Source organism: Balaenoptera acutorostrata, chromosome 18, assembly GCF_949987535.1.
Source record: "Balaenoptera acutorostrata chromosome 18, mBalAcu1.1, whole genome shotgun sequence".
Lineage (NCBI taxonomy): Eukaryota > Metazoa > Chordata > Mammalia > Artiodactyla > Balaenopteridae > Balaenoptera > Balaenoptera acutorostrata.
In genome coordinates, this window is record NC_080081.1 from 64,919,909 (window position 1) to 65,025,362 (window position 105,454).

At 46.0% G+C, this 105,454-nt stretch overlaps 2 protein-coding genes across 2 annotated transcripts; one reads left to right on the forward strand and one right to left on the reverse strand.

Annotated features, from left to right (window-relative positions):
- Nucleotides 1-4,923: 4,923 nt before the first annotated feature.
- On the reverse strand, nucleotides 4,924-91,734 carry TMEM272 (transmembrane protein 272). The gene is given in 7 exon segments (XM_028161741.2): nucleotides 4,924-5,271; nucleotides 9,915-9,997; nucleotides 20,794-20,853; nucleotides 31,922-32,002; nucleotides 42,623-42,800; nucleotides 74,037-74,179; nucleotides 91,652-91,734. Coding segments are annotated over 5 exon segments (645 nt in total). The 5' UTR covers nucleotides 42,696-42,800; nucleotides 74,037-74,179; nucleotides 91,652-91,734.
- On the forward strand, nucleotides 59,832-60,521 carry CCDC70 (coiled-coil domain containing 70). Its single transcript, XM_007193704.2, has one exon. It carries the CDS (start codon nucleotides 59,853-59,855, stop codon nucleotides 60,519-60,521), a length of 669 nt encoding a protein of 222 aa, XP_007193766.2. The 5' UTR covers nucleotides 59,832-59,852.
- Nucleotides 91,735-105,454: the final 13,720 nt, after the last annotated feature.

Sequence of the window (105,454 nt, forward strand, 5' to 3'; positions counted from 1 at the left end):
AGCTATTCAGGAAGGAGACAATGAGTGTTCTCACCTGGATAGCACTGGGTGCTGGGGGGGGGGGCGAACTTCATGGACAATGCATATCTTATCATTGATTACATCTCCTTTGCTGACTTGGTGGTTGAGAAAGTTCAAAGCCAGACTTGAATCCAGGACTAAGTAACCCAGGGAATATGGCCAATGAATACAGGCAGTGATTGATCTTGGAGGGCATACTGCAAGGCGTAAAATTTCATGGGCTGCCTTGACATCTTTGAGCTTCGGAGAGGCCCAAAGGCCTATCTGAGAGTCCCCTGCTTTCACCAGATCTGCCCCCCGCCCAGCGGGGAAGGCTCCTCACCCGGCTGGTTCCCTGATCAGTCAGACTGGCCACACCCCACCCTCTCGGCAACCTCACAGGCTTCACCTCCCTGCCAGCCTGTGAAATTAGTCAGACAAACCAATCCCATCCTCCTGCGGAACTAGAGGTCACCCCACCCTCTTGTTACTACAAAGCGTGACCCCTTACAGCCCTGGTTGTTCGCTCTGCTCCTGCACGCAATCCCCACGTGGCATCACACAGCAGGCCACGTCCTCCTCCCCAGGCTGTGAGTATATGTGACTCAAAAAAGGCTGTCAATCTCATCTGTTCAATGTCAGGTGCTGTGTGTTTGGCCACCCTATTTAGGGCCGGGAACCCCTCTCTCACCAATGGAATGAACAGGAGGTGATCAGAACAGAGGGCTTTTGAATCATGAGACTTTTCAGGAGCTTGATTAGAACGTGCCGTATATGTGAACCCTTAATACCACATCTGGTATGGTACAAACCTGCAGAAAGTACCGGTTGCCTTTTCTTTTCCTATGAAGTGGAACTATACTTCCGTACAATGCAGTAAGAAAGTTTAAACTTTAAAAGCTAACTGATCTAAGGAAGCGTTCCAGAGAAAACAATAGAAGATGTATTTGAAAACACCCCACCTCCTGAATGTAAGTTGGTGCAGCCACTACAGAAAACAGTATGGAGGTTCCTCAAAAACCTAAAAATAGAGCTGCCATATGATCCAGCAATGCCACTCTTGGGCATATATCTAGACAAAAATATAATTCGAAAAGATGCATGCACCACTATGTTCATAGCAACACTATTTACAATAGCCAAGACATGGAAACAACCTAAATGTCCATCGCCAGATGAATGGATAAAGAAGATGTGGTACATATAGACAATGGAATACTACTCAGTCATAAAAAAAGAATGAAATAATGCCATTTGCAGCAACATGGATAGAACTAGAGATTATCATACTAAGTGAAGTAAGTCAGAAAGAGAAAGACAAATACCATATATCACTTATATGTGGAATCTAAAATAAGACACAAATGAACTTTTATGAAACAGAAACAGACTCACAGACATAAAGAACAGACTTGTAGTTTCCAAGGGAGAGGGGGTGGGAGAGGGATGGATTGGGAATTTGGAGTTAGCAAATGCAAACTCATATATAAAATGGATAAACAACAAGGTCCTACTGTATAGCACAGGGAACTACATTCAATATCCTGTGATAAACCATAATGGAAACAAATACAAAAAAGAAAGTATATATATATGTGTATATATATGTATTTCAATTTAAAAAACGAAAACACCCACCTCCTATTTTCCTTCTGCTAAATAGCAAAATGCTGTCTCCCAAGATATCCAAGATCACTTGGCTGCTTTGACACCAGCTGACCTGAAAACTGAACTATTGAAATTCGATCTCTATAAAAGAGCGATTTGCCTTCTTCTTAGTTCCATACTCATAAAAAGAAAAATTACCACTAGAATCAATAAGAAGGATTTTCTGTTAACTCATTTTTCTAGAATCTCCACTACAAACCCATCGATCCACCTGAGGATTATGAGTTCTATGGAGCAAAATCTGCCTAGAACAGGCCCCTGATGGTTGTCGGCTTCCGAGGGGAAAGCCTGCACCTGTGGTGATCCCACTGGTTTAAGAACAAATAGAGTCCCAAGGCTTGGAGGAGCCTCTCCCCCAGGGCACTCCAGAAAGGTGCTGAGGAACAAACTGACCAAGTTTATTTCATCAACATGAAAATACCCCCAAGGAAATGAAGCACAAGATTCAGTTACACAAAAATGGAAGTTACTGACCACTTTGCCTCTTCTTACGATAAGCCAGATGGAAATAACATGAAATACTGGAAGTAACATCATATTGTCCTCATGGTCACCACCAGGATGGGACCGTCCTGGATCAGTCTGTGCCTCTTGTGTGGCCTGAGGGCACATGTGCGGTTCTCTAACCCATGGAATCAGCATCAGTGGGGACCCACACATCAGAATACCTGTGGGCTGGGATTCAGCATTTTAAACAAACCCGGGGGTAGTTCTGATGTTCACTGAGGTCTGAGACCCACTAGCGTGGCTGACCCCAATGGAATAATCCCATTTTACCGCATCCAACTGCCATCTCGATAGATTCAGGCAAGGAGTAGAATCACGATGGTTTTTTTGCATGACACTCAATGTAGCAAATAGAATTAAGTGACTTCAGTGTACACTTTTTTTTTTTTGCTGCAGACTTTTCTCAGAAGGGAACAACTGATTATTCCTCCTAACCGTGTGGATCTCTTCTTTGAGTTTTCATAACATCCAGAAAGTTCAGCTGTTACCTTGTTCATTTCCCCAGAATACCATTGCCTTAGGACGTTCTGCAGAGGAGGGGTGGCCGTGTTTCGGGTCAGCCTTGGTGCTTCAGTCTGCAGGTATATGCAGTGTAGAATGTCCGCACTCCAGGGCCCTGCCAGTGATCACAACTGTGGGCTTGCCACGCTCATCTTCTATCAAAAGCCCAGATGAGGGAAATGGTACTAATGGAATCAGTTCAAGGGCCAGCAGCCCATCACTTCCTACACAGTTTGCATGTCATCTCTGGATTAAGCCAGACCTTCAGAGAACCATGGTTGTGGACCATTTGCCTTGGCCCTGAACGGCTTTCTGGAAATGGGCCTCGTCATAAGCGTCTCACCATCCCTTGAGGGAGGCCCTAATAAATTACCATTCAAAGCCTGCCAGCGTGTGGGTATAGCATACTGAGGATGTCATCCGCTGAGTCACTCAGTGTGCCCTCCGCAAAGTCATGCACAGGAGCTCTCTGGGGTTCATTCATTTTATTGCTAGCCCAGAGAACTGTCTGGGTCCCAAGCCCATGGAGCACCTTGCCTGCCCACAGACCCTCTCAGGCCCCCAGCACGGAGAGGGCGACGTGCAGCACGACGAGAATGCATTGGGGCATCACAGATGAGGGCAGGAACTGCAAGCTGCAAACCCTCTGATCTTCCTTCACGGCTCAAGTGAAAAGGAAACTAGAAAGTACCCAGAGGGACAGGGGTGGAATAAGGGCTCTCCCCTCTTTACCCAGCAGAGGGCAAAGCTAGCACCTTCTTCTTACCTGGGAGGAAACCAGGACCAAACGTGACTCCCGGTGACAGATGCCTTCAAACTCGATGGAGCTGCGCCAGGGGACTCATGGGTCCTTTTCTCTTAAAGCCACGGGGAGGAGTGAGCCTCTCTTGCTTTGAGCTGACACGTCTGATAAAGCAAGGTGCCCCACACCGGTGGCCACTCAGGGGGTGGTTTGATTATGAAGTACACACACACCCACACACACACAGCAGCCCAGCTCCGTGTAAAGACAGACAGAAGCTGTGACACATGACAGAGTCTGCCTCTAGAACTCTCTAGCGCAGGGGCTCCGCCCACCCCAGGGGCTGACACCCTGACACGGCACCCAGCTCCCAGGAACCTCACCTCACAACGGGGCGAGAGGCACGCTAGCGGTGGCTGCTTGGTGTCATCACGGACTTCCAAACAAATGGATTTACAGACTTCCAAACCCTAGCCTGGCATTAAGTAGATTTTCTACTGTAGCGTATTTAAACTCAGAGACCAAAAGCACCTACATTAGCGACACTGCAGGCAACCCAGCCAAAACACACTGAACTGGTTTATGTCATCAGCGAATCACAGAGATGTACACAGATAACCAGGGAAAGCAGCAGACTCAAGGCCAAGCAAAGGATCTGCAGTAGCACAGAACACGCTGTGAAAGCGACGCTCTCTCTGCGGGCCAGACCACAGCTCCGAGCAGGAATCTACTTCCTTGACCTTGGCAGATTTTACAGCTGTCCTTGGGAGGCCCCAGCTGTCAGAGCAAACCCAGCTGATCTGGGGTTGGGAGAGATGCTCCTTAACTTTCCCCAAAGGCAGGTGGACTCATTAAATAAGAGCACTATTCTCCTTCTCATGACAAAAGTATCATAGCGAGTAAAGCTGTGTCTTGTTTGAAAGTCCATGCTCTTTCTGTAACTTCAAGGTGCCCGTGGCTGAATGACAACCCAGCAGCAGCAGCAGTGACAACAAACCTCTCTCCCCTAACAGTCACTGGAACTGCAACTGTGATTTGAAAAGGTCTCCCATTCTTTGCCTCATCCCCTCAAAAAAAAAAAACAAAAAAACCCCTTTGAAAACTCTTATGAATACAAAATCCTCACTCTGAAAAGAGCAAAGGTGCCTTTCCTAGACCCAGGCAGGCCAGCGTTTCTTTAGCCTGCTAGAATACTCAGCATTTTGGTGGATTCTTAAATGCCTGCAGGGAAGGTTTTATTGCTTTCACAGCGTGCCCTTCTCCTGCAACAGTGTGTGTATGTGTGTGTGTGTCTGTGTCTGTGTATATGTATGTGCATGTGTATATGTGTGTGTGTGTGTGCCTGTATTTGTGTGTGTGTATATGTGTGTATGTGCCTGTGTATCTGTGCATGTGTATATGTGTGTGTGCCTGTGTGTATTTGTGCACGTGTATATGTGTGTGTGTGCCTGTGCGTACTTGTGCATGTATGCATGTGTGCGTGCATGTGCCGGAGGGGCTGGTTCTCAGTCTTCCTCGGCAGCAGACCTCCATCTGGACCACGCGTGGACACAGCTGCTGCCCAGCACAAGTAAGCCCAGCACGAGGACCCCTACCGCAAAGAGGTACAGGGTTTTGTCGCAGTAATCCTGAGGCTGCTGGAAAGGGGGAACAAAATCTGGCAGGTAAACAGAAAAGACCCAGTAATCTCCCAGAAAGAACCAGAGGAAGAGGAAGAGGCTGAGGAGGAGGTGGATGTAATATTTGTGCGCGTTCTGCCTCTAGGGATATACATCGTCGTCATGGTCATCAATCACCACGGCCTTGGACAGAAGCCACCTCATCCTGGTGGAGTTGTACAGCAGGAGAGACACCTGGGTCGTGGTAGGGAGCCAGGGGTTGGAGGGCAGAGCAACAAAGGAGGGGGAGGAGAGGGGACAGGGGGAGGAGATAAACAGAGAAAGATTCATTCGGAAAAGTGCACACACTGGAGTTGGGAATGCTGCCAAGGAGTGCAATTTCATTTTGAAGAATTAGAGCTGGCGAGAATGAAGGCATCAGTCCTTAGCATCCTTGGTGGCATCTTTTATAGATGTGTGAGTTGCTTTGGACAAGGGACTCGTTGACTGAAGTTCATCTCTGCACCCAGAGTTTCCCTGTTGCTCTGGTTTGCTTCCTTAGCCTTGAGGTCAGTTCCTTGGTGTCCCCTGGCTCCAGTGACCTGCTCTGCCTCCCTCCAGTGACCCCCCCCCCTGGATCTGGTCATCATCTGGAAGTGCCCTCCTCCCCGATCCCAACTAAATGTTAGTTGTTTAAGCTGCCCAGTCTGTGGAATCTTGTTAAGGCAGCCCGAGCTGACTAATACAGACACGAAGTGTTTTTAGGCATATTGTCCTATGTAAAACAACCCTATGGAATGTACACCACTTTCCTCACTTTAGAAACAAAGGAATTGAGGACCAGTTGGGTGAACGAGTCAGCCAAGGTCACGTGGGTCAAAAGTGGAAGAGTCAGAGTATAACACCAGGTGTGTCTTCAGCCAAAGCTGGCAGCTGCCCTTCCCACCAAGCCCTCCTGTGTCTCTCAGACTCAGAAGGAGTTCCACTGAATAGCCTCAGGCCTCAGGCTCAATATGTTGAAAACATAACTCGATCTTCCATATCCATTTGGTGACACGTCCAAGCTAGAAACCAGGGATGCTCCCAGCTCCTCCCCCGATATGACCAATCAATAGCGACCATGCTGGGTACTGGGTACACCTCCAGTAGTTCTCCCCCACTAGAACGGAAGGGCAGGGTCCAGCTATGCTTGGCTCACTGCTGTACACCCAGCCCAGCACATGTGTGGGGTGTGGCCCATTAGAGAAGTCCTGTGCTTGACATTCCAACAGTATGGGGCTGCTCCTCATCTCCCTGCCTGGACTGTGTGCTCACGCTATCCTGGGGCCCCTCTGCTCCCCAGCCTGACTCTTTCATAAACATCCAGACAGCTACCACCTCCTCCAGGAAGGATTCCAGCATCTCTCTTTACTGGGTTAGAAATCTTCTTTGTGCTTATCTGTATTCTCTTATTTTCTACACTGAAAAGTTATCACTTATGAAAGGTAACGAAACCTAAGTGAAGTGATTAGGCCAGCGTTTGGCCTGTATGATCTCATTTAATGCTTATGCTAACCTAGGGGCTGTATATTATTATCCCTGGTTTGTGGATGAGAAAACTAAGGCTCAGAGAAGTTAAGTCACTTCACCCAGGTCCACAGTGAGTAAAAGGATGAGATGGATGTCGGTCCACACCTCTGACCACTATCTACACCATACTACCCAGGTGCTTAAATCAAAGATATTAAGTCACAGGGTTTTTTCCCTAAACCGGGAAAGTGCTCCCAAATGGTCCAGTTGCCCAGGCTTTCTAGGAATAAGATCTGTAGCCTGGCTGGGAGGCAGTACATAAGAAAAAGGAAGTGAGGGCTTAAAGGGGTCCAGAGAGCCACTCACATAGAGCTGATGCATCCAGAGAGGGCTTCCTGGAAGAGGGGGTATATTCCGAGCCCCTGTGAGCAGGGAGAGGTGGGAATGGGAGTGGCATGGCAAAGATGAAGGGTGGTGGGTTTGGGAAACAGGAGAAAACCAGTTGGGAGGAGCAAGGCGGCCAAAGAGAAGGACTATGAGCTCGGGCAGGCGAGGGGTGCACAGGGGCTCAGCCATTTACCCCGTGGAAACCCAAGAGAAGCAACCTTTCCGCTTTAGTTTCCTCATCTGTAAGCTGCAGCTGACAGCGCAGCTCGGGGTTCAGTTACTCAGCACCATTTCCCTTCCTAGTAGGGTCCCATTCCCTGGGGGCTGGCCCCCACTGTCACGTGCATCCCAGGGCCTGTCCTCCCTGGGGGCGCCTTCTCCGCACCAGGGTCAGCCTGGCACCCAAGGTCCAGGGACCTAGCCACCTTCCCAGGACTGGTTTGCGGGCACCTGATGCCAGGAGAGAGGAACTCTCTGGGGTTCATTTCACTTCACTGCTGGCCTAGAGCAACTGCCCGGGTCTCACAGGCCAGGCTTCCTGGAGCCCCCTGGTTCTTTCCTCTTTCACCAGCCTTTGAAGTCGTGAGCTCTCTTAACAAATTACCTCCCAGGTTAGCCAGAGCTGATTTTTTGTTCCTTATATTCAAAAAATCCTTTCTGATACAAGGACCTGCCTCAAAGGGGCATTGTGAGAACTGAATACGTTCAAAACGGGGGCCAGGCCCTTAGCACGGCACCTGCCACGTCGTAAGTGCTCATGGGGTGGTAGCGATTATTACTAAGAAGTGGGGTCCTGGAAGAAACCACTAAGTCAGTGGTTTTGAAACTTTCTTTCAACGCGGTGCTCAGTAACGAACACACTTTACGTCACAGCCTAGTAATCGGGTAAGCGTATGTCCTGGCTGGCTCAGAGAGGTGCCAGTTTATGCTGTTTTCCTGGCGTGATTATTATTAAAGCCCCCCTGTACTCTCAACAGTGTCCCAGTTGGGATGATAAATTACATGGTCAACTTACCAAACACACACGTGCGCGTGTATATCACACGGTACTTATCAGGCACTCTAATATTTTCTATTCTATTTTTTTAAAGTGATCACAACCTACTAAATTCATTTCATGATCTTCTAACGGGTCATGATTGTCAGTTCTCTTAGGTGACCCTGGGAAATGTCCACCCACTTCTCCTCAATACAGTGCAATACGGTGATGCCATCTGATGCGTTTCAGAGACGCTGCAGTGTTCCGAGGGGGTTAAACAGAAAGCACTGGCCTCACTAGTAAACCTCTCCGTCTGGGCATTCTATAAGCCTGTTTGCTATTGCTCTCATGGTTATGGACTCACCGTGTATTGCCTCGCTGTGATGAGCACAAAAATTTAATTTGGCTTCAAACAGTTTTAGATTGCCAGGAAAAAAATCAATGCTGCTTATTAGGGCCCCGGTGTGTTCATTAAAATAAATTACCTTTGGGTTCTGGGCTGGCTTTCATAAAGGAGAAGTTTGCCGTTATTGAGAGGAATAGACTCCATGGACGGTAGTGTCTCTAAAGGAAAGTTCTACCTTGCTCTACCTGATCATCACGTCCAGTGAGAGAGGGTGGGGCAGAGGTCATTACTGCTGAAAACTTTGCCCTTGTTTTGAGCACCTCTGTGGCACTCAATCCATCAGAGCTTTCTTCTAACACTCTGGGGCCACATATGCAGCCCTGTTGATCTAAGAGCCGTTGGGTTTCCTTGGGGCTAAACAGAGCCCCAGGTAGATCCCATCAGGATGTTAAGAGAAAGGGTCCTATATTTATACATTCCAGAACATTGCCCACCAGACCGCTGCCAAAAGGGGAGGGTATTTAACAGTGAGGTGATCTCAGGCACAAAAGGCTCCAAACGCTTGCTCCAAATCAGACACGTTTCCCAAGACAGAATAGAGCTCGTGGCTACTGATTGCATATGAGAACAGCCGTCTTGAAGACATTCCTTTGATGTCTCAGATCAACATCATGACCAGTGCCACTGGGCAGCCTCTTTTGAAGGCCCCAAGCACCAGAGGGAAGCTGACAAAGAAATCAGACAATGGGTCCAAATGAAATTTTATATATAAAATATACTCGATTTATATACTCGATTCTGTTTGTGTGTGTGTGTGTGTGTGTGTGTGTGTGTGTTATTGCTTCATTCTTATGAAATCATTTTGGAAAAACGGACACTTCTGTTTTCTAGCTTTTGATATAGAAAGCTTTGAGGTGGGCTTGGATGGTTGGAAAGGGTCACTAATAAATGGAGGTAGACCTAAGGTATTTTAGACCTAAGGTATTTCAGACCTAAGGTACTTTTGGCAGGTGTGACATTTCTGTGGGCTTGGAATTTTGAAAACTTAACTGCAGGCTACACAGGACCTTTGATATTCCTTTTTCCAACACTTTTCCTGTTTCAACATATGTCAATACAACCCATGAGCAAATCACCTCCCTAGACTGATATAAGCTTGTGAGTCACAGACATCACTCCCAAACATCGGAGTTTAACGTTTGATTGATGATTGCAGCTAACAAATTCCATGCTAGTCAGTTGAGAACTAGGAGCTATGGTTAAAAACAGAAATAAGAACTGCTAAAATCAAACACATTTTAACCAGATGCAAACTCTACTGCCCTATACAGGAAACTTTTTAAAAAATAAGCACAAAGAAAGGCCACGATTACAGCTGAATTCAATGGTATAAGTAATTGGCAGTCGGTAACTTCTCTGCATCAACTGTAGTCAGACCAAAGCCACAACTTAGCACATTGAACTGGGGGCAGCAGGAGGGAAGCTCTGGGTGAAAATTCCTCACCTGGAAAAATCCAAGTCTCTGCGGCAGGTCTCAGGATCCACCTGGCCCTGTCGTTTCAACAATGTTGCGCTTAGGGGAAGCTGTTCTGTTAGCAAACAATTAAAGGATGCATTCCACAGTGCCTTAAGTTAAATTTCAACAAGAACTACAAACAACTGATAAATACACATTACCTTTAAGGCCCCGATGATCCCACCCACTAGCAAGTATAGAGGAATGAGGGGCTGTATGGGACAGTCCTCCAGAAACTTCATTCCTGCAAAGGGGACAGAACAGAAAATTGAGAGAAATGCTTTCAAGAACACAATGCCGTTAGGAAAATGAAGTAAACGTCTACAAAAGCCAAAATGTTAATGACACAAACTGAAGCTCGACCCCTGCTTAGGGAATCTGCTCAGTCTCCCAAGCCGCCCAATCTTCAGGATGCTTACTGGACAGAACGGCAGTCCATCGGACATCAGAGCTGGGACCAAGGTCACTGCACCACTTGTCTGGATATTAACTGGCTACAGGTATGCTCTGCTTTTATGAAAACAGTGAATGACAACCCGTGTTTCCAATCAATGATTCATTTTACCAAAGGATCCAAAGAATCCCTTTAAATATCCAGGCTTTTTTTTGGCCACACCGTGCAGCATATGGTTAGTTACCCAACCAGGGATTGAACCTGTGCCCCCTGCAGTGGAAGCACGGAGTCTGAACCGCTGGACCACCAGGGAAGTCCCTATCCAGGCATTGTGCTTAAAACAAGATCCAATTTATGGGTCACGTTCCCAAAATGCATCCACTGTGCAATATAAGGCTCCCATTTACTCTGCTTCCAGGGCCCACAGGGCAGGGATTTGCCAGAAGAGGACACTTCCTCCGTGTGCAGAATCCTCTGCTATATTTGTTGCAGGCAACATATGATCATCATTGACCAATTCACTCACCCAACCCCAAGCTGGGACATGTGTTTACTGACAAATCCTTAGTCACCGTATTGGAAAACTACCAAACCCACACCCTCTCTTATGGTGATTTTTCTCGCCATAGCAATACTTTCTCTCTACTTTCCTCAGGCCTTTGTCTCTTGGCTTATTTAACCAATGATGATATGATGTATTATTTAAAATATAAGAAAGCAATTCCCATTTCCCTCAGTGACCAGTCTGGCTCCAATGAGCAGCCCTCGGATGGGTCCTAACACATGTCTTGGCTGTGCAGAGACATTAACTGTTCAGTACGTGCCCCTCACATTTCCCAGCCCCCTTGTGGGTACCCAGGACTGTGGGACTTGTGCTAGCCAACGGGCTATGAGACATTTTGGGGCCAAAGCATTTAAAAACTGACACATGATCCTTAGTTTTCTTCCCCTGCTTTGACCCAGTGGAAACCATGGGTTGAGATGGTTAGTGCTCAAGACTAAAGCAGCTTAGAGTTTTACATCATCACATCACTTGGGGGAGTCTTGGGGAGCCCTGGAGAGGGTCTTGATCCACGTTGGAATTTGCAAGAGCAAGAAATAAACCTCTGTAATCAACAAGGACCTACTGTATAGCACAGGGAACTCTACTCAGTATTTTGTAATAACCTATATGGAAAAAGAATATGAAAAAGAATGGATATATGTGTATGTATAACTGAATCACTTTGTTGTATACCTGAAACTAACACAACATTGTAAATCAACTATAAAATAAAAATATTATACTCAATATAAAATAAATATTAAATTTTAAAAAATTTTAAAGAAATAAACCTTTGTAGTATTAGGCCACTGAGATTCCAGGATTGATTTGTTCCTGCAGCCTAGTTAAGTCACCCTGACCAATACATTTGTCAACAGAACCCAAGAAAGGGGATTCTCACTGTAGAATTAGACTCTTCTGTTTAGGGGGACCTTCAAGATGGTGGAGGAGTAAGACGTGGAGATCACCTTCCTCCCCACAAATACATCAAAAATACATCTACATGTGGAACAACCCCTACAGAGCACCTACTGAACGCTGGCAGAAGACCTCAGATGTCCCAAAAGGCAAGAAACTCCCCACGTACCTGGGTAGGGCAAAAGAAAAAAGAAAAAACAGAGACAAAAGAATAGGGACAGGACCTGCACCAGTGGGAGGGAGCTATGAAGGAGGAAAGGTTTCCACACACTAGGAAGCCCCTTCACTGGCAGAGACGGGGGGTGGGCAGGGGGGAAGCTTCGGAGCCACGGAGGAGAGCGCAGCCACAGAGGTGCGGAGGGCAAAGCGGAGAGATTCCCGCACAGAGGCTCGGTACCAACCAGCGCTCACCAGCCCAAGAGGCTTGTCTGCTCACCCACCGGGGCGGGCGGGGCCTGGGAGCTGAGGCTCTGACTTTGGAGGTCAGATCCCAGGGAGAGGACTGGGGTTGGCGGCATGAACACAGCCTGAAGGGGCTAGTGCGCCACGGCTAGCCGGGAGGGAGTCCGGGAAAAAGTCTGGAGCTGCCGAAGAGGCAAGAGACCATTGTTTCGGGGTGTGCAAGGGGAGGGGATTCCTTCCCTGTCTGCCCACAGAAGGCAGAGCACTGCCTAACCAAGCTCCAGAGACGGGCGTGAGCCATGGCTATCAGCTTGGACCCCAGAGACAGGCGTGAAACGCTAATGCCATGGCTGCAGCCACCAAGAATCCTGTGAGCAAGCACAGGTCACTATCCACACCCACCCCGGGACCCTGTGCAGCCCGCCACTGCCAGGGTCCTGTGATCCAGGGACAAGTTTCCCGGGAGAACACACAGTGTGCCTCAGGCTGTTGCAATGTCACGCTGGCCTCTGCTGCCGCAGGCTCACCCCGCATTCCAATTATGACTACCGTACCCCTCCCTCCCCCTGGCATAAGTGAGCAAGAGCCCCCTAATCAGCCGCTGCTTTAACCCCGTCCTGTAAGAGCGGGAACAGATGCCGGAGGGCGACCTACATGCAGAGGTGGGGCCAAATCCAAAGCTGAACCCCAGGAGCTGTGCGAACAAAGAAGAGAAAGGGAAATCTCTCCCAGCAGCCTCAGGAGCAGTGGATTAAATCCCCACAATCAACTTGATGTACCCTGCATCTGTGGAATACCTGAACAGACAACGAAACATCCCAAAATTGTGGTGGTGGACTTTGGGAGCAACTGTAGACTTGGGGTTTGCTGTCTGCGACTGATTTGTTTCTGATTTTTATGTTTATCTTAGTATAGTTTTTAGCGCTTGTTATCATTGGTGGATTTGTTTAATGGTTTGGTTGCTCTCTTTTTAAAAAATTATTATTTTTTTATAATTTTTAAAATTTTAAAAATTTTTTTCTCTTTCTGTTTTTTCTCCCTTTTCTTCTGAGCCATGTGGCTGACAGGGTCTTGGTACTCTGGCCTGGCTGTCAGGCCTGAGCCTCTGAGGTGGGAGAGCCGAGTTCAGGACATTGGACTACCAGAGACCTCCCGGGCCAATGTAATATCAATTGGCAAGAGCTCTCCCAGAGATCTCTGTCTCAATACTAAGACCCAGCTCCACCCAACAGCCAGCAAGCTCCAGTGCTGGACACCCTTTGCCAAACAACTAGCAAGACAGGAACACAACCCCACCCATTAGCAGAGAGGCTGCCTAAAATCATAATAAGGTCACAGACACCCCAAAACACACTACCGGACATGGCCCTGCCCACCAGAAAGACAAGATCCAGCCCCACCCACCAGAACACAGGCACTAGTCCCCGCCACCAGGGGACCTCCAGAAGCCACTGAACCAACCTTAGCCACTGGAACAGACACCAAAAACAACAGGAACTACGAACCTGCAGCCTGTGAAAAGGAGACCCTAAACACAGTAAGTTAAACAAAATGAGAAGACAAAGAAATATGAAGCAGATGAAGAAGCAAGGTAAAAACCCTCCAGACCAAACAAATGAAGAGGAAATCGGCAGTCTACCTGAAAAAGAATTCAGAGTAATGATAGTAAAGATGATCCAAAACCTTGGAAACAGAATGGAGAAAATACAAGAAACGTTTAACAAGGACCTAGAAGAACTAAAGAACAAACAAACAATGATGAACAACTCAATAAATGAAATTAAAAATTCTCTAGAAGGAATCAATAGCAGAATAACTGAGGCAGAAGGATGGATAAGTGACCTGGAAGATAAAATAGTGGAAATAACTACTGCAGAGCAGAATAAAGAAAAAAGAATGAAAAGAATTGAAGACAGTCTCAGAGACCTCTGGGAAAACATTAAATGCACCAACATTCAAATTATAGAGGTCCCAGAAGAAGAAGAGAAAAAGAAAGTGTCTGAGAAAACATTTGAAGAGATTATAGTTGAAAACTTCCCTAATATGGGAAAGGAAATAGTCAATCAACTCCAGGAAGCACAGAGAGTCCCATACAGGATAAATCCAAGGAGAAACAAGCCAAGACATATTAATCAAACTATCAAAAATTAAATACAAAGAAAAAATATTAAAAGCAGCAAGGGAAAAGCAACAAATAACATACAAGGGAATCCCCATAAGGTTAACAGCTGATCTTTCAGCAGAAACTCTGCAAGCCAGAAGACAGTGGCAGAACATATTTAAAGTGATGAAAGGGAAAAATCTACAACCAAGATTACTCTACAGCAAGGACCTCATTCAGATTCAGCAGAGAAATTAAAACCTTTACAGACAAGCAAAAGTTAAGAGAATTCAGCACCACCAAACCAGCTTTACAACAAATGCTAAAGGAACTTCTCTAGGCAGGAAACACAGAGAAGGAAAAATCCTACAAAAACAAACCCAAAACAATTAAAAAAATGGTAACAGGAACACATATGAATAATTACCTTAAATGTAAATGGATTAAATGCTCCAACCAAAAGATATAGATTGGCTGAGTGTATACAAAAACAATACCCATACATATGCTGTCTACAAGAGACCCACTTCAGACCTAAGGAAACATACAGACTGAAAGTGAGGGATGGAAAAAGATATTCCATGCAAATGGAAATCAAAAGAAAGCTGGAGTAGCAAGTCTCATATCAGACGAAATAGACTTTAAAATAAAGACTATTACAAGAGACAAAGAAGGACACTACATAATGATCAAGGGATCAATCCAAGAAAAAGATATAACAATTGTAAATATTTATGCACCCAACATAGGAGCACCTCAATACATAAGGCAAATGGTAACAGCCATAAAAGGGGAAATCGACAGTAACACAATCATAGTAGGGGACTTTAACATCCCACTTTCACCAATGGACAGATCATCCAAAATGAAAATAAGGAAACACAAGCTTTAAATGATACATTAAACAAGATGGACTTAATTGATATTTATAGACATTCCATCCAAAACCAACAGAAAACACTTTCTTCTCAACTGCTCATGGAACATTCTCCAGAATAGACCATATCTTGGATCACAAATCAAGCCTTGGTAAATTTAAGAAAATTGAAATTGTATCAAGTATCTTTTCCAACCACAATGTTATGAGACTAGATATCAATTACAGGAAAAAAAAACTGTAAAAAATACAAACACATGGAGGCTAAACAATATGCTACTAAATAACCAAGAGATCACTGAAGAAATCAAAAAGGAAATCAAAAAATACCTAGAAACAAATGACAATGAAAACACGACAATACAAAACCTATGGGATGCAGCAAAAGCAGTTCTAAGAGGAAAGTTTATAGCAATACAATCCTACCTCAAAAAAACAAGAAAAATCTCAAATAAACAACCTAACCTCACACCTAAAGCAATTAGAGAAAGAAGAACAACAAAAAAAAAAAAACCCCAAAGCTAACAGAAGGAAAGAAATCATAAAGATCAGATCAGATATAAATGAAAAAGAAATGAAGGAAACAATAGCAAAGATCAATAAAACTAAAAGCTGGTTCTTTGAGAAGATAAACAAAATTGATAAACCATTAGCTAGACTCATCAAAAAAAAAAAGGGAGAAGACTCACATCAACAGAATTAGAAACGAAAAAGGAGAAGTAACAATTGACACTGCAGAAATACAAAGGATCATGAGAGATTACTACAAGCAACAATATGCCAATAAAATGGACAACCTGGAAGAAATGGACAAATTCTTAGAAAAGCACAACCTTCTGAGACTGAACCAGGAAGAAATAGAAAATATAAACAGACCAATCACAAGCACTGAAACTGTGATTAAAAATCTTCCAACAAACAAAAGCCCAGGACCAGATGGCTTCACAGGCAAACTCTATCAAACATTTAAAGAAGAGCGAACACCTATCCTTCTCAAACTCTTCCAAAATATAGCAGAGGGAGGAACACTCCCAAACTCATTCTACGAGGCCACAATCACCCTGATACCAAAACCAGACAAAAATGTCACAAAAAAAGAAAACTACAGGCCAATATCATTGATGAACATAGATGCAAAAATCCTCAACAAAATACTAGCAAACAGAATCCAGCAGCACATAAAAAGGATCATATACCATAATCAAGTGGGGTTTATCCCAGAAATGCAAGGATTCTTCAATATACGTAAATCAATCAATGTGATACACCATATTAACAAATTGAAGGAGAAAAACCGTATGATAATCTCAATAGATGCAGAAAAGGCTTTCGACAAAATTCAACACCCATTTATGATAAAAACCCTCCAGAAAGTAGGCATAGAGGGAACTTTCCTCAACATAATAAAGGCCATATATGACAAACACACAGCCAACATCGTTCTCAATGGTGAAAAACTGAAAGCATTTCCTCTCAGATCAGGACCAAGACAATGTTGCCCACTCTCACCGCTATTATTGAACATAGTTTTGGAAGTTTTAGCCACAGCAATCAGAGAAGAAAAAGAAATAAAAGGAATCCAAATCTGAAAAGAAGAAGTAAAACTGTCACTGTTTGCAGATGACATGATACTATACATAGAGAATCCTAAAGATGCTACCAGAAAACTACTAGAGCTAATCAATGAATCTGGTAAAGTAGCAGGATACAAAACTAATGCACAGAAATCTCTTGCATTCCTATACACTAATGATGAAAAATCTGAAACAGAAATTAAGGAAACACTCCCATTTACCATTGCAACAAAAAGGATAAAATACCTAGGAATAAACCTACCTAAGGAGACAAAAGACCTGTATGCAGAAAACTATAAGACACTGATGAAAGAAATTAAAGATGATACAAACAGATGGAGAGATATACCATGTTCTTGGATTGGAAGAATCAACATTGTGAAAATGACTATACTACCCAAAGCAATCTACAGATTCAGTGCAATCCCTATCAAATTACCAATGGCATTTTTCACAGAACTAGAACAAAAAATTGCACAATTTGTATGGAAACACAAAAGACCCCGAATAGCCAAAGCAATCTTGAGAAAGAAAAACAGAGCTGGAGGAAGCAGGCTCCCTGACTTCAGACTGTACTACATAGCTACAGTAATCAAGACAGTATGGTACTGGCACAGAAACAGAAATACCAATCAATGGAACAGAATAGAAAGCCCAGAGATAAACCTACACACATATGGTCACCTAATCTTTGATAAAGGAGGCAAGAGTATACAATGGAGAAAAGACAGCCTCTTCAATAAGTGGTGCTGGGAAAACTGGGCAGCTACATGTAAAAGAATGAAATTAGAACACTCCCTAACATCATACACAAAAATAAACTCAAAATGTATTAAAGACCTAAACGTAAGGCCAGACACTATAAAACTCTTAGAGGAAAACATAGGCAGAACACTCTATTACATAAATCACAGCAAGATCCTTTTTGACCCACCTCCTAGAGAAATGGAAATAAAAACAAAAATAAACAAATGGGACCTAATGAAACTTAAAGGCTTTTGCACAGCAAAGGAGACCATAAAAAAGACAAAAAGACAACCCTCAGAATGGGAGAAAATATTTGCAAACAAAGCAACTGACAAAGGATTAATCTCCAAAATATACAAGCAGCTCAGGCAGCTCAATAACAAAAAAACAAACAACCCAATCCAAAAATGGGCAGAAGACCTAAAAAGACATTTCTGCAAAGAAGATATACAGATTGCCAACAGACACATGAAAGGATGCTCAACATCACTAATTATTAGAGAAATGCAAATCAAAACTACAATGAGGTATCACCTCACACTGGTAAGAATGGCCATTATCAAAAAATCTACAAACAATAAATGCTGGAGAGGGTGTGGAGAAAAGGGAACCATCTTGCACTGTTGGTGGGGATGTAAATTGATACAGCCACTATGGAGAACAGTATGGAGGTTCCTCAAAAAACTAAAAATACAACAACCATACGATCCAGTAATCCCACTCCTGGGCATATACCCTGAGAAAACCATAATTCAAAAAGAGTCATGTACCACAATGTTCACTGCAGCACTATTTACAATAGCCAGGACATGGAAGCAACCTAAGTGTCCATCGACAGATGAATGGATAAAGAAGATGTGGCACATATATACAATGGAATATTACTCAGCCATAAAAAGAAACGAAATTGAGTTATTTGTAGTGAGGTGGATGGACCTAGAGTCTGTCATATAGAGTGAAGTAAGTCAGAAAGAGAAAAACAAATACCGTATGCTAACCCATATATATGGAATCTAAAAAAAAAAAAAAAAAGGTTCTGAAGAACCTAGGGGCAGGACAGGAATAAAGACGTAGAGAATGGACTTGAGGATACGGCGAGGGGGAAGGGGAAGCAGGGATGAAGTGAGAGAGTAGCACTGACATATATGCACTACCAAATGTAAAACAGATAGCTAGTGGGAAGCAGCCGCATAGCACAGGGAGATCAGCTCGGTGCTTTGTGACCACCTAGAGGGGTGGGATAGGGAGGGTGGGAGGGAGACGCAAGAGGGAGGGGATATGGGGATATATGTATACGTATAGCTGATTCACTTTGTTATACAGCAGAAACTAACACAACATTGTAAAGCAATTATACTCCAATAAAGATGTTTAAAAAAAAAAAGCACTCTAAAAGACTTTTTATCCATATTTTGGAGAAGAAAATATTTACATGTTTAATTCATAAGTTAGGCTGCCTGTAAAGTACTGTGTGATATAATATCAACAAAGTACTTAAAATAGCACTTCAATGTTTTATTTAAAACCATATATCATGGACTCTTTTTTTTTTTTGGCTGTGTTGGGTCTTCATTGTGGTGTACGGGCTTCTCATTGCGGTGGCTTCTCTTCTTGTGGAGCACAGGGTCTAGGCGCGTGGGCTTCAGAAGTTGTGGCACGCGGGCTCAGTAGTTGTGGCTCGCAGGCTCTAGAGCGCAGGCTCAGTAGTTGTGGCACGTGGGCTCAGTAGTTAGTTATGGCTCACAGGCTCAGTAGTTGTGGCACATGGGCTTAGTTGCTCCGCGGCATGTGGCATCTTCCCGGGCCAGGGCTCGAACCTGTGTCTCCTGCATTGGCAGGCGGATTCTAAACCACTGCGCCACCAGGGAAGTCCTGAAACTTGGCTTTCTTACATTTGGTTGGTTCATGTGACAATCCCTATGAAATGAGTGGAAGTATGATTCTTGGATTAAACGATTTTTCCAAAATAAAAAAAACAAAACAGCCATGGTAAAAAAAAAAAAAAAAATCTTCTGATTAAATGGCATTTAAAGTTTTAGCTTTGATTTGACATTTTATTTCCCACGAAGGCCTTGGTACTTAAACAGAGGAAGTAAACCATTTTCCTATGACTATACCATATTCCATTGAAATGAATAAAAATTTCTAGGTATAGAGAGACCTAAAAATTCAGGGTCAAATCAGAGTAAAATCAAATACACACATTGATCCAATCATCAGCCTATAGAGGCCTGCCTTTCTAGATATCTCTGATGTTTCGCTGAAGCCATTATTAGATGGAAGTACTTTCCAAGCCTCAAAAAAACCTTCTCACTCAAAGACCTTTAAATATCAGTACTTGATGCCAAAGTTGTTGGGTAGGAACTGCTTTTCCATTCAAAGCCCAGCTGTGAAATGAACATGAGTAATGACTTACACACCTGCTCATTGCTAATGAGTAAAAACAGCTGCTGATCACAGCAGAGCGAATCAGCACACAGATGGCTTAAAAGGACCCTAATAAATGTAATAAAAGCATCTTTCCCTGGTGTGCTTCGTGTACTGCCTGGGACCTCTAGATTTTCTTTCTGACTGACCTGCAGTACCACAATTACCCTCTTCAGGCTTTAGAATTCTCCCCAATACAGTTGGTAAAACTACCAGATGTAGTGATTTGGGGGAGGGGGAGGCAATACTATAGAAGTTTAAACATTATTTTTTAATATTTTTATTGTGATAAAATATACAGGGGTAGCTAGATTCCACGTGCAGAGCTTGGAGGCTCCCATCAGCAACATTCAAGGCTGTGAGTTTAATTTCACTGACGTGAAAACGACTTTTGGCTACTCAAGGAGTTTCCCACCTCGTCAACCTTTCCTCATACTTCATACTTCTGGATAATTGAGATCATTTAATATTTGTGACTAATGGAAATATTTACTCATTCATTCAGCAGAAGAATGTATAGAGTGCCGACAATGACCATAGCCTGACATTCGTTTTTCATATTGATCCACATGGGAGCATAGGAACTGGGAAGGGTCCTTGGGAAAACTCTGGCCCAGTGGCTCCCAAACTGGGCAAGAGGTACCACAATCATCGAGGGACAGATTTTTAAAAGCAGATGTCTGTCCTCACTGCAGACATACTGCATCGGTATTCCCCAGGGCAGGTCCCAGAACTCTGTCTTTTTAAAACATTCAGCAAGTAATTCTGTGTGACTCACATGTGTCTGGAACTCATCAGCCTGGCCAGCTCTTCCTAGTGCACGTTTTGCTTTTGTTTGTTTGTGTCTTTTTTTTTTGGCCATGTCCCAAGGCTCGCGGGATCTTAGTTCCCGGACCAGGGATTGAACCAGGGCCACCGCAGTGAAAGCGCCGAGTCCTAACCACAGGACCACCAGGGAAGTCCCATCGCACGTTTTATGTTTAAAGATGGAGTACCATCGTCCCCTAGCCGGACACGGCTGACCTGGGGCATCCAGCAGCTCAGTAGCCAGCTTACCTGTGAAGGCCATGGACAGCGGGAGAGCCAGGAAAGTGCAGAGCAGAGACACGAAGCAGGCTGTAAGGAGAAGGAGCGAGAGCCGGGTTAGAACACAGAGACTCTCATTTCCTTTCCACTGCAGTTTACTTATACCTTCCGTGAAATCTGCCCTTCTCTCAAGGCAGCAGATGGGGGAGGAGGTCACCGCTTGCCTGGGGCTTCCGCAAGAGAGGCAGGGGCTGCACGCCAGGACCTGCATCTCTGAGACGGCTGAATGTCTCTTCTGATCAGGCTGCCAATTCGAAGGCCCAGATTTCCTGCACGACCTCTCCAAAGACTGACAGCTTCTAGAAAAGGAGTTCGTAAGCTGCTGCTCTGCCAGTGCCAGGATGCCAGAAGCCACCGGCGTTCACGGAGCCAGGCGGCATCTACCCTGTGCTTCCTGGGAGCCTGTACCCACTGCAGATGGCTCTTCCCTACCCTGCATAAGGTTCACTGACAACTTGCTTTATCACTTAAGGAATCTGCTTCACAAAGTCTTTTTCCCTTCCATTTATTTATGGGTTATATATCCCATAGTATATATTAGACGGTCTCCTACAACTTCTTACTGATACACAGTGGAACAGAGCTCTGAACTGGCTTGGGGTTTTTCTTCCTATTCATGCAACCAATTCGCCCTCTGGCACTGGGAAAGGACAGAGGCATGCAAGTTAGATAGACCTGTGTCCAAATCCCACCTCTGTCACTCATTAGCTGTGTGGCTTTGAGCGAATTAGAATTAGTTGGCCTCCTTGAAGCCCCATCATTCTCTTCTGTAACGTGCGTTAGCAGATGCACACACACGCTCAGTATACAGCAACCATTATGATTAGGCAATCAGTTCCCCTTGTTGGTTCTTGGTTTCCTTGTCTGTTCAATGGCCTGCAGATATAGGTTTTGCTTGGTCAGCAATTTTTTAAGTTATGAATTTGAATGTCTTTTGGGTAGGACTGCACTCCTGTTCCCACGTCTACAGTTTAGACAGCATCACACATTTATGTTTTCCGCGAGGTCCAGTGCCAGCCCTGAGAGCAGAGAGAGGGTCTCTGAGGTAGGTGGCATGGTAGCCTCCTCAGCACCCACTCCATCCTCTCCAGGTAATCGCCCCACTTTGTTCTGGTCTCCCCACCTCCCCACCTCCCCATTCTCCTATGCAGTTTATGTGCTCTGGTACAAGCTGACTCCCGCTGGGCTTTTGAGAAGGACATGAGGCTTAGCCCTAAGTTATTGGCAGAGCTGCACTCACTGGATATGTTTTTGGTTGGTGGATGGGCTCTTGGCTCATTCTGGGCCAAGGATACTCAAGGGGAGATTGACTGAGAGAAAGGTAAAAAAGCTTTCTCACTCTTCTGATAGAACTTCCAAGAATAAGGCTTCTCTCCCTCCCTGGACTCTGGTGAGGAAGCAAGTTGCTCTGGGGGCTGCTGGCCACCATCTTGACACCGAGAAGGGAAACCAGCCTGAGGATGAGACTGACACGTGGAAGGCAAAGTGGAGAGGCAAAAAGTAACTAGGACCTCAGTGGCATCCGTCACCCACTGAATCACACCACTCATGAAGCTGAACTACTCCTGGACTTTCCATTGACATGAACCAATAAATCTACTTTTATTATCTGTGCCACTTTGAGTTGGGTTTTCTATTACTTACACTGAACCCACTTTATTTTTATTTTTTTATTTAATTTTTATTTTATTTATTAATTTTTATTTTATTTTATTTTTGGCTGCATTGGGTCTTCGTTGCTGCATGTGGGCTTTTCTCTGGTTGCGGCGAGTGGCGGCTACTCTTCCTTGTGGTGCACGGGCTTCTCATTGTGGTGGCTTCTCTTGTTGGGAGCACGGACTCTAGGTACGTGGGCTTCAGTAGTTGTGGCTCACGGGCTCTAGAGCGCAGGCTCAGTAGTTGTGGTGCACGGGCTCAGTTGCTCTGCGGCATGTGGGATCTTCCTGGACCAGAGCTCAAACCCGTGTCTCCTGCACTGGCAGGCGGATTCTTAACCACTGCACCACCAGGGAAGCCCCTACTTTTATTTTTTTAATTTACTTTTGGCTGCATTGGGTCTTCGTTGCTGCACGCGGGCTTTCTCTAGTTGCGGCGAGCGGGGGCTACTCTTCGCTGCGATGTGCGGGCTTCTCATTGCTGTGGCTTCTCTTGTTGCGGAGCACGGGCCCTAGAGCACGCGAGGGCTTCAGTGGTTGTGGCGCGTCTGCTCAGTAGTTGTGGCACACGGGCTCAGTAGTTGTGGCACATGGGCTTAGTTGCTCTGCGGCATGCAGGATCTTCCCGGACCAGGGATAGAACCCACGTCCCCTGCATTAGCAGGAGGCTTCTTAACCACTGCACCACTAGGGAAGTCCTAAACCCACTTTAATTAATTTAATCTACTAGGTCCATTCCAGTTTCAGATTGTCAAACATCTCAGATCTATTTGTGAGTCTCAGTCATCTCTGGAGGCTGCAAGTGTCTACAGCTAGGAACCTCACAGCCACACCACTAAATCCAAGCTCTGACACTAACTCTCCAAGCAGAGATGGACATGGCAGGGGTCATCTCTCTTCTTCAAGAAGCCCCCTTAAGTTGCCCTTCATGCCAATCTTGACCTTTACTTCCAGGAAATGCCAAAAAAAGGGCAGGCATGCAGACTGATTTGCCCCAATTTTCACTCCTCCCCTCAAACCACCCTCCTCTGAATTAGCTATAATATTTACTGATCATCAGAGCCGGCTTCCTGGGCACACAACCTGGGCAGTCACATGGGGCCCTGTGCTGAGGAGGACCTTGCTCTTCTGTTGCGGTCTTGAACTTCTCAATGAATGTTTCTTTGACTTTGTACTTTGTAAGCGAAGTCTGAGGGGACCATGGAGCACAGGTGTGAGCAGATGCGTGTGGTGAGCGTGGCTGGCTCTCCTGGCTGGGTTCTCCAATTCTGCTGGGCCCACGGGTGTGACATTCATTAGGACTCAAAATGAATACAACGTAAGCGTGTTATGTCTTCAACTGAGTGAGCAGGGGCACTGACAACCCTGAGAGGCCACCTTTTTCACTTGAACCAGAACTTGCTTCAAATGCAGACAGAAGGCAGTGGTGTTCTAAGTAACACAAATGACCAAGAAGCCCTATCACATCCTTTCTTATATAGCAGAATTCCCTGAATCAGCCAACCACTCATCCCAAAGTGATGACACAGAAGAAAGGGAAAGATAGGGCAAACCCTAGATCTGTTTCTGTTCAGCCCTTCGTTACTCATCAGTAAGCAGAAGGTAAAGGGTGTTGGTAGAAAGCACATGTATCAAGAAGTGAAATGAAAAGAGTTGTATTAGTTTTGTGTATTATTCCCACTGTTCTGGTAAAAACCAAATACATATGCATGTAAGAGCTATGAAACACAAATCGTGTGATTTTGGTGATTCTACATCTGGGTTAAATGCTCTTATAGTTGCATTTAAAACTGTCATTATAGGGAAATCCCCGGCGGTCCAGTGGTTAGGACTTGGTGCTCTCGCTGCTGGGGCCCCGGGTTCAATCCCTGGTCCGGGAGCTAAGATCACACAAGCTCCATGGCTGACCACCCCCCACAAAAAAATGTCATTATATAATATTAAGGTGAATGGTAAAATTTATGCTAATAATTTTAGATTGTTAATTAACAATTTTTCTTTTTTCTTTACTTAAAATGTCATTAAACGGCAAACGAAAAATACTATGACAGATCAATAGAGACTGCGGAAGAAAGGAAAAAGCTTTCTCTATCAGTACCTTGAACAGGGATTTTTTTCCTGCTTTTTGAACAAGGTTCTCTGCCTTTTCATTCTGCAACTGGTCCCGGCAAGTTCCGCAGCGGGGTGATCTGTTGATCACGGGGAACACAGCACTGCCGGCAATGTGGCTGATTAAAGGGAGAGTGTCAACTAATATAGCCACATCTGTTTTAATTCCCAGTTTACAATGGGGGTCGAGGAAAAAATTTCCTGCTGATATGTGATAGAAAAGCAGGAAGCTGAGAAATCCCATCTCTATTTCTGGGCTTGAGCTAGTTATCACAATGATAAAGTGATCGGCATCCTGGAAAACCCTTCACTGCTCTGGGAGCTTGTGACAGATGGTACCACCTGGCCACGTGTAATCCAGGTGTTCAGTGACACAGAGGTCCCTGTCACACAAGCTTCCTACCTCGGAGCAAGGCTGAGAGAGACGGCTGGGGCCAGAACATTCCTAAGGACCACCCAGAGGAGAGCAGGACCACTCGCCACCTAGAGCCAGATGGCCCGGGCTCACATCCCACTCCATGCCCTTCAGTGTGGATGGCTGGGCTCTTCACCCCTGAGGTTTCAATGTCCTCATTTAAGACATGAGCATAATTATAGGACTTTCCTAAGAGATTTGTTAAAATGATCAAATGTCATAACCCACGTAAGGCACTAAACATGAGGTCTGCTATACGATAAACAGTTGTGTAAATGTTGGCCCTTATTATCATCATCATTATTCTCCCTTCGTGATGGAAGGGGCGTGGCTTCCCTTTTATCTCAGACACCACCTCCCCCAGCCCTTTCCCCAGGATCAAATAGAGAACTGAAGAAACAACAAGCGAGGGAGACCCGGGTGGGTCGCACGGACTTCGAATGAGCCGTGATGGGATGGCTCTAAACCTGACATCACTCCCTGAGCCCATCTGCAGCCCAGGCTTCATTAGCACCAGACTCTCCGCGTCACCACCGTCAAGGTCTCAGGCTCACTTCCGCTCTCACCCTTGCAGATGTAATTCTGAGATTCCCTTGGGCTACTCTGGACCTAAGAAGTCAGAATCTCTGCCAACACGACCTGGGAATCTGTGTTTCCAAGCAACTCCACCATTGACTGTGAAGTAGGCGGTCCACGCGCCATCCTTTTTATAAGCAGTGCTGGAGATTCTAAGCCAGGCCCTCCTAAGAGTCTGTTTGCTCAGGGAAGTGCGAGGTGTTGGGGCCATGCTGGGCTGTGGGATTTCACTGGGAGGGAAGTAACCAGCCTTACTCACACGGGGACCTCTTTACCACTCAATCCTAATGAGGACCACTCAAGCCACAGCCAGGGATTGGAACCCCTGCTCCCGCCCCCACATCCCTCTGCACCCCAGGAGAGCTGGTACGCAGTCTGGATGAGGACAGCCCTCTGAGACAGCAGCTGAGTTTCCTGCTGACCTTGCTCAGGCCAGGACGGGGGTTTGATAGCAATGACCACCTCTAATAAATACCTCCCTGCCTTCGAGTTTACTAAGCACTGATTCCAATGTGGCTCAGAGGGCCACATCCTGGTTTCTGATGAAATGAATTTCTATCAAGTCCATTTAAAAGAACCAAGTGAAACTGCCAAGTCAACCAAGAGTCCCAAAGGAGAAAATAATTCAGAATTAGAGCAACGGTGGGAGAAGGATATTAGGATCGAGAGGTTGGAGCTGAATCATTCTTTATGCCAAGAACACAGATGAACTGATTCCTGACAATGAAGGCTGTGAAAAAAGACCCCCTGAAAGGATGGCCTCCCGGGGCGGTGTCAGGATTAACCAGTTCAGGGCTCCTGCTCACATCCTGAAGTGGGTTTAACTCTGCTGCTCTCACCGTCACTTGTTAAAGACATAGTAGCACCTAGCTATCAGTCCAAATACATGACCAGAAGTATCCAAAGCATCTTTAAAGGGAGCAATCTTGGTAGGAGAAGTGGGTGGCTTCTAGCTTAGTCTGCTCTCCAGGTTCTCCAGAACCTGGTTCTTTTGAATAGCAAGTGTAACCCCTGCTCTCTTGCTTAAATAGTTTAATGGGGAAACTGAGACCAGGACCCAGCAGTTTTTCTCTGCAACACCACCTTTTGGGGACTCCACTCAGCGACCAAATACCCAGGAGGCAATTGGCAAAGAGTCCAGGAGGATAAACTCAAACTAAAGTCCTCTTTCCAAACTGCCCCATTTCCCTGCATCTATAAAGGCACCAAAACCTCAGTCGTCTGTGCCACTTCTGCCCTCTCCTGGTACATCCAGTGATTTTTGTCTCTGCCTCACTTTTTGCATCCTTCCCTCTTCTCCATCCCTGTATCAGCACCTGCATCACCCTCTCACCTGGCCTGTTCCTCAGTCCCCCACTAACTCAGCAACACAGACCTCACAACCCCATAAAGGAGATGAGATGTGTACCCAGGGGCCAATACAGATCAGTGTGTGAGGGGCCACCAGAGGTGCATGAAGCAGTAAGGAAGCCCAGAAGAGGGAGGAGTCCCAAGGAAATCAAGGAATGCTTCCAGGAGGAGGTGATATTGGCACTGGGTGTTGATGAATGGGTAGGGTTTTGACAGGCGGAGGCTTTTCAGTCAAAGGGAAAATCCTAAAGGAAAAGATTCAAGGAAGAAAAGATCAGGGTGGGTTTGGGACAGTGACAAATCCTCCCATTTAGCTGAGCATAGGTCATCCATAACAGATAACTGGGAAATAAGACTGGAACAAGGTATTGAGAATAGAGGGCATTTCCAATCTACATCCGGCCATTTGGATTTTATTAGGAAGATCAAGGGAGTTGTAGGATTTGGAGCTGAGAAGTGACATAAAATCAAATCACTGGAAAAAATGAGGCCAGTGGAATGGTGACGACGGCTGAGAGACCAGTGAGGAGGCTGAGCCATCGTTCATCCTGGAGGGTGATCACGAGGTGTAGGTGGGGCAGGGTCTCGAGTACCAGTTAGATGTGGTAATAAAGGAAAGAAAGGAGTAGAAAATGACTCAAGTGCTGAACTTGGGTGACAAGAATGGTGGTGGCATTGACAGAAATGGGAGAAATGGAAAGAGGAGGAGCTTTGGGGAAAAGATGTGTTTCGTTCAGAATTCACTGCATTTAATGTGCTGGGAGAACCTATTGGAATCTGGGAGCCCAGAGCTCCAGGATTTTCTAAAACCACCTCCATTGCCCACGTGACTTGCCAAAGGCTTAAGACTCTCCACCATCCATGTAACAGGATGACATAGTAACAAGTATCACGCTGACAGGTGTTAGAATCTTTTTTTCTGATCCCTGACGAGAGATGCCAAATTTTGCATCTTGGAGCCCACTAAGGGCAATTCCCTGGGATTGTCCCAAGGGAAAGGGATGGAGGAAAGTGCCCAAAGAGGAGGAGCAACGGGGGGTGCGGGGGCATGTGCGCGGGCGTGGAGACCTCGTAGGCTGATGAGGGGTGAAGTTCTTGGATGGCTCTGCGGTTCCTCGCAGCGTCCAGAGGGAACTGCTACCAGGAGCACCTAGGGAGGGGCCAGCAGGCCCCCCAGCTTGGAAAGACCCCAACATCCCAAGCTTGGCGCAGGTGCTGGCCCCATGGTAGGGACAGAGTGCACTGCTATGCGGTCTGTGCAGGAAAGAGAGGGCGGGGTGAGGCTAAGGGATGCGTGAAGGTGGAAATCCCTCTTGCCTGCAGGAAGGGATGCCCTTTTCTTGGAAGACAACTTCCTAAGTTGCGTGTCCTTGAGGCTACCGCTACCAGGAGGGCACCTTTTAGAAGCTGCACAAAGCGTCTGTACAGGCCTATGACAGCTTTGCTCGGAGAGCAGGAGCCTCCCCTGCCCCAACCCCCAAAGAGGTGAACGTGATCCCCTGCCCCACATCCTGAATTCTGTGACTGCAACGCCCAAGACTGATTTTTTTGCTGACAAGTAGGAACGCGAAGTCAGTTAAATTTTACCTACAAAAGGAGAAGTTTTCAAGTTTTAAAGGCACATTAAAAAATCGGGGGTGGGGGTGGTCTTCCCTGGTGGCAAGTGCTTAAGAATCGGAGCAACGAAGCCCGTGCGCCACAGCTACTGAGCCTGCGCTCTAGAGCCCGCGAGCCACAACTACTGAGCCCACGAGCCACAACTACTGAAGCCCGCACGCCTAGAGCCTGTGCTCCCCAACAAGAGAAGCCACTGCAATGAGAAGCCCGTGCACCGCAATGAAGAGTAGCCCCCACTGGCCGCAACTAGAGAAAGCCCACGCGCAGCAACAAAGACCCAACGCAGACAAAAATAAATAAATAAATAAATAAAATTAACGAATTAATTTTTAAAAATCAAATAAAATAATGCGCTATTTCTCACAGCCAGAATCGTACCATAAAACTGCCTCTCGACATTCAGTATGTGGACTTTCCTGAGCCTCTGTCCACCTCCCTGGGGGCTGAAACACCCAGGGGTCACGGGCCTCTGGTCCAGTCTCAGGGTGGAAGGCCTCTCCCCCGGTGTTCCCCTGTGCCTGGCTTCACTGAGCTGCCATCTCCAAGTGGCGCTAAGAGGGCTTCCCAGGACGCCCTGACAGGTGCCCTGACCTGGGTTCACCGTACCTGTCGCATTTAATTGCGTCATCCCGCGATGGCCAGAGGCCGGCTGCACACACCGCACGTGCATTCATCAAGGTTTCATTGCTTCCCGGTTATTAAATCGATCCTCCAGGCCAGCCTCAGGGTGCAGGGAAGCAGCCGTAGTGCAGCAGAATGAACTTGATGGAAAGAACGTGTGAGACGGGGAGGCTGACGGTCAGGGCTGGGCAGTGGCCCAGGAGAGCTTTCCAGGTGGCTGGGTGGGGTCGGAGGCCGTGACAGAGACTGCCCTGCTCCCTCGATGGACAGACAGATGGAAGGGTCACTCCTTCAGGCCTCAAGCCCCTCCCCTCCCCTCCCCCACTTAGCTAACTTCACATGCGGATAGGGACCTGCCAATCCACCTAAAGGGAATATCTGAAGATTGTTCTTAAAATAGAACTTTGCTTTCCCATTACATAAGTATGTAGTACTTTACAGGAAATGTAGAAAACCATATAGAAGAAAATTTAGAAGTCATTCAAAAGGAAAACACTGTGGTGTAGATGCATCTAGGGCAGCATTGTAAGAAATTCAGGATAAGACCAGGGAAGCTTTTTTCCAGTCTAAATTCTAAAAGAATTGTTAATTGTGAAAATTCTTAAACAGTCAGTAAAGTAGAGAGCAACAGAGCAAACATTCAGATACCTACCACTAGGTTTCTCTTGTCTATATGCTTCCTGTATTAAGTTTTTAAACTTTTTAGTTGGAAATAATCCCAGTGTGTATTTCCTAAGGATAGGGACATTCTCTTACAACCTTAGTACAGTTGGCAAACTTCCTTAAATTCACAATGAGAGGATACTTTAATGTACTATCCATATTCCAATTTGGTTGGATCCAATCTAAGGTCGGGTATTGCCTTTTGTTGTTGAATCTCCTTGGTCCTCTTGAATCTAGAACATTTCCATAGACTCTGTTTGTTTTATATCATGTTGACATTTTTGAAGAATGTGGTTGTTATGGACTGAATGTTTGTGTCCTCTCTAAATTCATGATGAAACCTTAGCCAAGTGTGATGGTATTTTAGGAGGTAGGACATTTGCGAGGTAATTAGGATTAGATGAGGTTGTGAGGGTGGAGGCCCCCTGAATGGGATTAGTGCCCCTATCAGAGACAAGAGAGACCCTGCTTCCTCTCTGCTCTCCGTCATGTGAAGATACAGGGAGAGTCAGCAGTCTGCAACCTGGAAGATGCTCTCATCAGAACCCAGCTACGCTGGCACCCTGACCTTGGACTTCCAGCTTCTAGAACTGTGAGGAATAAACCTCTGCTGTTTATAAGCCACCCAGTCTATGGCAAGTTGTTATAGCAGCCCAAAAGGAGTAAGACAACAGTCCTCACTTCGGGTCTGCCCCTGTTCCCTTGTGTTTGGATTAAGGTTGTGCCTTCTCAGCCAGACTTCTGCACAGATGATGGCCACCTGTCCCTCATTGGTGATGTTAATTTTGAACCCATCAGAGTTTTTCCCAATTTTTCTACTGCGTAATTACTATTTTTTTCTCCCTTCCAACCAGTAATGCAGTTTGGAAGGCCCAGGGGAAAAAGTGAACCTGGTGTTTTTGTCTGGCTACATTTTCCAGGGTGAGAAGGGAAAGAAGAGGAGATGACACAGAGGTGAACAGGGGTCCACTCACAAAGGGTCTTTCAAGTGATTTGAAGCTCACTTTCTCTTCTGCAGGAATGGGTCTAGGACCGTTATCCCCACTCTGGCCCCCATATAGTAGGTATGCTCCAGAGGTGAAGGGGGCTGTGCGACCTAGAGCCATTGCAAGGAGTAAAATGTCAGGCTGTGTCTGAGGAGGATGAGATGGGGATTGGGTACATTAGCTAGAGGAGAAGCTTGTATTAGGAGCTGGTGGTTCATTCATTCACCCATCTAGTCATTCGGTGGACAGTTACTACACTCCTACTATGTGCTGGGCACTATTGGAGGTGCTGGGAATGCAGCAGTGAACGAGCTGTCCTGAGAGGAGAGGGAGGTGGGGACTTGGTGATCATACATGGGTATCAGCATGTCAATACCACAGTCACCGGGCACCCATCCACCATCCCCTTGTCTCCTGACCCTATACCTTAGTCCACTCTACCCTCTGCCTGCTGTTTCCAAATATTACTGCTCTAAGATAAGTTGCTTAAGACTTCCCACGAGATTCCCTTTATTCACACATCATCTGTATAAAAGACAGACCACATGTCTCAGTAGGAGGTAAATGCTTTCACCCCAAGGAGCCCCAAGGTCTGGGATTTGTTTTAACGATATTCCAAATGTTATGATATAGCCTGGGCCTTCTGTAATGTGGCCCAACCCCTCTGGACACAAGGGCCCCATCAGGAGATGGTGGGGAAAGTCCAATTTGACAAGGAGACAGGGTAGGATGGGGGTGCGGGAAGCCACCCCAATCCAAATCCACTCACATCTCCCTGCACGTCTCCCAGCTCCGCTGCCATTATATGTTGGTTGTATCAGTGACTCCATTCACTCAAACGTTTTCCAAACACAGATTATGTTGAAAATACATCCTGTGCACTACGAAAAGCTAAAGGTTCCTAAGTAAGGAGTAGAAGTAGGGGCATCAACAGAGGTCAGGACACTATCCTCCCAGCTCTACCGTGGGGCCACCCTGAGCCAAGCACAGACCACCCACAGGGCTCACTTTGGGCTCTAACAAGTCATGTGATTTCAGACTTGTTAAAGCCCAAAGTGAAGCCCAAATCCTTCAAAACTAGGACATTTCTCAGAGCTGTGACTCACCATTGCTGGCAATTTTAGAAATGCACCGATGACACGCCTTCTCCACACCTCCTGGCATTGTTCTTGCTTGCTGACAAAGTTCTGGGAATCAAACATAATTTATTCATAATTTGTTAGAAAAGCTGTGGCAGGACTGACATGGCACCAATTAACCACCTCTGTGCGTGTCACCTGCGCCTGCAGGTGGCCGCAATCAGCCTGGATTCCGGGTGCCGCCTTTGACACCGGTCGGCCTGCAGGTGTGGCCTTGTTAGCCATGATCAGACTGAAACACCCCTCATTTCACAGATGAGGGAACCACGCTCAGAGAGGTTAAGAAGCTTGCCCACTGACGCACAGCTGGGAAGACACGGGGCCTGGAGGGCAAGGTAATAATAGGTACCATTTATTGAGCAATCGCTAAGTGCCAGGTGTTAGGTTGGCACTTCACATACATCTTCTTGTATTTAATCCCCACAACAATCCTGGGAAGTACTATTAACTCAGTTTTACAGATGGAGCCTTGGAGACTCAGAGAGGTTAAGATTTGCTCTGAAGCCAGAGCTGACAACTGGCAGAGCCCAGATTTGACTCAGATATTGACAGAGCTGAAGCCCTTCTCACTTCCGCACACACATGTAGCTTTCTCGATTATAACATCATTCTCCAAGGTCCACGGAAAAAGGGTAAGCATGGACTTGACCAGAGCAGCCTGGACTGAGACCCAGGAGGCCTGGAGACCCACCGCGGCTTCACTGTGGACTTGCTATGGTCTGAGCAAGTTGACACTATGAGAAAGAGCTTCCTTTCTTTGGAAGAAATATCCATAACTTTTAAAATAGGGACTTCCCTAGCGGTCCAGTGGTTGGGACTCCACCCTTCCACTGCGGGGGGCGCAAGTTTGATCCCTGGTCGTCGGGGAACTAAGATCCCACATGCCTCGCAGCGAGGCCAAATAAATAAATTAATAAAATACACAACCAAAATCCAACCAATCAGGTAGGACAGCAAATTCTCCTGCCCAGGGAATGAGGTAGCCCTGTAAAGGCATTAGGTTGGGAGCGGGGGTGGGTGTTCTGTCCCTTTGCCCCTAGTGCCCGAGTATGGGACAGTTCTGCAATTTTCTACCATTCTGTTGCTTGGAAGAGGTCAGCTCCGGGGGTGAAGGGTGGGGTGCTGGCTGATCCAGACAGGACCTGGGCCAGACATCCTCACTTCATACGCAAAGTCCCTCCAGGAACCTGTCCTGAAAGGGCACAGCTCCATTTTCAAGCACACTTTTAAAAAGGCCTCATTGCTGGTACCGCAGAGATTTGCAGACCAGGGGACCGCGGCCTTCGGCAGTGCTGCCCGCCGGCTCTCCCAGGTGGAAGGACCTGAGCGCGGCGGATGCTGGCAGTGACGGGGTATGTGTGGAGGTGATAACTGAGGAGGAGAGCACACAGCCGGAGGCTGCTGCTCACTGTGATTTACTCCACTGCCATCGCTCAGCGAGGTCCTGCTGGCGGGGGGCCACCCTGGCAGACCGAGCTCGCTCTGGCAGCTTCTCTCTCCTGCTGATCCTCTGTTAACTCACAGGCAGGGTGATTCAGCCAGCGCTTTCAGCTCCAGGGATTACAATGAGATATGGAGCTTTTATTCCCTATCGCTTTGCTTCTAGGATGTGTCACCCTCAGAAGCTGGCTTGGTATCTTGCAGGAGCCCCTTTACAGCAAGTTGGAGTCAATGTGATGGGAGACGGGTCAGTCTGAAATCAGAGGCAAATCGCCAGCGCCCTGCCAAGGTCTTCCACGTGTCACCTCATTTCGTCCCCCTGGTTCCCCAGGAGGCACAGAGAGAACTGAGATTCAGGCAGTTCATATGCTCAAAGCTGCTTAACTACTGAGAGGTAGAACTGGGATTTGAAATGAGGCTTCTGGGACTCATTTGAAACCTGGCCTCTGAGACTTCCAAGCCCAGCCTGTCCTTCTTACCACCGAGCAAGAGGAAAGGGCAAGAAACCCAGAAAGGAAGGGCTTCCCAGGGAGAGTCAGGGGCTGCAAGGAGGTGGGCGCACCTTCTCCATCTGTCCTGTGGGTTTGCAATCGTGTTTCACCAGGTAAAGAGTATCATGCCCATTTCACAGATGAGGAGACGGAGGATCAGGAGAGTTAAGAACTTGCCCAAGGTCACACAGCTAGATTAGAACTCAGGGGTCGTAAGATCTGTCAAGCTTGAGAGGCCTGCCCTCACTTGACCAGAACTGGCTTTCATAGTTTTGACTGCGGTGAGAAAACAGGACGCGAAGCATCCGAGCTGAGCACGAGGGTGTCACGCGCCCTTTCTCCCACAGAATGCAGTGCTGGGCAATTCCCGGCTATCCCCTGATGATCCTGCCTCCTTCTGCTGCCTTTCCAGAAACATCTGTGGAGGACGTGCGTGCACAGCCCATAGTAGGTCTTCAATATACATTTAATGAATGATTCCGAGAACTACTGTTAGAATGTCTCTTCACGAGGATTCGTTCTTTTACAATGTGCTTGCAAAAACTGTCGCCTTGGTGGCCCTACACACAGAAAATCAGGGGAACTGAAGCCCAGATTAAACAACAGCTTCCTCCCCATCACTGACTTGGCTTTTCACCAGGAGACATGACACTAGGCCAGTTCCCTGGCCTGATGGGGTTTACCAGGTGTGCACCCTTTTGTCAAACAGAAAGGAGGCCCCCAGCTGTGGACAACTAGTTACTGAATGAATTACAGATTTTTTTTAGTTGGTGTCCACACTTGTTGAGGTCGATGACCACAGGGTTGCCACGTAAGCTAAGCCACTAAAACCCCATCTAGAAAAACAACTGTCCTGTACCCAAAGATAAACCCGGTCTCAAAGGGCAGGAGGGGGTTATGGCCCAGCAGGGCTCCTAAGGGTCTTTCCTAACCTCACTCTTCTAGATGAAGAACAGGTGTGTCCCTTGTTATGACGCAAAGCGCTTGCTCTGGGCGAGTCTCATCATCTGTGGGGTATCCGGGGGAGGGAAAGCCCCTCCCTGTGTCACTGGCAACATTACTGGACATGTCACCAGTCCCTACACACCTCTCTTCCTGTCTCAGCTCCAGATGCTCTGCATACCGGCCCTCAGACAGCCCTCTGGAGTTTTAGGACTTGTGAACTTCAATAGCACACGAAGCAGCACATAAATAACATCGAGAAGGTAGTGGAATTTTCTTCTCAGGGGTTGGTGTGGACTTCACATGTAGCCAGGGGCCAACACTTTCCTTCTGTGTCATGGAAGGGAAATAACAGGGGAAAGAGAAAGAAGGGCAAACTGTTCATATTTGTGTGGTGGAGTTGCCACAAATGTATAAATTTTCTTTAAAACAACATGTGAATTGTTCCTATCATACCTACAACCCAAGATATTACAGTCTTCAAATCCATAGCAGCTTTTGTGGAAACCACCTGTATTTGTCTGTGTTACATCATAACACAAGCATTTGTACCTTGGGCCACTAACTGGACTAAGAGGCACATGCTTTAGTTTCCTGTGAACTTTGAAGAAAGCAAACAAGCAAACCAAAAAAACAGTGTAGGGATACAGAGAGATTTTTAAAAATTTGAATATCCCAAATTGACTGCTTTCTTCAGTCACTAACTGCAAACAGTGGTAGAAACATCCATTTAAAAAAAAACAATGATACGCTTATCGGTTATAACATCAGACCCAATGAGACAAACCAACACAAGGTACAGGTATTAGATCCATCTTATAAATGAGGCCATTCTTATTCCTTCAGGCTTTTACTTTATAAACTGGCAAGATGGATGAGAGGTAAAAAAGAATGATGTGCTGCTAATTCTGTCACACCTTAAAGAATGTTCCCTAGGAGACAGGTGGCTCTGATGTGGGAAACGAGCTTTGGGCCCAGCCAGAAGGAGAAGACAGAATTCCCACATAAGGTCCCAAATGCTGGACAATCGACTTCATAAATTATGTTCAACGTCACACAATGATAAGGAATGAAGTGTTAATTAAAACAACCATGAGGTGTCAGCAAAGATGAAGAACTGTTTAGGATTCTAGTGAGGGGGGCGGGGAACGGCTAGGCTACGTCGTCGGTGGTGCCACTTCTTTGGAGGGGAATTTGACACAACTTATCACAAGCAGAGTGGGCAGAGGGGTGTGTTCAGTACAATCTCATTAATGTAAACGATGTCCACATGTGTACGGACATGCCTAGGAAAAGACGGAGCACACACACGGTTAATACCCGTCACCTGTGGAGAGAAGTAGCCACGTATAGGGTCCACAGGGGTCGGGTCAGGGGAAAGTGCTGGAGGAAGGTGTGCGAAGTATGTTCACTTCTACTTTACACCCTAATACTGCTTTGCTTTTTCACCCATGAGCAGGTTTACGTTTATAACTTAAAACATTCAAGAAGTGTCACTGGACTGAATTTTTAATTAAAAAAAGAGGAGTGAACCGTATCTCCAGCAAATACATGTGTACACAAATGCACAATTAGAGAAAACTCATGAATCCCCAGAAAGTTGTTTTCTCCATTTCCACCAAGAAAATGTGATGAAGTCTCAATGCCAGTATTTTGGCAGAATTAAGCATGTAGATCTCTCCTCCCTGGAGTTATGAAACACGGATCATTCATGTAAATTAATTTGAAATAAATGGATCTACTCCAAAAGAAAAAAAAAGTATCACTGGAAAGGAAACGTAAATTATTTCCCCAAATTCCACAGACAATAAGTAGCTTGTAGGGGCGCAGATAAGCAGAAATAAGTCCCCCAAGAGGAAAAACAAAAAGAGGGGCTATGATGTGATGGCAGAGGGGAAATATTTTTTCCTCTTTTGTAATATTTTCTTTAAAATTATGAAAGTAAAGTAACAGAAAAATTAGGTCATAGAGAAAAGAAAACCATTTGTCATTATAAACAACTGCAGGACTCCTAGCCCAACAACTGTTGGTATTTTGGAGCTTTTCTTTCAAGTATATATGTATGTATGTATATGTATGTGTACACACACATACACACACACATTTTAGATGGTTGTACTCATAGGGCACATTAAATTAACACGTCACATTTTTTGGGGGGGGGCCGTGTTGCGCAGCTTGTGGGATCTTAGTTCCCCGACCAAGGACTGAACACGGGCCACAGCAGTGAAAGCGCTGAGTCCTAACCACTGGACTGCCAGGGAATTCCCTTTTTTTTTTTTCTTTCGCATTTTGACACAAGAATTCTTTCTATAACTGTGTGGTCTTTGTAACCATCACTTTAACACTTCTCTCAATATCACATTCTACAGAGCAGGATACATCACACTATACCCAACCTATACCTTATTGTTGGTTATTTACTTACAATTTTTCACTATTTTGACTAACCCCAAGAGACATATCTTTCCATTAGAATAAATAATTTGATATGAGATTACTGAATTAAGAAGCATGAGCATTTTTTTTTTGGTTTTTGAGGTAAAATTAATTTCCAAAGGACTTGTATCCATTTACAGTGTCACTAGCCAATATACGAAAGTGCCAGTTTCACCACACCACAGCCAGCATTGGGTGTTAGGAAGACTAGATCATTTTAATTACTTTCATAAGCAAAAATGAAAGTTAATGATTATTTTAGTTTACATTTTGGATTACCAGTGATATTGCACATTCTTTCACTGATTGTTTCCTGGTTAATGTCCCCCCTTTGTGAATTACTTTTTATGACCTTTGATAATGGATTTATTTCAATTCAAAGCAAAAATAAATATGTTTTGAGTGCCAAACCCACAAAAAAGCTGCAATTTGAGAAAATAATAGTAAATCTGCTTTTTTATTCACAGAACTCACCGTGTGAATTTACCGATTCAAATATGCTATGATAGGTATACACTTATTGTCATGTTGTTCATTGTTTTCTGACTGTTTTGTAGGTCTCTGTTCCTTCCTCTTCTCTTGCTCTCTTCCTTTGTGGTTTGAAGACTTTCTTTAGTGGTGTGCTTATATTCCTTTCTCTTTATCTTTTAAGTATTTACTATAGGTTTTTGCTTTGTGGTTACCATGAGGCTTACATATAACAATTTGTATCTATAACAGTCTATTTTAAGTCGATAACCTAAGTTTGATTGCATTCTAAAGCTCAACATTTTTACTCTCCCCTGCAAGTTCTGTTTTAGATGTCACATTTTAGGTCTTCTTATTTTGTGCATCCCTTAAGTAATTATTCTAATCATAGTTATTTTTACCACTTTTGTCTTTTAACCTTCATACTAGCTCTATAAGGGATTAATCCACTACTTTTTTTTTTTTTTAAAGAGCTAAGGGTCTGGCTTTTTATTTATTTATTTATGGCTGTGCTGGGTCTTCGTTTCTGTGAGAGGGCTTTCTCTAGTTGCGGCAAGTGGGGGCCACTCTTCATCGCGGTGCGCGGGCCTCTCACTATCATGGCCTCTCTTGTTGCGGAGCACAGGCTCCAGACGTGCAGGCTCAGTAATTGTGGCTCACGGGCCCAGTTGCTCCGCGGCATGTGGGATCTTCCCAGACCAGGGCTCGAACCCGTGTCCCCCGCATTGGCAGGCAGATTCTCAACCACTGCGCCACCAGGGAAGCCCTAATCCACTACTTTTACTGTATACTACCTTTCCAGTGGGATTTATTGTTTCATATATTGTCAATTAATTTATGACAAAAGAACCAAGAATATACAATGGGGAAAGGACAGTCTCTTCAATAAATGGTGTTGGGAAAACTGGACAGCCACTTGCAAAAGAATGAAACTAGACCACTATCTTACATCATACACAAAAATTAATTCAAAATGGATAAAAGACTTGAATGTAAGTGAGACTATATAACTCCTAGAAGAAAACTTAGGTGGTAAGCTCCTTGACATAGGTGTTGTCAATGATTTTTTGGATCTGACACCAAAAGTAAAAGCAACAAAAGCAAAAATAAATAAGTGGGACTGCATCAAACTAAAAGCTTCTGCACAGCAAAGGAAACCATCAACAAAAGGAAAAGATAACCTACAGAATGGGAGAAAATATTTGCAAATCATATATCTGAGAAGGGGTTAATATCCAAAATATATAAGGAACTCATACAACTCAATAGCAAAAAAAAAAACAATATGATTAAAAAACTGGGTAGATTTGAATAGGCGTTTTGCAAAGAAGACATGCAGATGGCCAACAGGTACATGAAAAGATGTGCAACATCATTAATCATCAGGGAAATGAAAATCAAAACCACAATGAGATATCAACTCACACCTGTCAGAATGGGTATTATCAAAAAGACAAGAAATAACAAGTGTTAGCGAGAATGTGGAGAAAAGGAAACTCTCATACGCTGATGGCTGGAATGTAAATTGGTGGAGCCAGTGTGGAAAACAGTAGGGAGTTTCCTCAAAAATTTAAAAATAGAATTCCCATACAATCCAACAATTCCACTTCCGGGTATTTATCTGAAGAAAACAAAAACACTAACTCAAAAAGGTATATGCACCCCCATGTTCATTGTAGCATTATTTATAAAAGCCAAGATATAGAAACAACCGAAGAGTCCATCGATGAATGAATGGATAAAGAAATTGTGGTATATAAAAATAGAATATTATTCAGCCATAAAATAGAAGGAAATCTTGCCATTTGTGACAACGTGGATGGATTTTTCAAGGCCATTAAGTGAAATAATTCAGACAGAGAAAGACAAATACGATATGATCTATACGTGGAATCTCCAACAACAACAACAACAAAACCCCACAAGCTCATAGATTCACAGAACAGATTGGTGGTTGCCAGAGGTGGCAGGTGTCGGGGCAGAGGAGTGTGCAGAAATGAGAAATGGGTGAAGGGGGTCAAAAGGTAAAAAAACCCAACCAAACAAAAATACGCTATGAAAGATCTATTCACTATTATGCTGAAAACATGCAAAATTCACAAAACTGAATCACATGCTCCCCCTGGCCCTTTCACATGGAAGCTCTTCTAAGAGAGGGTGGACCCCTCATTCACAACAGATGCTCAGTAGAGTAGATCTATGATAATTATGGTGGTAAGGACCATTTTAGGCAATTTCTAAACTTTCCAAGTACTAAGAAAATGAACATGTTTCTTGCTGGGTAGAAAGTTTCCCTGTTTGGTAGAAATCTGAAGCAGGAAGAGATTGGGGGAGTGGGCTGGGCAGCCCCTTCTCTCCAGTGGGAATAAACGGTGACTTGGGTATGACAGTGATGGGATTGTTTGTCTCTCATTTGCTTCTGCATCAATAAGAGTAGTGATAATAGCCCCTGGTGTGTCCTCCTCTAGAAGTTTAGTGATAATAAAGGGCATTAACTGATAATAGGGAATTAACTGATAACAGTTGCTGAATGACAATTCTTCACACACTTTCACTTTTCAGTCCAATTGGTGTATCTCAGTGGTAAGCAACCAGGGGTAATTTTGCCTCTCAGGGGACAGCTGGCAACGTCTGGGGACAGTTTTGATTGTCATGACTTGGTTAGTGACTAGCAGACGGAGACGAGGGACGCCGCTAAATACCCTGCAAGGAGCAGGGCAGCACCCCACGATGAGGCGTTAGCTGGTCCAAAACGCCAGTAATTCTGAGTTTGACCCTGTTATAACTAACATTCCCAGTTTCAGTGTTCAATTTTATAAAATACTACTTTATCTGAAACCTCTGGTTTGTGTCCTAATTCCACAGCGAGACTGTATCTGTAGACACCTAAGTTTTTCTTAACACTTAGCACTTCGACAGTACTTAGCATTACTTATTTTCACCTCAAAGCTCCAATCTGAGCACATCTTTGACTTGGTGAGTGTGGTTTTTAGTGATTGACTTGGTAAATTACACTGTTTATTCCTAAATTAGATGTGACGGGAACCCCAGCTCATCACTTGGTTTTGAATAATATTAAATGCTAAACATTAATCACCTCCATACCTGTTCCTCCAAAGGCAGATGTTAACCAGAATTGTTGAATATTTCCAACAAATGTTTTGGGTACTCAGGACACAAATCCTTTATTATCTGTAGCTCTTTATGTAGCCTCTGCTCCATTCCCCCTCCTAACTATTCCATCCTGCATGAATTCCGTGGAGGTAACTGCGTACCTGTGTGCCAGAGTGACCCCACCACTTCCCTACGTGTCGTTCACTATTCGGTTCCTATGAAATGGAAAATGTACTTCCTCTGAGCTCTACCACACTTTTATAATGACCACGTCAAAGCCACCCGCTCAGAGACCCAACAGGGGATCCCTCCTCACTGCCCTGTAGTTACCAAGATGTTTCTAAGAGCACAGCACAACTTGCTTTCACTCTGAAGTTCACTGTTCCTTTACAACTATTCTTTCCATGAGAAAAACCATTTTCCTTAGACTCAGTGAAGATGAATGTTTTCTTTCCCTCCGCACAATTAAGAAAAGCACTTTCATAATGTAGTTATTTTCTTTCCAGGAAGCACAAATCAGCACATTGTCATCTTCCCCTGACTCCGAGAAACCATCTACTAGGATTCTTTCTCCAACTTGAAAGGCTGCACAGGGCTGTCCCAACTCACCTTTTGAACTGACGAAAGAGCCAGATCCAGAACCGGGCAGAACTGGGCCCCTGTGGGTTCGGGGTGGTCCAGGTCTACATCTTCCAGGTCTTCTCTTCGCTTGCGGGTCCCCCCCTCCCTGCCGCACGCTTCCTTTCTCTGTTTCTCGCCTCGGATTTCTCGCCCGCTGCAGGACAGCAACTCCTGGCTTTCCCTGGGAGGGACGGATTATCTCGCGTTCCCACTCCCACGTGTGGGTAAAGCGCAACCCCATCGCCAGCTTCGACAGCCCGCAGTACTTCCCAGGGCCGGAAGGGGGCAGCAGCGCAACCCCGGGAAGCGTTTGAAAGGTGGGCTGTTAAAATTCAGGGCCGAAGTTATAATTTAGTGGAGTTGTAAATTAGTGCTGGAAACATTCCATTTCAGGGCCTTAACTTTAGCTGGTAGTGCAGGCGTGTCTGGCAGCCTCTTCTCCTTTCTTGCTCTCTCTACGTGCTGGTGGATTGTGAGGAAGAGTCGACTGAACACCGACTATTTAATTTAAAGAGGCTTAAGGTCCTTGAAGCGGGCCGAGGACCCGAGAGATGCCTTGGTGCTCGAGGACTGAGATGTAGAAAAGAGCTGAAACCTATACAGTGTCATTCCAGACTCTGGATCTGAGACAGAGGGAAGTTACAGGGAAATGGAATTGTGCCCAGCGTGATAGACTAACCGCTGTTTTTTTTAGATCGGAAACAGGCTGCTTTGGGAGGCTGGGTAAGGTATGCTGTGACAGGTGAGCATCAAGTAGAAGAAGTTCTCCACTGTTAATCAGAAGTGCCTGAGGCTCTTTATTAAAATGCAGATTCCTGCCCCACCTCCCGAAGATTCTGAATCTGTCGGTCTGGGCTTGGGCCCAGGAATCTACATTTAAGACCTTGCTACGTCTCCGTGGACCACATGTGGAGAAGGACATTAAAGGCCTCCTCCAACTTTTTTATTTTTTTGTGGCCGTGAAGCGTGGCATGCGGGATCTTAGTTCCCCCACCAAGGGTCCAACCCGCGCCCCCTGCAGTGGAAGCCTGCAGTCTTAACCGCTGGACCCAGGGACGTCCTGCCTCCTCCAACCCTGACCTTCTCAGTTTTGTGTTGTTCTCATGGAAAAGGATGGTATAAAGGGGTGAGACCAGGTGGGGCAGAGAGGTACCTGTTGTACAAAACGTAAGGAAGGGCCCCTTTTTCACGCTGACCCTGCACTTGCGTGGCCCTGAGGGTGACATCTCCTTCAGTCTTGACTCTCTTGTCTCACCATCGTCCCGGCCGTGCCAGTCTCCAGACCTGAACCCAAGCTGAAGACTTCACACCACGTGGTGGGTTGGTGGAACCTGTTGGAGGAAAGAGTGGCATGTGAGGTGACGTGACTCTTCTCTGCAATGTTTGGCCGCACCTCCCCCAGCAGGCTGAAGTGGGGTGACTGACCGTGAGCAGGGAGGACAGAGCCTCCAGGCTCCCAGACCCACTGTCGTAGCCTGCGGCTGCCTGAAGAAGGACAGTAGCCCTTTTTGAGCATGTTTTAGCCCAGGGCTCAAAACAGACTAAACTTCGGATTATAGGGCCGTCCTCCCAGGAGGTCAGTGAGGGAAGGAATCATGGCTGGTCTCTCAGTAGCTTTTCCAGGTGCCGCTGTAGATGCAGCAAAGAGGGAATGTTTTCTCCCAGACCAGATGATACATATTTTAAGTACAGAAATAGAGGAATTTTTTGAAAAAGCAGGAGTCTTTGGAAAGTGATTATGAGATTCGGAGGCTAGATGTCAGTAATAATAAGAATAGTTTTATCACTTAAGGAAACAGAGGGAATTCAATATGGGAAATTAGTTACAAACGTGATGGAAGGAGGGAAAAGTTGAAAAGAAGACGCGGTGGTCAGGGGTGGGGGGTAGCCCAGAGATTAGCAACAGAGTGGAAGCAGCTACTGTTGGAAGTGAGTGGAAAACCACTGTTGAAAATACTGCCCAAAGCAAAGTAGATGCTATTATTATCCCCATTTCACAGATGAGTAGAGTGAGGTACAGAGAGATTAAGTAACTAACTAAGGTCACCGAGCTACCAAGTGTATAATGAACTTGAACTTAAGCAATGCAATCCAGAGTCCAAGCTTTTGGCCACTACAATCATTGCCATGTGAATAAAGGTCACGTGTTAGTACAACTGAGTTACAAGTTGAATTCAGAGTATAAATTTTATTATGCATGTTGTTCCGTATAAGCATTGAGGTGGCCTACTTAATGGGGCTCTGCTGGTAAAAGTGAGTTCAACCATTCATTGAATAAGTAGTGCTCACTCCAAGCCAGACATTATGAGTAAAAGGATTATTTTATAAAATCTAATGTATCCCATAAGGAAATTTAATTCAAAAGAGTAATGAGTTAATGAGCGTATGCTTGAGTTTAATTACAAAGGAGTCTGTGAGTTAATGAGGGTATGCCTGACTTCTTGACAGAAGCCATGGAAATGAAGGGAGGTATTAAAGTCGGCCAAAGACCGATTTGTGCACCACATAATGAGCGATCAGGGAGCCAGCCAACACTGACAGCCCTGTTCCCAAGTGTCCGTTCCCACCGGCCTCCCTCAGACTGTGCAGAAGGCTGTCTTTTATTGTGTGTTATTCTCAAACAAATTAGTTCTGTGTAACCATTCTCATTCTTTTCATGCTTTCCTTGGAGAACTTTCCATTCTGATGTTACCCTTCTATCTGAGTCATTTTTTCCTGTATTTACCATCTGCTAATCCTGACAGCTTCCTAATTGGGGAGAAACCGTCAGGGACCCTCCTTTCAACTTCCACCTGAATCACAAAGCTTTTTCAATAGACACTTTCATTTTCTTTTTGACTTTTCTCAGCGTTATAATTTTCCTGAAGATAATTTGAGAAAAAAGAGAAGCAAACTGTCTCAGTCCCGAACTAATTCATAGAAAGAGAAGAACGAAAACACAATCAACCCAAGCTATAGCCTGGATGAACCTTGAGGATACTGTACTAAGTGCAATAAGCCAGGCACAACAGCGCAAATTCTGTATGATTCCATCTATCTGAGGTATTTAGAGCAGTCACATTCACAGAGACAGAAAGCAGAATGGTGGTTGCCAGGGGCTGGGGGGAGGAAGGGATGGGGGCGCTGTTTAATGGGTACCATTTCAGTTTTGCAAGATGGAAAGAGTCGTGGAGATGGATGGTGGTGTTGGCTGCACAACAGTGTGAATGTATTTAACATCACTAAACCGTGCACTTAAAAATGGTCAAGATGGTCAATTTTATGTTATGTATATTTTACTGCAATTTTATAAATAAAGAAACTCCTGGGTCTAGGAGAAAAAAAAAAAACAGTCCAACTTTCAGATTCTAAGGGCCCTGTGGAACAGCACAGCCACCCCAGGTGCTCCAGGAAAATACTGGGGTGTCCTTGAGCCCCGGTTTCAGCAGTCCCAGGGGTTCTGGGGAGGATGTGAGGACACGCCCCGAGAGACTGGTTCCCTCCTCCCTGAAAGGTTTCCAGCCTCAGCCCTGCCACTCAGTTCTAGCTGGCACCTTAGAGCGGGCTTGGGGAAAAGGAATAGTACCCACCCCCAGGTCGCTGTTCTAGCTGCTGAGTCAGGAGTGTATCCGCATCCCCGGGGCCTGGGTCAAGGCTGGGAAAGGCACAGCACCGGCTGCAGAGGCTCTCCCCCCAAAACCCCACCTCCTCCCACCGGCTGTTCGCCTTTCTCTGAGGTCCTGGCCTCTGGCAAGAAATAGCTGCCGTCCCTACCACTTGGGCTCCAGCCCTGGCAACCCATTCGCTGTCCTTGCCCGGAATCCTGAGACCAGAGACAGGGGCCAGGCTCCTCATTTTCCTCACATGTTTATTTTTCCAGATTACTTTTTCAAAGACGATTTAATCAAGTTTCCCCAGGGGGAAAATCCTGGGATACTTTTGTTCCAGATTGCATTAACTGCACAAATCCATGGGGAGAGAACCGGCATTCTATGCTTATTTTTTCTGAATAGTATCAGTTCTAAAATTTCACGTTGATTCTCTGCCTCTCTTTTTTTTAAGGTATAAAGTCAAATCATCTGCAGATAATGATGGTTTTACCCCTTTTTTCCTAATTATTTATACCTCTTGTTTGATTTCCTTCACAAAATGGTGAATGCTACCTCCTTTGTCCTGTTCTTGACTCTAATCATGTTTTCAGGGATGATATTTTTTAAATATTTAAAAACTAGACAAGGTCCCTGACCAGTCAGAATAGAAGGGACAACCAACCAGAACACGTGTCATGTGTGCAGTGACAAGACACGACAGGCACATAGTAAGCCCTGAGTGTTTTCTCACTGAGCATGATGTCATTTGTTGATTTGCAATAGATTTTAAATAATATTTTAACTTTATTTTACCAAGAGCTTTTTCAGGAGAGAGTCAGGCTCTTCATAACCTGGTCTCAACCTATCTTTTCAGCCTTCTATTTCTCAACACGCCTCAGTGTGCACTCGCTTACTCAGAATTCTTCAGCAACTGTCTAGCATTCCTGGGGAGCTGTCTAGTCACACAAAACAAGGGCTTCAGGATCCCAGGGTTTCATTCCTTCTCGTGGGGCTGCTCTCTGTTTGGGCAACCCTCCCCACCTATAACCTGGGAAACTGCCTCACTTTCAGGACTCAGCCCAGACATCGTTTCTGAAGTCTTCCGCGACTGTCTCCCGCTTTCTGCGCACCTCCAATCAACGATCAAGAGCTGGTCCCTTTCTGAACCCTCTTACACTGCTGGTGGGAATGTAAATTGGTACAGCCATTATGGAAAACAGTATGGAGGTTCCTCAAAGAACAAAAAATAGTTACCATATGATCCAGCAGTCCCACTCCTAGGCATATATCTGGACAAAACTCTAATTCGAAAAGATACATGCATCCCAACGTTCACTGCAGCACTATTTATAATAGCCAAGACATGGAAACAACCGAAATGTCCATCGACAGAGGAATGGATAAAGAAGATGTGGTACATATATACAGTGGAATATTACTCAGCCATAAAAAAAGAATGAAATAATGCCATTTGCAGGAACATGGATGGACCTAGAGATTATCATACTAAATGAAGTAAACCAGACAGAGAAAGACAAATATGTGATATCACTTATGTGTGGAATCTAAAATACAACACAAATGAATATATGTACAAAACAGAAACAGACTCACAGACATAGAGAACAGATTTGTGGTTGCCAAGGGGGAGAGGGGATGAGGGATGGAAGAATTGGGAGTTTGGGATTAGCAGATGCAAACTATATATAGGATGGATAAACAACAAGGTCCTACTGTATAGCACAGGGAACTATATTCAATATCCTGTGACAAACCATAATGGAAAAGAATATGAAAAAGAATGTATATAACTGAGTCACTTTTCTGTATAGCAGAAATTAATTAACACAACATTGTATATCAACTCTATACTTCAACACAATTTTTTAAAAAAAGAGTTGGCCCCTTTCTCCTTTGTGCCTCCCCAGTGGACCCTACACACACTTCTAATGTGGTGTCTTTCACACTACACTTGTATTTGGTTGTTTCCACTTTTTCTCCATTTGCATACTGGGGGCTCCTCCACCCTTAACACGGAGTGAGTGCAGGGTCTGACGCTTAATTAGCACTCAATAAATATTTGTTGAATAAATGAGTGAATGAGTGACTCTTACTCTGAGCGTGAAGATTTATCATGTAAAACAGATGTATTTTTTTCAATGTGAAACTGATGCATTTTCATTCCTCTTATGATGCCTTGTGAAGAACAGTGCAAGTATCATTGCTCAGATTATCTATAATTGCACAACTGCTCCAAGTGGTGTAAAACAACAATGATCATTTATTATTATTATGTCTGGGGGTTGACTGGGCTCGGCAGACAGACAGACGGTGGCTGGCATTGTGGTCATCAGTAAGCTTCCTCATTCACATGGATCACGCTGACTGATGCCCGCTGGAGCTGGGACCTCAGCTGTCAGCCAGAACACCACAGGTGGCCTCTTCAGGGCCCTGGGCTTTTTCACAGCATGGAGGCAAGGATTTAAGAGCACATGTACTAAGAGAAGGAGAACCCAAGGAAGCTCTACCACTTATGATTTAGCCTCAGAAATGGTGGTTTGCTGGTAAATGTTTAACAACCAAGCTCTGTGTGTGTGTGATTGTGATTGTAGCATTTGCTGGCTTCTGTAATATAAATAATCTCACCATGGCTGTCTTCAGGCTACTGACATGACTCCACTGGGCGTGGAGCTGGGGAAAAATGTGCAAGATCATTGGCCCCCTGGCAGCAAGGGCTCCAGCACACAACAGCTCAGCAGTCACATGACACCGCTTTCTCTGTGCCTTGTTGGTTGAAGCAATCCAAAGATTCACCCAGGTTCAAGGGGAGGAGATAGACTCTGCTTCTTGATGGGGCATTGGCGAGGTCACAGTGTTAGAAGAGAATATGGGATGAGGGGTCTTGTTAAGGCCACCTTTGGAAAACCCAATCTACCCCAACCACCAAAAACAAAAAATCCCAAGAACTGCACAGAAGAAAGTGTGATGTACACAGAGGCTTCAGAGGCTAGGCCAGTGAGGAGGTCTTTCTTCCACTGGAAGAAAATGGGAGGGGCAGGCAAGAGCAAAACCTCTCCTGGGATAAAAAATATGATGGAGAGGAGCAAAAGAATAGAAACCACAGATATACAGAGAGAAAATCTGCAAGTAGAGATCTTTTCTCCTGCTTTGATTTAAAACTCTAGGAGTAGAACACTCATTCATTCGATAACTGTGTTTACTACATGCCAGGCACTGTTCTGAGTGCTGGAATGAAGCAGTAAACAAAACAGAAATCCCTACTGTATTAGTTTGCTGGAGCAGCCATAACAAAGTACCACATCGGGTAGCTTAAACAACAGAAATTTATTTTTCTCACAGTCCTGGAGGCTTGGAGTCCAAGATCAAGGTGTTGTCAGGGTTGGTTTCTTCTGAGATCTCTCTCCTTGGCTTGTAGATGTCCAGCTTCTCCTACCTGTGTCTTCATGTGATCTTTCCTCTCTGTGTCCTAATTTCCTCTTCTTATAAGGACACCAGTTGTATTGGATTAGGGCCCACCCTAGTGACCTCCTTTTAACTTTCAAACTTACCTCTTTAAAGACACAATCTCCAAATACAGTTACATTCTGAGGGGTTAGGACTTCACCATACGAAATTTGGGGGCACACAACACATCCTGTAACACCCACCTTCATGAAGGTTACATTCTAGGACGTCACATGGTGCACTCTTAGCAACATCATGTGGTTGTGGCCGTAGAAACGGTGGCATGGGATGCCCAGGGGAAGCCTGCAGGTATTGGCACGGACTTCAAGGTGGGATCAACTCAGTGGAACAGTTCATGCTCCCCAGCTACCCAGCGGATCAGGCTGTTGCTATTCTCCAACGGAGACACATTCCTACGTAGTTTTTCCCCTGTCCTTTCCTGCTTCCCTCGTTCTCCTTCTCCCAAGAACCCTCCCCCAGTAGACCTCAGGCTCTGCTTCTGGAGAATCTTACATATATAAGACAGTCACACTGCATTACACCAAGAGGCACGTGATATATGGTCGACCCACACTTTGTGGTGTTAAATTAACCTCTAGATAAAGATGATAGACTGATCCCTCCACCATACAATGGTATATTTCACTTAGACATAGAATCTGTGGTGTTATTCAGGGCAATACAAATGTCTAGTTTCCCCATCAATCATTCATCTAGTGGTTTTAAAAACGATGAATGAAAATGCCAAAAATATCATTAGGTATGTGAAATAGTGGTTTCTTTCTGATTCCATCACTTCTTCTGCATATATCAGCCAAGGTTCTTCTGCAAAGCTTTTCCACATCAACAGGGGCTGTTTGATGGCATGGTCTACAGTTTCTAAATGAAGGGCTGCATACGTTGTTCATTCTTTCAACTGTCCTTTAATTTTCAAATACTCCTTTAATTTTCAAATTTTCAGAGAAGTTGAGTTAATAGCCTTAATTGTACTCTAAATGGTGACAAGTGAGTTTTCTCTGTCTTTTTAAATCATTAGTATCATTGTAGATTCATGGATTTTAGAGATTGAATAGATTTCAATTAACCACAAACATTATTCTTTTTGATGGTCAAATTCTCACAGTTTCGGTCAGTGGGAGCCTACTCAAGTTGGCTCCTTTTGACATGACAAGAAAACTTCCTTGATTTCTGGAAAAACATGTCTCAGGTTCACTTTGTACCTTCCTTTTCCTATGCCCAGAAACAGTCATTTATCAGTGGCGCCTGGGCAGGGGATGGTATTAGAGGCTAAGATCTGTACACAAGGGCGATATTCATGGCTTCTGGGATATTGTTGCTATTATCCATCACAATAAGCAGCGGTATACATGCATAGTTTTCAAAGTCATGAGTTCATTAAAATTTTTTAATTTAAATTTAATACTATATAGTATTTTATGTAACTTACTTGATGTTATAATTGTATCCCTTTTCTTTTACATTGAAAATCTTGATTCCTAATGTTACTAATACAATTACTTGTATGCTTTGTGATACAATAGAAAGTTTCAAAATAACAATACGAACACTACTAAAAAAATAAAATGACCAAGGTGAGATTCCAAATTTCTGTGTAGTTTTTTTATCCTTCAATTACATCCCACTAAGGAGGTAGAGTCAAAACACTGTGCCCTAAAGTCAGTTGAAATAAATCCTTCCTCCTCTGTGTGGGTACGGTACTATTAGATGTATGATTATGCTCATGTGTTTGTTTCCAAATTTAAGAATTGTTTTCAGTTATTCAAAGACCAAACCTTCTAGAAAAGTATTCACAAAGGGGTCTTGCTTCTACCCCTGCTTCCTCTATTGTTTCCCTCATAAATAACTGTTTTTATTAATTTGGTGTTTTTCTTCAAGTATTTCTTTGTGAAAATGTAAACAAATACATAGGTATATATTCTTATTTTCTTTCTTACACAATATGTAGTAGTATTCTATACCTTGCTGTTTGTTTCACTTCGTATATATTGGAGATTTCTTCATATCAGCACATTGAAGCCTTTGCTCAATTTTTTACAGCTGCATAGTACTCTGCTGGGCAGACATGCCATAGTTTACTTAAGTTGTTCCCTATTGCCGGAAAATTGGATTCTTTCCAATCTTTTGCAGTTTCAAACAATACTCCGGTTAGTTGAATAACCTTCTGCAAGTATCACTTTGTACTTGTATAAGCGTACCCGTGGGACAGACGTCTAGAAATGGAATTGCTGAGTCAACAGGTAAATGCATCTACAATTTCATTAGTACTGACAAATGCACCACTATAGGGTTTGTAACATTTTGCATTCCTACCAGCACTGTATAAAGGAGCCTATTTTCTCACAGTTTTGCTAACAGAGGGTATTGTCAAACTTCTGGGTTTTTGCCAATCTGATAGAAGAGAAATGCAATATTTATTTTCAACTGCACTTCCCTATAATTGATGCTGGAAATTTTTTCATATGTTAAAGAGTCATTCGCATTTGTCTGCAATCAATTTATTCACATCCTTTGGCCATTTATCTATTGGGTTATTAGTCTTTTTCTGCTTGATTTCAGAAGCTATTTGTAAAATGAGCATGGTGGATATAGCAGGAACAAAACAAAGTCTGCCTTCACAGAGCCAACTTCCCATGAATGATCCCTTTCTGTGACTAGTGCTGCCAGAAAGAATTCTCTATTTTCAACACGGAGACTGAGGCCATTGCAGTGATGATTAATTATGTTGCCATTGCCTTCATTTGTGAGCAATTTTCCAATTTGACCTACTCTTCCAGGAAAATAATCTATATTCCTAATGGAATAAATCAATTTCCAAAAGTAGGGGAAAGTGTACTCTTGCAGTTATAGAAAATCATGTTCTCAGAAATATTTAAAGAAATGGGGAAATTTTATGACATATTATTACATGAAAAGGTAAGGCACGAAACAGTATGCACAGTATAAAACCAATTGTTTAGAATATACCTAGCTGCAAGTGCAGGAAAAAGATTGGAAGACTATACCCCAAAGTGTTTACTGTAGTTACCTCTGAGTATTGGGATTATGGATGATTTTAATTTTCTTCTTCATCTTTGTTCTATTTTCTAATTTTTTTTTTATCATGAACATGTATTGCTTTGAAGACTAACAAGAATGATAACACAATTTTTTAAAATAAGAGCACTGAACAAAATTTAAGCTACACTCTTATCTTGAGTAAAAAGGAGCTGTTGATTTGGTGCCAAGTATGGGAGAGGGAAGCTTGTCCTTTTCAATTATGTGCGCTCATTGATGCTGAAGTTCAACTTATTTTTAGTGCCCGTTCACATTTAGCAACAGTAATCTCTTACTATTTCCTTACTACTACCTGTCTATTACTATCTAATACTCTTACTATTTCCTTACTATTTCCTTTCTATTTCCTTACTATTACCTATTAACTATCTTACTATTTCCTCCAGAGACTTTAAGATTTACTTGGAGTAGCAAACACGAATTGTGCATCACTGAGGATCCCAAGGTTTTATGTAAGAATACTCTACCAACTCATCTAAATCAACTCTATTTCAACTTCAGATTTCTAATTGGTGCACGGTTCTAGGCACTGAGACCAGGTACCTTAGCCCTGTCCTTACTTCCTCTACCTTCCTCCCATGTAACCACCTGATCACCTGTTGAGTCTCTCTTTGAAATATTCCTTGTAGCATCTATTCCTCTCTGATTCCCCGGCTACAATACTACTCATGACTCAGACTGTCTGCCGCCTCCATTATTAGAGCAACCTTCTGCATTAGAAAAGAAGAACGGGGCTTCCCTGGTGGCGCAGTGGTTAGGAATCCACCTGCCAATGCAGGGGACACGGGTTCGAGCCCTGGTCCTGGAAGATCCCACATGCCACGGAGCAACGAAGCCCGCGTACCACAACGACTGAGCCTGCGCTCTAGAGCCTGCAAGCCACAACTACTGAGCCCACGTGCCACAACTACTGAAGCCCACGCTCCTAGAGCCTGTGCTCCGCAACAAGAGAAGCCACCGCAATGAGAAACCCGTCGACACCACTAGAGAAAGCCCACGCGCAGCAATGAAGACCCAACGCAGCCAAAAATAAATAAATAAATTTTAAAAAAAAAGAAAAGAAGAATGCTTAAAAAACAATGAATTAGGAATCTTAGAATGACTAAGTAAGGGGACAGAATGGGTTTAGAGCCCCCCGCCAAATCTTCATCTCCAAAGAATTGTTAACAGTTGACTGGTTTGGCAGTTCACTGAAAAGCTCCACCCACAAAACTTGTCTTTATTTGACCTAACTTAATGCTTGGTTTATGCAAACAGCCCTAGCCTCAGGGCATTTGTCAAAAAATTGAGTGTAACTGTTTAATATCACAGCTGCCTGAGGCTGTGTTACCAGTTGGGGCTAATAAGAGGCTGACCAATAATTTAAGAATAACTGGAGAATAAGATGGAAGCTTTTAAAAGTTCTAACATATTTCTGGGAATCTGGAAGGTCACATGCGTGTGAGTGTGCACATGCCCCAAAAAGACCTGAGGAGGCTGTAATTCCTCACTTCAGGCTGACCTTGAGGCCCTGCACAAGTAGGAAGTGAAGGCTAAGGCAGAATTGTAAACTGTCTGCATGAGCATTGAAGGCATGTCCACACACACACACCACACAGGCCCTCAGCAAAGGAAGGGAGACTAATCAGTTCAAGGAGACCTCTTAGTTCAATCATTAGCTGACCACTAAGCTAATTAAGCAGACTTCAGTGGTCACACACAACAAAAAATACAGACTGTACAGAATTAGTCCAGGAAAGTCACTAAACAAATAGTAATAATAACAAAACAACAACAAACCTGAGGAGGGGGAAATCTCATTTTGAGAATTATCACATTATATTGTTTGTAATATATTATTTAAGATTATATTATTTTAAATGTTCACTTTTAACATAAAGTTATATGACATGCAAAGAAACAAAAAAGAATGGCTCATAATCAGAGGGAGAAGGCAGGCAATAGAAACTATGATTCTGAGTTATTTTGTTTTTGGTTAAAAACTGTCTCTGAGGAACTGCAAATGTTGACTTACTAGAGCAAGATATTAAACAGCTGTTATAAATATGATCAAAGGACTAAAAGAAACCGTGCTTAAAGAATTAAAGGAAAGAATGAGAATGATGTATGACCAAATAGAGAATATCAATAAAGAGATAGAAATTATTTTTAAAAAAGAACCAAATAGAAATTCTGGCCTTGAAAATAAAAAATAGAGGGGCTCACAGCAGATCTGAGCTGGCAGAAGAAAAAATCAGTGAACTTGAAGACAGGTCAATTAAGATTATCCAGTCTAAGCAATAGAAAGGCAAAAGAATGAAGAAAAATGAACAGAGCCTCAGAGACCTGTGGGACACCATCAAGCTCCTAACATAAATATAATAGGAATCCTAGGAGGAGAGGAGAGAAAGAAAGAGGAAGAAAGAATATATGAATAAATAAACTTCTCAAATGTGAGGAAAATCTGCATCAAATCTGTACATCTAAGAAGCTCAACAAACTCTAAGTAGTATAAACTCAAAGAGGTCCACATTTAGACACACCATAGTCAAACTGTCAAAAGACAGAGACAAAGAGGGAATCTTGAAAGCAGCAAGAGAAATGATTCACCACATACGACCCCTCCCCGCCACGCTGAAAAATTATTCCCTGGAAGCCTGCTCCTGGACACAATCCAGGTAGAATGTGAAGTAACAATCATTTGCGAGTCATCAACAGCACCAGCCTATTGGTGAAGTCAAAGATGGAAGATGAAGTCTTTCCAACCTTTCATGTTCTCCCTCAACTTTTTAGAGCCTCTCATTTGGTTCCCTATCTTGGCCCTCTCCACCCTGTGACTCAGGACTGAGAGGGGTCTTTGCAAACAGTGTTAAGGGAGCCTATGAAAGCGACATCACTAGGGATCTGATGTGACAATGACTGCCTGTCCTCTGAGGGCTACAGGACTTGCCCAGTTGGGAAATAGCTAAGCAGTAAGTAACTGTTGGCTTTAGATCGGAGAGGATTGGCTGTAAACATAGCTTGATATATAACATTTCCTTTAAAAATAAGTTCCTAGCCTTGAAGTATAAGATTGAAGATTAGGCATGCGTCTTTGATTCATGTTTTTATATCTATATAGACACATATTTACAGTTTTATATTGTACTGTATATCTAAATAGGCATCAATGTATTTGATATTGTATTTATTTTATCTCTTTCTCAAAGATAATTTAAGTGGAATGATAAAAACTTTGGAGATACATTTTTTTCCAGCATTCTAACCCAGAAGACTGCCATTCAGTCGATGGACATGTACTGAACATCTATTATGTACCAGACATTGTGCTAGATGCTAGACACAGAGATGGGAGATGAAGTGTTCCTAGCGGGACAGGAGGGGTGTATGCTCAGTCTGAACTTGGGGGAGAGTTTCAGGAGAAGCTGCCTAGGAGAGCGGACTCCTTATCTGAGTCTTGAAGTGTTAGCTGGACAAAGTGAAGTGGGCTTAGGCCAGACATCCAGGGAGAGAGAACAGCATGGCATGGAAGCGGGGAAAACTCGGCACATTTGAGGAGTTCCAGGTGGCCAGAGCCTAGGTGTCAGGGGAGATGGCTGAAAGGTAAGGCTAAAATTTGTAGGGGCAAATCATGATTATCCCAGCATGCCACTCTAGGAAGACTGAAAATGACACAAAATAGTAATTATAGTTATTCTTATTTCCTATGTATTGAACACTTGCTGTGTGCCAGGCACTGTGTTAGGCTCTCAACATACCAATTTATTCCCCACAAGAGCCCTGTGAGGTAGGTTCTGCTTTAAATGGATAAAGTATACTCCATTGGGAAAAGGAGTCCACAAAGAGACTAGAACCAAAAGGGAAGTAGGAGGAGAACAGAATGGCCTGGCCTTATAGACGTCAAGAGGGAAGGAGTTTCAAAGAAGGATTCATGTCCAGTGCTGCCGAGAGGTCAGTACGATAAGGACTAAACCACTAGCGGGTGAGTGGTGACCTTAAGAGGTACAGTTTCAGTGGAGTTAGGGGACAGAAGACTGCTGTAGGACAAGGGTGCAGATGCAACACATGAATGGGGATAGTAATTGTCAACTGCTCTTTTAAGAAGACTATTTACTTTTTTCTTTTTTTTTTTTTTTGACCACAAGGCGCAGCATGTGGGATCTTAGTTCCCCGACCAGGGATTGAACCCGTGCCCCCTGCAGGGGCAGCATGGAGCCCTAACCACTGGACCACCAGGGAAGTCCCTAAGAAGACTATTTACGGAGGAGAGGGCTAGCAATAGGTACAGGGAGTCAGAGGATTCTGTTTTGGGTTGCTTGGTTGGTTTTAAAATGAGACAGACTTGAGCACGTTTTTGTGCTGAGATGTCAGAGTGAGCAGAGGGTGAGACGTGGATGGCCCATGAGTGAGGGATCACTGATGAAACAAGGTCACTGTGCAGTTCGCAGGAGATGGGGGGAAGGCCTGGCCTTGCCTGGGAGCCCAGAGGAGGACATTAAAGATGGATGTGGATGCCGAGAGGGTGAGCTGGGAGTTTCAGCTCATGGACCTGTTTTCTCCGCGAGTAGGAACCCAGATTCTCTGAGAACAAGGGGTGCCCCTGAATACCTGACTTACGATACGTGTATTTCTATAATACGTTCATTCAACGAGTGCCATAAGCAGACTTCTCCTGCTGCTGCTCAAGTGGGGAGTTAGGTTCAGGGGGAAAATTGTGTACTGTGAACCCTGAGTGCTCACTGACCTACAGTCTGTAGTTTGCTCTATTCTCAAGGGACTCCGTGGACAGGGCCAGCTGCCTTGAATTGACTTCTTCACTCATCTTTGCAGCTCTCTCCTCCTCATAAAGGCAGACACACTCTGTTTCTTTGTGGAGAGCAGCCCTAAAAGGAAAGCCCACTAAAAGCAACGACTGGTGTTAGACCTGCAGAAAGTGTGAGGTCATAAAGGGCCAGAAAATAATGGCTGGGGATAACGTGGATGGGGTGAAATGTAGAACTGGGTGATAGTTGGTATCTATGGTAAAAAGGAAAGAGGAATTTATTAAACTGTTTCAACAAGTTGTCTAGTTAGTGCAAACATTGCTTATGGAGTAAGAAATAAAGCTCTAGTGTAATTTGGAAGGTGATCACTTTCGGAGTTGGGATATGTCCAGGAAACAGTGCAGAAGAAAGTCAGAAGCCTGCACAAATGTTTCCTTATTGTGCAGGGGACGCACTGGGGACAGACAGGTCTCACACATGAAAGGGGACTTCTGTAAACCTTATTTTGTTGTTGAAAAATATAGTTATTTTCTTTAGTGATAGCGTTCAGTGTTTTTAAATTTGCTTCTTAGCGTGGGTGTCTGTATATTTTCCTTCGGCTGGAGGGTTGTATGAGGAGGGGAGGTTTCATCTGAAATTAGTGACCAAGTTGCTAAATGTTTTTGCTATCAATCAGTCCAGTGCTTGATACAAACATCTCTCACTTAGACACACACAAACACACACACACACAGCCACGCACACGCCAGCTATGTGTCCTTCCTTTTCCCCTACTGCCTGCTCCCAAGTCAGAAAGTAGAAAAAGAAGGAGAAAACCTGGAAATCTCCTGGAGGGACTCACGGTGTTCCAGGGTGCAGTGCCCAGCGAGGCCCACTCAGTGAGGCCAGACCCTGGCAGCTGCTTCCAGAAAGCTCAACATGGAAATCAACGCCCTTGCCATGTGTACACATCCTTTGTCTCCCCTGCACTCCAACTGCCGTCCCATGTCCAGACCTTTTTCTCATCTCTCAACCCACCTTTGTTACCGGAATTTTGGGGATAGTTCTGAGATCTGATACCTCAGATAACGGCAATGTGTGGAGATCCTCCCTCCCTCCCTCTCTCTCTTTCTTTCCTTCTTTCTTTCTGCCTTTCCTTTCCTTTCCTTTCTTTCTTTCCTTCTTTCTTCCTCCCTCCCTCCCCCCCTTCTTCCCTCCTTTCTTTCTTTCTTCCTTCCTTTCTTTGTTTCCTTCCTTCCTTCCTTCTTTCTTTCTTTCTCCCTAGCTTTTATTTTACTGTGATATACAATGCATTTACTGGAGTACATAAAACATATGTATACAGCTTAGCACTTTTTTATTACAACACACAGGCAACTGCCACCAAGTAAAGAAAAGGGATACTACTGGCCCCTCAGAAGCCCCTCTCACGTCCTCACTCAATCACAGCCCTTAGTATCCTACCTCCCCACCCACTCCCTCACACACAAGTAATTACTTTTTTAAAAAAAATTTTATTTTATATTGGAGTATATTTGATTTACAATGTTGTGGTAGTTTCAGGTGTACAGCAAAGTGATTCAGTTATACATGCACATATATCTATTCTTTTTCAGATTCTTTTCCCATATAGGTTATTACAGAGTACTGAGTAGAGTTTCCTGTGCTATATAGTATCAATAGGTCCTTGCTAGTTATCGGTTTTATATACAGTAGTGTATATATGTTAATCTCAGCTTCCTAAGTAATTACTATCTTGACTTAATGGGACTCACTTCCTTGCTTGTCTTTTTGTGTTGTCACTTAAGTATATTTCCTTAAACAATAGAGTTTAATTTTGCTTGTTTGGAACTTTTTGTTTCAAAGTCTTTGATCCTGATTCTTTCTTTCAGTATTATAAGGTTTTATAAGTATTATAAGGTTCATCCACATTGTGAGGGTCATTGGACTGCTTGCAGTGTTGAGCTCTTGTGAACATAGCTGCTTGAACATTCCTGTACACGTAACCTGGACACAATTTAGAAGTTCCCTCAGGGCATGTACCTGGGAGTGGAGCAGCTGAGTCATAATGTGTCCTCAATATTGTTATTGAACAATAATGGCTACCATGTGAGAATTGGCTACCATGTGAGAATGGCTACTGGCTACCATGTGAGAATTCCTCTTTCCCACATCCTAGCCAACATTCAGTGTCATCTTTCACCGTTTGGTTTTAAACTTCTGTTCCCAAAATAGATTCTTCTACTAAAATCGACTCCTCCAGGTCTGTGGGTCTCACCTTGTTTCCCACGTGGCTTATAGCAGAGGATATGCACGTGTGGCCCCCTGCTGTGAGCACGCCCAATCAGAAGGTCATGAACAATTCTCAAGTGAGAAAGCCAAAACCTCAGATGTATTCTGGTTGATGTAACACAAATAAATCACTTGGGGCTGTGGCACTTGATTATTTAAAAGCAAAACAAAACTGTGACACACCTCTAAAGTGATCATGTCACACTTGTGTGTCCTGACACTCTGGTTGAGAACCATTGTCCTTGTTGGCTGATATTCTATTATTTCAGTAGCCTTGAGCTTGAACGTACTGACTACCTCTTCAGTGCAAAACCATGACCAGCCAGCGTCTTTCTCTACCACAGCTTGCCCCTCACAAATACCACCAAGGGGACAAAGAGAACAATGGTTAAAATTTCCCAATAATGAACCCTCTTGCACTGTTGGTGGAAATGTAAATTGATACAGCCACTATGGAGACCAGCATGGAGGTTCCTTAAAAAACTAAAAATAGAGCTACCATATGACCCAGCAATCCCACTCCTGGGCATATATCTGGAGAAAAACATGGTGCGAAAGGATACATTCACCCCAGTGCTCACTGCAGCGCTGTTCACAATAGCCAAGACATGGAAGCAACCTAAATGCCCATCGACAGAGGAATGGATAAAGAAGATGTGGTACATATATATGATGAAATATTACTCAGCCATAAAAAAGAATGAAATAATGCCATTTGCAGCAACATGGATGGACCTAGAGATTATCATTCTAAGTGAAGTCAGATAGAGAAAGACAAATATCATGTGACATTGCTCATACGTGGAATCTTTAAAGAATGATACAAATGAACTTATTTACAAAACAGAAACCGAGTCACAGACTTAGAGAACGAACTTATGGTTACCAGGGGGGAAGGGTGAGGGGAAGGGTTAGACTGCGAGTTTGGGATTGACATGTACATACTGCTATATGTAAAATACGTAACCAACAAGGACCCACTTTATAGCACAAGGAACTCAACTCAATACTCTGTAGTAACCTAGACGGGAAAAGAATTTGAAAAAGAATAGATACACGTATATGTAAAAAAAACAAAAATTATAAGATTAAAAAATAATTCCCAGTAATGGCACAGACTCCAGGGCTTGCCCTCTGGGATGTGATACTCAAGGGACATGTTCTCTCTGGTGCCCCCATCGCGTTGGACCAGCTGACCTGGACCTGGCCAGCAGCCCTGTCCTCCCTCGCAGTCACCCCACCATCCTGGCTGACCAAGACAATGTTTCCCTTCAAGGTGAGCAGATGGATGGAGCTGGCCTGCTTCCACTCACTGGTGGTCTCCTCATCCAACATTCGCCAGAAGAAACTAATCCACAAGCTGCAGGAAGAAGAGGTGTTTCGGGAAGAGATGAGACACTTCCGTGAGAAGATAGAAGGCTTCAGGGAAGAGATGTGGAATTTCCGTGGCAAGATCTGCGCTTTCAGGGGCCAGATCTTGGGCATTTGGGAAGAGGAGAGACCCTTCTGGGAAGAGGAGAAAACCTTCTGGAAAGAGGAAAAAGCCTTCTGGGAAATGGAAAAATCTTTCTGGGAAGAAGAGAAAGCCTTTTGGAAAAAGTACCAAATCTTCTGGAAGGAAGATAAGGCCTTCTGGAAAGAGGACAATGCCTTGTGGGAAAGAGACCGGAACCTCCTTCAGGAGGGCAAGGCCCTGTGGGCGGAAGAAAAGGCCCTGTGGAAGGAGGAAAGAGCCCTTCTGGAGGAGGAGAAGGCCCTGTGGGAGGATAAAAAGGCCCTCTGGGAGGAGGAGAAGGCCCTCTGGGAGGAAGAGAAGGCCTTCTGGGTGGAAGGGGGCGCTCAGGTTGTGGAGGAGCAGAGGCTGGCAGGGGGGCACCGCAACGTCAATGGGGGGCCCCGGTCGGCAGCCTCCTGCCAGGGCAGGGCGTGAGCACAGGAGACGAAGGGCTGGGGGGTCCTCACTGATGGATTGGGACTCGAGTCCGGGGTGACCCCATGTGCTGAAGAAAACATGCTCTTATTTGTCTCCTGGCTTCAAAAGATCTAATAAAGTTCTGAGGAGAGGTCTGGAAAACCAACTTCTGTAAGGAGGCCAGCTGCATTTTTTCAGGTTTTGTGATTCTCAGAGGTCGTAATCCCGTCCTCCAGGCTGCTCTGCTGTCCACAGAGCTTGGCTCCGTGAGCAGCTCCCCGTGAGCGCGGCATGTGTGGGTGGGTGTAAGTGGAGACCCTGGACTCTCCTGAAAAGAGTCAGAATGGGGATGGGGGTGAGGGCGATGCCAGCAAGAGACACGTAGGGACAGAGAGGGGCGGAGATACCTCTGCCTCTGTGGAGCTGCGGGGCAGTCATTTCTCCTCCACTCTGGGCAGTCTTGGAGGCTGCGAGCGGGCTGGCAGCTTCCCAGAAAAGGCTGCAGCGCTGTTAACAGTTCATCCGTGGTTTGTCCTCACCTGGGAGGCCATTCAGAACACAGAGGCAGCACCCCCCCAGCAGTTCACTCACTCACGGATCCAGGTTTCCACCAGACTTCTCAACTGCCCGTTCTCTGTAGCGTGAGAAAGGGGCGTGGCATTAGGCTGAGGCTCTAGAGCTCCGCCCACAAGAGCACTGCCCTTCCCTGATGGAGTCCTGTGGACCAGGTGGGGCCATCTGGGAGGTGTCAGGGACACCTCCCTGACCCGATACTCCCATTCACGCAGGTCTCACATACCTGTTATTTCTGCATTATCAATTCCTTCCTTTGTGTTTCCCTCATTCCATTCACTTAAAATTAAAATGCCCCAGGGAGGTAGTACATTAAATGAATGTACACTAATGTGGTCAGCAATTTACATGCCTAACTTCTCCTCTGGGATTAGACCATCTATATGGGCATTGGTATGGAAGGGACCAGAAGGCGGGTAGAAAGAACTGTCAAGGCCAACATCGCCTGCTTCCCCTTTTCTTGGGCCTGGCCCTCACTGTCATTCACATGGCAACTTACCTTGCCTTTGTGCATCCCTTACTATTTGATAAGCACGTTCACATCTGCCAACTCATGTAAGCTTCACCACAACTCTGTGGGTTGACAGGGAAGGTACATAAACCCATTGTACAGGTGAGGAAACAGAGACCTGGAGAAGTAGAGGGACTGCACATGGCCAGGCAAGCAGCAAATGGGAGGTCCAGGACTAGAGCTCACACCGTCTGCCCGTTGGTCCCATTCCTTTTCTAACACAGCCGGGTCATGGCACGTGGCTTTAGAGTAGCTCAGCCAATGACGGCATCAGGGCTGGATGAGCCTAAAGCGCCTGGGGATTTCACTGTGGTTTGGGGGGGTGGTCGAGAAACAGGGAGAGGAGGGGACAGGGTCCCCCTAGGTATGCTGAGCAGATGTCCGGGTACAGGAGAGTGGGCCAACCCCAAGAGCAGTCTCCATGGCTCCGTGTCACTCTGAGGAAGTTGGGGTTCCTTGCAAGGCCTCTGATCCTCAGGAGTCAGGGCCAGGGCGCTGGGAGCCACTTTCTCCTTTGCCACAAACTGAGTTTTGCATCCTCAGCTCCCAACGGGCCCCTGGGCAAAGACGTCAGAAGCGGAGGGAATAAGATGCTGGTGTGGAGAATCAGATTTCAAGGGGAGACAGCTAGGGGCCCTCACTCGAGAAGACCTGTCCAGTGGATGGTGTGCAGGAGGGTGGGAACCCCAGTGCAGCAAGAGCTGCAGATTCAGCAATTCCAGTGATTCTGCCCCAAACAAAAGCAAACAGATTGTTGATCTTAAGCCCAAAGAAATGTAAGCCAGGTGGAGGCAGGAACTGGGAATGTGCATTTCCCCCCCAACAGCATCCCATAGGAACCACTGGGAGAGACAGCTGTCATTTGAAGGACTGGAGGAGGACAGGTGGGTCCCTCTGTGAGTCCACCCTTCTTCCAGGCAACTGACATAAATGTCCACTGTTCCAGCTCTGTCCCCTTAGGTCTCAGTGGTGAACAGACCAGTGCATCCCAGCGTGACGTGCCTAGCTCATCTTTGGGACTTGTGACACAGTTTTATCATCTAATTCAGAACCAGAAGAACAAAGGATCATGAATAACTGATTACTGCTAATAGTCATGCAAGTAGCATGAACTGGTGAAACGGACTTAGCTTATGGTCCGAGAGGGATGGCCAGGAGCCAGTGTTACCTCCATCATTTATCAGAAAATGACTGTATGAGTTTCCGAGGGCTGCCCTCACAAATTACCACAAACAACCAAACTGCATTCGCTCGTAGCTGCGGGTCACGCTGTTGGCAGTGCTGGGTCTCTCCGGGGTCTCTGAGGGAGGACCCATTCCATGCCACTGTCCCAGCTTCCGCTGGCTACCTGCAGTTGCTGGCGACTTGGAGGTCGGCTTCCACTAGGGTGGTGGGGACACGGTGGCTCCTTGACTCTGTCTCTCTGGAGAACCCTGACTGATAGAGCACCTACCCGGGGGGGCCCCAGGACAGCCGACCTCCAAAGCCTTGCCGTCGGTCACCGTGTGACACCCACCACAATCAAACCTCTGGAACAACTTCATGTCTCACTTTTATCCAGAAGTAGAGGGCCAAGGAGGGAAGGACTGACCAATCCTTTAACAACAGGTGGTCTACTGGGAAGCCCTATTTCCTCATTACCAAACCCAGGGCTCTCTGCTCTGATGCCACTGGCTGTTTGGCCAGTTCCTCACTCCTTGAATTTCTCAGGCATGACTGAGATCACCATGTTACCCAAACCTTAGGTGCCAGATTTTAAGCCTCTCAGTGAGCTCCTGAGAGCCCTCCTCTGTCTTGACTTGGGGTAAGACGTAGCCCAGAAGAAGCAGGGATGAAAAGAGAAGAGGAAGGGATTTCCAGCTAAAGATCACATACAAATGCATTCACCAGCTTCTACTCCCTCCCAAAATCCCAGTGAAACACGGTAAGGAGATGGTTAAAAAGACGGAAATCCACAAGAACAAAGAATAGGAGAGAAGCCAGTAGCAACCAAAATTTTGAAAGCACAAAAGCAGATGGATGAATGGAGCAGACTTAGCAGAAACACAGCTGAATCTTCAACTGGCAGTGGGGAAAGACAAGGACCAACCCAATTTACACTGCAGAGCCACCTTCCTCCAGGAAGACACAGGAATTAGCAGGTCAAATACTTCTTGAGGCGTAGGTAAAGGTGGAGCTGACAACGGGAAGACCGGATGAAAGTCTTTTTAAGAAGCAAACTCCTAGGTCCTCTCCCCAACTCAGTAGAGCCGGAGGCTGTAGCTCCTCCATTATGTAGGAGATTGGAGATTGACTCTCTGAAGAGGACAAAACTCAGGGTCTTAGAACTAGAGATATCAGGTCTAGCTGAAGATGGTGATACCTTGCTAAAAATGGCTGAAAAATAAAGATGTACCTGAAAAGTGTTGAGACACCCCACCCAACCCTAGTGGCAGCCAACCTCTAAGATGGCTCCTAGGGGATCCGCCCTCCTGGTATGCATGCCCTGGGGCAGTCGCCTCCCACACTGAAAAGGGCTGATCTGTGTAACCAGTGGGGCACTGTGGACAATGACGGAGTGTGACTGCTGAGACCAGGTCATAAAAGACATCACAGCTTCTGCCTTGCTCTCTCTTAAATCGCTCACTCTAGGCAAGGCTGCTGCCACGTCATGAGGACACATGGGGAGGAAACGAGGCCTCCTGCAGACAACCAGCGACTTGCCAGGAATGTTAAGTGAGCCACTTTGGAAGCAGAACCTCTGGACCCAGGTAGATGACTGTAGACCCAACCCATATCTCACTGTGACCTCATGAGAGACCTGGGCCAGAACCATTCAGTTAAGCTGTCCTTGAATTTCTAACCCACAGAGACTTTGAGATGATAAAACTTTTGTAACGCAAGGTTTTGGAGTAGTCTGTTATGCAGTAATAGATTAATCTCACACACACACACACACACACACACACCCCACCATTTTTTCTCCACTCAGTTCCCAGAATGCTGGCAGCCAAGCTTTTAGGCAGGAAACTGAAGCATCTTCTCTGGGGAATTTGACCATCCCAGGAGAACAGGCCTAAATGTGTAACACTGAGGACTCACCTGTGCACACAGAGCGTCCAGTCACCTCTTTATTGCCCCCCTTAAATGTGAGCAGATGTCCAAGGATCACCAGGCACTTTAGGTAAGCCTCTAATATGACACGGGCTAAAATGAACAGTTAACTGTAACTTGGAGGAAATAGAGAATATACAGGGAGAGGGAGGCTTTAAAAGAAATAAGAGACAATATTGCATCCCTGAAACAAGAACAAAATGCTAGGAATATTCAGAAAATCCGAAAAGAGTTATTGGCAGTATCACATAGCAGGAATGAAAAGTTCAAGAAATGGGTTGGGGACTTCCCTGGCGGTCCAGAGGTTAAGACTCCGTGCTTCCACTGCAGGAGGAGTGGGTTTGATCCCTGGTCGAGGAGCTAAGATCCCACATGCCACACGGCACAGCCAAAAAAAAAAAAAAAGAAATGGACTGGATGGTAAAATTGAAGAACTCTCTGAGAAAGATGAGAAAAGGACAAGAAAACTGGTCAAGGGACGTTAAAAAAAATAGAGGTGGGACAAGGGTCCAGGACGTCCATCCTCCAGATAATGAGATCCAGAAAGAAAAGAAAAAGAATGTAGGGGGAAAAAATTATCAAAGAAATCATTCAAGACTATGTCTCAACACAATTTTACAGATGGAAAAGGCCCAAAGCGCCCAAAATACTGGGTGAAAACTCATCCGACCAGGACATATCACTATGGAATTTCAGACCACTGGGGGCAAAGAGAAGATCGTCAAAGAAAGACTAGATAAGAGAATATCTTCAGATTTCCCAGCACCACCACAATGGCACATGGAGGACAATGGAACAATGGCTTTAACAGACTGAGAGAGATGGTTCCAACTACGGGCTCTACACTCAGCCAGACTGTCAATCAAGAGCCAGCGTAGAATAAAGGCATCTCCAGGCACACAAGATCTCAATTTACCACAACACATCCTTTTCTGAGAAGTGCCACCAAAATAGGGAGTTTAGCAAAACAAGGGTAGATATGGGATCCAGGGAACGAGATCCAACACAAGGGTTAGTAGGAGGGAGACCCCAAGGTGACAGCTGTGGCCCAAATCCAGACAGGATCCCAGGACAGACTGGAGCAGGTCTGAAAGTGTTAAAAAAGACTTCTTCAAGAGATGAAACTGAAGAAGTTTCAGTTGATGAAATTGAAACTATAATGCAAAAAGATACATGTACCACAATGTTCATTGCAGCACTATTCACAATAGCCAGGACATGGAAGCAACCTAAGTGTCCATCAACAGATGAATGGATAAAGAAGATGTGGTACATATATACAATGGAATATTACTCAGCCATAGAAAGAAACGAAATTGAGTTATTCGTAGTGAGGTGGTTGGACCTAGAGTCTGTCATACAGAGTGAAGTCAGTCAGAAAGAGAAAAACAAATACCGTATGCTAACACATATATATGGAAACTAAAAAACGGTACTGATGAACCTAGTGACAGGGCAGGAATAAAGACGTAGATGTAGAGAACGGACTTGAGGACACGGTGGGGTGGGGAAGCTGGGACGAAGTGAGAGAGTGGCATGGGCTTATAAATACTACCAAATGTAAAATAGATAGCTAGTGGGAAGCTGCTGCATAGCACAGGGAGATCAGCTTGGTGCTATGTGTCCACCTACAGGGGTGGGATAGGGAGGGTGGGAGGGAGACGCAAGAGGGAGGAGATATGGGGATATATGTATACATATAGCTGATTCACTTTGTAGTACAGCAGAAACTAACACAATATTGTAAAGCAATTATACTCCAATAAAGATGCGAAAAAAAAAAAGATGAAATTGGTGGAATACTTAAAGTGACTGAACGGATTGAGAGGATATTAACACTGCTGGGGGAGAGTTTGAGGGTAAATAACTAACTGGTGAGTAGGGAGAAAACTGAGCAACTGGGAAGAAAGCAATAGTTGTACAGTAATGTGAAACAAAGACGTGTGCAGAAAAGGGAAAATAGCAGTAGAATACTGCACACTCAGCCGTGAATAGCATTCACATAGTTAGGTAAATATAAATACTGATTGTGATCTATCCAAAATTATAATACACAATATTAGAATAAGAGGGGGGATGGGAAATCTGCCTTTTTTTTTTATCGTGAGAAGTCAGTATATAATGCCTAAAATTAAAATGCAAAGAGCAGGTGACACAAGCATATTATTTACAGCAGTGTTTCTCGCACTTTTGCCTACATCAGCCCCATCCTTTCTCCAGCCACCCAGAATGTCTCTCCTTCCCTGAGCTTGAGCTCCTTAGTGAATCTGAGCTCTTGCACCTGTCACACCTGTAATCTGAAGGGTTTCTCCTTCCCTCAGCCTTCACCTTTGCTGATAAGCTCACACTCATCCTTCAAGGATCAGCCTGGTATCACTTGCCCTAGGTTGCCTTCCCTGACCGTGGGTGGGGATCCTTCTGTGGTCCCTCTCGCACCTGTACCTGCCCTGGTCACTCTGGGCTGTCCTCTCTGGTTTATTTGCCCGAATCCTCCAGAAGACTGTAAAGGTTAAGAGGGCATAGACAATGCATGTCTGAAGGCTTTGTGGCTGCCCTGGGACCCCTGGATCCCAGGATCCCAACACCTTTGGAATACCCTTCTTACGTCTGGGGAATTTCTCACCTTATAAGGGAAGGTCAGAAATTTATTTCCCAGCCTCCCTTGCAGCCATGGCTCAGACATGCGACCCAGGCTCCACCAATCACTCTCATCCATGCCAGACTTCAGTGAAGAAAAAGATGCCAGGCAGAAGTCATCATGTGACAGTGGCAGGAAACGAGTTCTTAGAGACAGCAGAGCTGAGGCCCCGGCAGAAGGGTCCCTGCCGGGGACAGTGGCATGAGCCTCAAAGCCCAAAGCCCAACTGCAGGGATGATAGGGGCTCATCTGGGGTGATTGAGAACAGTGTTCCGGGCAACGTGCCTAGCTGCGTATCCACCAGCCCCAGTTCTCTGACTATTGGGGAGATTCTGTAAGCAACCTATTATCTTTCAATAAATACTTTGATAAACTAGCTAGAATGTGTTGTTTTGTTTTTTAACTAAGTACCAGGACAAGATGGAGAGTAACTGTCCCACTTTAGGCTTTATTCTCAGTGCTTAGCAAATCTTGGGCACTTAGTACTCAATACATGTTTAATGATATAGATGAATGAATGAATGAATGAATGGGGGGAGAACACCTCCCCTGAAGTCAGTGACCCTGACCCCTGACTTCCCTGAGGGGAGGAATGTGGATGGCTGTAGGTGCTTCCAGCCCTGCCCCTTCTCAGCTTGGAACCACATATCCAGGTTCCCACTCAGGCCATGCAACCCCAGACCCCAAGAGGTGAAGAAGAGATACCCCGTTGTTCTACAGAGGATACGACGCTGAAGACGTATGACAATCTCTTTCACCCCAGAGAAGGGGAAATCATATGGGTGATTTCTCTCACTCCAGCAGGTGGGTGCAAGCCCACGTCATCACTTATTTTCTTTTTTTGCCCACTGTGAGCCCCTCCAGCTGGAAAGACTGGTTTTGCTCACGCTTTAGGACTGTGCTGTCTGTGCACGCCTCCCTCCTCCTCCACACTTGAAATGAGCTTTGGGTAACATAAAACAACGCTTAGCAACAGCCTGACTGGGGCTCAATTGCTAGGGGGTCACTGCACACCGAGCTGCACTTTTTGCAGAACTCAGAGCTGGTTGCTTAGCAACAAAATGCGATGCTGGTTTAACTAGTTCTAGATCTACATTTTCCTAATCAATGCAGGCAGAAGACACAGCTGAGCCTTGAGAAGAGAGAACACTTGCTGATGTTGGTTGAGAGCTCACCCGGCTTTAAGCACTGATCTAAGCGCTGCCCACTGCATGCGTTACGTCTCAGTTAATCCTCACCACAACCTGGTGAGGTAGCACCAGTATTAGCTTCAATGGCGAATGAGGAAATTGAGCACAGGGAGTCCAGGGTGACACAATCCATAAGAGGTAGAATGGGGATCTGAACCCAGGTTGTCTCTGCTCCAGAACCCAAGCTTTTGTCAACTAAATTCAAATGGCCCCATTCGGTGGGCACTCCTAGATGCCTTTCCCTTAAAACAGCTAAGGCAGAAAGCTCTTCCAATGGACCAGATGGGCATTCTTCAGCCACACAAAAAGTTAAGCGGATCTCGGGGACTTCCCTAGTGGCGCAGTGGTTAAGAATCCGCCTGCCAATGCAGGGGACACGGGTTTGAGCCCTGGCCCGGGAAGATCCCACATGCCGCGGAGCAACCAACCCCGTGCACCACAACTACTGAGCCTGCGCTCTAGAGCCCGTGAGCCACAACTACTGAGCCCACGCACCGCAACTACTGAAGCCAGTGCGCCTAGAGCCCATGCTCCGCAATGAGAGAAGCCACCACAATGAGAAGCCCGCGCACCACAACGAAGAGTAGCCCCCGCTCGCCACAACTAGAGAAAGCCCGTGCGCCGCAACGAAGACCCAACGCAGCCAAAAATAAATACATAAAATAAATAAATTTTAAAAATAAAGTTAAGCTGATCTTAACATACTCCATATATCTTAAGAACTCTCATCAATGAATGACCTGGTTTTGATGGCAAGCCCCCTCTACCCCCTGCCACGCGCGCGCACGTGCACACACACACACACACACACACACATGCACGTGAAGCATCACCACGAAGATATTCTGACAGTTCCCTTGACTCTCCACCCACCCGCCCCTCTCCAAACGCAGTAGAGTGTCAACCAAATTCTGACATGGCCCAGGGGACACTTCTTGGCCCCAGTGTCCCTGGGGGTTGACCTGGTTCAAGGTGATGGGAGGCTGTGGCCCCATGGGGAGAGGGAATCGGGAAGAAAGAGCCTCCTTGCAGGGGCTGCTGACCTGCAGTGACCACACGCCTCTCCAATGCCCACGAACAGTCTCCTGGTGAGACTCGGCTGGCACCCAGGACACCCCTTACCGAAGGCCCAGGGAATGAGCCTCGTCTCTTCCTCCTCAGCCACAAAGATCTACTTAGACCCCAACTCCAAAACCAAAGCCTTTTACCTTCAACCCTGCCCTTCCTCCACCTTGGGTGTTTAGCCCAGGGCAATTCTGTTCTAGCTGCTTCTTACCGTCTGCCTTTGATCACCTGGGCTGCTGCTTCCTAGCCCAGATCTCTTCTTCTAAGTTGGGGTTTCTCTATGTCTTTTTCATCCTCATCCCCGTACCCTCCTCCACTTTGTTCTTTGCAACTCTCCTGGCGGGGGTGGGGACGCCCTCCGGGAAAGAAGGGAGCAGGAGGGCGACCAAACCACTTGTCAGAGCATTGTTCTATTGGCTTCTGGAACATCTCCCACATCCTCCCTAGACTCTACCATGACCTCTTCCCTTTTGAAAGTCCCTGTTGGTTTTTCCCTTAAAGTGTGGTCATCAGGCCGCTGTTGGCCCCTCAGGTTAGGGGACCAGGGAGTCGTGAAATCATTTCATTAGCATACATGTCACCAGTTTGAAACTAAGTTTAACTGTGAGGATCAGAAATCCTGTCGGGGGCTTCCCTGGTGGCGCAGTGGTTGAGAATCTGCCTGCTAATGCAGGGGACACGGGTTCGAGCCCTGGTCTGGGAAGATCCCACATGCCACGGAGCAGCTGGGCCCGTGAGCCACAATTGCTGAGCCTGCGCGTCTGGAGCCTGTGCCCCGCGACGGGAGGGGCCGCGATAGAGAAAGGCCCGCGCACCGCGATGAAGAGCGGTCCCCGCACCGCGATGAAGAGTGGCCCCCGCTTGCCGCAACTGGAGAAAGCCCTCGCACGAACCGAAGACCCAACACAGCCAAAAATAAATAAATAAATAAATAAATAAGAAAATCCTTTAAAAAAAAAAAAAAAAAAAAAAAAAAAAGAAATCCTGTCGGGTTCTTAATAATCATTACATTTGTAGCAACTTACACAGGCCACAAAGATTACCCTGTTCGTGTCTTGGGTAATACTCAGTTAACTTCATTTCGTATCATTTGCATACTTTCATTATTTACTGTTAAATTTGCGTGTTTGATTTTATTACTGTGTTGCCTTATATCTTCATTTCTAAAATTGAGTCACTGGCTCCAAAGTGGCTTACTAAATGGAATGTGATGGAATGGAGGTGATGTTTTAGGGAGTAATGGGTGGTGAGAAAGTGGGTAACGAGGGGTCTGGAAAAAATCAACGTTAAGTGTCTAAGTTTGTTATTAGGTATTGGAAAGCCATTAAAGGTTTTTGTCTGTTTGCTGGCATGTTTTTGTATGTGAAAATTTCTTTTGCTATTTATAATCCCAACTAGTTTACAGGAGATGGGATTCTGTCAAAAGAGCAACATTTGTTGGCAGAATACTCTGATGAGTTTGAGGTGCAAGCTGGAGGGCAGGAGCAGGGAGAGAGCAGTTCCTTGGGATGCTAACAGGAAAAATCTTTGGAATTCTTAGCCAGTGGTGGCTCTAGAATTTCTACTTTGCAGGGGATTAGAGATTTAGTTGGCAGGGAGCTCTGAAGCTAAAACCCCTTCTTCCAGCAAAAACTTGTCACCCACCATTGTTCCCAGGGCTGATCTGAGAGGCAGGGAGTGAGGACCAGAGATGGAAGAGAGAAAGAACGAAACGCAGGCCGGCTCTGTATGAGTGGCGCTGTATGACTCCTCTCTACTCTCACTTAAGGACTGTGCAGCTCAGGACTTCAGAGGATGAAATGTGGTGATGTATGTAAAATGCCAAACACATAGTTTCTCAATAAATGTCTACTCCCTACTTTTTCTCCCCTCCACCTCATATAATATGCCCCATTACACTGTAAGGCAGGGCAGAGAATCTGCCTGGTCCATCTTTGTTTCTTCAGCTCCTTGCACAGACCCTGGCTGATAGTAGGTGCTCAGTAAATGTTTGTGTGCATGAGAGAATGGGACATAATTTGCTAAGTGCTTCTACCAGCATTGAATCTTATGTTTGTTTTAAATTTTTCTTCTTTATCAATATCACTACAATGAATATATTTGTTCCTATGCTGGAGCTGGACTCAAGGAAGTAGAAATAGTGAGTCAAGGAGTAAATTTCCCCAAATTATTTTCTGAAGTGTATGTATTAATTGATCATTTTACCAGCCTTGTATAAATGGCATTGGTTTTTCTACCTTCTCAAAAACTTTGGGTATTTCCATTAAAAAAAAAAAATGCAAATGTGTGAAAAATGGGACCTTATTCTGGATTTTAAATTTGTATTAATTTGACTTGTGAGACTACACATTTTCTAATGCCTGTTTACTAGTTTTATTTCCTCTTTTGTGTGGATTGTCAGTTCACATCCTTTGTTTATTAAACTACAGGATTTTAAGCATTTTTCCTATCAGTTTGTATGAAGTTTTTTTTTTAAATTAATTTATTTTTATTTATTTTTGGCTGCGTTGGGTCTTCGTTGCTACGCACGGGCTTTCTCTAGTTGCAGCGAGCGGGGGCTACTCTTCGTTGCAGTGCACGGGCTTCTCATTGCGGTGGCTTCTCTTGTTGCGGAGCATAGGCTCTAGGGCGTGCAGGCTTCAGTAGCTGTGGCACGTGGGCTCAGTAGCTGTGGCTCACGGGATCTAGAGCGCAGGCTCAGTACTTGTGGCGCACAGGCTTAATTGCTCCACAACATGTGGGATCTTCTGGACCAGGGCTCGAACCCGTGTCCCCTGCATTGGCAGGCGGATTCTTAATCCACGCCACCAGGGAAGCCCCCGTATGAAGTATTTACAGACTAAAGATATTAACTCCTATCTGGTTTGCTGCAAATTCTTTTTCCACTCTGCTGTTGGCTGTGTTATTTAAGTTCTGCTGTATGATTTTATTTCAGCTATACTGTGGTCACTTAATTTTTAAAAAACTTGCAGTTGGGGCTTCCCTGGTGGCGCAGTGGTTGAGAATCTGCCTGCCAATGCAGGGGACACGGGTTCGAGCCCCGGTCTGGGAAGATCCCACATGCCACGGAGCAACTGGGCCCGTGAGCCACAATTACTGAGCCTGCGCGTCTGGAGCCTGTGCTCCGCAACAAGAGAGGCCGTGACAGTGAGAGGCCCGCGCACCGCGATGAAGAGTGGTCCCCACTCGCCGCAACTGGAGATAAGCCCTCGCACAGAAACGAAGACTCAACACAGTCATAAATAAATAAATAAAAGAACGTGAATTTCTTAAAAAATTAAAAAAAAAACAAAAACAAAAAAACAAAAAAAAAACTTGCAGTTGTGTTTTTTGTTTTTTTGGGTTTTTTTCTGGAAAAATTTACACTTAAAAACTCCTCCGGAACTTCCCTGGTGGTTCAGTGGTAAGGAATCTGCCTTCCAATGCAGGGGACGTGGGTTCGATCCCTGGTCGGGGAACTAAGATCCCACATGCTGTGAGGCATCTAAGCCTGCGTGCTGCAACTACTGAGCTCACAAGCCTCAACTAGAGAGAAGCCCACGTGCCACAACGAAGACCTGATGCAGCCAAAAAAAATAAAAAGAAAAAAAAAGTTCTCCTCCATACACAGATTTGATAAATATTCACTTTTATTTTCTTCTGGTTTTTCTCCCTCCAATAGCTCATTGTTAAGTGTGTAACTCTTGAATGTATATGGAATTAAATTAGTATCTGGTGTATGGAGAGAGGTCAGGGCCAAAGACATGCTTCTGAATTGTTAATTAGGAATTCCTTCACAATGTATCAAATGACTCTTCCTTCTCTATGTGAAGCCTCCTTAGTTATATATTAAATTTATATATAATATGATGTTTGTGTCCCTTCTATTTAATGTTTTAATGCGTTAGTGAGAATTTCTAAAAGGACATTATATAAAAATGGTAACATTGGGTATGGGTTGATTTGAATTTACTCATAGATTCTGGGAATTTAAGCAAACCTCCCTTAGCTGGGCAAGAGAGGCCCCGAGCCCCACAGATCACAAATACCAGCCAACAAAACTGTTATAATTACTATTTTTCAATCTTGTTAGAATTATTTTTGAGTTTTGTGACTGCTTTGGTAAATGCGAGTTACAAAAGGGGAGCTACGAGCAGAACTGGGTCTCCCAGAGCAGGTGACAGTAAGCACCCCAGCCTTGGTCTGACAGAAGAGAGACGGTGTAAACTCAAGAGTTCTCCTGTTCACGTGGGTGAGAAGCAGAGCCAACCAGCCTGCAGCACAGAGGGAAGGAGAGTGAGAGCCAGGGACAGGGACCCCCGGGTTCCTTGGAGCCCACTGCTTTCTGGTCTCTGACTTTTCATGGGTGGGCTGCTCTATGAGATACTCTGGTGTCCTTATAAGACTTTCTCCTTTTTACTTACATCAGTTCAAGTGATTTCTATTTCCTGAACCTGAAAAAGTCCGAAGGAACAAGACCTCACCTTCGTGAGCGACCACAGGTTTTGCTGTCTCCACCAGGAACTGGACAAGCTGTCTACTGCCGCCGTTGACAGAAGCAATCCATCAAATTAGCGATTGGGAACATTGCTGGGATGACTCTAAGGTGTTCCTGCATCACCCAAATCTGCAAACAGAGAATGCAATGATCAGAAATTTCTAAAACTCAGAGAATACTTGGAACATGGGTGAAGTTACGATGAGCGGTGCATATAAAGGCAAATGAAACATGTGTCCTTCATCTTCTCATCACCCATGCCTCACCACACACACAATCCTTCGCTTTCCATCAGGAATTTCAGATCACCTGTTTTGTGCCAGGCACTAAGGAGAGTGAGACTTAATTTCAACAGATTGTTATACATGCTCAGAGAGAGCTTTACAGAGGGTGCTTTGGAGTGTGGAGAAGGGTCGTTTAGCCCAACAAGGGGGTCAGGAAGGGCTTCCTAAAGAATAAAAGGAAGGATAAACAGGGCATCAGGTCCTTACGGATGCCTCAGCCGACAGCCTCACTGACAGCACAGAGTCTGGTGCTCCAAGTACCTTCTTGGCCACGTTGAACGTGCAATGAGGGGGAATGGGAGGTCAACAAAGCTGTTTTCAACCTTAAACTTGATTTGAGAACATTAGTAATAGAACAGATATGGGTAATAAATAACAGAGTCTGGGGGTGGGAGGTGGGATGAATTGGGAGATTGGGATTGACATATATACACTAATATGTATAAAATAGATAACAAATAAGAACCTGCCGTATAGCACAGGGAACTCTACTTCACTTCGCTGTACAGTAGAAACTAACACAACTTTGTAAAACAACTCTATCCCAATTTAAAAAAGAGAGACAGGACAAAAAATAGAGTCTGTAGTCTTTGTGGGTGCTTATTTCTGGAAGGTAGTAGGCGGCTGCAGTAATTTTGAAGCTCCTAGATTGTTGACTTTTAAATTCAACTCCTTCTACCCAAAAGAAGTAAGAATTCTACGCTGAGCTGTGAACAAAGAAGAACTGAGAATCAACTGAAATACTTGAAGAGACTGCTGTAATTATTATCCTCCTCTGGATGTTATTACCCTGAGGCATGGCCTATAGTAGTAAAATATTTGGAAATAAGAATTGGTTGTTTTTTAGAACCTGACTGGGATGTCCAAGACATTAAGTAATGATGATACACATAGGGGAATCATTGTTTTTTAAGTAATACTTTTTGTTGTACAAAGTTAAACAACAAAGAAGAAACAAAGGAAAAAGTCTCCACTCCGACCTCCACATAGCAATCCCAATATAGTGAAAAAACAAAAACAAATACAGTCCTCCTTCAGGATGGGGGCATGAGGGTAGATTTAGAAACAAACAAACCACAACAAACTTTCTGGGCCAGAGGGAAGAGCTGGGAGAGAGAGAAACTGGGGGCGAGAGACTAGATTTGGGAGGCGTTCTTCCCCACTGCTCCTCCCAGGTCCTGGCCTCCACCCGGGGAGGAAGGAATCCTAGAACAGTGTGAACTGGCGTCTGTGAAGCCTCCAGGAGAAGCCTGCATCTCACACAGAGAGGAAGCTGTGTCTCACAGATTCTGCGCATGTCATGTCTCCTGGCTTGGAGGTGAGGGCCCGGGGGAGGTGTCACTGAGGCCACGTCTCTTTCGGGAAAGCTCTACCGAGGGAAGTGGCCAGGTCACTGTTCAGACATATGTGTCACCCAGTGGTCATTCGGCCGCTTAAATCAAATCAAGAGCCCCCACTGTGATGTTCTTTCACGCTCTTTCTCTTCAATCTTCTTGAAAACTTCCATCAAGGAAGGAAAATTACCAAAGGAAAAACCTCGGTATCCGTTTAGAGTTTACAGTTTGCAAACCACTTTCAAATTGATTATTTCATTTGATTCTTTCCCACAAAGCCTTTGTCTAGTGCATAGGGATTTCTTGCCTCAGCGGTCAGATTTGCCAAAGGGCACAGAGATGGTAAAATTTAGCAATGTTTGCGGCAAGCCTAATTTCTGTTCTTTCTGTCTCCCAAAAGTTTTGCTAAGGAGTTTGTTATTTTCCGGATTGCCCTGGAGAGTTTACAAAATCTGCTTGGCAAAGGCCCAGGGATTCCATGACTGTGCCCGAGGGTCCCTGGGTTGGGAGGGGTGAGGGGCGCTGGGGGTGGTAGCACCGAGGTTTCTGTGTCTTGCTTTGTGTGCTATTTTCCTTCGGGAGATACCGTCTGCAGAGAGGACTCTGCAGTGGTGGCTTGGGGAGGAGGGTCAGCTATCATTACAGGGAAACAGAAGGACGAAGAGGCAGGTGTCTCATTTATTTTCAAATCCCTAGCTTCAAGCCTTTAGAAGGTGCTCAATTAACATTTTTGGAAAAAATGTTTGGAGGGGGAGAGGGTGAACTTGATCATCGTTGTGGAGGAGTCAGGCAGGGGACAATGAAATGGACCTGAAAGTCAAATAAAAGCTTTGTAAGGTCAATGATTTTTGAAAAATATTTGTAAACTTGGCTTAACCAAACTCTGAAAATCAGGTGGATTAGTCGTGTAATGTAAAAATCATTTTTAGGGATTTAGCTTTCTCCCAGTGGCAATATAGTCTTTTCTTTTTTTTTTTTTTTGAGATAAATACTGTCTTATTTTCATGCCCAGAGGTGGAAGGGGTGAAGGAGGTTTGGGTCAGGGAGGGGAGCTGAAAGACTGTCCTTCTCCCGCCTCATCTGAGTCCCTGTAGCAGCTGCTGGCTGTGGGAACACTGAGGAAGAGCAGGATCAGTCTGACGTGCTTGGGAAACTGGGAGTTTTATCCCCGTAAGCCGTCTGTAGATCTACTGGTTTGCGTGCACTGAGGCCTGGAAGGCAGAGCGTCCACTCCCCAGAACACTGCATTTTTCGTCCCACTGTCATCTCACCTCGGCTGGGCCCCCGAAGTACACCAGACTCGGGTGGTAGGGAAACAGCTGGCACAGGTGAGCAGCTCACCTACTTACTTGCTTTCAGGCCCATCCCCTTTCCCTGTTCCTCTCAGATTGCTGGGGACTGGCCAGGTTTCCAGGTTCCTGTTCCCACTTGCTTTCCATTAGGCTGGGCCAGTGGGAGGCATGGGTGAATGAAGGGGAGAAGCTGGTATACACCAGCCCATCGTGCCCACCCCCCTTTCCAGCCTTGCCTGGGGCAGTGGCTACATCTCTGGCAGCGACCACTTTTCCTCCTTGGACCCAGGTCTGCCACACAGCCCCTGCCCTCTTCCTCCCCACTCACCACCACCATGGCCTTCCCCCTCCAGCTGCAGCTCCGGCCGGGCAGCCAAAACCCTGGGGCCTCAGGCAGCCCCTACCCCCTAGTTCCGGCTTCCAGTTCCTGGGCTCTAGTCCTAGGAGTGGTAGCAGCCTCCTGAAGCTGTTAATCTCTGGGTTACCTCCACCGCCCCTACCCCATCACATCCCCCCACCGCATTTCAGCTCTTGCAACCCCTTACAGCTAGCATGCTGTATTAATTCCTTCTCCTAAACTCCCTGCCCTGGGATCTCCTTTCTTGACAGCACCCAGACTGAAACATAGCATTAACCCAATAAGTGTTCTCAGCTAATTTGTTCATATCTCTTTCTATTCTATGACAAACAGTGTAAGTCCACCCTTCCTTCTCTTTGTTTGGGTTTTTTTGTTTGTTTTTGGCCGCACCATGCGACTTGTGGGATCCTAATTCCCAGACCAGGGATCGAACCCACACCCCTGGCAATGAAAGCACGGAGTCCTAACCACCAGGGAATTCCCCATCCTTCCTTCTCTTTGAATTGTAGGCAAAAAAATTTTTAAATACAAAATAAAAAAAGAATTGTAGGCACACACTCAGTAAACACCGATCCATCTTGCCATAGTGATTGAACACCCTGGCAGGAGCTTTGCACAAGGCTTCCTTTCTCCAAAGGTCCACAGAAGGGAAGGCCACCAAGGAAGACCTTCTTGAGTGGAGATTAGCTTAATCTGCCTTATTTGCATTTCTCAAATGTTTGCTCAGGAGATCAAGAAAGTTTAAACTGTATCTATTGTTTTGGCCATCTAAAAAGAATTTGCCTGTATTAAATGCATCAAAAGCTCTGTCTCCCTCAGTAAGAAAGCAGATGCAAAAAAGGATCCCACATCAGAAAATTTTGGCTTTCCATAGACAGACCAAGAAGACGTCAAAGGTTCAGCCATGGGTTCTTTCTGTGCCACCGACCTGCCCCCCATCTCAGACCCTGCTCCTTTCTTCCAGCTGAACCGGGGTCTGATGGCTCACAATCACTCTGGTCCTGCAGCAAGTCAGAAAAACAACAACGAACGTGTGCTTTATATGACTTCAATAATAATAATAATAATAATAATAATAATAATAATAATAATAATAATAATAATGAACGGCAAAGACAGCAATGCTGTAGGCAGAGTGAAGAAGAAAGGGTTCATCACACGGGACAGAGCCTGAAAGACCTGGGGGGCCAGCCAACATTTGTTTATTATCAGAGATTAAATGGATAGAGACATCAACACCTGCACTGGGGAACTGCATGGGGAACACGTTTGTATTAATCACAACTTTAAAGGTTAGAAATGACAGAAACAACGCAAATCATTAAGCAGAGTGTGGAACTTACTGGTTCAGATAACGGAAAGGGCAGCTACAGAAGTGGCCTCAGGCACCACTGGATTCAAGAACTACAGCAAGGGCTTCCCTGGTGGCGCAGTGGTTGAGAATCTGCCTGCTAGTGCAGGGGACACGGGTTCGAGCCCTGGTCTGGGAAGATCCCACATGCCGCGGGGCGGCTGGGCCCGTGAGCCACAACTACTGAGCCTGCGCGTCTGGAGCCTGTGCCCCGCAACGGGAGGGGCCACGATAGAGAAAGGCCCGCGCACCGCGATGAAGAGCGGTCCCCGCACCGCGATGAAGAGTGGCCCCCACTTGCCGTAACCAGAGAAAGCCCTCGCACGACCCGAAGACCCAACACAGCCAAAAATAAATAAATAAATAAATAAAGTAGCTATAAAAAAAAAAAATTAAAAAAAAAAAAAAAAAAAAAAAAGAACTACAGCAACAACTCAGCAAATTCTCTTTTGGTGTTGGTCTCCTTTTCCCACGTGTCAGGGGACAAGGGCATGAGCACAGGTAACCCCAGCTTGATGCCATCCCAGTTAAGGACGAGCCAAAATGAAAGAGAAGACAAACAAGGCGGAAATTCCGTAGGAGGGCTCTGACTTGCTGGGTGTGGGTGATGTATTCAGCCCCAGAGCCAATTACTGTGGCTGAGGATGAGGTGATGGTGATTGGCCGAGTCTGAGTCACGTGTCCACGCATTTGGCTCTGTAATATATCGCCCAGTCCCAATTCCAGGTAGCTGGAGGGTGGGAATCGGATGACTGGTAGTGTCCTCTCAAAAGGCGTGAAAGGACTGGGAAATTGGCAAAAGAGCAAACCCAAATGTGTGGACGGTAGTTACAGCCACTCCGAGGAAAAGAAACCAGGGCTGGCCTGGCTGAGATGCCTGTGGTCTTGGGGGCGGTTTGAGGGGAGAGGCCGACAGCCCATAACCAGCGTGGTCTCTGATAGCACTGCCCCCTTGAGCTGCAGTCTCGGGGTGGGAAGCTGTGTCTGCAGGTGGTTTTCTGGATCCTTCCACATGTGGGAGTGGTCACCCTGCAGGTGGAGATCCCATGCTGTGATAACTGCTGGGAAATCGAGCCTCCAGACAAAAGATTCAAGTCAGATTCTCAGGGGGGCAATGGGTGGAGGGGATGGAGTGGCGTGTTCACCAGGGCATCCACCTGCGGACAGTGGCACAGAGATCTGCAGAACAGGGTTGAAGCTAGAGCTACCGAGGAGGAGCAGGGGCGGCATTTCTTCATCTGCAATCTCTTCCCCACCCCGCCCCTCCCAGCTAGACACCTACACCACTGCCCACTTTCCTGATCCTCTGCCCTGGGATGGGGGGAAAAGGGAAAACCGCTGACAGGGCAGCTAATAATCGGCTTTATGACTACCACTATGGAGTATTCCCTACGTGTTGAATGCTTAACACACATTATCTGAAAGTACCCTGTGATGTTAAATATTCTCTCCACTTTTCAGATTAGAATACAGGATCCCTGAGGCTCAGGATGCTCTCGCCACCAGTCTCTCTCAAGGGTTGTCTGACCCTCCTCCTTTTTGTGGTTATACCTCATCCCTTTTCTGTGGATGCTGCCCGCTTTAGAGAAGCTCTTTTCATCAGGGAGAACAAAGTATGTTAAAGTTCTAGGAGCATTCAGCAAACACTGGGACCTCGCCACAACCAGCATAGGAAAAGTCCAACATTCCACATCCCAGGAAAAGCCAGCCTGTGGAAAATCTAACTCAGCACACAAGAAAGCTTCTGACGGACTTTCTTTATTCTCCAGCTCCCTGCAGCAGAGCCATCGAGGACAGTTTGGTAAATACAAAAGGTGTTCAAAGCATATAACAAGCCATACAGCTCGAGAGGTGTGTGTGTGTGTGTGTGTGTGTGTGTGTGTGTGTGTGTGTGTGAGAGAGAGAGAGAGAGAGATGTATATGACACATATATAAGGTTCTTGTCGTAAATATTGAAATTGTTATCATTTCAGAGACTGTTTTAAATTCGAGAGACACATATCAGCAGCAGAATTTCCAGGAGAGAGAGTCCTCCCACAGCTTGGCTAAAATGCTCAGGGGCAAGTCCACGGTCAGCACCATCACTGCTGTCTGGGGAAGGCTGTTCTAGAACTGAGGAGTTGTGGATGCACATTCCCTACCACCTCACCCAACACGATGTGTTAGCAGGTAGAGCCAGCTGAGACTGTCAGACAGGCCCAGCTGGCCCCATGGGACACCATTACACCCTCCTTCTTACTGTGCAGTGTCTCCAGAACCCTGCTGGGTACCTCTGACTGTAAACTGTTCCCTGCTAGAAGCTCAGCCAGCCTCCCAGGCCTGCCTGCCTGACCACCAAGAGAACAGTGGTTCTCAACTAGACACGTGCATCAGAACCACCCACGGAACTTACATACACATGTATAAGTATATATATACATACATATAACTTACACACATATATACTGAATCTGAATCTCGGGAGTCTGCCACAAGTTAGCCACCACAGTTCCATGGGTGCTAGAGAAGAATGAGACTCCTGGGTCAGAGACAAAGGACTTTATTACTCATGGCACGGCAAGCAACATAAGCTTCGTGTTCGAGTTGGTCCCCTTGTTTCTCAAGTACTGCAGGGTAATACAGAGTGGCCAGGCAGACAACTGGGCACATAGTGGGTTTGTGTCAAAGCAGAGAAACCCCGAGTTCAAGAAACCCACATCTTTTCGAGGGACTGCAAGCAAACCTACCCAACATTGACACCAGAGTGAGACATTATCTTCATTACCCTAGACACCAAGTAAATCTGCCCTCTGCCCTGGAAGGAGACATTATTTCTGTCTCTCAAGGCAATTTGCTTTATAATCTTCCACGAAACGAAAGTTGGAAAGATAGTCTGAACAAAAGTGCAGTGCCCCCAGCTCACAAAACACGTCAAAACACAAGAGATCCATGGAGAATTTTCTCCTAAAACACTCCTGGTTAAGAATCACTGATGTAGGATATTGTTTATATATCTATATGCTGTTCATTTTTTCAAACAACTAATTGACAAATGAGCTCTTTCGATCCTGTCTTATGATTGGGGAAATGGGCAAGTGCCTTATGGTTGAGCTACCACTACACAAATATAGTTTATTTGTATATAAAAAATAAAGACCAATTCAAATTTGCAGCTGTAAAGAATACTGTGAGGGTTAAACAATACATGCAAAATGTTGGTACACAGCAGGCAATAAAATTTAGTTCTTATCTTCTTCTACGCTTTGCGTGCTTCATAGTCTTGCCTGAAACTATCCTGAACGTCAAGAATGGCTTAGATTTATGTCTTTTTCCTGCTACTGGTGATGCTGCTGAAAGGAGTCCATTGAATCCTTTAAATGAGTCCCAGGAGAGGCACCCAGAATTCTATAAGGGCTATGAAACTGACTGAGCTGCTGACAACCAGTTATCTGTGATTTTATGATCTGCCACTCACTTGACTCTACCATTCCTCCTGACTTATTTTCCTACCTCCATCCGCATCCCATTCTGTTGGCCTTCTCAAGGCCACCTTTTAGAGACTGTCTCCACCTTATGTTCTTTACAGCCACAGCTCTTACTTGTTTATTCACTCAGTAATAATTTGCAGATGACATGATCTCTTATATAGAAATGTCTAAGGAATTCCACTAAAAGAATGATCAGAACCAACAAACAAGTATAGTAGGGTGACAGGCTACAAGATCAGTATACAAAAATCAACTGTATTTCTATACACTAGCAATGAACAATCTGAAAATGAAATTAAGAAGACAATTCTATTTACAATAGCATCAAAAAGAATACAATACCAGAGAACAGATATAAGAATTGCAAGACTTGTACAATAAAAACCATGAAATATTGTTGAAAGAAATAAAATGAAGCCTAAATAAATAGAAAGACTTCATGAATCAGAAGACTTAAGTATTGTCAAAATGACAATACTCTCCAAATTGACCTACTGATTCAACACAACCTCATCAAAATCCCAGCTGGCTTCTTTACAGAAATTGACATGTTGACCGTAAAATTCATATGGAAATTCAAGTGATACAGAATAGCAAACAATAACAGCAAACAAACTTTAAAAAGCAAAAATATATATTTAAAAAGGAGAATAAGGTGTGGCTTCTAATGAATACCAGGGTTTTGGGGGTGGAAAGCTGAAAATGCTCTAAAATTCAAAAGTGGTGATGGTTACACAACTTTATGAATATACTAAGAACCACTGGGGACTTCCCTGGCAGTCCAGTGGTCAAGACCGTGTGCTTCCACTACAGGGGGCATGGGTTTGATCCCTGGTCAGGGAGCTAAGATGCCACATGCGTGAACACAATAAAAATACTAAGCATTAAAAAAAGGAATGTAACTATATATTAAAAGGAGATTTTTTAAAAATTAAAAAAAGAGAACCACTGAATTATAAACTTTAAAAGGCTGAATTTTATGGCATGTGCATTATATCTCAATAAAACGGTTATTTTTTAAAGAGCAAGGCTTCAAACTTCTGAGACTTGTGATATTTATGTAACCTCATGTGTCCTCACAAGGTTGTGAAGGAAGAGAATCTAGTTCTGTTACACACTTTAATGGGGTGTGTTTACTGGGTGTAGTCTCATTCGGCCCAGCCAGAAAATTGTGCCTGGTACTTGACCTACTAAGAAGTCAAGTTTCTGGCATTCAGTGCAGAAATACTCCTGGTTCTATAAGGAAACCACTCCAGCTAGAGGGGATGGTGCCCTGGTAGAGCTGCTTATACCCACCCGCTCGTTCATGCCGCACACCTCTCTCAGCAGTCGATGGCCCTTGGAACAGGTACTTCTAGAAGTTAATAAAGCCAAGGAAACTCAGAAACAAATAATAACCCTCCCCCCCCCACCAAAAATACAAAAACACATCAGTTTATCCAGGTAAATGGCATCACTGGCCACCCAAGGAGGAGTCTTAGACACGTCTTCAGTGCCTCCATTTTCCTCACTCCCCTCCCCCCGTGCCCACTCCATCCAAAGTCCCCTCACTGAACCCTGTGACAGTGGCTCTTCCAAGTCTCCAGACTCCACCTGCTCCCCTAAGGCTCACTGCCTGCTCCAGGTCAGGCTCTATCAACCCTGGTCTACGTGTAGCCTCCTCCCTGCTCTCCCTGCCTTCAGTCCATCCTGGCTACAGTCTACCCTGCAGAAGGCCCCAGAGGATTCATTCACATTCCAGCCTTGCTCAGAAACTATGTATTACTCCCCTGGGCTTATCCGTCTAACCCAAACATACCACGCCTTTCTCATTCTGTCCTCCTGTTTCAAAATCCAAGAGAGGAGCGTTTTAAGAAGGAGAAGTCAGTCACCTGGGTCAGGCAGCACAGAGAGGCCATGTAATTAAAGGACTGAAGTGAATGGCTTGGGATGGGGAGACCTCCTCTTAGGAAGGTCCAAAGGAAGGAGCTGTTTCAGGGATGAGGTAAGAAGCCAAAGTGCACTGGATGAAAGAATAACACAAATATACATGGATTCTTGGTCTTGTGAGATGTTAAAATCAAGAGAGCAAATGAAAAAAGCACTGATGTTGAAGATAGTTTCCAAGTTGCCTTGTTATATTTTCTCGGTGGGACCTAGGGAGGGTGGGGCGTTGCTTCAACCCCATCATACCACATTTTGCTCTTCCCTGGCCTTGTATGTTAAAGACTTAGGAAATGTTGCTGTTGCCGTGCCACCGAAGGCAAGAGGTCATTTCCCCACATGTCTTCTGAACCAGAATTTTAAACCCTTCAGCTCCTGGATGGCTAAAAATAATCGCTGAGAGAAATGTTGCAAATCTGGAAATTGGAGGAAAGTTATCATTTTATTAAGAAAGTTATCATTTATTTTAGAACATCGGTTTTCTAAAGAATGTGTTGTCTCAGGTCAGATTCTCTAAAAGCTGAGCCCAAGATGGGGATTCTTGTTCAAGTGATTATTAGGGGAGGGCTCTTGGGAGAAGGAGAGGGAAGGAAACAAGATTAGCAGAGAAGAAAGCTAAGCAAGCATGTGGTCTCAGCTGGAAACTAACAACAGCCTGTCCCACAGGGAAGCTCTGATGTCTGTGAATTGCTCCATAGAGTTGGTCTCAGTCACGCTTTAAAAATATGTTCCAATTTCTTTGGCCCTCCTCCCTTCAAAAGGTGGAGCTTAATTCCTCTCCCTTTGGTGGTGAGCAGGACTTAGTGACTTGCATCTAACGATAAGAATGAGGCACGTGTAATGCCATGTGACTTCTGAGGTGAAATCATAAAAAGCTTTGCCGCAAAAAAAAAAAAAAAAAAAAAAAAAAGCTTTGCCGCTTTGCCTTGCTCTCCTGGACTGCTCACTCACTCTGGGGGAAGCCAGCTGCCAGCTCACAAGGATTCTCAGGCAGCCCTGGGAGAGGCCGTGTTAGAAGAACAGAACAGCCCATCTACAAAGAGGGCCATCTTGCCAGCCAGGTGAGGGAGTCGCCCTGGAAGCAAGTCCTCCCTCCTTAGTCAAGCCTTCAGATGACTGCAACCTCACGAGAGACCCAAGTCAGAACCACTCAGCTAAGCTGTTCCAGAATCCCCGACCCACAGAAACTGTGAGATAATAAAAGTTTATTGTTACCTTAAGCCACTAAGTTATACTTTGAGAAATAGATAACTGATAGAGCCCTGATGACAATCAGTCATTGGTTATGGGATGCCAGCGAGTGGATAACCTCCTGAGCATTGTGACTTCTGTTCTGCAGAAGTTGATGGTAACCATAATGAAGCAAGGGCAGGGGCAGGAAAGAAGAACCTGAGTAGGAGCTTAGGCTCTGGCAGAATCAGACCTAGTTGGGCAGCCAAAGCCTCTCCATCAACCTGCCTGCTCTGATGTGCACACTTAGTGACATCATTTGAGTTTCTCCAACAGTCTTCCGTGTGTGTGTGCGCACGTGCACATGCATGCTTAGAAAATAGGACCTGGTCACCAGGGGCTCAGATGCCAATAACTCCTTACAAAAATGTGTCCATACTGGGCGAAGTGAACACTCAAGGCCAGAACAGAGTGTCTGTGGCTTGTGGCCGCTGGGCGTTCAGTGGTCTCTGCAGAGCTGCTTCCTATTCACCATCATCCTCCTCCTCATCATGGACTTAAAGATTACTTGTTGGCTGGCTTGCCATGATAACAACAGTGATGATGGTGATGGTGATGACGATGATGATGAGCCCATGGACCGGTTTTAGTGCTGCCTCCTGTAGAGTTGAGGAATACACAGTGGCAGGAGCTGTATTCAGTAGCACGGGGTTTCAGCCAATTGACTAATGACTGCTTGTTACTAGCATATATGCAGTTCTTATGATGACTATGAGGTCATTGTTGTCGATGATGGTGATGATAATGAATAACAGGTAGATCTGGGAAAACATCACCTTGCCTCCAGTAGCTAACGGATAGTGATAGATAGTGGTAATGGGTAATTTTCCCTAGGCTTGAATAGGAATTACAGGTATGTGCCTGGGAAAAAGGAGGCTCTAGATCAAAAGAGATGAAATAAGCATGGCCCGTTTTCAAGGTATTGTGAAAAGTACCAGTGCAGAGGGGGAGGATCTTGGACTTTATCTGCTGGGGGAAGGGATGCCATCATCAGCCAGGTTTCTTAACCTCATCACTGGTAGCCTTCTGGACTGGACCGTTCTGCGTTGTGAAGGGCGGTCCTGTGCATCCCTGGCCTTTAACCACTTGATGCCAGCAGTTACAATAAAAAGGTCTCCAAACACTGACGAATGTTTCCTGGGGGAGGTCAAAATCACCTCTAGTTGAGAACCCTAAGGGGAAAGGGAGACACTGCAAAGCACTTGGCAGAGAAGATCCCCACGCTGAAGAAAAGTCAAGCTGAAGGTGGCTTGTGCAGGAAGAAAGAGATGGTTCCTCTCTGGAGAAAAGAGCCATCAGCAGGAGCAGGCCCAAAAGCAGGACTTCAGGAGCAAAAACCACAGAGGCTCAAGATTTCAGAGCAGCCTCGGCACCCGCCGTCCCCACAGCTGGGTGCAGCAGGGCAGCGGGGCCCCGCTCACCACGTGGGCTAGATCAGCACCAGACCCTTCCCCCCAGACAGGGAGATGCCTTTGCCCTCTTGGGACCCATCTGTTTGGACAGCATCTTCTTCAAGGTGTCCGAAGGAAAGCCTGGATTCTTCTTTAGCAGCTCTCTGAGATTTTTTCTTTTCCGGCTGGCAAGTTACCTCTGAGAGCAGAGCAAGGGGGCAAGTCCCAGTAGCAAAGTCGCCCTCCAAGCTGGAAATGCAATCCTGAAGTGTAACCCCTGCCTCTGGACCCCGCTGGGTCCCTGTAAGAAGCCTCTGAGTTCTAGGAAATGCACAATGTGATCACGGGCTATGCATTTAAAAGACTGCACTCTGGCTTCCAAAGAAACAGGATATCACGGTGAAAGACCGTCCTCATTATCCCTGGTTAATGTCCGTGCGCGTCTAAGGACAGGGGCCCGTGGTGCTGCGCTAGAGAGTGACTCACAGGGCTCAGCCTTCTTTCCTGGGGCAGCTTCACTTGTTGGGGTTCTGAAGCAGACAGGTGGGCATCCAGCTCAGACTCTTAGAAGCAGAACAAATGACTCAGCCGAATGGATCTACCGCTGTACGTCGGAGGTGATTAGGGGGTCCGGAGTTGAGAGCCAGTTTGGCTTTTCCCAGGCTGTGTTTTCTCGAGGGACTGAAATCCACTCCCGGCAAATGGTCAGCCCAGCTGGGGTTTTTGGAGCAAGAGCTGGGCAGAGCCGTGGGCAGGGTGGGCTATATCTGGGGGTGTCAGCGCAGGATCCCCGGCCAAGGTGAACTTCTCAGTCACTAAGGGGACTCTGAAGCATCTGATTCAAAGGGAGAAATAATCCCCTAATGAGTACAGCCTGACAGAAGAGAGGGTAACTGAGGACAGAATTGACTCACTAAAGCCCCCATGTGAAATAGCGGAGGGTTTGTAGGGCTCTGGTAGCCTCACCCATGGGCTCAGCGCACCTCCTAGGGCCCCAAGCCAATAGAGACACCCCAGGGAACCCCTGAGACCCCACTGCCTCAGGGTCCTCCCATGGAAAATCATATGAGAAAGATCATATGAGAAAGTGCTTCACGGGCCTTAAAGTGTTAATGTGAATGCTGGCTAGTGTTGGTCCAATTCCACATGCTTTACAAATGGCACTTTTATAATAAAGCATCTGCACTTCTATGGGAGAAGTTACAGGGTGACTTTAACTCCTGAGGAGAAAATAAGACAAGAGAGCCCGACCCTAAGGCATTCAAACAGTTGGCAAACAGGCCTGGGCTCCCTGCCAAAGCAGGCAGGCATTTCCCGGGATGCCAGGCCTTGAGGTGGTGGGAGGGACAGCAGCTCAGAGCCATGTCAACCCTCCCCTAAACGTGCAAAAGTTCCCTGTGGGCTCCTGAGCAAATACCCAACTGCCCTTCAATGCTGGGACCAACTGTTGGGAGGGAAGTTACACCCGGTCCACACACCAGCGAAGGCAAATGAGCTGGAACTCCATTTCTTTCTGCCCTTCCTCTTGGATCTGATCAATTCAGAAAGGCCTTGGTAACATTCTAGAACCACCCCGTCTGCGGTAGATTATCTGCAAGGATGGCTACAACAACCGTCCCATTCCACAGGGTAAGTGTTCCTCCCCTCCCATCAAGAGCATGAATCTGGGGTGGCTCTGTGACTTACTCTGACCAAACGGAAGTGACGTCACACACCTTCCAACCCTTAAGAGCCTTGTGGCTTCTGCTCTTGCTCCTTTGAGCTGCCCTTGCCATCGTCTAAGGAAGCCACCTCTAGAGCCCTTAAGGAGAGGCCCTGAGACCTGGATTGACCGTGTCTTTTGTTTTCTGTATCTGATGCTTTGACATCTGGGGCTCACTGACCAGGAGGGACTGCCCCTCCCAGGGCTGGCCAGTTCCTAGACATAGGAAGCTGCATTCCCATGAGTGTGCCTTTCATACACAAACCAACCAATCCAGGGTCCACACCCCAATCACCTCCTTTATTGGGGTCTCACACTCCGGGCCACTTTCCACCTGCCTTCAACACCCCAGACAACTAGGGACAGTCCCTAAGCCCCAGAGCCTGATGAAATGATTCAAACTCACCAATCCTAAACCTGCACACCCTGCCTCACCTGTTCCTTCCCATGGAAACCACAGGAAAGGCTCCTGTCCTTCACTCCCTCTGCCTCCTACCTGACTCTAGTGCTTCCCCATGTGGCCCTGTGGTGCAGGCACTGTATGCCTCCTTCTCTTGAGCAAAACAAACTCTCTTTTCAATAGCAATCATCTCCTGATCCGGAGATGCAGCGGTACTGGCCTCGCTGTACCTGAATATCAATAAAACCTATATTTTCAAACACTACTGCATACAAAGGTCCAGATGGCCCAGCAAACCAGCTGTGCCCATCCCTGGGCTGAACCCCCCGCCCTGCTCCAGCTGAACACAACAGCGTGAGCGAGCCCAGGCAAGACCCGCAGAAGAATCTCCGAGGCAGCAGAATCACGAGGAATAACAAATCATTGTTTTGAGTCACGAAGTCTTGGGGTCATTTGTTAAGTAATAATTGCTAACTAAACCTCACACCATCTTATCACCTTGGTGTTTCAGTGTTTCTGGCCTGAAATCATTGATTTGGATCCTTGACTGAGATTTCTCCCCATGGCAAAGCCTCGTAGGTAGTTTTATAAGTAAAATTCAAATTTTCGTATTGACCTTTGCTTTATTGAAAAGATGTTTACTTAGCCCCTCCCAAAGGAGACAGACAGATTATGCTTTCCAGATCTACCCCTCCAGGAAAGGGCAAGTGGCTCGCCTCTGCCTAACACGATCCTCAACCATCCCACGTGCAACTGAAACATACTAACCCCACCCCCAGAAGGAGAGCCAAGGTGGTCATTAGGGTGTGGGCACAAAGTGAGCGCCCCTCTTACCCGTTCGTCCTAGCATTCCCGCTCTGCGCTCCGTTTCTGAGAGAAACTCTGCACCTCCGTGAACATGTGTGATGTACCATCCTTCACGGAGTTGTCGTCTCCGTGCACGCTCAGACCTCTGCTCACCCAGAGCGCTGGCTCCTCAGGATAAGGACCAAAGTACCCCGCAAAATGTCCTTCACGTACTGGTGTGTTGCCAGCGCTGCTGCAGGTCTTTGCTCGAAACCCAACAACCGCCACTGTTAGCAGGAGTGTCCTTGCTCAAAACCTGCCAAACCGCCACCGTTAGCAGGAGCGAACGTTAAGTCTTTAAGTTAAAGGGTCCAGAGATAAGAAACGAAGCCACACGCAAAAAAATAAAAAACCGGAGGGAACCAGCTGGGACCAAGATGGCGACGAATCTGACCTCGAACAGACCCCGCGTCTCATTATACGCTGATTTGACTACATTAGCATATTAAATGACACGCCTACCGGCGGCCAGGACCAAACATTAAGGAACAAAAAAGGATAACAAGGGGGGTGGCACCTCACGCCCTTGAAAAGGCCCTGCCCCTTCCCTGGCAGACTAATGCATATGCCTCCCAGTCATTAGCCTCACACCTCCTCCCTTTGTCTTTACTCTTTAAAATTAAATCACTCTTGCCAGGTGGGTGGCAAGTTGATCTGTGAACTTAGTTCCCAATTCTCCATTCTTTGGCCGCTCAATAAAGCTTGTGCTGTCTCGCAGCTTCGGTTTCGTGTTTGTTCTTCACCTACTTGAACCTAACAGAAAAAGAACCCTGCCCCGCGGAGGCAGAGAGCCTGGGCCAAGCTAGGGTCCAGGCAGAGGCCATAGGACTTAATTGGGTAACAGATGTTTTGTGATATTTTTGCTTAATCAGTTTCCGTAGGCCCCCGATTTTTCCTTGCAAGGCCCCAGTTTGCTGCTCTGAAGTCTGAGCCTGCACTGACCTGATAGTGGGCGACCCTATTAAACAGAAGTCATGTCGCACCGCTCCTCTGCCAGGATGCCACTGCTCGGCATCTCGCTCCCGCTCAGAGCGGCCCAGGCCCTCGGCCTTCGGTGGTTCCCCGGCCCCGCTCCTTCCCACACTCCTTCTCCCCAGGCCTCCTTGCCTCTCCCTGAACATCACAAGTGCACTGCTGCCTGGGCGTTTGCACGTACCATTTCCTCCACTTGGGACCCGCTCACTTCGGGGATCCACATGGTTGGCACCCTTGAGTGTTTGCTCAGGGTCACCTGCCAGTGTGCTCCCCTCATCCCCGCTTCACCCTGCACCCGCTGCCTCATTTCCATCATCTTTCTCCATCACCGTCTGACAGACCATAGATTTACTTGTCTGTTGATTGCCACCCTCTCCCCATCAGTACATACAGGTCCAAAGGGCAGCAATTCAATTGCTTGTACTCCCAGAGCCTGGACCAGTGCACGTAGCAGGTATTCAATGAATACTTAAAAGTGACTGAATAACTGAGGGGAGGCAAAGCTCCTGAGCCCTGAGTTTTCATGCTTTTTCTCTGTGTGGCTGCCTCTTACTGCCCTGCAAGCAGCCTTCTCTGCTTCATGGGGAGGCAGCAGGCTCAGGTGTCACCCATGCCTTTAAAGGTCAGCACAACCTATACATCCCTGACAGAGCTCCCAGCCCACAGTGCCTTCACAGGAAATGGATCTCCAGCTCCAGACTGTGAGGAGATTGGAAAGAGGGTTTCCACAGCGCATCACTTGGCCATACTTTTAAAGACTCTCCCATTAAACATCTTTGTTCTTTCTCCAAAGTTCCTTTCTAGGCAGCCCCCAGTTATTTATTCAGGTCCCTTCCAGGGAGCCTGGTCTGTCCCCTCTCCCAGGCTGGGTAGGTGCCCCAGGCCGTGGGCTTCCCACCAGAGTGGCGTGGACCACGCTGTCTGCACGTCTGCCTGCCGCGCTGGCTTATAAGCCCCTGGAAGACAGTGACAGTATCCCCAGTGCTCGGTGCAGTCCTGGCACACAGTTCACATTTAATAAATGCTCATTGAATGGATGAATGGATACCTGAGCAAATGAAGCAGAAGAAATACTTCGGAATCTGTACAGCAGACTGATTATGAGAAGGATGTTCAGAGTTATGAAATCCACCCTCCTGAGCCCAGGGTTCTGTCTGACATTCACAACTAACAGGTGTCCATTAAACCAAGCTTCCCAAGGAAAGAAATTTCACAACTTTCCCCCTTCCTCTCTGGCCACAAAGGCTGTTGATTCAGACACCAAATTAAGAAATAGATGAGTAGACAGAGTGCATTGCCAGGGCTTGGTCTGTGCTGTTTTTGTCCTGAAGCTAATGTTTCCATGGGATACAGCTGAGGTCATCTCCTCCCTCTGATCTGGGACTCCTCTCTTCCCCCAAAAGGCAGGGCCAGGGACCTCAATCTATTGCAAAACAATTCTAATGAGATACATAAAATCCTAAACAAATAACCAAGGAGCTAAGGAAAGCAGTTTGCTTTTTACCTGTAGCATTTTGAAATTTACCAATGAGTTGTTTTTTTTCTTTTTTAAATCGTACTGGCACCAAAGAAATGGGAGGGCTGCCCCCTAAAGGGGTAATTCAGCAGAATGAATCTCTTGGAATGACTGTAATTATATTGTCTGCCAGCTCTCTCTTTGCCAGTGACAACGTGTACTTATCGAGCTGTTCCCTGGTGAGCAGGTTCTGCGTTCCTCTTTCTCTGGATTTGCAGCTGCATTGCAGGGGCAGCTTCAGATAACCCAAATCCAGGCCAGGCACGGATGTGGAAGTGAGACTCTCTGGGCTACAGAGCCTGAAGCAGGACCACCCCAAGTCTGCAGCCATTATAGCACATGTCCCTCTGGGGGACGCTGAAGAACAGAAGCTTCCAGGGGATCAGGACATTTAGGAAACTCAGCCCTGCCCTATTTGTTGGGATTTTCTCTTGGAAAATGTATCCACAGGACAAACTTCTGAAGTCTCTGAAAAAAAAAAATATTCCTACACGTGCTCTAAAGATGACAAATAAAATCATCGAAGCGTGTTGCCGTCAGGTGGGCCTGTGGTAATTAAGCAGCGTGGCTGGGATTTGGGGTGCATTTGGGAGGATGGAGACAGGAGGAGAATGCCAGAGGCTGTCAGCCTGCTGTACAGCTGCAAACGCGCTAAGAGAGATAGTCAGGCAAAGCTGACATCTGCCAGGGAACAATTAGCTGCCGTCAAGCCCTGAGCCTCTGCTCTGCACTCTGCAGGGTTTGAGATCTCTCCAGATGTCCTCATGTTTCAACACAGTCTCTTTATTTTTTAATTGTATTTATTTATTTATTTGTTTATATTTGGCTGCATTGGGTCTTCTTTGCTGCACATGGGCTTTCTCTAGTTGAGGTGTGCGGGCTTCTCATTGCTGTGGCTTCTCTTGTTGTGGAGCACGGGCTCTAGGCACGCGGGCTCAGCAGTTGTGGCTCGTGGGCTCTAGAGCGCAGGCTCAGTAGTTGTGACGCACGGGCTTAGTTGCTCCACGGCATGTGGGATCTTCCCGGACCAGGGCTTGAACCCGTTTCCCCTGCATTGGCAGGCAGATTCTCAACCACTGCGCCACCAGGGAAGGCCAACACAGTCTCTACTTAACACACATCAGGAAGAAGGAAGCCAGGGGTACAAGCTGTAAAAAGTACCCACTTGATTGCCAAGTTCAGCTTAGCCCAGGGACAAGGACCACTTCCAAGGTGCTATGGGCCAACATGAGTAGGATCATGGAACACACCGTATAACACCTCATTTCATCCCGTAAAACCCTATGAGGTGGGTCACATTAAGCCCCTTTAATGAACAAGGAAACTGACACTCAGCGAGGCTAAGGAACTTTATCCTGCGGTGGAGAAAGCCAAGCAGTTGAGGTCGGCCAGGTTATAGGTGTCACAATGGAAACGCCAGTGCTCACCTGCTGTCTCGCCTCTCTTGAGGCTGCGTGCAGCATCCAAGGCCAATCCCACGGGGGAGAGGACACTCAGACATGTCCATTCTGACACCTGAAGTTTTTGTGACAGCCCCTTGGTCCTCTTCTCTCTCAGGTCATCTGCAACATTTAATGCCGCTGACATTTCCCTCCTTAAAAATCTTTCTCAACGTCTGGATAGTTCAGAAAGGCACACTGTGGTAGGGTGGAAAGACATTTGCTTTAAACCACTTCAGCCAACCAAAACAGGGAGATAAAGAAAAGAGGAAATAGAAGAAGCAAATTTGGCAAAATCGTGACAGTTATTCATTTCAAGGAGAGTTTCGGGGTGGGTGTATGGGGATTCCCCTTGATATTTTCTGCACTTGTGTACACTCCGAGCAGTTGACCTTTTTCATTATAATTTTTTAAAAAACATTTTTCTTTGCTGGACCTCCTGTTCACACATCCCTCCTGGCTCTGTTCCTTCTCTTTCTCTACCTCGTCCCTTAAAAATAAGTGTTTTCCAAGGTCTTTGCTCACTTCTTCTGTGTCACACTCAAAGTGCAGGGCCTGCCTGCTGCTTTACTTGAGCTCTCTGTGAAGATGCCCTGACCCTATAGCTTCAGTCATGGCTTCTCTCAAAACTCCACACCCACGTGTATTTTTTTAAATTTATACATATGAAAAAATATATATATATATATATGTGGAGAGAGAGAGAGAGATAAAGGGAGGGAGAGAGTAATATAACAAAACTCATGTACCCCCCACCCAGATTTAACCAGTGCTGTCATTTTGGCATATTTCCTTCATATTTTTAGAATCAACATGTTACAAATATAGTTGAAAACCCTAACACCCTAACATACCTCTCAAACACTCCCAGACCCAATTCTCTTTCCTTTCTCCTCAGAGGAAACCCCTAGTTCTGAACTCAGTGTGTATCTCCGGACTATGTTTATACTTTGACTGTAGAAGTCTGTGTCTACAATATATGGAACTATTTTGTTTTTTAAATTTACAGAAAGCAATTTCACTATACGTGTCTGTCGGTAACTTTTTTCCCTCCACATTGTGCTTTCCAGAGTTACCCATATTGATACAGGAAGATCTGGTTCATGCATCTTGAATGCTGTGGAGTATTTCGGTAGATGACACACAGAACAACTTTTCTCTTTATTTCCCTACTGGTGGACATCTTGGCTGTTTCCTGTACAAACAGTGTGGCAGTGACTGTCCTTTGTAGGTCTCCTTGTGTACACATGGGCGAGTGTGCCACTTTTCCTCTGTGGGTCACCTACCAATGGCCCTTTAAAACGTTACTGTGCTTGTTTGCTTTTCTTATTGCCCCACTCAACACCAAGCAGTGAGTACAGTTATCTTATCTCTATGCTATTAGCATATCATACCTAACTCATAATGGCTTAACCTAAAGGGAGGGAGGGCGGGAGAGAGGGAGGAAGAAAAGAAGGAAGGGAGGCAGGCCATAAAGCTTTCATCATCAAGGTCAGGATCAAAGGACTAGGCAGCCAATGGCATTATTTTATGGAAATACAGGTATGAAGTTGGTAGTGATGAGTCCATGAGGCATTTTAATAGTGATTTATGTGCCTGGGATCAAAGAACACATTCTCAGTATGCTTTATACTCAGTAGGAAAATAGAGTTGTTGTCTATATTTTGCACTAGTGCTTAAACAGACTTCTCATAAAGGCCAGTTAAAGACTACTTTGTGTAGTTTTTCAGATGAAGTGAAACTACATTGTCTTAAGCCAGCTAAGACTGGAGAGTTAAAAGACAAGACTTTGTTAATTTTACAAATAAAAGAGCCAGTTATCTTACCAGCAGAATGAATTTATTTGGGAATAGCCAAAGGAATTGCAATTTGAGAACGCAAGCTCTGGCAGACCATAGGCAAATCCAGAGAACAAGGAAGAGAGCTTGCTTTTATACAGGAAAGGGGAGAGTTGGAAGAGGCTGCTCCAAATGAAATGATTTCATTGGAGGTAATCAAGAGTTTAAGGTGGTGACAGCTTCTCATTGGCTGAGCTGCAGCACTTCTTATTGGCTGGGCTGTCGCTAGGCGAGGAGAAAATCTTCCTTCCTCTTGCTGGAGTAATAAAGTAGAGACATCTTCTTGCCCAGGATTGTAGAGTAAGCTGCCATGGGCAGTGTGTGCATGAGAGCTCCCCTTTCAGGGCTTCCTGACCCCCTTTTCAATGAGGTTTCTCTTTTAATAATTTTCACAACTTTTGTGGTAATTCAGCAAACATGTACTTGACTTCTCCTCTGTGTCAGGCGCAGCTCAGGTGAGCTCTGAGAGGGCCTGTGCTAAGGCACTGGGATGGGAAAGGGGATCAGCGTGAGTCATAAGTACTGATCAGGTGGCAGTTGGCGGTGGTGCTCAGGGGAGACTTGTCTGGGCTTCTTCAGGGTCCTGCTGGGCGACGAGGTCATTCACTAACCTCCTGTGGGTACAGGCTTATCTCCTGGGCAGTTGGGGCCTGGAGCATCAGACACACGAGAGGTTGGGCAGCTGGGGCAGGGGCAGGACTGGCCCAGGGAAAGATCCCGAACACTGGGCAGGAGGGGCAGCCAGGAACAAGCCAAACAGCTTAGAGGAAAGGGGACTGGAAGAGAAGGACAGCCCCTCCGCCAGGCTGGACGTGGGACTCCACGCTGGGGCCGCCGTGCTCTGCCAGACAGGGGCGGGGGAAGCTGGTTTGGAGAGAGAAAGACAGAAGCAGACTCTGGTGGGTTGCAGGGCAGGAGGCAAGATCTCGACTCCCACCCCAGGCATCCCTGTCTTGGTTAAAGCCACGAAGCCCCCCTTACTCCATCTCTGCCCTCAGTGAGGCAGCGTCCCACCGATGTTCTCTTTGCCACGTCACTTGCTACCATCCGTTCTCCACACAGTGGCTGGAGTGATTTTTAAAAACACAAATCAAATCATGTCACGTCTTCCATTAGCCTTAGAATGAAAGCTCAGCTTCCTGCTCCCGCTCTGGCTGGCACGCCCCTCTGAGATCTGGCCCCTGCTCTTCCCATCACACTCCCTCCTACTCGATGGCACTTGCCTTTCCTGCGACCCTCAGGGCCTTCACACTCACCAGGCTGCATCTTTCCATTGACACCTTGGCAAGGACACCTCTCCCAGACACCTGGCTAAAATAGGCCCCACCTCTCAGCCCATCACCTCTACCTCGTGGTCCTGCTGCAGTGTCTCCACAGCACTTCCCACCAGCAGAGATGATGTTATTTATTTGTCTATTGTTGTTGTCTTTCTCCGCTCCAGTAGAATCTCAGCTGCTGAAGGGCACGTACCTTGTCTGTTTCATTCTCCTGCTGTAGCTCCAGCACCTACAATCAGGATAGATGCCCAGTAAATATTTGTTGTATGAGAAGGAGTGAGTGGGCTCCTGGTGGCCTTCAGATTCCCAGCCTCCGTTCTTCCTGAGGCTCAGCCATGTTCCTGCAACTCTCCTACAACCCAATGATAAATTCCCACTTGGTTTGAACTTGCTTGATCTGACTTCTGATCCTTTCAAGTCACAGTTCCACCCGGCTTCAAGGTAGAGGAGCTGGGCAGGGAGCTCTTAGGAGTGCTGATCCGGTTCAACGCTCAGACATTTGACCTGGGAGCTGAGAAGGGGCTGTAGATCTCCCAGGCTGTCAAGTATCCGCGGTGACCGTGAGCAGTAAGGCATGTGTCAAGGACAGGGGGGCAAGCCTGGGTTTCTCCTTCAATACCTGGAGCAGATTAGGCATTTAGATATCCAGCAGGTTTGCCTCTCGATTCATAAACTTGAGTCTGCCAAGTAATTGCTTTTCCAACTGCCAGTTCCACTGCACTGGAAATTACACGTCAGTCATTCCTGGATTCCAGGCAGCTCCCAAAGTCACACAGGAATCCAGGAGCCTTAAATGATCCAACAGCATGAGACCTCTCTCCCCAGCCTAGCATGTTTGCTCCTCAGTCTTCAGTGTCTGAGTTCAGAGCCGTTCCTGGGAGTTCACTTCCAGGCCACATGTGAGCAAGGGCACACTGGACCCTGGTGCTGTCCCTCTCTATGGCATGCCATGCAGCCTCTGCCTCGGAGGTCTTGCTACCGGAAGCCCCCCTGACTAGACCCCCAGGCACAGCTGTCTTCCACTAGCCCAGGCCACGAAGGAAGCTCTGAGCAGTTCGCTGCCTTCCAAGGCATAAATGCACGTGGAGGGTGGTGGGCTGCTCTACTTTCGAGCCACCAGAATTTAAGGAGTTCGAATAGAGTCCCAGATGTAGAGAACAAACTTATGGTTACCAAGGGGGGAAGCAGGGTGGGATGAATTGGGAGACTGGGACTGACATATATACACTACTATGTTTTAAATAGATAACTAATGAGAACCTACTGTATAGCTCAGGGAACTCTACTCAGTGCTCTGTGGTGACCTAAGTGGGAAGGAAATCTAAAAAAGAGAGGATATATGTATACATATAGCTGATTCACTTTGCTGTATAGCAAGGAACTAACACAACATTATAAAGCAACTATACTCCAATAAAAATTAATTAAAAAATAAGTAAATACAAAAAGTTCCAAAGAAAAAAAGATTTTAAGGGGTTCAAGCATTTTTCTTTCAAAAATGTATGCCCCCTTCCCTTCCCTGTCTCCTTCTCAGCCGGGAGGGGTGGGAGTGGGGTGTGGGTGGGCACAGATTCCAAAGCATTTTCTCAGGAACTCAACCTAACAAGCTTTCTTATTCACTTTTCCTCAACATCATTCCCCCTACCCCATCCCCAGCCAGTGTGATTGCAGTGTGTGTGTGTTTGTGTGTGCACGTGCGGTGCATGTGTATATTCAAGTGTGTGTGTTGGGATAAAGGGTTCAGCCCGATCATGCATTCTTCCCACTCCTTCAGTTGTAGATCTGGGCTGTGCCTTTTTGAAATGTCTGGGTCCTCCATCACACCTCTCTCCGGGCAACACTGGCCTCTGAATAGGGGGTGGTCACAGGATGGAGATAAACGGGCCGGGGAGAGGTGGAGATTACATCAGTTAATCTTCACAGACCATCCAATCCCATGAGTTATAACCTGAAAAGGAGTTTCACAGTTAGAGCACCAGGAAACCCTCTGCACACGCCCTTGTCTTGAAGTCTCACTAGACAGATACACACGTTAAGTGTTCTGAGACGTCATCTCCATTAGAGAGTCCTTTTTATACACCAGTGTTTTCCAAACTCACTCAGCTTCAGGACCTTCTCTGGAGAAGCTTGGGAGGGTCTGGGCAGGCTTAGGCTGTCCCTCCCAAGACCGATCGGCCCAGGGGCCTGCAGAGACCTTAGGGGGGCAGGTTATTTTCCTATCGCTGCTGTAACAAAGTACCACAAACTCAGTGGCTTCAAACAACACACATTTATTGTCTTACAGTTCTGGAGGTCAGAGGTCCAAAATGGTCTTATGGGCTACAATCAAGGTGTCAGCAGGGGTGGATCCTTCTGGAAGCTTGAGGGGAGAATTCATTGCCTTGCCTTTTCCAGCTTCTCAAGGCCACCTGTATTCCTTGGTTTGTGGCCCCTTCCTCCATCTTCAAAGACATCAATCTCACTTCTATCCTCACATCTCCTTGTCTGACTCTGATCTTCCCACTTCCCTCTCATAATGACCCCGTGACTGCACTGGCCCACCCAGATAATCCGGGATACCCTCCCCATCTCAAGATCCTTCACTTAATCACATCTGCAAAGCCCCTTTTTGCCAGGTAAGATAACATTCACAGGGTTTGCAGGTTAGAAAGTGCGTATTTTGGGGGGCGTCATTGTTCTGTCTACCCTGGTGTGCGGTGTTGGACGGAGGCACTGTTTGAATCCTGGATGGGATTCAGGTGACAGAACGTCACCTTGTGGAGCTGGTTGGGCAATTTTCTTGGATGAGCCTCTGGGTCAGCAAATCCAGATGAGTCCCCGGGAACCCCGCGCTGCAGCCCACCCGTGCCAGCAGGCGTGGGAGGACAATCCTTTGTCAAACCCACTCCAGTTTTAGACTCTGAAATCTGACCTGTGACTCAGGCCTCCCTGCCCCTTGTTTAGGCCTTGCATCAGAGCCATTCGATGAGGACTTTCAAGAAACAGGACCCAGATGGGCTGATGAAGAGCCGGCTTTGTGGATCTGACACGGCCTCACCGTCCCCAGTCGTGACAACCTGGGGCGGCGACAGAAAGGGTGGCTTGTCAAGGTCAGGAGAAACCAAACAGTACCAGCTGTGCTGCATCCACGCCGAAGTTTTGGAAGAGCACCAGCTGGCGGCCAGAGCCCCCGTCTCAGGGGTCAGTGCAGAGTACCAGCCACTCCTCCGCCGGCCCGTGGACAGAGATGTGAGGGAGTCCTGAGAGGCAAACAGCTCCAAAGCTACCTGCTAAAAAAAACAGAAGAAAAAAGGAAGGAAGGGAGGGAGGGAGGGAAGGAGGAAGGGGAGAAGGGGAAAGAGAAAGGGGAGGGGAGGGGAGGGGAGGGGAGGAAAAAACTCCAACCCAGTTAGGCTCCGGGCCCTCCTCCTGCAGAGACGAGAGCCCCTTCCTCCAAAGCCAGGAGCCCCTCAGTTTTCACTGCAGGTGAATTTCCTTCCAAAGGCAGAATCCAGCCCGTTTGCATCCGCTGGATGGATTTCCAGGTGAGCATCTGCTTTGGGGCATGCTTCTGGAAGAAGCATCCTTTGGGGTTCTGCGAATTCTCTCTGAGTTAATGAATAAACATCACTCCCGCTGCCGGTGGGGCAGGGTGGGAAGAGAAGGGATTCGTATTCCACTGGGGTTTGGAAAGCACACCTTCCTCAGCCTTGCCCCAGATGGACAAGTGTTCTGCCTTCCCAGCCTGTCACCCCTGCCTGGGACTGTCACACGATCTTCTGGAGACAGGAGCCCCGCTCCAGATGCTGTTTAAACTCTCCTCCGGGCCTGTGGAGGGTCTTCACCATCCTGGAGAGGGTTTAAGGCCAGAAGGGGCCAAGGTTGGCACGTGTTCCTCTTCCCAGGACCCCTAGCTCTGCACTCTCGGGGCCACTATTCAGAGGAGGGGGTGGGGAGGGGCGGCAGAGTCTCCGGAGTCGGGGGAGGAGAAAAAAGGACCCCACCCCCAGCTGTCCCTGCTTCCCTGTCCTGCACCAGTTACGCCTCCCTCCAAACAGTGCGGCCCCGCCCAACTGTTCAGCCCCTGTCCCCTCATCCCCAGCAACCAGTTCATTCTCCCCTCCACATGCACCACCTGGACCCAATGCCTTCTCTCCCACTGAGCAAATCCCTCGTACACTTGACCCTCCCTGAGTGCTCACCCTCTCTGAGGAGCGTTCCTGGAAGGCCCTATGCCATCACGATCCTGCCTCTGCACCCACTGGCAACTGTATTGTGGAAGGAGAGATTCTGTGGTCCCTTCAGTATGCTTGGGAAACTCAGGTTTTCATGCTCAAGACTCCACAGAGACGTGGATGTAATAAGAACTGGCAGGAGGTGGCCAGCCAGAAGCTTCCTGTGGAGAATCCCCTGGTACCCATCCCCCAGCCATCCCCCTGGTACCCATTCAGCCAGCCCACCCTGGCCTGCACCCCACTCAGGCCAACCCTCCTACCTTCCCGACTCCGGCTTCACAAATCCTACCCTCTCCTCGAGACCCTTCCAGGCCACTTTCCTCGGTCTCTCCTTTGTAAATATCTCTTGTGCTTAAAAGGAGTGCGCCAGGGCTCAGCTCCTACTTAGTGTCTAATCCGTTCCCCAAAACTCCACTGCCTGTGTTCAGGTGACCCAGCAAAGCAGCCTGAGGACAGGGTTCCTGTGTATGCTCCTTCCAAGGGCTCCTCTCTCCTGAGCACCTCAGCATGACTCCCAGGACATGACTGGTTAAAACCACATGGAAATAGGGTCAGCCTTCTGATACTTTCTCAATTTAATTGCTCTCTTATACCACCAACAACAGTATTGCTTATGAGCACTTCCAATAGAATTTGAAAGAAAGAAGGAAGTAATTCTAACAACAGATGTTAATAAAGGTAGAAATAACTTTTTTCTTTCCTTTTACTAATCTAGATGTTTTAACAATAGCAACACACATATATACATATACACACATAGAAATATATATTTGTGTATATACATACATGTATATCTACATATAATAAAGATACATAGATAAATGACAGATAGATAGATAGATCCCAAATGTCGCTTAAGTTGAGTTAATTATAGAGAGATACAGAGAGACGTGTACCAGAACCTTCCTTTATAGCTCATACCCTTTGCATGTTCCCACTACCACTTGCCACACAGCTCTGACCAACCAGGCTGGCCACTGGCTTTGCCCTGAAGGCCCCTTTGCCCCTCCAGGCCTCTCCCTCCATGTTCTTCCATGAAATTACAACCCACCCTTCAATGGCCAGGTCACACGTGACCCTCCTCCCCAGTACAGAGACAAGATGCGACTTTCCTCTCCTCTCTAAATCCCTCTCCTAAGGCACAGGATCTCATTCTGCCCATTAGAGAGGGGTGTGTGTGTGTGTGTGTGTGTGTGTGTGTGTGTGTGTGTGGTGGTCGTGAGTCTGGCGGGGAGGAGGGGGGAGGCAGGCTGGTGCGGGGGTGAACAGAGAGGAGAAGGAAGGCTGGAGTCATTTGCACTGAATGTCCTTAGAGTGGACAAGGGAGAAATGATAACTAAAGAGGCATGCACGTTAAAAATTACCTAGATGGACTTCCCTGGCGGTCCAGTGGTTAGGGCTCTGCGCTTCCACTGCAGGGGGCATGGGTTCGATCCCTGGCCAGGGAACAAAGATCCCACATGCCAAGTGGCGCAGCCAAAAAAAAAAAAAAAAATTACCTAGAAATGGGAGGAGCTTTAAATGGAGAATGAAGTCCCCATCCTGAGGTATCTAGTATTTTTACTACTTTACAGGAAACCCCACTAGATCCAAATTTAAGTGTATCTAAATCCAGAGGCTGGCAGCATACATCTCTTTTACTTTCCTAGAAGTAATACATTTCAAAATTTAGCTGTATTCTAAGTACATATGGAATTTAGCCTTAACTCTAACTTTTAAGCAGGAAGGAGAAAACAGAAGTTGATAAAACATCCATATTCCTCCAGACCCCAGCAGGATCCTCCCCGTGCCCTGCTCCCTTCAATGCCCTATTGCGGGCTGGTGACCCAGAGACGGAATCCACATCGTGTCATGGCCACTCCACCTTGGTGATGGAAACACCACACCTCTGTGCTGGGTGTATATTTAGCTCCCAAGTTTGAGTCATCAGAAATAGCAGAGCAAGATTGTTCTATTTTAATGAAATGTTAGTGCGTTTTTTTAGGAAACCATACCTGAGGTGATGTAATTCTACCCTGGAGAGAAGGGGAAAATGTCAAAAAAGACTGGGGAAAGTGATCACACTTCTAAATATAATGCAGATAAGTCGAGTGAGACAAGATTCCGCCTTCTAAACTAAACTGAACCGACACATTAAAAAGAAACCACCTTACTTTTTTCACAGCTCTTGTTGACTAGCATCCTTTGTGGTCATTTCCCTAATTCCCACTGGGAACCAGCATCATTCAGTCAGTAAATATCTTCTAAGAGGCTGCATCCCATTGCAGGACAATCCTGGAATCTCCTGGAGAGTCTTCACCAAGTGGTCCCCTCCTGGGGGACGTCACATCAGTGTCATTCTAACGATAATTACCTTCCATGAGTATCTACCGTGTGCCAAGCATCGTGCTAGGCGTTCACATCCACAGTTTCATTTAACCTTCACAAGCCAGTGAAGCAGGAGTTCTTTCCTTCTATGCTGATTTGGAAGCTCAGAAAGGCGGAGTGACTTTCTCAAGGGGTAGCACCAGGTTTTGAACTCAGGTCTGCCCAACTCTGAGGCCGGTCCTTCTAACCTCTCCTCCAGAGCACGGCCTCCTCTGTCAGGTCCTTCCTGACATGAGCACCTGGTGGGGCATCATGCTCTAGGACCACCGAGAAACAAGGGGACCAGGAGCTGGCCAGGCAAACGGCAGCTGGACAAAGGCCGCTCCTTTTAAAGCAAACTGCGAGGTCCATGAAGTCTCAGAAGCAGACCCGTAAGTAGGTGCTTCCTCCAGCTCAACCAGGAAGCATACAAAGATGGTTTTTACCTGCTGGGGGTAGCAAGGCTGTGGGTTGTTTCTTCCTCCTAGGATAAAGCCACCATCACACAACATCAGTGACAACAACGGCAGCTAACATTTCTCAGGATGTACTTTCCCCAGTCGACCTCATTATATCCTCACCACAGCCCTGGGAGGTAGAAACTACTATTATCCCCATTTTGTACAGATGTGAAAGCTCAGGCCCCAGATCACACTTTGGTATTTAAATTGCAACAAGGCAGGAAGATCTGAAGGAGACTGGAAGACAGATCCATTGCTGTTGAGGTTACCCCAGACCATCGGCCACCTGCTCTCGTGTGGGTGTCCCTATGGATGTCCCTTCCATCCTCATCCCGCGGGACAGTCGAGAGGGCAGTGCTACTCATTGAATACATGAGGAAACAGAGATCTAGAGCAGGTAAGCCCTCCTCAGGATCAAGCGGCCCCCTGGGGCCATGGACACTGATGGGGACAGACTCCTGCCAGGGGGTTGCGGTGAAGGTTTATAAGCCCAAGGCAAATACATGAGTCTTGGAACTTGGAGCTTTGGAGCCATTGAAAACACTGTGAGCCCTTAAAGCCTTTTTTTCTTTTTTTTTTTTAATGTTCAAGCTTTAAAAAAAATATCTAGGGCTTCCCTGGTGGCTCAGTGGTTAAGAATCCGCCTGCCAATGCAGGGGACCCAGGTTCAAGCCCTGGTCTGGGAAGATCCCACATGCCACAGAGCAACTAAGCCCGTGCACCACAACTACTGAGCCCGTGTGCCGCAACTACTGAAGCCCACGTGCCTAGAACCCGTGCTCCGCAACAAGAGAAGCCACCACAGTGAGAAGCCCACGCACCACAAGGAAGAGTAGTCCCTGCTCAACATGACTAGAGAAAGCCCACATGCAGCAACCAAGACCCAATGCAACATTTCTCCAAAGAAGATGTACAGATTGCCAACAAACACATGAAAGAATGCTCAACATCATTAATGATTAGAGAAATGCAAATCAAAACTACAGTGAGATACCATCTCACACCAGTCAGAATGGCCATCATCAAAAAATCTACAAACAATAAATGCTGGAGAGGGTGTGGAGAAAAGGGAACCCTCTTGCACTGTTGGTGGGAATGTAAATTGATACAGCCACTATGGAGAACAGTATGGAGGTTCCTTAAAAAACTAAAAATAGAACTACCATATGACCCAGCAATCCCACTACTGGGCATATACCCTGAGAAAACCATAATTCAAAAAGAGGCATGTACCAAAATGTTCATCGCAGCTCAGGACATGGAAGCAATCTAAGTGTCCATCAACAGATGAATGGATAAAGAAGATGTGGCACATATATACAATGGAATATTACTCAGCCATAAAAAGAAAGAAATTGAGTTATTTGTAGTGAGGTGGATGGACCTAGAGTCTGTCATACAGAGTGAAGTAAGTCAGAAAGAGAAAAACAAACACTGTATGCTAACACATATATACGGAATCCCAAAAAAAAAAAAAATGGTCATGAAGAACCTAGGGGCAAGATGGGAATAGAGACGCAGACCTACTAGAGGATGGACTTGAGGACACAGGGAGGGGGAAGGGTAAGCTGGGACGAAGTGAGAGAGTGGCATGGACATACATACGCTACCAAATGTAAAATAGATAGCTAGTGGGAAGCAGCCGCATAGCACAGGGAGATCAGCTCGGTGCTTTGTGACCACCTAGAGGGGTGGGATAGGGAGGGTGGGAGGGAGACGCAAGAGGGAGGGGATATGGGGATATATGTATATGTATCGCT

Bases quoted from the DNA above. Each gene is read 5' to 3' on its own strand.
- CCDC70 (XM_007193704.2), top strand. From the start codon at position 59,853: ATGTTTCCCTTCAAGGTGAGCAGATGGATGGAGCTGGCCTGCTTCCAC.